We start from the raw sequence: 118455 nt of genomic DNA, 5'->3' as shown, positions 1-118455 counted from the left end.
CCACTGGGTTATACTAGGTCCCTTTCCTGAGCACCCACCTGCAGCTGCCGTGGGGCTGGGAAAGGAGATGCCCATTTTGGTCACCAATACCCCACTCGGCATCCCCTTGACCCCCACAGTAGCTCTGTAGGGCATCCACCAAGCCCCACAGCCCCAGGCCACCTTCGCACCTTGCATCTTGTGTTCATTTTTGGGCCCCTTGTGACAAGAAAGCCCTTGAGGTGCTGGAGCAAGTTGAGAGAAGGGAACGGAGCTGGTGAGGGGCTGGAGCACAAGTGTGATGGGAGCGGCTGAGGGACCTGGGGCGTTCAGCTGGAGAACAGGAGCTGAGGGGAGACCTTCTGATCTCTGAACTGCCTGAAAGGAGCTTGGAGCCAGGGGGGGTCGGGCTCTGCTCCTAAATAACAAGCAATAGGATGAGAGGAAGTGGCCTCAAGTTGCGCCAGGGAAGGTTCAGGTTGGATATTAGGAACAATTTCTTCCCAGAAAGGGCTGTCGGGCACTGGTACAGACTGCTCAGGGCAGTGGTGGAGTCACCATCCCTGGGCATGCTTAAAAGATGTGGAAATTAAGTTCCTAGGACATGGTTTAGTGGTAGACTTGGCCGTGTTAGTTTAACAGTTGGACTCAGTGATCTTAAAGGTCTTTTCCAACCTAAGTAATTCTATAGCTCTATGAAAATCTCTTATTTCTTTCATTGAGAGACTCAGTGTTCACAAAAGCACTGCCCAAAAGAGGCCAGACACCTGCCAGCAGCTCCGTATTGGTGCTGCTCTCAATGTTCATGGTGTGAACCATGTCCATCCCCCAAGTGCCTCACAGAGTCCTCTTTGGCCATGCCAGGAGACTGGCTACCACACGTGGATCAGTGGAGCTTGGATGGTAGCCAAGGCTGAGCTGGATGCTCAACAGGTGGTATAGACCTATCTGCTGGCTTCTCCTAGAAGAGACCCAGCTCCTGGCTGTTCCCTCATCCCCAATCCATAACTACACATCCATCCATGCTAATGAATTTCAAACTTTTCTATATGGCTGTTTTTGAGCTGTCTCAGCCCTCAAATGAGTCACTGAGGTGGGTTAGAATAACGCTGTGAAGGACACCGCCAACAGAGTTAATAATTAATCACTACAGAGAGAACAAGTGACAGGACGAGAGGAAAGAGACTCACGTTGCACCAGAGGAGGTTTAGATCAGATATTAGGAACAATTTCTTCCCAGAAAGGCTTGTCAGGCATTAGAACAGGCTGCCCAGGGCATCAGTGGCATCACCATCGCTGGAGAGGTTTAAAAGACATGTAAATGAGGTTCCTAGGGACACGGTTTAGTGTCAGAGATGGGTAACAGCCAGACTCAATGCCCTTGGGGGCTCTTTCCAACCAAAACGAGCCCCCACCCTGCCACTTTAACCCCACAGGCCCCGCCGCCCCCGCCCGCGCGGCTCCTTTAAGAGCGCGGCCCCGCCCCGCGCCGTCGCTGTTGGGGCCGCTGACAACAAGATGGCGGCGGCGGGGCCGGCGGGCCCCGAGAGCCGGGTCCTGGGCTACACCCTGCACCGCTGGAGCAGCTTCTCCTCCACATACCTCCCTGAGTGAGTCCCGGCCTCCACCCCTATCTCGCCCTTAGGCCGCTCCGCGCCGCGGCGGGCTGCCGGGCCTGCGCTGGGCCCTTTGCCGCGGCCTGTGTGGGGAGGCCGCGGTGGCGGCGGCTCTGGGGGAACGCGGGCCCGGGAACCCCTTTGAGAAGGGACCGGGGGGGCTCGGGCTGGTTTGAGTCCTCCGTCTGTGGGGTTTGGTGAGGGCAGGCCCGGAAGTGGGGGGCTGTGTGTGGGGGAGGGGCTGGTCAGCAGGGTTTAGGGGCGTTGTGTGGGGAGGTCAGCGGTATTTGGGGCTCTGTGCGGGAGCGGGTGTGTACAGCAGGGTTTGGCGGGATGTTTGTGAGGGAGGGGCTGTGCAGTAGGTTTTGGAGGGGCTGTTTGTAAGTTCTCCTCAGTTTAAGAAGGACAAGGAATTACTGGAGGAGGCCAGCGGTGGGATACAAAGATGCTGAGGGGTCTGGAGCACCTTTCTGATGAAGAGTGACTGAGAGAGCTGGGGCTGTTGAGCTGGAGAAGAGAAGCTGAGAGGGGATCTCATCAATGGTTATAAATATCTCAGGGTGGATGTCAGATGATGGACCAGACTCTGTTCAGTGGTGCCCAGCGACAGGATGAGGGGCAACGGGCACAGACTGAAACATAGGAGGTTCTGTCTGAATATGAGGGGAAACTTCTTTAGTTTGAGGTGGCAGAGCCTGGCCCAGGCTGCCCAGAGGGGTTGTGGAGTCTCCTTCTCTGGAGACATTCAAACCTGCCTGGACACCTTCCTGTGTGATCTGCTCTGGTGACCCTGCGTTAGCAGGTGGGTTGGACTGGATGATCTCCAGAGGTCCCTTCCAACCACAACCATCCTGTGGTTCTGTGAGGTGCTTATCAGGATTTGGAGGGGCTGTGTGTGTGGGGAGGAAGCAGTCAGCAGTTTTGGGGGGCTGTGTGTGATTGAGGGTCTGTACAGCAGGGTTTTGGGGGGCTCTGTGTGTGGGAAGGGCTGGTCAGCAGAATTTAGGGATCTGTGTGGTCAGCAGGTCTGAGAAGGTGTTTGGGGAGGAGGTTTAGCACCAGCATTTGGGGGTGTGTGTTTGGGAGAGTGGTTGGTTAACAGATTTGCGACGCGGTCTGTGTGTGGGGTGCAGGGTCTGGGCTGCAGGTTTGGGGGTGGTAGGTGAGGGCAGCCTGGTTGGCAGGCTGAGCATTGGCAAGGTTTAGCACCAGGTCTGAGGGAGCAGGACAGTGTATGCAGGGGGGTGTGATGCCAAGGTGGGGATAGACAAAAGGAGAAGTTGGCCTGAGAGTTGGGGGGAAAAATGGGCACTGTGGGGGGGGCAAGGCTGGTCACCAGGTTAAATGGGAAGAAAGGTAAGTAAACCTTTCCCCCAGCCCCCCCCAGCAGTTTTTGGATATGTCAGGTGCCTGTGGACAGTGTGTTTTTTGGCAGCCAGGCTTCCTTTCCTGCCCTTGACCTCTGATGTGCTGGAGGATTGCTGGGCTACCCTCACCTGGCCTGTGTGGTTTTGGGGGAATGGGGTCATTTGCTGTCCTCCTGTCCTACTTTTTAACTAAGAAAACCTAACTTTTTAACTAAAAAAGCTTTTGGTGTGGTTAAAGGAGACTGGAGTTGTATTTTACAGTCATCAGTTTGTGCTGCTGTACTAATGTGAACCCATTCTGAATGGGAGACTTGGCCATGTGTCAGTCCAGCTATGGCCTCTGAAATGCCTTTAGTTACTGAAAGTAAGATTTGAGTTGATTATAAGATGGCCTAAAGGTGCTGTTTTTGATACACCTTTTTGATAAGATCATGTTGGTGTTGGAGGTTGGGAGGAGCAGTGGGATTTACACTGCTTGGACACCTTAGTCCTTGCAGGCTGTAGAGTCTTGTCTGATCATTTATTGGGCTGAGTGTAATAACTTTTGATTTAAATACCTTTAAGTCACCCACTATCAACAAGTGACAGGGTTGCCTCATTTGTTAATAATTAAGGTAACGAATTATTTCACTTTCCAAAATGAAGCAAACCTTTACAAAGAAAGTTTTTCTGACTAAACTCCTAGTTGTTGTATCTTTCTGTATATTTGCTTTGTTAGATATTAAAAAGAACTGGGTTCTTGTCTAATTTGAAAATCTTTGGTAATAATTAAGAAATCTCTTTACCTTTATTGTTAAAAAGACTTTAAGTTGTTTCCTTCAGGATCATACTTGTAGTTATTTATTCCAGCTTTTTCTGCCTTTTGATGTTGTATTGAAGTGTTGGTCCCTGAACTGAAGGATGATGGTCCATTATTGATCTCACTGATGCAATACAAAGAGATAATACCATCTTTCTCCTTGATATTGCTTTCCAAGGCTCCTATTAGTCTTTTTTGCTACAGACTTGTGTGAGGAATTAATATTCACATGGTATCTGCAGTGCTGCCCGAAGTCCTTAATGTCATTTTCTTCTGTGATACAATTCCCTGTCCTGTAGTAGGGCTGGTGTTTTACAAATCCATGACCTTGCATTTGACTGTTCTTTATATATGCCTATCATCAGTAAAAACAATTTTAAAGGCTCCTAAGCAGTGTTGGATAATCTCAGTGATGGGTTTATTCTCTGGCATGCTGACCTTAGTCCAAGAGATGCTGGTCCTAATGCTTGTGTGTTGTCTTCTGTGGAAGTTTTGGTTTTTACTTGCTGTCTGCTAACTTTTGATTCCTGTGTTCTGGGAGAGAGCTTAAATATGATCTGAAATGGAAAGCGGTGGCTTTGACCTGCAATTTGAGATTAGATTCTTGAAAGGAGAAAATGTATAAAGAAACATATGGGAGAGTAGGTTTTTGGGGAGGGAGTAAAGATGGAGAAGTTTAAAATGGCTGGGACAGGAACATACTGTGGGATGAACACACAGAGCTACAAGTCTTAGTATTTAATATGTGGAACAGAATGATGCCTTTTTGGAAGTATATTGGAAATTCCGGTTATACTGTAGTTCAGTAAGTCTTTTAGTATATGTAGGAAGAAACCACTTTAACCTTGAAGCAGAAGAGGGACTCTGGCATAATGTAAGTTGGAGTACACTACTTGATTTGATAATGTTTCTAGTTATTGGGAGCTGTGGTATTGCAATCAAAGTGCTTGTGGAAGAGGAACAGAGTTTATCATCCACGTTCTTTGTCAGCTTCTTGTGATTTAAACACACTTCTTAAGTAGTTGTATGGTTTTAAATGTAAAACAAAACTATGAAATAAAATTGTTACTGCTGTCTAGGGAAGAAATTAGATGTCTAGTAACTTATATCCCATCTGTTTATGTGATGCTGAACTGACAGTGAAACTTTTCAGAGCACTGAAATCACCTGATAACTGCTCGTTTTAATTAAAAAAAAACACAAAAAACAAACAAAAAACACAAAAAAAAGACACAACAAAAAACAACTTGAAAAACATCAGTTTTCTTTCAGTGACAGAAGTTTCTTGTGTTTGGTGGTGCTGCTAGGGGATTAGTCAGTGCTGAATCTAATTTCTAGCTGTTTTGCCAGTGCTACAGCTACCTGCACGTTTGCAAAGCCTTTTCCAAATGTTAAATGAAAACTGTCCTTCTTGGGTCTGCTAAAGATTAGTTCTACTGTTTTCCAAGCTGCTGGAGTTGTCCTGTTGGATTGTAGCTACCAGCAGGAAGACTGACTTGGATATTTACTTTAAAAACTCTGTGGGCAGAAGTGAAAGAGCTGGTTTAGTAATAGTGTCTAGTTCAGGCTGTGTTGTAGGGGAGGTTGCGCCTTTGGGAAGAAAATTGATCCAAGAGGAAATTTGTTCTTGAAACATCTGGTGTTTCCAGAGACACTCTGTGTGTGCGGAGGCAAGAGTGTGTTGAGAGGCTTCAGCTTGTCCAACTTGGATAATGTTCAGCCCAGCATGTCGCCTGAGCCTCCTCCATCCGATCCCTTCGTGCCTGTCCGCGGTTCTTCCCCGAAGGAATGGAGCCATGTGGGAGGCTGCTCCCTGATGTCTCCTAAGGGACCAGCTGAGGGGTTTCCCCACCACCACCAGTCACTTCACATGAGCTGCACAAACAGATGCTGGTGTCCTTTTGACATACGCAAAGAGAGAGAGACCTGGACTTTATTCCCCTCTCTCCTCTGGCCTTCTGCAGAAAGGGATGAGCTCAATCACTTCTTTTTTTGGACGAGGAGGGAATAAACAATTTATAGAAGGTAATGTAACCCTAGTTCAAACTTTTTATCAGGAAGATATCTGAAAGCTGCTGCTCTGCATTCTGAGAGAAGCATTTCATATCCTGATTTTTTTTTTAATAGCCATTTTTGTACCTGCCCCAGTTTAAACTGCCTGCTCAGGTGAATAAGAGGTGTAGTATTGTGCATCTTTTTCTATTGCCAGATACTAAATTACTGTGTCCTTAGGACCATGGTTTCTGTTGTTTGCATCGGACTTGCAACTGATGATCTCTTGTAGCTGGCCAGTGCCCTCAGGTCCTTCTGCCACTGTTTTTTACAGCTGAAATTCCACTTTAGAGATTTCCAGGAGTGTTTGATTCTATTATGTTAGTCATGTACCTTTGCTAGGAAGTTTCATCCCATTTCTAGTGCTCAGATCTTCAGAGTCATTCAGGTTTTTGTGTAGGATATCTCTGTCGAGGAAGATCAGTGGATTTCCTAGATTTGACTTTAGGATTTTTATTGATATTTTTCTCACTTATTTCTTATGCTAAGATCATTAAGAATATAAAATAAGTTTTGTTACTAAGCTGATAATTAAATGCCATTGGCAACCTCCTCCTAATTGGTAGTCCCTTTTTTCATTGAAACCCATTTTAATCTATTTCACTGTGGATTTCAGTTACTCTGGTAATTCCAGTCTTTTCCAGTTTTACACCTTTTGTGGTACTGCATGGAATGCTGAAGGCTGGATGACTCTGTCTCTCTCGTAAAAGCATAGTGGAATACAGAAGGATCCAGCTGATTTGTTACAATACACTTAAAATAATTGTGTGTTTTTATTGGTTTTCTGTATTTCCATCAAACCAGGAGTAGTAAACTAAGTGAAAGATTCTTTAATAGTAAAGTGTGAGTGTCTTGTAGACTTGTAAAGTGAGAATGTACACTTTTTTGCTTTTTAGTTAAGAGGATGAGACAGTAAGTTCCTGCCCAGTCTAACCAAACATCTCCTGCTGTGTTTACTCTGAAACAGAGATATTCTGTCCTGTGTTTTTGAATCTAAGGTATTGCAAAGCATTAGTAAGAAGGTAATGAGAATGTGTGTACCAAACTTCTTGGAGTAAAGCCCATAGGGATTTAAAAAAAAAAAAAGAAAAAAGTCCAGAAAATAACCTGAATTCCAGCTACCCTGTTTTCTGTAACAGGAAAAAACATGTATTTGTGGCTAGTGAAATGTGATTCTGTTTCTCCTCCTGCGATGCAAAACTGATGATTCAGATCTGTATCTTATAGTTCGTAAACCCTGTTGCAGATGCATCCATGTCTTGTAGAATCTCATGCTCAATCTGAGATAGTCATGACTAATGAAAAGGTGTGTTTTTTCTGGTCTGTTTTCGGATACTGAGCTCTGTTTCCTGCAGTGGTTGAGGGCCATCTAAACCAGAATAAACCAGTGGACTAGCAGATTGTGATTCAGAGTTTCTCTGTCAGGATGAGCTGTGCTCATTGTCTATATGCTGGAATTCTTTAAGATACTGCTTATGTCTCATGGTTTCTTAAATAGCTTCAGTTACATAGCAGTGATCATTTCCATTCTAGTTGTAGAACTGCAGCTTTGGGGTTTTTTTGTGCATATAAGCATTATTTTTTTTTTTCAACTTAATGTCATCATTTATAGCTTTACATGAGTATTTTAATGTAGTCAATTCACTTACCTTGTTCTAATCCATTTACCTTTAGATATAGGAAGATGAACGAGCACACCTGCTGACTGTAATTACTTGCTCCTGATGTCTTTGCAATGCTGATCAATACTTTTAACGTTTACTAAAATGAGCTGGGAATGCAAACAGTGGCTAACGAAGCAAGCTGAGCGACTCCATTTCCCCTCAGATGAACCCTCTATACAGAAATGTTCTCAGTTCTGCCTCTTGTCTTTTTCAGTGTCCAGTGGAAAGTCTTTTTTTCGCCACTTGTTTATGTGAATTCTCTGGATGTTTCTAGACAATCTAATGTTCTGACAGGCATTTTCCCTCTTGCTTACATCGTTTCTGTAGCCTAGGATTTTTCTGTGAAAGCTTAAATTCAGTACTTAAAAAGCCAAATATTTCTGTAGAAAAGGAAGTCACTGGCAGATTGAATACGTAAGGTGCTTCTGTAGTGTCTGATAAGGTGAAGTGGTGAGAAAGAAAAAGGTCAGTGAGGTGGATTTAGTGAAAGAAAAATCACAAAGTTATGAAGTTGTTCCTTCCTTATATTGGCATCAGAAACTCTTGCTTCCTGGGTAAAATTACTAATATGGTAGCATAAGCAGAAATTTCTGTAAGCTGCTGTTAAAATATAACCCTTATTTAGGAGATTAGATGAGAGTTTTATTCACTGGCAGAAGGATGAAGGTGAAATGCTAATTGCTCTGGTTCCCTGGTGTGACTCACCTGGCAGAACCTGGATTACTCTGATATTCAGCCTTTTCTGGGATGGCATTTTTGGAGAACATTAAGAATGTAAAATTTTAATAGGAGGTGGTAACATCATCAGATTATGGATCATTTGTTCTGTATGTGGCTTTATATCCTGCAAACTTAATAAAGGTTTTCTAGCTCCTGATTGCTAATTACTTGCTTAAAGACTAAAACACTATTTCAGAGCACATTTGGAATAACTATTGTTAGTGCTCAGACAGCATGTACAGCCTGTTTGATTTTTTTTTTATATTTTCTTGGCAAAAATATAGTGTTTTATTCTGCACATTCATCATCTTTCTAGCAGATCACTGTTAGAATGCACTGTTAGGTTTATTGCCACTATTGATTTGATGATGTGATCATGATTTTTCAATTGAGGTTAGGTGGTGTGTGCAGCATTGATTCGGTCGTTTTTCTAGAGGTCAACCTGTTTGAAACTTCCAAAGCAAGACGGTGCTTGATTTACTTTAATTGCATGTTAATATAAACTTCTAAACCCAAATGTAGTTTTGCTTTTTGCACTACAGCCTGTTGAATTTTGTAGGAACAGTGGACTGTATGTTCAGTGGGGTGCAAATTCAATAATATACTTGTTACTGAAAGGGGAGGAGGGAATGCTGAACATGTAGAGTAGTTTATTGCTTTAGGTAGTTGCTATTTTTGTCATTACTTGAAGCTCAGTATGCATAATACCTGAGAAATTATTTCCTTGATCAATTTAAATCAAGGAGCACAACCATATATTTACGTTGAGGATGGAAGCCTGCATGTCTGAATTTCAACTGCAAAAGCAATTGGGTTAATAGTGCGTGTTCCTCCTCTGCTGGCGTGTTCTGCAGTTCCTGGAAAACAACATGATCTCGATAATGGAGAAAAATTGCACACAGATCATTCTAATTTTTGATGGTGTTTTCCTCAGTCCTCTCTGCCTTTTCTCCCCAGGCTGACTGCTGTGTTCGTGTCATTCTCAAGCTTTGGGAAAGCGCCTGAAAAACACCGAAACTCTGCTTAGGACATTACCTATGTTTTTCTTGAATGTTTTTCTGTAGGCGCATACTTTAAGCAGCATTTGGCTCTTATAGTAACTATTTAAATATTAATTTGCCAGCCTATTCTACACTTGAAAGTCATATTAATGAGGAGATACTCTTAACACAGAATATTAAAATGAAAGAAAATGGATTAGGTAAATTGACCTGTGAGTAAGGAATTGCTGAATGAGTTCCCACCCGGCTCTTTCACGATGGCATATTATTGCTAATTTGTGTATCTTTGTCTCCTAAAAAACCTGCTTTCTGGTACAGAGTTTGGAAACTGTCAAATGTCAAAGTAATGTTGACTTGGGAACTCATGTACCCTTCTGCAGGAATTATTTATATTGCCCCATCATAAGGAATTATTCCTTAATGTAGCTCTGGAGGCAAATATCTCTGACTCGTAGCATGATTTCTGAGATAATTAGTAGTTAATGACAGGCTGATACTTCTTGATTTTTTTTCCAGGTTAGTATTTTGTTTTCTGTATTTCCTGAGGTGCATTGTTAGCAAGAAAACTTTGATTTTGAAGGAAAGCTGAGTGAAGGTGGTACTGCATGGAACCAGGAGGCGTTTTCCATAGAGTTTTGGTGAAAAAGCTCCATATGTGACATTAGTTTTGGCATGAGGGGGCTTCAGCCTGTTTTGTTAAACATAGTCTGCTTTAAATTCTTTTACAGCTGTCAGTTTTTGGGTAGATGTTTTACTAAGTGTGAAGTTACAGTGCTGATGAATATTAAAGATGTGTTTATGGCTTACATTATGAATTTATATCTCTACATGTAGTCACTTTGTTTTTGTGGATTCCTCTGAGTGGAAATATTACTAATATTGTGGCGTGTAAGAGCATTGTTGCAATGCTGTGAAATCATAGGAGACCTAAATCTACTTCTTGGCCTTCGTAAAATGTTTCCATATGTGCATTAGTCAAACAAAAATACTCCACCAAGTTTGCGATGCTTCCAAAATATCACATAGGGGATTTACATAGATGTGTGCTAGACATCAATTATCTCTGTCTTCTTGTGAAGGGTCTGGACCTTTCCAAGAAAATGCTTTTGGAAATGACAAGTGGGAGCAATGCAATATTGAAGTGCATTGAAGAATTGGAAGATTTGGGAAGTCCAGGTTCAGTGGCTTTTCTGGTGATTGCTGGCAGTAGAAATCCCTGTGTTCACACATGGGCTGAACTATTTTCCCAGCAGTAGGGGAGGGTTTTTTAAAAATGAAAATTGAACTTTGTTATAATGTGGTTGTGGCTGGTGTTGTCTTAAACTCTGGCAAATTTTATTACAATATTTTATTTATTGGCAACAAATCCCATGAGCTGAAGAACCTGATACCTTCATCTTTTTTTCCTTGGGTGTTGAAGGGTAGAATTCATGGTGTTCTTACTCTTTTTATCAAACCAGGGATTTATTTCTGCTCAGGAATATCACCTAGGCCAGGTTTCACGCACACCACATTGCTTAAGTCAGTACTTTGCGGATCACTTAAAAGGCTGGATTTCACATATCCTCATGGCTTAGACATGTAGAAATGAACACTGAGTGTGAAAAGAAATGGGCAAAAGATTCCAGATAATCATATATTCACTAGTATCAGTTCCCTAAGATGATCGTGTGAAGCAGTCTTTGTAATTGCTGATTTAATTTTCTTTTCCTAAAGTAGGTAGATTTTAAGATCTGTTGTTTGGGTGATGTAATAATTCTTATATTTAAAACCAAAGCCAGTGCAGGGAGAGAATGAATCTTGATATTAAGCTTAAAGGTTCGGCATCACTTACCAGCTAAATTGCATCTGAGTTATAAATCCTTTAACCTTGGGGCAATTACGCTGGTGAACAACTGTGTGTGAAGTTACTGTGGTTACCAACATATGCAAATAGACATGACTTTATCTTATATTATTTTTTCTACATATTACCAATGTGGAGCTGGGAGCTTTTGCTGCTGAGGATTTGTGTCGCTCAGAGCTGTGATACAGTCAAAAGTTTAATCTGTGATTTAGTGTTGTTGAGTGTCACTGAAATAGAAGTTATTTACCAGGCTCTGCTAACTTCCTGGGAATTCACTATATTGCTGCAGTTTTAGTCACTATTGGTAACATTGAATTCCTGGTGTGCTGTGAGGAAACACCAATGAGTCAAAAATATCTTGTTTAAAGAAATCTTAACTAGATGGGGATAGTGAAAAGTAGTTCTTTCTGGCTTGTGTTACTGGAAATGTCTGCAGCAGTGTCAATTCATGTTTGTGTTTTAGTTGGGCTGGCAGTGATGACAGGCAGCTTAAAAAAAGTCATCTATGCACTGAAAGCAATAATTGAGAAGCTGGTTTTAATGGAACTATTTCTAGACCAGAGCTGTGTGACACCTGTTTTGTTGGCCACTATAGTCAGCTGTGATCTGATAAGTACATTTCTGTAAGGTGATTTCTAATTAATCAGTTTATTTTTGCATGCTGTACTCCCTTAGCATTTTTACTTTTGATAGAAATAAATTTATAGGAAACTGGATGTTTGTGTGAAACTCTGCAGCTGAGGAGGTGGAAGCAAATTTGAGCAGTAAATTGGCAAATCCCATGACAGTATAAGAATTAAAATTGCACATTTGTGTATGTGTTTAACTTAAACTTAGTTTTACTATGGAAGAGGTCCTCCTGTACTACTTAGTAGTGAGGGTAAGGACTGTGTTTTAAAAAATACAAAGCTGAAAAACAACACCTAAGCCCCCAAAAATTTGTTTCCTGAATGTACCTGCGTACTGTGTAATAATCGTGCATGTTTTGTTGTGTTTCAACCAAAAAATTTCCATGTCTTCACATCCTTATGCCATTTTAAGCAGAGAACTTCTCCAATAGGAAGAAGAAATACTTTATAGCAAAATTTAAAAAGTTATTTGTGTTTTGAGGTTTTTTTTTAACTGCTTTAGGGGAAAGCCATAAGTACATGTGGCTTTTTAAACATCACAACCAAGTGGTTTGAAATCAGCATTACTTGCAGTGAATTTCTGAGAGATGGAGGAGAAAAACTTCTCTAGTTCACAGAATCCCAGAATGTCAGGGGTTGGAAGGGACCTGGAAAGCTCAGCCAGTGCAATCCCCCCATGGAGCAGGAACATCCAGATGAGGTTACACAGGAAGGTGTCCAGGCAGGTTTGAATGTCTGCAGAGAAGGAGACTCCATAACCCCCCTGGGCAGCCTGGGCCAGTGTCTGTTACCCTTACAGTGAAGAAGTTTCTTGTCAAATTGTGTTCCAGTTTGAACCCATTACCCCTTGTCCTATCATAGTTCTTTCTAGATCCGTGGAAGAGGGTTTTTTGGTGGTGTGGTGTTTGTGTTGTACCTTTTTGTCCCTTGGTTAAGACTGTGTGTCTGTTCTGGTGTCTAGGCCAGCCAAGAGTATCTTGGTTGATGCTTTGTACTGGCTGGTGTGATTATTTCACATGTTGGAAATAGTTGTCCCACCATGTCTTCTGTAAAGTGGGCTTAGTGGAAATTCTAGTCCGTGTATTCTTGATCTGTTTTGGGATGGTTGTAGGAAAAAAAAAGAAAAATATTGTCACATGGACAATGGCGAAGGGCGAGCTTTGTCCTTTTTCAGTCAGGCTGTTTTTGTAGCACTTAAATGCTTTTTACAGTTTACTGATGTGGTACCTCAGTGGTTTTCTCAGAGAGCTGTGTCTGAGTTCCAAGTGCTCTTGGAGACGCGTGTGCCCTTTTCTGCACAGCTGCTCTCTGAAGAGCAGTTTGAATGTGCCAAGCAAAGCTTGTGTTTTGCATTTGTTTATTCTTAAGGACTTGTTCCTGAAGTCATGTATTTCTTTAATAGCAGCTTCAGGAAAATATTTAGGTTAGATGCAAATCATAGCAGCCTTAAACCTAATTTGCAGTATATTCTGCAAAGCCATCCTATTTCTCCCTCCTGAAGCAAAGAAACTTTTTAGTGATTGTCATGCCTGAAACCGCAGAGCTTTTTGCACAGAGAAGTCTTCTGCTAACACCGAGTGTGGGGACATCTCTGTAATTCCAGCAGAGATCAGCCAGCACTTGGTACAAGGGATATGACAGTTCCTGGGTTGGTAAAAGGAAAAATTATCTACTTCCAGCAGTTGCACAACCAGTGTCTGCATGGCTAATAAAAAGAAACGTCCACTGTGTTCTGCTAAGAGGGTTTTCTATGCAAAACAGCCAGAAGGATCCACTTTTATTTAGCAATGGGAAAGCTTACAATAAAGGCTTAGACACTAACAGCCGTGAAGGAAGCCAGGTTATGAATTTAAGGCACACCAGTACCACCTCAGGACATGTTTGCGGTGCAAATAAAGTAGCTTTTAGTGTGGGGTAGGATTGCCCACAAAGTAGCAGAGGTACCACAACGTCTAATTTTTTTTCATAGTTACTTACCAGTGGGAGAGTGGTATTGGAAGCTCATTCCAGTATGAAACGTTTGCCTAGATCCAGCTGCTCATGTGTTGGGTTTTTTTCTCCTTTTGTGCTGGCACTAGTACTAAGCTGAATTGGAGAACTGATCTGACTAAAGAAGTTATTTATGCTAATCTTTATTATAGCTGCTGGTGTAGGGAGGGGGAGGATCAGGCGCAAGTGGGTGGAATGGTCCCTCTTGGCAGTGTTGTAGATTTATGCTAGACTAGATCTTGCATCCACAGTTTATGATTATGAGTTACCTCAAACTGCATTTAATGGGTTGCTTTTTTTCACAGGAAAAGCTTGCGTAAAACTATTTGGTGCTTGTGGTAGCTTAAGGGCTTACAAATACCTTTTGTAATGGCTTGTGAAAAGTACATGGAAAGTCATCGAGTTAGAGGAATTTGCACTTCTAAAATTTATCAGAGGTTTTAATCTAGGTGTCCTATCTGAAAGGCTTGCCTCCAGGTACTGTGCAACTGTTGTGATGTACAGAAAAAGGACTTCACATGGAAAGAGATGTGCTATTAGGGTATGCATTTGTTGTTTCTTGCTGTCTCATGACTGTTGGAATGCTTCAGTTCCTCCAAGTTTTTGAGCCCATAAATTTTCCTAAACCATTATGGTAAATTGACTTTGTACATACGGATTTCTGTCTTTGTTTAATCTTAATGAATTGACAACCCATGTATTTTTAAACATAGTTACAACTATATGGACACTGTCTTTTCTAAATTTCTTTTTAGCCTTAATTATGTGTGAGCTGCCCATCCCTTTTCTCTGTCTCTGCAGAAGGATTTTTATCTTGTCTAGCTGTACTGATTGAGGTTCTCTTTGGTGGTGGCAAACTGATCTTTGACCTGGAGAAGCAAACAAATCCACTTCTAAAAATATGGTCTTTGGGATCTGTCCCAGTTACAAAATGCCTATTTCAAGCAGGGCATTATCTGACCATGTAGCAGTGCTGATTCCTCCAAATGTTGCTCAACGTATGAAGAGCTTATCGTCTAATGTTTAAACAAATGTAATAGTATCGTAAATATAATTATAGGCTAAATTGTCATCTTGTGTGCTGGAATAAAGTTCCATAAAGGAGAGAAACCATACATTTTTACTGTTTTTTAGCTGCCTTACTGTTCCTTAAGTATGTAGTGTAAGATACACATGTCCTTCAAGTTTAGCAGGTTTTTTTCTCTCTTCAGATAGTGAAAGTTATTAAGAAATTCTTCAATATCCTTTAGCCTGTAGCGTGGTATAGGAGATTGCAGGTAGGATTGTAGTTTCTAGTGGTGACTTAGCTTTGAGACTGGCAACTTCTATTAGAAATCTGTGTTTTATCAGTTCCCAAATTCCCTCCTTTGGTTTGGTTGGTTCATTTGTCCCTGTTGTAATTAAAGATGGGGGTTAGATTTTTCTCTTGGAGTTGAGCCTCTTCACTCTGGGAACTGATTGAACTCAGATGGATGTTTAATTATGCAGATCGATGACCTGATGTGTCCTATTTTGAACGGCTTAAAGCAAGAGGGTAGTGCATGTCCATGTGTTGTCCAAACACGTTTTACCCATGGGGATATGTGAATAAAGCAGCTGCAGATCAGGACCGGCACTGGCATTGCTGTGTTAATAGATGCCTTGCTGTGATGGAAACCAGCTAAAGGGAGAGGGAACCTGCATGAAAATCCTTAGATGTCCCTTTTGAAGCCCGCAGATGGACAGCCGCTAGGCCATTTCTCTGAAATGTACGTATTTAAAGGAGCCACCCTGTTCTAGCTCCTCACTGTCTCCCCTGTCACGGTGTAGGGCTGCTTGGATACCCCTGCTAGCGCGGTGATTTTGATCTGTGCAGTGCGGGAAGAGCGAGCTAATTTCTCTGTTAGCGCTCAACCTCTGACTTAACCTCTTTCCCTTCTGAGCTTTTATATGAGCACTTTTTCCTCCAGCCCTTTGTAGTAATCCAGATGCTTGTGTTCTTTCCCTCCTACACAGCAGATGGAGATGGCATAAGCCTTTTGATGACTGCTTCCTTCTTTTTACATAAGTTTTACAAGCTGGCGAGTTTAAGTTGCATGTGGTAGAGCTCGTAAGCCCTGTCCAGCAGGTGGTGCATCGTTATCTCACTGATAATTATATATTTTAGGGACTTTAGTTTTTAATCTGGGAGGTGAGCTTTACCATGTTGTTACAGGAAAGGGAAAGGCAGATCCCTCATATGACTATCGTGATGAATCTGTTTCATTTTAGCCAAAAAACCTATTCTGAGTTTGTGTTCATTACGTAAATGCTATGCTGTTCCAAACAGTAAGAAAGCAACTCGGAGGTGATTTTGCTGGTTGAAGAGTTGAACTTCTGCTTTCTTGTCTGTTATTCTACTCTTGTAGCTCATGAAAAATACTTGTTAAAATTTGGCATGAGTTAGATGGTCATCTCCAACACTCCAGGAAAGCTTAAGTAGATTAGCAGCTCGCTCTTTCCTTTCCAGTATTGCCTGTCTAATAAGGGATAGTTTTTGGCTTACCGACTGTTTTACTGCTCATCATTTTAAGCTTATTGAAAAATTCTTACCCCATTGAAGTGAATGAGACCGTTTTTTCCACTTCATAATGGACTTGGGCCTTACGTAAATTCATCTGTTTTAAATTTATTTCACAACTTGGATTTTTTTTTTTTATTTATTTCGCAACTTGGCGCTCCATTTCACAACCATGAGGCTTGGAGGCGTATTTTGATGGGTCCCACAAAATAGTGGTGAAGAAAAAGGGGGTGAACCTTAGTCTCTGCCTAGCAATTTAGGTAGCTGCATGACAATGTTACTGATCTGTGTGTGTGACCTATCTTATTGGAGATGTGAAATACAACATGGCTGTTACTTAAATTACTTCTGGTTTCTCATTTTTTAGGAATATCTTGGTGGATAAACCAAATGATCAGTCCTCCAGATGGTCTTCAGAAAGCAATTATCCTCCCCAGGTAAGCATCTGAATCTCTGCAACTGTATATCTGTGTTGTACAACTTAATATATGCCGGAGTTTTTATTTTAAATGTAGGCTGCTACTATTTATATTAACAGCCTTTATAGGCTACTTTCCCTCAGTAAAATGCAGGTTGTTGGTACATTATGTATTTACATTTCTGGCAATTTTTGATCTTTCAATAAATAGTTTTTCATGGGTGAAGTTTTGCATTTCATCCTTGACAATTGTGGTTGTACTGGAAATAATCGAACCTTATGGTTAGATTAAGCTGCTAATGAGGCGTGCAGGTCCCCCTTTGTCAGCACTACTGGAAACTCTTGTAATTTGTTGGCCTCGAGTCCTAGATCTAAGGAGCTTGTATTTGTTTCTCCTAATAGTGCATTTAGCAATGTAGACTCTGTTTAAAGAGACACAAGTGTCACCTCTTCTGTTGGTTAAGCACCTTATTAAAATAAGATTTGTATTGATTTTAACATCTAATTTGCGCTTTCAGTGTTAATTAGATTGTTAGATTATCCAGAAAAAAATATGCTTATCCTTTTACTTAATCTCTTTTTCTCCAATAAATGTGTTATCTTCCTCTTTGTGCTAGATCTATGCCTTTATACTCTGGTACTGCTTGATGAGCTTCTATATCTCTTACGCTGATTACTTTATTTTGTTTAAAACACTGATGTACAGCAGTGTTGTGCAGTATCTCTCTCATGAGTTCTTCTGCTTATCTACTTATTTAATCCAAGTATTCCTCATGAGTTAAGTTTCACAGAATTGTTGTCTAAGTAAATCTTGCTGCTTGGCTTTGAAGGTGCGTTAAAAATCTATAGTCTAGACTGGTGGCTCCCTATAGTAGCAGGTCATCTCATCCAACTGAAAAGCTTTCATGTATTTTTTTTCATGGTAGTGTTCTATACTGTTGTCTGTAAAAGTGGGATGTTTTTGGGAGGAGAAGGAGAACTATCCTGTTTATTCCATCAGTATGTTTCATAAACCTGCCTGAAGTCTAATATTTTTGATCCTTTTGATGCCTCTGTGCATCTACTGCTCTTTTAACTTCTTTTTACATATATAGTTAGATAAACAGCATAGGAATTTAATCTGTAGTCTGAAGCCATGTTATTCTATCTAGGAACTATTGATGCAGGGTAATGGGTATTTAGCATGTATTTTATCCCAGCCTGTACCATCCTTTATTTCCTTTAATGCAGGAAGCACATGTTTTTTGTAGGGCTCTCTTGTTCAGATGGCCAGGTTGGCTTGTGGGGTAGCTTTGGACTGGATTTTTCACCTGAGGTGCTCTTAGTTCTTGCTAAAAGTTTTTCCTTCATTTTCTGAGCCATCCTGAATATTTTATGCTTTCCAAAACCTGATTCTGGAATGGGAATACATCTCTAATAACTATCTACTTTAGAATATTCCCAGCCTATACTTAGAGCTGACAAACTGTGATGCAAATTATATTCAGGCATGTAGATTAAGCAGGGAATAATTAAGAGTGGTAGACTTATGTATAAACTACATGAGCTTGTTAGATGTCTTACAACAATTTTATGTGTATTGATCATGGCCTGAATGAAGATGCTGATGCAGAACTACTGAATTCAACCCTGGAGAACAGGGCACTGTTCTGCATGCTAAGCAAGTAGTTTAAACCAAACTTTTGATAGAAGAGAGGTGAATTAGTATTGTACACATATATATATATGTGAGGTATCCAGATCTAAGATCCTTTTATATGACTTGCAAAAAGTTTCTTTGTAGTGGTAACTGAGATTGGCAAGACAGTATTCAAGTTTTATTCTGTGTTATTTAAAGACAAAACCAACAGAAACCTGGCTACTGAAGTGGAAAAGGGCGTCCTACTGGATTCCTCTTACTCAAATCTCTGCATCCAACAGTGAGAATATAAAATGCTGCCCAGTGGCTCATGTATTCAGCAAGCCCAAGGGGAGAAATAATGTCTTTGCAGTGTCTCTAATATGTACTTTATCTAATTCTCATGCTTCTAACCTGAGTGTTTAATTATACATGTAAAGCATTTTTTACAGTGTAACTTCTTTGTTGAAAAATTAACTGGAAAGAGAGAATGGGGAGTTAAAATTTGCAGAAGAGGCTTGCGTGCAAAGAATGTGGTTTTTGTTATTCATTATTTCGGTGTCTACAGAGAGAAACAGTTCCAAATTGTGTTGTCTCATAATTGACAAAAGAACATCAGATTTGGTTGCATTTTGCTCAAAAGAAAAACAGCAACTAGTTCTTGCACCTTGCCCAGTGAAACACTGCCAAATTTTAATGCAGGTAAAACTTTTATGCAGGTCTTCTGCTTCCTCCTTCTTGCAGGCTGAAGCGCTTAAGGAGGATTCTTAGCTTGGAAAACTTCAGTTGAAATAGTGGTTGGCCGAATCATAAGGGTGCTGAGGAGTTGTGGGAAAATCAGTTGCTTTATGTTAGAAGATGGGTATTTTGAATTCTGAAAAATGATGATATATATATACAACGTTTAATCCCCCAAATAAACATCAGGTATCCTGTAGAAAATGAAGTTGCAAAGCATTTTATGGCTTCTGTGCTGGCATAATTTCATTTAAAAATTGGTTGCTTTTGTGGTGACACACTCGTTAAATTGTGTGGGCGGCCATAATAGTTCGGGACAGGAAATGAACTGAAACTTGGTAAAATAAAGCTTTCCTTGTTTCAGACTTTGTTAGCTGAAACTACAAGAAGATACAACACAAGGATTAATGTTAGTCATGCTCACTGGAACGTGCTGTGAGATATTTTAATAAGCTGCAGCCCTAATTGTTAGCGTTTGTCTCATCAGAGTGTTTCACCTTAATGTAAGCGTTTAGTAATTCCCTGCCAGGGTGGTAGTGCTGTGCTGGCTTAGAGGTCAAAATATGAGTGAATCTGTAAATTTTGATTTATTCTCTTCCCTTGTTGAGTGAAACAAACCCCCTCTAGGCACCACTTTTCAGAGCGTTCCTCTTGCTGGGATGAGGATGAATCAGAAGAAAAGGGGTGAGAAATCAGACCATGTGTTCAGTAACTCAACGAAGATCTGTGCTTTGCAGTGAATGTGCCAGAGTCCATATTAAACTTTTTTGAAAAGGGAAGGTAAATGAAAGTGGAAATTTAGACACTTGAAATGCTGCCACATGACTATATTTAGTCATGGGTTTTCCTAGTTTTCTGGGTATGGTAGAGTTAAATAATTCTCATGGCCATGAAGCCACTGGTTGGTTATGAATGAGTGCCAGTGAAAGGAGATACATGAGACAACTGCTTTTCTGTTTATTAAACTAGATATCTTCTGTGAGTCTTGAAATAGAATGACCCAGAAATTATATATTCAATAACAAACCTGTTATATAGTAACCTATTCAGGCAGAAGAGGGCTGATCATTCCATTTTTAAACTGGTTCTAGGCTTACATAGGAAGTGTGAAGCAATAAGGCTGGTAATGCTGAAGACCCACAGGCCTGTGATAAATGCACGTGGCTCCAGTGATGATCTGACTTGGAAGACTGCGTGCAGAAGAACATTTAATTCCCCTGAGTGCCTTGATTAATAATGTGTAGAACAAAAGGATAGATCATGGTTTAGTCGCAAGCCTAATTGCAAAAGCAATGGGTAGGTTTACGTAGTGGACAAGGGCAGCCCCTCTCGAGTGTCTTGGTTGTATTGCATGTGAAAATAATACACAAAATGAGTTTCGTTACCCCCTAATACAAAAAATGCTTAAGCAGAAATGCTCGAAGAGAAAGAAATTAATAAAATACAATAATATGACTCTAATTGCACAGCTTACGTAGTGCAGTTGGGAATCTCCTCCAACATGCTTCATGTGGTAATGTAAATGCTGAACAGTTAAAGAGCATATGTATAAAGTTAGTGACACCGTCCAAACAATTGATTTCAGTTCTGCATCTGAGAATACCAGTTTTCCTCTCTTGATTTCTGTCCTGCTGTGTAGATCGTATCAGGAACTAATTTAAAGTACATTAATAAAATTTACACTCAGCTGTGTGATGCAGCAGCGTGCATATGGTTGTCATCAAATGGTAGCACAGACCAGAGCTTCAAAAACGTTTGGAATTTTGCGGCAGCTTCCAGTGTGATAGGACTGGATTTGCTTTTTTGAATGTACAGTAACAAACTGTTGAGGTGCTGAAATGCCATATGTGACTTACTCTGCTCTTTGGGCATCTTCACTTACAAATGCTTTTAATCATAAACCAGAAGTTTCTCTTCTGATATTTCATAGCATCATTTTTGTAAGTGTTGTAATTTGAGGCTTAAAAATTAGGCTTTAGGTTTTTACACAGTTACTCCAATTAGTGTCTGTGTGCTGTGTCTCTAATGAACAAACACTTCCGTTTATATTTGGATTTTTGGAATACTTCATGAATACTTGGACGTTAAACATACTGACGTTGCTTATAGCAATAGGACAGAAAAATGTCAAATATTGTGATCTATGTATTTGCCTGAAATCTCATAGACTTGTTCTCTCAGCATTTAGTAAATCACTTGATCTTCTGTATACTTTTATCACATCTTTGAAGGCTACAGAGAATAGTCTGTCACCTCTAAAATCCTGGTAGCAGTCCAAAAATATCTGTGCAGCCAGCTGTTTGCGGCTCTTGAGGCAATATATTTTTATCAACATCAGTGAGATTTGTAGCCTGTACCCACAGTGGCAGCAGCATTATACATAAAAGCAAAAATAATCTACGTATATAGATGTATTTAAAAAAAAAAAAATCTATAAAGTTGCATACATAGGTCCAGGTATTAGGGCACAAGCTTTGAATCAAATGTCTTTTGTTTCAGATGGCAGATAAATTGACAAAAAGATTGTCTTTAGCTTTTGTGGTTATTTTCTGTAGCGTCTGCCTGACTCATCAAGCGATGGGGTGTGTGGAAGCAGCAAGGAGAGCTGCAGAGTTCCTTCCCTGTCCGTAGGTTTAAGAAATCACTGCTGGCCATATGGAGTAATTGCCATTCCTTGCTTCCTTCTAGGCACGTATGCCAAGATAAACAGTTTAACTGTGGTCCTGCTTTTCTCTCCCTTAATTTAAGGCAAAAAAAAAAATTGAATAATGCAGGATGATGTTTGTGCCAAGCTTTTGCAAACCTTGCGTGCGTGATACTGGAGAAAAGTATGTCTTCGTGACCCAAACATCAGGTTTATGATTCCAGCAAGATTAAGAATTGCAGTTGCTGATGCTGGTAGCGTTAGCTTCGCTTTTTCAGCTTCGGTAGAAATCTGCAGGGAAGATACGATGGTGTAGGAGGAGTTCTCAGACGTTGTTGTGTACTGTCTGTTCTGCATGGGAATTTTGGCAGCGGGCTGTGCCATGTATCAAGTACTGCCTTACTCATTACAGGACCAGCTTTTTGCTCATCCCTTCCGTTTCTCTGCTTTAGAAAATCTGTTTTCTGGATAGAACTTTGCTTTTTTCTCTGAAGTTTGGGAAGTACTTTGGAACAAAAGCATGGCTTAATGCTAGTTAAACTAGTGGGATCTGACATTAAGGTTGATAGTGTTATCTGCAAAGCTAGAAGTTTTTCCTTAAAAGAACCCTAAAATCTGGAAAAGCACCAAAGCATTCTTCTGTTGGACCGTGATAGTGCTGATACTGGTTTATTGTCTTCATTCTGAAAAATCTTTGAATTCCTGGAAACATCTTTGGCAGTAAATCTTCCATATCCAGTCTCCATTATCATCTGTAACCACTACATATACTAGTTTTAAACTAAGCTTTTTGGAAACATAGTGAGAACCAGCTATTGGGATCACACGTTTATCCTGATGCTACTAGAATGATGTCAGTGCTGCTCCGAGATTTGGAATTAGTTGCTTTATAGGCCCATGGCAGAAAGACTGAGAAATGAATGGATGGGGAAAACTTGTTCTGCTTTTCACCCCAAAGAAACGCTTCTAGGGTACAATTGTCATCCTGAGGGAGCTGTTTAGCACAAGCAGGGTGATGCTCATGACACTTTAAGGGGAAATACTAGTCTTTATTCAGGAACCATTGAAAGCAGCCACATGAATGTAAATAATATATGATGATGGAACAGGCTGCCCAGGGCAGTGGTGGAGTCACCATCCCTGGAGGGGTTTAAAAGACATGTAGATGAGGTTCTTAGGGACATGGTTCAGAGGTGGACTTGACAGTGATAGGTTAACTGTTGGACTTGATGATCTTATAGGTCTTTTCCAACCAAAATGATTCTATGTTGACGAAAGAGTCAAAATACTACGTCATGTCTGGTTTTGGCTGTGCTGCTGCTTGGTGAAAGGGGCCACCAGCAGTGCCTGTGGTAGGAGGTGTTCCCCAGCCCTTGCTGACATGCTTGTGCTGTAGCCTGGACCACAGGGTTTTGTAACAAAATCCAGTATGATGAGTAATTTTGATTCTGCAATTAGTCCCATTTCTCTGTGTACTGCTTATTTCTGAGAAGTCAGGGAAGGGAATTAAACACATTGTTTTCAGGTATAAAACAACGTATTCTGCAAAACAGGATGTCTCTAGACTCCCTCTAAAACCTGTTTGGTAGCAGAAGGTTAAATAAGCTTGGTGCTTGATGGTCCCTGATGAATGGTGCAAGTGCTTCTCTGCATATGCTGTTCACAAAATCTCAGGGATTGGAAAGGACCTTGAAAGCTCATCCAGTGCAATCCCCCCATGGAGCAGGAACACCCAGATGAGGTTACACAGGAAGGTGTCCAGGCAGGTTTTGAATGTCTGCAGAGAAGGAGACTCCACAACCTCCCTGGGCAGCCTGGGCCAGTGTCTGTTACCCTCACCGAGAAGAAGCTTCTTCTTATATTTAAGTGGAACTTCTTGTGTTCCAGTTTGTACACACTGCCCCTTGTCTTACCATTGGCTGTCATCAAGAAGAGCCTGGCTCCATCCTCCTGACACTCACCCTTTAGATATCTGTAAACATGAATGAGATGACCCCTCAGTCTCCTCTTGTCCAGCTCCAGAGCCCCAGCTCCCTCAGCCTTTCCTCACACGGGAGATGCTCCACTCCCTTCAGCATCTTTATTGCCCTGCGCTGGACTCTCTCCAGCAGTTCCCTGTCCTACTGGAACTGAGGGGCCCAGAACTGGAACAGATCTTTTCATCCAGCAGTGCTGGTGAAGCTGGTAGCTGGGACCTGAATGTAAATAATCTGACCATACACTGTGGGGGGGGACATCTATGTAAGGGGAGAGCACAAGGGAGAATGTTTTGTCATTTTATGTGTAAAGCTTCTTTATTGTCTGTTAGTGGCTTGTTTTTATTTGGCGTGGTTAATAAGCAGTTGGTTCCTGTGTTAGCCACACATCAAACTTAGTCTGTGTTCAGTGGTTAAATAGTGTGAGCCCAGAGAGGAAAAGTAATTTGGTGTTCTCTTAGCATGTGGAACATACTGTATTTATCTAATTGTGCATTCAGTTTAGGTTTCATTTCAGGCTGTAGTGGGTGTTTGAATCATCACTCTCAGTAGTTTGATCCTATTTGCCAGATTTCAGGAAGTCTTGCATCCAACTTGAAGAAATGTATCTAAGCCCTGAATAGAAATGCCTAGGAATAGGTAGTTCAAGCAACTTTTTTTCCTGGATATGCTGCTTTTTAAAGTCCTGTTCCTAAAAAACCTTTGCTTCGTTCCAGGAACAAAGGGGATAATATAATAATGGGGAGGACTCATCTTTCATTCTCTGGCTTTGTAAACTGAATTTTTTGAAGGCTGTAATGCTTTTCCCTTAGTGTGTTTTGCAGCCTTGGCTTTAATATTAAAATTCACTGTCCTTTCTTCCACAGTATTTGATTCTGAAACTTGAAAGACCTGCCATAGTCCAGAGTATCACATTTGGCAAATATGAGAAAACGCATGTCTGCAATCTAAAGAAGTTTAAAGTCTTTGGTGGGATGAATGAGGAAAACATGACAGATCTTTTATCCAGGTAAGATAATCGTAAAGCTATGATAATTGTAAAGACTGGACCAAAATGCTCTTCCCCCTCCCCAAGCAGACACATGGCTGACAGTGTAATAGAGCCATGGTTGTGATCCTGCAATTAGCTGCCCTTGTGGTTGTGGTCAAGTCAGAGCAGCAATCCCAACGCTCGCCCCGGGAAGCCTTCCTTATTCTGCTCTAACCACAAAGCATTTGTGGAGAGCGGACTCTTGGAGATTTGGAAGAGCTGAGAGTGGGGTGCAGCGTTGCTGGATTGCAGTTCTTTTCTTCTGTGTTCTTGAGGCACAAGAGAAATGATTCCCCAGGTGCAGGTAATTTAAAGTAGCTTTTAAAAGCCCAGGTAACCTGCGTGGGTTAAGAACTTTGCAGCTATAAAGGTCTAAACTAGTCAGCTGCTCTGCCTTTCTGCAAATGGGTAAATAAATCAAATAAGCAGATGGAAAACCTGTGTTTTCCTTTGTTTACTTTAATTTGGTAGTTTTACTGGTGGGAACTAATGAAAGAGCCTTTTGGCTATCCAGGCTATCCAGAGCTTCAGGGTAGTTGCTAATGTAAATTCGTAAGGGCCTTGTAAGGACTCTTCTCTTTCAGAAAGGGAAATTATGTATAAATATCTAGGAGCACAAGAGAACTAAGTAGCAAGAACTAGTCTATTTTTGGAGGCGTACAGAAGGAAAAGTCCATTTCTGGGGAATATATGGGTGTACATTGTCTCTACTCAAGCAGAATAGCCATGGAGAAACATGGGAAGTTCTTTTGTTGCAGGTATCCTTCAAGACCATATAGAAACTACCCGCAACCCATCCCACCCTTTTGCCCTCTTCAGATAGACCAGTCTTGTAATGTTGACTTTATTGCTGCTAGAATTAAGGGGAAAGAAGTCTTATTAGCATAGTAATTATTAATATCTAATGTCATTTGACTTGTACTGAAGTTTAATAGAAATCCATATTTTGGGGCCTGTACTTGCATCTTCAGTAAAAATAGACTTAAGATTTTTGATAAATTATACCAAATATTTGCTCCTTTTATAAAGTAATGCCCATAAATGGATCACACGGTGCTTTGGCGGTGTGATAATTCTGAGAGCTGGTCCATCTCCCTCTTAAGAACAGATCAGTGAGGTTCGGGCAGATTGCTTGCTGAAGTCGCAGGGTTACAGGCGCAGACGAGCGGCGTTGATCTGATGTTCTCTCCAAAAGCCATCAGCCAGGGAGATGAGATGGTGGCCAGCAGTCCAGGCATTGATCCAGCATGCATACCTGTGATTCACAGTAATATGAAACAAGCTTCGCATTTCAGACATGACCTAGATCGCGTTTATTAGCTAGTCCTAAAATACAAGGTAAGATTTAGTAACCTTATTTATTTTTTCCCACAGTGGCTTAAAGAATGATTATAACAAAGAAACATTCACCTTGAAGCATAAAATTGATGAACAGATGTTCCCCTGTCGATTCATTAAGATAGGTAAATGCATTTTTTCGGCATTCTGAGTAGAAAATAATCTCTTCTTATACTTGTGCCAGTCTTGGCACTTGTGACTTCATTGTACGCAGGCAAAGTATCCACAATAGCTGTTCCATTTCATGATCTCTTAGGCTGGTTAGATTGGAACACAGTGAAGTCCTGTTACTGAGGAATAATAGCTTCATAACGTAAATCCTGGGGAATGAAAGTGAAATACAGTAATTTTCAGAAATACAGTGTTGAGTCAACTAATTGCTGAAGAAGCTGCTTACTGTCCTACTATAAATTGCTATATAGAGCTTTAAAATAAAACCATTAAAATCTAAATACTGGTAACAAGTTATAGCACTGACAACTTTAGAGCTTGAAAAGGGTTGAAGTCTTTTGTTCTCCAACAGGCTTGTGACATGTAGAACAACAGCAGAACCCTTCCTTGTTCTCTTCCTGCTACTCTAAACACTGTCTCGTCTCTGGCTAAAAGTGACATCCAGGGGCAAAGAAGAATTATAGCCTGTGATATCTAGTCTTGTTTCTCTGAAGGTTTTTAAAAAGGGTGCTAACAAAGGTGACTTGTGATGGGAACAGGTGAGGATCTCTCTTCCTTGCTTCATGCAGGGCAGAGAGAACAAGTGTCTTACAGAGGCCGTCAGTGATACCGGTTGGATTTAATTCAAGAATTTAGGGCTTTTTGGCTTTTTGTAGTTCACTACATTTATCTTCCCCTTTCTACCTATTGAGAGTGAAAGAATGACTGGTTTTTAAACTGGCTGCTGAAGGTTAAAAATAGATCAAGGAGGCAGTTGCTTGAAAAATAAGATCCTGTTGACTAATTCAGATGAATTTAGGGAGTGTTTCGTAGCGTTGGGCAGTTCCTTTGCCAAGACTTGGATGATAGTGACTGTAGGGGCTCCCCTTGGAGCCCATTGCTCTAGTGTTTCCTACACAAGTTTCTGAATCTCACGTTTGCCTGAGCAACTGGAAGCTTCAGGCTGGGAATCAAGTTCTCATTTGTGTGCCACGGATGGTGGTGTTTCCCATTCCTAGAGAAGTGAAGAAATTTGGTTTGTTCATTTGGTTTGGTTTTGGCTGCTAGTTCTTGAAGCATCTGTAGCTCTTGGCTTGAGAAAACCTCAAGAGGAGCAGAGGAATACTTAAAGCTTGACTAACATCAAGAAAGCTAAATTGATTTTCTTTTTTCTTAATGTATTCTGAAGCTTCCCGCATTTGGTTTTTAGGAAAAATATTATTTTTCTGTGTCTAAAAAACAGCAAGTAGTTACTGAAGGGCTAAAGGGGTGAATGGAAAGATTGTCAGCCACTTCTCTGGATGTGAAAGTTATATTCCAGCAAAATGTGTTCCGATGTTATGGAGTGTAGCAGTTAAAACTTGCTAGGGAAGTAAAATACTGATTAATTTCTACTACCAGGTTTCTTTGTCTGATGTGACATGAGTAATAGTAAGAGTTACATGGCTTGTTTTGTTGAGATGGGTTCCTCATGCAGCAATAACAATTGTGTTTAATACAAATCTAACATTAATGTAACTGTCACTTGCTCACTAGTTGTGCTTTGAGATGAGCTATAACTCTTCATTTCTTGAAGCTATCTTCTATGAATAAATTCCTGTCCTAGGACAGAAATTAAAATGGCCTTTTCACCAAAACCTATTAAAACCTGGAGTTGATGGCTAGCGTCATTTTGTTATGAAATTGCGATGGTGTTTTCTGCTGTGAAACAACTGCAAAACGATGTTACGAAATTCTGTTATTTTTCAGATTCACAGCTTGAATATGTTTTCAGTTTGTTAAAATTTCCAAGCTGCTAGCCAAAGTAACTCAAAATTCGAAATGCCGTGCTGTGTTCCTTGAAACCCTGCCAGTAAACATGAGACCAAAATCTGCCCTTTTGGACTTTTAGAGACCGACCCCACAGAAGTTACTGGTACCAGTGAGGTTTGCGTATTTGGGGAAGGCATTAGTTAGTTCGGCAATGACTTGCCTTGAGTATTTGCTGTATAATTCTGCGGATAAAGCATTCTGATCTATATACTACTGTTAACAGGTTTATACGGGAGGGCAGGGCAGGAGGAACATGACATGAGTAGATCTATGAGAGGGCAAAATACTTCTATTGCTCATGTATTAGAGGAAGTTTTAGACTCATAGAAAGCAAAAAACCCAACTTTTTCTCTCTTTTTGTCAAGAAAAGAGTCACACTCTTTTAGTTTAATTAGTTCAATGTCAGTTCCTCAGTGCTGAAATGCCCAGTTGTGCAGGCTCTTGACCTACTTGACATGTAATTCTTACATGTCATGTAACACCTTGTTAAGAAACTTGGGAGGGGGAAGATGATGTTTATCCAGACAAAATATTGAAGAATAATCTTTTTAATATGTGTGAGTTTTTGTTTCTGACTTTTTGTGATTATTCCAAGCACAGATTTTTTTGTTGTACTGTGTCCTTGAAAGCAGAAGGTGGTGTTGCAACTGATTGCCATCAAAGAGCTTGAAGAAATGCCATTTGTAATTCTCGTGCCAGCTTGTTACTAGCATGGGAGTTATTAATGAGACTTTGATTAAGTTTTGGTGTAATAAAAATGAGCAATACTTTCTTTATAGAATAGTTTCCTGTGTTAGATGTATTGACTATGTTTTTACCTGGGTTTTTCCAAATAGATCCTGTGTCTACTGCCTGTAGGGACACATAAATCAGCTTGAGAGGTATTTGAAATTATTGTACTGTGCTTGGTGCCTCTGCTACTGTCCTCTCTAGTTTATAGGATTGGAGTCCTTGTCTAGGCAGAGCTTCTGATTATTGAGGAATATCCCGTAAAATCATCCTTGTGTGGGTAAAGAAATGTTTGTGACCTAAATACCTTCTGCTTCTGTTGAAGGGATATTGTTTTTATTTTATTTTTTGATTGTATTTTATTTTTCTTCTTCTGCTGGGCACCTGGCTCTGACCGTTCGGCTGCTCCGAACTTATATATGTGTTTCAGGGTGGATTGCTGTAGTATATGCAGCAAAAAAAAACTCATGTTGAGGTGACATTATGGTAAAAGCTGCAGAAATAACTGCAGCTTTAGGCTTCAGATTCAACACCTCTAATCGTAATGTGTTTCCACCTCAAGCGTGGGGAAGAAACTGATATAGCAAATAGGGGATCGTGTAAGATGTGGCCTCTGTAGCTGTATTGCCGGGTAGGGTATTTACTGATATTTGGAGGATGTTTCTCAGCTGTTGCAGAAGTTTTAGTAGGTTTGTGTCCACCCAGGCTGTGGTGTGAGGTCTAAAGTGAGTGAAGGGGATGACAAATGAAAACCAGCCACTGGGAGAAGTGAGAAAAGAAATGGACTTGGACTCTGGAGGGCTTATATGTGCGGACAGCATCCCACACTGCTGTTACCTCCAAACTTTGTGCAAAAATAAGAGTAAGATTTGTGTGGCACGCTGACGAGTAATGCTTATCGCTGGTTGTGTGGCTGTTGCTACTTCCATACTACACTTAGTGTCTCCTTGTTCCAGGTCTGGGTTAAATTGTACCTGGTCTAAAAGGAGATGTGTCTAAAGATCTAAGCACACCTGTGAAGGCTTCAAAAGGGAGAGGGCAGAGAAAAGGATGGGAGGTGTTTCCTTCGTGAAGTCTGGGAACCAGGGAAGAGGTTCAAAAATGAGGAGATAATCTGGCAGAACACTTGGCCTTTGCGAAGGGACTAGAAATCATGTTACCACTTCAACTCTTAAGCTTTGTTTCTTTTCCTGCACCTGTGGAGTAGTTTAAATAGGTGAAATTCAGCGTTCTCTGCCTGTGCAGACCTGCGTTCCCTGTGTAACATCTTAAAGTAGATGGTGGTACTGTGAAAATCTTTGTTTAAATCACCTTTTTCTGGTATTTTTTTCCTTCTTTTAAACAAGATTTTGAAATCTGAGTTAACTGAGGGGTGAAAGTGTCAGCAAGTTGATGGCTTCGCATTTTTTTTGTGGTGATAGCTACCCAGGATTTTTTCGCATGTCCTCATAGATCTTTCAAGCTGTACTTGGCTACCAAGACAAGAGGATGGTTAATTTTTTGCAGGAGAAGTCTGTATAAGTTGTAAGAACTGCTGAAAAGAAAGAGGTGGACATCTCTGCTTTTTTGTGGAGTGAGGTGGGAAGGTTTGTTTTTTACTCAGTGAACTCAGAGCTGTGAAATTAACCTCAGGTTCACTATCAGGAGATTTATGGTCTTGGTCCATCTGAGGTGGTCTGTGGTTTGGTTTGGTGTTTCAGTGCAAGGAGCTGATGTGTAAGTTTTGATTCTTTATAGCTGAACAAATAGCAGATGTAACCTCAGTTTGATTTTGGCCTCTATTTGAGTCTGAGGAACAATCAAAAGTGGTATTTTACTTTTTACTCTTACATGTGGTATTTTGGCAGTCTGTTGCCTTTATAGGTGAGATAACCAGGATGAAATTTATCTGTGTACTTGGATTTAAAAGTAGCAATGTTTTAGGGTATTAAGGTATCATATTGGCAGCATTCATCTTGTGCAAAGGGCAAAACTAAGCGAGAAAGAAGTCTCTTGGGCAGGGTATACAATGTAGAGGGAAGAGAGGTGGCTCTTGGTACTCCTGACCAGTTCACTTCTTGTGTCTCCACAAACATGTACCTCCTAGGAACTGCTCTGAAAACATCTCGCTTTGTTTGCTGAGCAATCACGTAGAACAAACCTATTTGAACAGGATGATTTGAGAGCTATAATGTATAAAATACCTACTTATAGATATTAAAATCAGTTACAAACTCCATATTCAAAGTCTCTTTGGATCTTTTCTAAAAATCTCTTCTGATGACTGCTCCCAGAAGTTGTCAGTATTTACTAATAGGTTCATAGAAATACCCTTTAGAATGTAGAAAATGTTTGAACATAAGCTTTGTGCCTGAATGCATTGCAGAAAATGATAGATCTAGGTTGTTTGAAGTGTAAATGCTTAAGAACCTTTAACAGCTCAGGAACAACTTTAAGACAAATGTTGGGGTTTTGTTTCCTGAAGGAGTAGGTCAGAAAACCCTTTAGTTCAACAAGTTAATCTCAGTGGTGTGTTATAGTGGTTTGAAAGACAATTTTGCTGTGGCACAGACAGTTTATGTAGAAAGGGAGGGAGTAGCGGACTCCATGCTGTTGCTGGTAGCTACTCATTCATCTCTAACACTATCTTTTCCTGTTTTTCTGTTATGTTCAAATAAAAAATGAAACAAAAGTATTTGAAATGAAACCATGTGATTTCGCTGCAGCTTTAAGGAGTCAGAGTCCACACAGGTTTTCTGGGGATTGGAGTTGCTGTGAAAAGCAAAACCAAGTCTTAACCTGCAGATTAATCAATAGATCAGTGCAAGACCATAGGTGTTAAGCCTTACATGAGAGGCCTGCAGTGTGTTTCACAGGACATTTAATATTTTAAGTATATTTGTTCCAATACGCAGATAAAACAGCATTGGCCAAAAAGCTGCGCAGATTTAAGCTTTAAAAAAATATGGTTTTTAAATTGGAAACTGACAGTTTTCCTTCCCTCCCTCCTGCACCGCTTGCAGACGTTACTAATTTTGTAAAATTTAAAATACCCAAGTTTCTAGTCTTCACCATTAGGGAAAATAATTGTTGCTGACAAATGCGGAAATAAATGTACTGTTAGGAGCAAAGGCTGGCGCTGGTATGCTTGTGATTCCCATCCATGTCAAAGCTTGTTGCCTCTCTGAGCTGCTTGAAATGGTAGTATTTTTGCTCTTTTGCTTGCAGTGAGCTTCTGCTTTGTAATGATCTGCTGTGTTAATGTCGCTTGGCACAGGTTGCTTTAAATGACAACTTTAACATGATGTATTTGGTAATTTTCCTAAGCTTACTGAAATGAACTAGAACTTATGTCAAATCAGAAATACTGAATAGCAGCATTCTGTTGAAATAGTACTATGTATATAGCCTGATAAGACTAACACAGTGGTTATCTGATGTTTATGCATCCTTTTTCTCCTTTTCCTTTCTTCTCCAGTTCCACTCTTATCCTGGGGACCTAGCTTCAATTTTAGTATCTGGTATGTTGAACTTAATGGCATTGATGATCCAGATGTGGTCCAGCCGTGCCTCAACTGGTACAGCAAGGTAGGCCTGCATTTTAGATGCCTGTTTGTTGGAAGATTTGTAGTCTCAGAATTTTGTGAAACTTCTCTTACTGGAATTATGTGACCTTTTCATTCCTTGAATATCAGCTATTAAAACAAACACGCGTAGTTAAAACTCAAACCATGTGGCTGACTTGTACTCTGAGTGAATCTCTTGGAATTGTATTTGCTGATTATCTTTAAAAATACAACAACAAAACACTCCCCCAAAACCACCACCACAAAAACCCCACAGACCAAAAACCAACCACCCCCTCAAAAAAAAAAACCTATAACAAACAAGAAACCAAACCAAACCAACCCCACAAAAACCAACCAACCAAACCCAAACCTCTTAGGTAGACATCACAAGAGAACCTTGAAAGAAAGGAACTCTGGGTCAAAATGGACAAATTTAGTGAAATAGTGTTTGTATTGGAAGTTAAATGAATCTTAAGAAAACCAGATTCCATTTCTCCCTCTTCTCGCCTTTTGATTAGTTGTTTTTTTTACCCCACGAGTCCTTCTGTACAACTGCATGTGAGCTTAGAGCCTTCTGGGTTACATATGCAGCTTTTCCTACAGGGTATAAAAATGAGCTTGTTTTAAAGAGAATCCATGTTGGTATCTTTGTTGTTGCAGCTCCTTGCACTTCTGATGTTTCCCTCTTAGCGTCTTTTTGCTGAATATTGTGGAACACAGGGGAGCTGATGCCGTTGGACTGTGAGATGAGATGATTTATACCATTTGTTGCTTTGATAGACAGAAAGTTCAAAGGGTTCTAGACACTATTTGTATAAACGGTATTTAATTGCATACAACAGATGCCACTCCTGTGGGAGGGAAGCGCACGATGACAACCAGAATTCATTTTGTGGCTGCTTTTTATGCATAGATCTTCTGGAACAAGTCATGAAATTCATTTTGTGTTGCAGAGAAGACATCCTTCCCAGCTGAATAAGACTGGGTAGCGGAGCAGCATATCTCTACTTCCAGAAAGAAAAACTTAAAAGAGGATAAAGGTTTCTTTTCATTGTAGTATTGAGGCTCCCTCACCAGTTTATGGTGTTGCCAGTATGGTCAGGAAACCTTGTGGCTGTGCTGTCTGGCTCATACTTGGTTATATCAACATCACAAGCTGTTTCATGGAGCATTTTAAAACAGCACTGACAGCACAGTGGAAATTGCTTATATCTGCTTTATGATTAAAGTGGTATTGTGGTCATTAGTCATGATTACTGGTGTATGATTGTGAAAAGTCCAGTTGACAGAGGCTGCTTGATGTTTTTCTGTGCACATGGTGGTGTCTCTGGCATTTTTGACCAGTTGCTGCAATCAGGAAGCTCCTGACATCATCATCATCAGAACCATCTGATGATGATGTCAGCATCTGTTTTGTTCCCTCTTATCCCACAGAATTGACACTTTTCATGGTCAGCGTGTACGTAGTGACAGCTTCTTCAGGGGGTGCCAGCATTGTTCTTCTGGAGCTTAGAGCCCTAAAGCAGTGAGGCAGAGACTTAGTCATGATTGTTTGGGCTCTAATGGGAGCAGCTGCCAGGTTTTTGGTGATGAGTGTGTGTCTCACTGATGTTCTGCTCTCTCACAGTCCTGAGAGGCCACTGTTGCTGGACCCACATAGGAGGATATATATGCTGACCCATATTTTGGGAAATGCAGGAAGGTCGACCTGTTTCTTCCAGTTCTTTGAGATTGTGTGAATATTTTTGTGTATGTTCTTGGAAACCTGAAAGGCTTTGAAACCTAGTCATTCTTTACTGCCTCAGACATCAGATTAAAAGAAGGTTCTGCACGAAGTTGCCCATCCTATTTGTTGTGTGTGCTTCAACCAACAAAACCTCCCTTTCCTGGGGGAGTGAAGTTGGGGGTAACAGATAAGGACTCAAAGCAGCAGCCATGTTCCTCAGTTCCCTCCCTGCTGCTTTCTCCTTGCTGTCCTTGCTTTTCCTCAAGACTGGGCACACTTTAGTAACTACTTTATGCATTGGAATGGGCTGCCCATGGCAGTGGTGGAGTCACTATCCCTGGAGGGGTTTAAAAGACACATAGATGAGGTTCTTAGAGATGTGGTTTAGTTGTGGACTTGGCACTGTTGGGTTAACGGTTGGACTTGATGATCTTAAGGGTCTTTTCCAACCTGAATGATTCAATTATTCTGACAAGTGGTAGTTTATCAATGGCTATCACTTTTGGTTTTGATAATGAACACTTCAATATTTTTAATTCTACTGGTGTTTGACATTGTTAATGTCTTAGTCTCATACTCTTGTTACGTTTTTAACCATGGGAATTATTTACAGCTTCAGATCAAAGCTATTATTTGGGTTGTCATCTCTTTAAACCTTTGTGACAGCATTTAAAAAGGAGCCTTTTATATATGTTTTATACACCTTTTTGCATAGAGAAGTTTTACATTTAACTTCTGAAGTACAACTGTGGTGTCACTTAAATCCAGACTTTTTTATTATTGCATCAAGTGGCCAACCTGCACCCAACACTCATTGCATGTTTTATAAGCCACGTCTGTCAGTCAGTGGAAATACACCAAGTCCGAATTTTGTCTGATGTCTAAGCTAGAGGAGCTGGAAGTGCAGAAGCTGGTTATTCCTGGTGTGCAGTTTTCCTTTTCTTTGCTACCCCTTTGAGCAACAAAGAATCTAATGTGGTTTTGGCCTTGACTGATGTAAGTGAACATTTGCTTAAAGACAGTGTCTTAGGTATCTCTCTTAGGAAGAAAACAAGTGTTTTTCCCAGTTGTGCTGTGAAACTCTGTTTTAGCTTTAATATTACTCTGCCACAGTCTTACGTTTTTATCGGTACGTGTCCTTGGCCTTTTTCGTGTGGGCTGGGAACTGATTTTCTAAAAACACGTAGTTCTGGCTATTTGCAGCTGTGAAATACTGATGGATTAAGAACTAAAAATATAGCACATGGCCGTGTTTCTTTTTAGCTGCTTCAGTTTGAGAATCTTGCTATAGAGCCATTATTTTGAGACCACTAATTTTTGTTGAACGTTAGCGTCACTTACAGGTTTTCAGAAAGATTCTGTTCATTTAAATACCATAAACTTCACTTTTAGCTGTAGTATCCATTTAGGAGTAAAATCTTTTGCCTGTACTTTGATCAGTCTTACAGATGGTTAAGTTACATTTGTTTTTACGACAGTAGGTGTGTGTTAAAGATCGAAATTGAGATGACTTATTTTTTCTTTAATGCCTTAAAATTTAGATTTGTGTTTAAAATAAGTGATTCTGCTACTTACCAACTTAAATTTGTCTTATTTATGTGTATTGTTAGAAGCTTTGAAAACACAGCGGGTGATTTGATAGGTTAAGAGCACAAGCTGTGGCTTTTACACAGAGTTTACTATTCCCTCACATTTCTGTGCTTGGGTGTTTGATCTGAGGTGGGTTTCTCCAGCCTTTCTCACCCCTTCCCACAACTTGGTAGGAAATGAGCAGCTTTGGCTCATCTGCGGTATGAAAACAGGGGTTCTGCTGCCAGGTGCATGGGAGTATTTTGAAGGTAAACCTTTGGCATGCATATAAATCCTTATTGCCCTTGATCTGAACCCTTTGCAAACCTGCAAGATTTGGGGTCAGCCCTGCCTTTCCGTTGCAGGAACAGTGGTCATTGCAAGTATTCCTTTTCTCGTGGCGTTTTTTTTTTTCTTCTGCTTCTAGAAAAGCTGTGACCTACTTACTCTTCTAAATTATTTTGTTATGTAAGAGTCATATAATCAAATTATGTAAGGCTGATAGCGAAGGCTTTTTCCTGCTCTGTGCTTCGTGTAGGCCTCCGACAGCAGGGCCAAGCAGATGGGGGAGGAATAATGGTCACTCCAGAGATGTGGGACACTGTATGCTCTCTTCTTGTATGCTTGTTAAACTTGATGATATCAACTTGTACAACTTCTTTATTGTTAGAAAGCAAATGCCTACTCAGCTTGTAACCTACAGCGTTCCTCTATCAGCTCATGAGCAATTTATGTGCAGCATGTGCAAGAGATCCTGCTTCTATCTCCAAGCAGGTTCACAGGTAGCTCCCAGCAGTACAGGTAAAAGAAAAATCTACATGTCTCATAGGTTTTCTTGTGTTCCAGTAGTACCGTGAACAGGAAGCCATTCGCCTTTGCCTAAAGCATTTTCGTCAGCACAACTACACGGAGGCTTTTGAGTCGCTGCAGAAGAAAACCAAGATTGCTCTGGAGCACCCTATGTTGACAGACCTGCATGACAAACTGGTGTTGAAGGGAGACTTTGATGCTTGTGAAGAACTGATAGAAAAAGCTGTGAATGGTAAGAAAATCAGAGGGGTCTGGTATATTATTTAAAAAAAAAAAGCATTGAAATGTTACTGCTTTGAATATTAATATACTTAGTGGTAGAATTGGTTACTCCGTGTGCTGTTTTGTATCTAGTGTGGTGTACTGTCAGCTTTTGGACTTGTGAGTATGTATATGATGGAGGCTAAAAATTCAGCCATAAAAATCTCTTATCATTGCTACTTTTGGAGTCTCTTTCCCCCCAGCAGTGACAATGTGGTGCCCTTAAGAGTAGGTAAAGACGAGTTCTTCCTGTAAGTAGCTGGCAAGCTGAAGGTGGGCATAACTATCAGAAAAGTCACTGGAGCGATCAGCAGATAAATTGTGAGTTCTCAGTAATGATGTGTATCATGGTTTCTGCTTAGAGCTTACCTCACTGTGTTGGTGTTTCAGCAGAAGTTCTCAGCTGTATTTAAATAAGAATGCTGTCTTTGTCTATGGGGAAAATAGTCCTTGGAGAATGGTGTGGAAAAGTCACAGTGACTGGAGGCAGAGGGTGTCCTCCCTTGCAGGGTGTTGGCAGCTGCTTTCATTGTCATTATTATTCATTTTCTATTTGCAAACTTTTACCTTAGAAACATTGCATGGAAACAGCTCTCAGCTCCTAAAATGGGATATATATACTTTCTCTTGATAGAATAGGACACAAAGAATTGTGCTGTTGCACTGAAGTGTCTCCCAAGACCTGTGCGGTGGGTTTGGATCACAATCTGATAAGCAGAGGTGCTCTTAGTTATGAGTATAGTGCTTATTGGCTATGTGCTGTTGTTCTTCATGGGAAGCTTGTAGTGGCATGAGAAGAGAACCTTGTGTCTGCCAGTAGAGTTAGGTGCTTAATGGACCAATTTCATCAGTGTCTGGCACCAGAGATTTTCTAATTCTAGAGTAATCAGTCATTTTGTAATACATTTTTGGATAGATGCCAGCATACCTGCTTGACTCTGTCAGTGTAGTTTGTACTACTAAAGTTGCGTATGGTTCTCAGGAGATGTTAGAAATGATACCTTTAAAATCAAGGTTTATCTTCAATGAAAATCCACCACCTTTTTTGTGAACAAACTGTTCAGCTAGACACAATGTTAGGGAGCTTCTTGCAACAGGTTGTCAAAAATGCAGTAAATGGCTTCCTATGAGTTTTGGCTCAAGGTTTCTCAACTAAGCTGAGCTCTGCCCTGCGCTGAGCAGCTACAGCCGTGGAGACTGAGAATTGCCAGAGTTCATCCTCGCTCTCCTGAGACAACATAGCGTTGTTGGCTGGGATGGCAGTGGAACGTCTTCCTGCAATGCAGGGGCATTTTGCAACTGGCAGCTTCCTCTGGAATCTTAAAGGCAAGGGAGGGCTGCAGAATGAGAAAGCAGCAGGGAGCTGTGCCTGGCTGTTACTGCCTTTGCAGTGTTTCTCAAAGACATGGGTGCCTGGGGGGCAGCTGATGAGCCCACCAATTTGAAGCAGGATGTGCTGAGAGCCAGAGGCATCCTATATGTTGATGGTGATGATTTTGCCAATGCATCAGTCTGCTGTCTTGGCTGTGGCTTAATCTTGTCGGTGCCTAGAGGCCGTCCTCTTTCCACTTCATTGCAGGCTGTTGTAGAAACTGTTTCTTGAATGGAATTTCGCTAGAGGTCTAGAATGTGCTGAATGAGTTCTCTCAAAAATTGACTTTTTTTTTCTTGGGCAGTAATAAAACAAAGGCTTGTGACCTCATTTTTTGGGCTGTTTTATGTTGATTTCTTTTACTACTTAATATTTAACATACTACATTTATTCCATCCAGCTTGGACTTGAGCTGAGGTGGTGCCTCTGTTTCCCCTTGTATGTTGAGAGTGGGGTTACTGTCTCCAGTGCTCGGCTTTTCCAGGTGTGGAAGTATTGGCAAAGCACTTGCCTGGTAGAAGATGGTAGGTCTGGCATTGTGCTGTCTGACAGACAGACACTTGCTTCTTGTTAGATTTGATGTGAATAATCCTGGTTCTTGTAATCATATCCCTGTTTGGAGGCTGAGGAGCTCAGCATCACTTAAGCAAACTAGAGAAATGCTGCCGTAGCTTGTTCTGTCAGTCTCCTTTTTTGCTCCAGCAAGTGAAGAAACAAGTATTTCCAGTAACAGACTGTGGATAACTTAGGAGAGTCTTCAGGTAGCATCTTTAAGTTTTGTCACTACTTCTGAGGGACAGAATAATATGAGTGAGGATGTTTGTGTTGCTTTCTTTTAATCTGACACCTGACTAGCTGAAGTTAAATGTCAGTGGCTGCATCTCCCATTGCTCTGTTGCTTATCCTTAATGATTTTGCTTGTCTTTGAATACATTAACCTTCTTCCCCCATCCTTCTGCAATTCTTCATGCTGCCTTCAGCTTTTATACCTATGTAAAGCTCTCTTACCTCCCATCACCCTTCAGAGAGAAGTTCTCTCTATCCCGAGACACTGAGGCTGTATTAATATTTGCTTTAAGCTGACACAGCTACAGGTTTCTACAAAGTGGGTCAATCCTGCCATCACTCTGGACAGAGTGTCCCCTGGCCCCTCACTTGCTGGCACCGGTGTTCATGCTGCCATGTGGTAAAGCAGGTCAGGGAGCTGATGGGGCTACGATGAGAAGACAACAGGACAAACCCCTTCTGAGAGCCAAAAAACCCACTGAAACTGCAGCTGGAATAGCTTGTCTGGAGCTGTATTGAGATGACAGTCAAGGTACTGAATGTAGCTGGTGTTTAACAGCTGGATCCTTCTTCTTGGTAGGATGGGAATAGATGTTTTCAGCATTCAACTAATTCTCGTATAGTATTGCTACTATCTGGTCCTCCACAGTGTCCTCACTTGGAGCTGCATCTCTTCCAAGGTCCTCTGGTTAAAAGAGGCTCATTAGCATCTAGCATTTTACCATTTTATTTCTTAATGGCTTTGTTGCAAAGTCTCTGTCGCCTGTTGCCTGGTCTCAAAGATGCGGGTCTTATGACTGAACTCCGCTCTGATGTGTTGTTTTTCCTAATAAAAGCGGATTAACTTTAGTCCTGTTTATGGTCCGTGTAACATAGTTGAAGTGCGGAGTTAATTATGATACACAGATCCTTAAATTGTCCCTGAAATCATTAAAAGCACGAACTGTTCTGTCACAAGCTGGACATGAATATGTGAACTTCTGGCCTCTTGCTGATCTGAGTGTTTGTTGCCTTAAAAGAACAAACAAATGCAATGAGGGTGACAGAGATACTGTACGCTCATTTCAGCCTAAAATCTTTTCTGGAGAGGCTGACATTTGTAGCGGTAGGTATTTAAAAAGTGAGATGCAATGCATCTCTTGCAGCCTATTTCCATAGGCTTAGTCATGTAGAAAAAGAGTAGGTGGTCAAGAATTAGTGCTAGCAGAGCTAAATTCTTGTTCTTTTGCATTGCTAATGATGAACGCTGTCTTCCACCTCACATCACCAGATGATTTCTTTTGAGAGCTCGGTGGCAGGCAGCCACACTTTTCCCGCAGATTCTTTTGACTTGTGCATTACACTTAGAAAATGGGCAAATGGAAACTCTGGCAGCTGCCTGACTTCCTCTCAAAAATAAAAGGTTCCCTAAACCTCAGCTGGTTCACAGACTTAGTTCAAATACTTCACATTTGGATTCATTCCTATAGCTTTCAGACAGCCTATATTATTGAAGAATAAAATCTGCTTAATATTCCTACAGAGAGTATGCGGCGTGCAAATTACTCAGTTGAACCGTTTGCAGCTACTGTAGATGTAGAAAGCTGCTTAAGTGGGTTGAAGATCTGCTGGTTTCATATTGGTATTCTGGGGACTGAGGTGTTTCTTCTGGCAGTTCTCATGTCAATATGTGATATGTGTTTATCTGATGACAAGCTGTTCCTGTACGACAGACAAATTGCGATGTGCAGCCTGCAAACTTGAATGTCTCAAACTCAGGATGCACAGAGCAGTTGTGTTCTCCTGGAAGCTCAAGACAGACGTGTACACCTTAATTTAGCCATTAAATATGGATTTGGTTCTGAGAAAGGTTCTGCAGTTGTGGGAAATATGGAGGGGAGGGTCCTGCTAGTGATCCAGAGCTTATGTTAAATATCACAGAATGTCAGGGATTGGAAAGGACCTGGAAAGCTCATCCAGTGCAATCCCCCCATGGAGCAGGAACACCCAGATGAGGTTACACAGGAAGATGTCCAGGTGGGTTTGAATGTCTGCAGAGAAGGAGACTCCACAACCTCCCTGGGCAGCCTGGGCCAGGCTCTGCCACACTCACTGGGAAGAAGTTTCTTCTCAAATTTAAGTGGAACCTTTTGTGTTCCAGTTTGTACCCATTACCCCTTGTCCTATCATTGGTTGTCACTGAGAAGAGCCTGGCTCCATCCTCCTGACACTCACCTTTTATATATCTGTAAATGTTAATAAGGTCACTCCTCAGTCTCTTCTTCTCCAAACTCTGGAGTCCCAGCTTCCTCAGCTCCCTCAGCCTTTGCTCACATGGGAAATGCTCCATTCCCTTCAGCATCTTTGTTGCCCTGCGCTGGACTCTCTGCAGCAGTTCCCTGTCCTGCTGGAACTGAGGGGCCACAACTGGACACAAGATTCCAGGTGTGGTCTCCCCAGGGCAGAGCAGAGGGGCAGGAGAACCTCTCTGACCTACTGACCACCCCCTTCTAATCCACCCCAGGATGCCATTGGCCTTCCTGGCCACAAGGGCCCAGTGCTGGCTCATGGTCATCCTATTGTCCACCAGGACCACCAGGTCCCTTTCGCCTGCACTGCTCTCTAATAGGTCATTCCCCAACTTACACTGGAACCTGGAAGTAGATAGTAGAATTTATACCAAAGCAGCGTATATTGCAGTGATTTGAGAGCAAACCTAATACCTTGTTTCATTTTTCTGAAGAAGGATGTGTGAGGGGATATTATAGCTTTGAGACTAGAAAAATTCATGTGTTTCCTTGTTGTTTCCATACCTTGAGGAAATTGACACGTAACGGCTGGATTTTTATCTGGTGTAGTCTTGGTTTTCCGCTTCCAGCTTTTCTTTAGAAGGATTTTTGTGACTACAGAAACCTCAGTCTGTTTAGGTGTTTTGGGTGGTTTTTCTTCGTTTGTTCAAGAAAAATCTTAAAAAAACAAACCGAACACCCAGAAATTATGGGTTAAATGCCATTGGGTTTTTTTTGGCAATTGGCAGTGAAGTGAATAGGTTTTAGTAATCCTATATGTCCTATCTGCAGATGTGTGTTGCCTAAAAAGAACTTAATACCAATTTTACTTGTTCCTGATTGACTTCAGCAAGTTAACTATTTTTGTCTGCAATGTTAGTGCTCATCTTTTCTAGGTAACCTGTAGCTGACTGACAAAATAAAGACTTTCAGGGGACGTAGAATCTACTAAGACTTAACCAGGGTGAACTTCATGTTGGTGCATCCAAAATGAATCACAAGTTGCTGCGAAGGGCTTGCAAATAGTATAAAATCAAATGAGAGGTGAAGCGTTCCTTTAAAAAGTTGCACTTAAAGGGTTTTTGCCTACATGGGTGTTATTTTAAACTAGTGATTCATTGGACAGAGCTGGCAAATGCGAGCAGGCCTGGGGCTGAAGTTCAATGCCCTGGAGGAGCTTTGGAGACCCTTTGGTCAGCGGTGCTGTCCTGGCATGAAACATAAGGAGCACGCTAGAATAGGTCTGGCGTCACATACAGAATCCACCTAGAAATTGTCCTGTTTTTCCCTGGTAGTGTCAGACAGGTGGTGATTCAGCTTCCAAAACAAGCTGCTGCTGGTTTGCGGTACAAGTAGAATGAATGTGGAACTGCTCCCAGCAGAAAGAAACATTTCTGGGAAGCGAGCTGGAGTATTTCCAAACCAATGTCCCATGGAAGACAAGAAGCGTTATTAAGAGAGGCTGAAGGCACAGTGGGGGAGAAGTGTCATATCTTGACAAGTGCAGCCTGTGGGTGTTGAGCATGGGAGAGAGGTTAAATCACCCTTTCAGTTTGTATGTGGTGTAATTCATCCTTTTGAACTATTTATGTCCAATTATCTATTGGCAGCCATGGGGATAAATACAGTTTTGTGTTTTGTCTTGAAGACGGAGCGCTCTAATGACAACCAAAAGGCTGGATTTCTATCTAGGTTTGTGGCTTGAAAAATCTGATTCAGTATGGGGTTTCTTACAGCACATGCATTTGTTCTATTGGAAGTTGGCTTTTCTGAATCAGAATTCATGAAATCTCAAGCTTAAAGCCTCTCATATCTTGTCCCAGCTTCATAAATGAAGTAGTGGGAGTTAAGAAGCCCAGTCTTAAAACCAAAGTAAACCACTTTTCTACATAGGTTGAGCAAACTTTTGGCTTTCCTCGATTACCTAATGCTGGAAGCAAGCTGATGTTTTTGGCTCTAAGGCAGGTGAAAGTAAAATACACCCTGCCTTTGGAGAATATTAAATTTGAAAAACTTGCAGAGCTGAGTTTATGGAAGTTGAAAACAGTTTTGTGTTTGAAGACCAAATTCAGCACCTTTCCAAAGCTCTTGAGTGCCCTTATTTGCCTATTAGATGGTCTCTAAATAGAGTATTTGTCTTCTCCCAGGACAGACTTGCTGGCTTATGTTTTAATTAAAACCTGGATTTCAGTCATGACAAACTACAGGATGCCAGGAAGTGCTTTAAAATATTCTCTGAATGTTGCATTGTGCTTGGGGTGAATTTTGGGGCTGTTCTGTGCAGAGATATGAGTTAGGACTTTGTGATCCTTGTGGCGGATCCCTTCCAACTCAGGACATTCTATGATTCTGTGGTTCTAAAAAAAGTGTGGTTTACTTTTTCTGTAAATAAATAGGGATGCGTGCAGTAAGGATTATTTTCTTGTCCGTATGCCTACCAAAGGATTTTCTATAAATAGAGGCATTCATAATCTGTTCAATTCTTACCTCAAAGCTGCAATTACTGGGATCGGAAGAACTAAGGAGTATTAGGTGCAACTTAGTAATTTTGTTTTTCCTTTCTCTGCTGGGGCATGTAAAACTAATTCCTGAGCAAGTTTGCCAGGTGCCATTCTACCAAAGAGCGTAGCTGTTGGGTGTTACGTGATTAAGGACCCCTATGTGCATCCTACGTCTCAGTGGTACAAAACCATGTAAATCTGTCGTTTCAGTCCTCAATCTGCCTGTGGTAGTTACCTTGGTACTAGTGATGTAAACCAGGTGTCTGAACTCCTGTTTTTTTTCAGATAATGCATAAATGCCGAACAAACACTTGTCATGAAGAGCTTGTGTCTGGAGATGGTGGGTGGGTGGGATGTAGCAGTGGTCAAGAGGTTGGTGTTTGGCCAGCTAATAGTCTGTTGTGCCTGCAGAAGTTAAGGTAGGTTGTTTTTGAGAGGAAACATTTGAAGAACACCACCAACAAGCTCCCTGAGTCCTTCTCAGACTGAAGAGCAGTCCTGGGTGTTTTGAATCTCCTCTTCAAAAAAAATTAACCTGTGTGATAGACTACTGACACATACGCAGAACAAGGAATTGACCTCTTGATGCTGAGGAGATGGAATGTGGTAGGTGTAGAGAAGAGAGAGGAAGGCTCGAGGAGAGCGTGGACGGGGTGCTGGAGTTAAAGCTTCTTCCCGAAATGCCGCAGTTGGCATATCTGGCCAGTGACCTAATGCGTCTTCTGTTTCTCTTGCTTAACTCTCTGAAGAGAATGTAAACTATTAATTTGTTTTTCATCCAGTACTTGGTTGTCCCATATCGTAGCATTTAAACAATCTGCTTTTCTTCTCTTTTCCTCTTAGATGAAGCTCCAGAGATGCTGCCTGACCTAGTTTTAACTTAACATATACTAAAACGGTTGAGTTTTACATGCGCTGGCAACTTTCCTCTTGCTTAAATAAGGGGGAGGGATTCTGTTCTTAATTAAATACACCACACTGGAGATTTATAGACAATTGGCATGACCTGGCAGGCAAACTGAGTGATTCTTGATTGATCTAGTAATGAGTATTCTTTTTATTTTAGTACTTGCACGTTTAGTTCATTAGCAAGTTTAACAAACTAACTGACATATGTAGAGAATTTACTTAAAATGAAGGCTTTGGAGTAGCATCCTGGATTGAGTTAAGTTGAAGTTACCTATGTTGAAAGTTATTGTGCTATAATGGAAGTATAAATATTTTATATAGCAAAATGTTTATTTTGCAGATGGCTTATTCAATCAGTATATCAGTCAACAAGAATACAAACCTCGCTGGGGGCAGATCATCCCCAAAAGCACCAAAGGTAAGGACATTTCTTAAGATATAACTTGTGTACTGCCATATTTTATATTGGTTCCTTTGAGGATATTGAGTGAGAAAACCAACTCTCCTAGAGTTGTTCTAGGAAATGGTTTAATCTATGAAAAACTTGCATTTGTCTGCCAAGTCAGTAAAATGCAACCTAATTTAAGGCTGAGTAAGGAACACTACATGAACACCAGCTGTAACTTCAAGGATAGCTAATCAGTTCAGAAACAAGAATATAGGTTAAGCATGAGAGCAGTTACCTGTATGACAGGATTTAATGTATGGAGTCAATTTAAATGTACAGCAAAGAGTGGCATTATTTTAACAGGGAGTATTTTAAATTTGGGATGCATCTTTGAAATCTTGATCTGTTATACAGTAAATCTAAATTGCAGAATCTCTTTCTTCCATTGCTTTCTGCCTTGAGAGGAAACTCGTAGCGGCAGCCTTGACTACAGAGCACAAAAATCACTGTCATACAGCAAACGTAGGATTCAAGGTGACAATTGCCAAATGTGGAGCACTGTCCCCAAACCTCTCGGGAAGGGTTATCTATGAATACAAGCAGATTTCCAGCAGAATGTGGGTTACCTTTCTAATGTTGCTTCCCAGAGATGACACCTCTCCTGAATGCATAAGATACCTAAAGTGGTCGGAAAGCTGCTTTAATTGGACAGTTGGAATTCTGTTACATGTGGGAATCATTGGTGCGGAGCTACCTGTGCCATAACTATACCACTACCTCTTTGCTTCCATCCTATGAGTACATCATTTGTGTGGACCTGGATGCTTCAGGAGCTCTCAAGCTCCTTTCCAAGGCAGTTGCAGTGGAGTATTCACTTTAGCTATCTGTACTGTTGGTTGTGAGATAATGAAATATAAAACTCTCTACAGTTTTATAAGAATATTACCTGGCAGAAGTGATGTGCTAATGTTTAAAGAATGGTGAATTAGTGAGTGGCTCTGTTTCTGTATAATATTTAGGCCATACATGAGGTTTTATCATTCTGTGGTTTAAAAATCTTATAACAGAAGACTCTCTTCCTCATTTTTAAAGGTGATGGGGAAGACAGCCGACCAGGGATGAGAGGTGGCCATCAGATGGTTATAGATGTTCAGACAGGTGAGTAGCTGCTAAATTTCTTCAATAACTTCATCATTTACTCAGATATTTTTCAGATCAGTGTGCAAATGTGTTTTTTCTTCAGAGACTTATTTCAGCATTTGAGGAAAAAATTGTACTTTCAAAGAGCTGGATGAAATACTCTGCATTCTCTCCAGATCTATGTTCCAATTGCCTTTCCCACCCCCCTTCTTCCCTATTAGTTCTCTGTTATGCCTTAGTCATTGTCTTGTCTTAACTAAGAAACCAAGAACAATAGTTGTTAATTTTTGTATCCCTCCTACCCTCTTCGAACAGGAGCTTAAACAAGAGAAGAGAAATTAGGGTTGATAATTTCTCGTATCTGCTACACACTGTGCTCTTTGGAATGGTGCTCAAGCAATAGATCTGTGTCGAAACATTCCTTGTATTTTGGTTGGAGCGGTTTCTTATTTCCACAGTGTGCAAGAAACTCCGGTTAAATATAATTTGTTAGACATTTTTACAGAAATGTTTCCTGTAGCAGTTTCAAGAATGGTTCAGCCTCTATTTCAACAAGCCTGCAGAGAAAAGAAGGTGGGGGGGTATAAGTAACAGTTCTGGTGATTGTTGTTCTCCGTAATTTTCTGTATCTTTGTTTTGCTTTTATCTAATCAGATTTCGGTGGTACGTCATTCCTTGCTAAAATATGTCTGCTGAGTAAATGATTTGTATGAGTAAAAAGATTGTTCTTAGGAAAGGAGAAACAAGTTTAGGGGGCTGAGTAGCAGAGAGGAATATAGGGTGGCATGGAAAGAGTTGGCAAAAAATTATCACGGCCGTATCCGTTGTGCTCATAGGGACGGGGACCGAAGCATGTGACGGGCTGGTACCTTCAAGGGTAATTTGCTAAGTCATAGTGAACAAGCAAAAATGCAGCAGTAGTTGCAGTCTTTGGCTTTTACTCAGGGTGTAGTTACTGCTCTAGAGGAAGCACTTGAATGATTTTGTATATGAAAGCAAACTTTTTTTTTTGGGGGAGGTCTGAGGAGGTTGAGAAGTATTAGAATAAAATGCTGCTGGGGGATCGCTGGTGTTTGCCTGCAACAGCAGCTGGGAACGCTCTCTAGTGGCCTCGGTGAATAAATAGACAGTGGCTGCTTGACAAGCATGAGGAAGAAACATGAGGCTTGTCAACTTGGAAAGGATAGTCCGTTAGACCTCCTGAAAATAACGTATTCATTCTAGTGTGAGTCTGTTACCATTCCTATTGGTTTTCTTCAGTCCTAGTAAGCTTATTACTGCTGCCTTTGACTTAAGTTGGCTTTCACAAGGCAGTCAAAAGCATATATATCTATCTATCGATATATATATACACTGTGTTTTTCTTGCACAAAAGTGGCTGGAGAGCATCTACAGAGGCCGAGTTCCAGTTGGGGCGAACTGCGAGTCCTTTCTTGCTGCAGCTCTATCTTGTGCTAGTGGGATATTCTCAGAAAGTTCTTCTGTGGGATATTTGGAAGTTGCTTTTAGTTTTGCTTCCAGGCCCACCGAGGCTTGTAAAAGCCTAAATGTTTTTGAGATTATCAGTTTTGCTGTTTATTTCGGCTCATAAACGGGCCAGGGGAAATTCTTGCTGTTATTCTTAAAATCAGCTGTTGCTCATGGCTGGAGTTTTCCTTTTGAATACAGGTAGTGTTTAATGAGCCCGTGGGAATTCAGCCAGTTATGTCGGGATGTGTTTTACAGGCTGGAGCTATAAAGCTCCCTGGCTAACCGTGAGCAAATCTAGTATTATTGGAAAAAGGAGCGGTGGCGTACTCTTTTCTTCAAAGACATCCTCCCTTCCTCACCCACACGCTTGTTGAGCTGTTTTTCTTTACGGAAGCCTTTGGCAATTGAAGAAAAATACGCTCAATTTGTACTCCTTGTTTGAGGGGTGAGGTCCTTTTCAAAAATTAATATTTTCTCCGGCTTAAATCTTTTTAGAAATGAAGCGAAACATCAAAATCATAAGGAGGTTCTGAAGTTTCATAGTGCATACATGTTGGAAGCAAATCTTAATTGCTGATATCCAGACCTGCTGTAGCTGTAACTGGACTATAAATGGTTCTGCTTTATTAACCTCAAGGAAGTATTAACCAGTTATTAACCAGTTATTGCTGACTACAGAAATACCAGTTTATTTCTATTAGGTTTAGTAAAGTTTTTAATAATACCGAGGCTGCTGGATGCACACGTGTTGCTGTTAGAGGATATGGGCTGGTATCAGTTGATATCTAGTTACTGATAGTGTGTTGAGTCACTGAGACTGTTCATGCTCTAAGTTTCAGGTAGAATATAGTTCAACTTGGTCTAAACTCTCTTTTTCCATGTTTTATCTTCCAGTTAGAATAGGCTGAAAGCCACTGAAGGAGCAATTCTGGGTTCTCAGCTGGCAACCACTAACTTGTGCTACAGCTCATTTCCATCCCATGTTCACGCTCTTAATCCCTGCTGCAGCTTGCTTAGAATAAGGATTGTGTTCTTTGTGCTTGGAAAAACTCTGAAAGCAGTTTGAAATGAAAGCATAGGCATTTTGGGACACAGAGCTGAGAATGCAGCCTGATATCTCCCTCTATATATAAAAACAATTGGGGAGTTACTGATTCTCAGCGTCTTTCATGCTTTTAATTACCTTAACACTCAGACTGGAATGACTCTGGGTGGCAGAATTAGGAATTTGGTTTTGGTATGCATGTGCAGAAACATTCCCAGTTACAGCTGGAAAGGGCTGTTATGTGCTTTAAAGCTTTAGACTGTAAATCAAAACAGAAAGCTGATGTTATTTTGCTTTTTCCTACAAGTTATGTGTCTTATGGAGTTTTCCATATGGGAGGCTGGAGAGTTTTCTATATTTTCCTGCAAGGAAGGGGAAGTACTTGGGCGGTCACAACCTAAATCCCATAGATTAAAACAAAAGTTTCTAAAACGTCATATGTGAAAACAATCCCCAAGCTAATACACAAGAACACACAGTGTTAAGTGCGCTCAGTGTCAGTTGTGAACAGCTATACTGCTCTTTATGTAGGCCCTAGTGAAATATTGAAGTAGTAAATAGTGTGTAGAACTTTGTTCCCAGGTGCATTAAGCCCTAATGCAGTTTTGGATGAGGTTGTAGGTATTTAGCACTGGTACCCTGATTAACAGAACTTTGATTCTGCCCTCACAGGCCTTTTTATAATTCAGATACTGCACGCATTTCAAAATACCAATGCTTATTCTGGAAGAATGTGGGAATGGGAACGTGGAGTGCCAAGTTCAAGTTCTGAGGAATAACGCCTGTTCTTTAGAGGAATATGTGCACTGTGTGTGTTTATAATTCCATAGTTAAGGTGGAATTGATCTCTTTAGCTCTTAGAGGGGAGACACAATTTTATGTGAATGCAGTGTAGTCCGTGAAACCATATCATTTATTTTGGTAACAGAATTGTAGACTATATAGAAATCATTCTATTAAAAAGTAATATTTTGTGATTTTTTTTATCCTGTTTGTTCAAATGTTCATATTTTATTTCATCGAGATAAAGTCTTCAGAAGTTTTCTGATGAGACTTTTAGAAATAATAGCTAAGCAGCCAGGATCATTTTTTTTTGGTCTGCATTTCTCTTCTCTTTGGCAAGCGATACTTTTTTTGGAAATAAAATATTAGTGAAATGGTCTTTATTGTTGTTACCTCAGTTTGCTCACTGAAGTGAAACTACTCTGAGATTTTGGCTGTACATTATTTTGCTTTTCATAGGAAGGAATTCTGCGTCCTTCATTCTATTAGAGTGAGAACAGATCCGTAGGTGGGGAACAGATTCAGAGCAGAGGGCACAGTGGGCCCATAGCATATGTGGGCAACACAGTGGAAACAATGAGGCTGGTTCCAAAGCAGCATGGAAAGATGGAAAAGCTGAAGTGAGAGCAGCAGACATCATGAAGGATGCTGTTTTGCCTGGGGAAAACATCTCTATCTGTAAGATATTTAAAGACAGGACTTGTGTACAAGATGAAGAGATCTCTAAAAGAAAACACAGATGGCTTCTAAGATCTGAAACACAAACAGCTGCTGAATCCTGGAGGTTACTCAAATTCACAGTGCTTTTGCATTTGAGAGGGAGACTGTGCCTGCCCAGACCAGCCCTAGCCTGAAAAATCTCACATTCAGCCACCTTCTACACTCACCTGTGGTCCAGAAACTGAGTGCTGTGGTACTTCGAGAAAATGTAGGGTCTGGTTTTATGGTTGTACTCTAAGTGCTCCTTACAAAGTGGACAACACTGCTGGCAGATAGCTGAATCTACAGTTACTACACAGGGAAGTGACGTCCTTTTGTAGAAGGCTTTTGAGATATATATGTATATATTTTTACTTCTGTGATGAGTCTTTCTTAGTTGTAGACACACTGATTCTCAAACATGCCCTCAGCAAATTTGGGCTGGTGGCAACTTGAGAGAGCAGTGGTTGAAGAACTAGACTAGGGCTGTGAGTCGAAGGGACCCTGATGGGTGACATGGTTGAACCCCACAAGGTTCTCCAAGGCATGTGTGGGGTCTTAAACCTGGGATGTAACAGCTGTGTGCAGCAGTATAGGCTGGGGACTGAGTACATGGAAGGAAAATTTGCAGGGTGGTAGGCAGCTGAATGGTTGTCACCAGTGTGTCCTTGTGGCCAACCTCCTGCTAGATGTATTAGCAGAAGTGTGGCCAGCAAGATAAGGGGAGGGATGATGCTCCTCTGATTGGTACTTGGGGCCACATCTGGAGTGCTGTGCCCAGTTTGGGCACTCTGATACAAGGAGGATGGTGACAAGTGGAAAGTGAGCTTAGTGAAGGACCACCAAGGTGGTTGAGGGCTGGAGCACATGATGGGTGAGGAGATGCTTAGGGAGCTGGTTTTGTTCAGCTTGCAAAAGAAAAGGCTTGTGGGAGGATCTCGGAGCTGTCTTCAGCTAGTGGGTGGGAGAATCATAGAATGTGCTGAGTTGGAAGGGACCCACAAGGATCGAGTCCAACTCCTGTCCCTGCACAGGACAACCCCACAGGTCACACTGTGTGTCTGAGGACGTTGTCCAGTCTCTTCTTGAACACTGTCAGGCTTGGGGCCGTGACACCTCCCTGGGGAGCCTGTTCCAGTGTCCAGCACCCTGTGGGTGAAGAATCTTTTCTTCATGTCCAACCTGAACCTCTCCTGCTTCTTCCACATTTCATGGACAACTGTTCGTTCTAACAGAGACATGGAAATACCATATGACCAATATGTTATGTTAAATATATCACCAGGATTGAAATGTATTAATTGTGCCTATTCGTTAGAAGGTAGAAGCAGGGATGCTCATGCATCTTCGATCAGCCTGGCTTTAGTAATTTCACAGAATCCCAGAATGTCAGGGGTTGGAAGGGACCTGGAGAGCTCATCCAGTGCAATCCCCCCATGGAGCAGGAACACCCAGATGAGGTTACACAGGAAGGTGTCCAGGTGGGTTGGAATGTCTGCACAGAAGGAGACTCCACAACCTCCCTGGGCAGCCTGGGCCAATGTTCTGTCACCCTCACTGAGGAGTTTCTTCTCATGTTTAAGTGGAACCTTTTGTGTTCCAGTTTGAACCCATTACCCCTTGTTCTATCCATTGGTTGTCAATTTGCAATGTAACATCCTGATCAGATGAAGAGGACATGCTGTACCAGAATCCCCCCAAGGATTTCACAACACAGAGGTGTTACCAGAAGTTAAAGAGCTGACTTCAAGAATATATCTGTGCCTAGACTAAAACTATCCCAGGATTTTTGGTATTCAGCAGGGCTTGGAAAAGGCTGCTTTGCATGTTCTTCTGAAAAATAGAACTTAGTGGAGAGGTTGACAGGAAATACATTAATAATTTGTGGACTGCTCTGGTACCTTTTGGTCTTCAAGAGAGTAAGTGCAGAAAAGAATTCAAACATTATAGAAACATTCTTGACTGAGCAAGCAGTTCAGATACATTCACAGAACCTATTTAATTCTAAGTGTTGAATTTGTATTTAAAAGTAAATGTAAAGGAGATAAGGTTAGGATGCTAGAGGAGAAATTCGATTTTCTAAATGTAGCTTTTAAAAGCTTTGGGTAAATATAACCACTTCCGTGTTTTTCTTGTTGCCTTGCAGGTAGGTTTGATAGTTTTGTCCCTAAAGCAGAATAGAGACTTGCTTTAATAAAGCAGCAGCAATATTGCTGTGTTACATATTGCTTGGATACAAAGGAAGAATCCTTCCTTCTGCCAGAGCAAGATGCTCTGCTTGCATCTTGAGTTCCCTGGTGGTACTGAAGTAGGAATAGTTATATTGATGTGAGACTGTTGGGCTCCCCGTGAGCTTCCCGCTCCTGCTGCCTAGAAGTTTGTGGTCTCTTCTCTGTGTCTGGCCTCTCCTTTGAATGTTTGTTGATATGTTGTGCAGGTTTTGTGGCAACGCCTGGGAGTGCTGGGCTTGTGTCCTGGCTCTATCCTGCTTGGACCTCTGAAAAAATAACCCTCCCCACAAAATCTGAATTGGCAAGTAGAGCGGAATGTGTGATGCTGGTTGGGGAACAGAGTGAAGTTGGACTTTTTTATTAAACAAAACCCAAGAAAACCAACCAAACAAAAAAACCCCAAACCAAATGAAAACAAAAAGAAAAAACCCACAAAACAAAACCAAAAACCAAACGCAACCAACGAAGCAAAACCAACCCGAGCACAAAACAAAACCAGCAACAAAAAACCCCAACAACAACAAAATAAACAAAAACCAAACCAAAAATTAACCCCAAACAAGTGACCTTCACTAAGCTCACTTTCCGCTTCTCACCATCCTTATTGTATCAGAGAGCCCAGACTGGGCACAGCACTCCAGATGTGGCCCCAAGTACCAATCAGAGGAGCATCATCCCTTTCCTTATACCATAGGAGAGCAATTACAAACTTTGGAAGGACTATAAGATGTTTTCTTGACATTACCAGCAACAGGTACATTGATGCATTAAGAAATATTCCTTTTAAAAATATAGAAACTTCCTATAAAAAAATAGATATATAGTTCTGTAATAAATTGTAAGACTTCAGAGTCTAGATAGTGATGGAGCATTGAGTTCATCTGATTTTTCAGTTTGACATCAGGGGGGAAATTAAGTCTGGCACAGTGTTCTTGTGTTATCACTGATGCTCATGGGTTGCGCTCGCTGTCCGACCGTCCTCCTCTTTCCGCATTTACACGCCACTTAAACCTGTCAGCTCGCTTTAGGTAACTTTCAGAAATCTGAGTTTTCATCAGATTCGTTCAGGTTTGCTATTAAATTTCATCGGAGACAACAAAGCCTTTCCAGGCGGGCATGACGTTTTGGCGAGGCCCCAATAGGATACTTAGCTGGTGCCAAATCTTTCTATTTTTCTCGGCTATCAATGAAGCTGTTGTGGTAATGTGGGTTTTGTGAGCTGTGAGAATTTATGCGCACAAAGGGACCTGCTCTTTGCAGGGAACACTGAGAGCCCTGAGTCCAGGAGGAAGGGTAATTAAAGTTAATGAACCAGGGTAACCTTTCCATGGTGATGACCACTATCCTGATGGTAGGTAAGGGTCAGGGACTATTCCCATTTTATAATTGTGCTTCTAACTGGGGTTGGATTAAAAATTGGCCGTTACGTCCATAATAGAACTGGTTTGTGGATTTTAAAGGAGTTTTTCAAAGCTCTGCAAGACTTAGGTGGCTTGTTCTTCTTGGACTTGGCTTTGCGTTGGGTTTTAATGCAATCTAAAAATTAAGAGTTTTTAGCATTTGAGACCAGGTAGTGATTTCATTATAATGGGAGCAGCTTAGTTATCTCTCCAGATCAGAACAGAGGCTTCTTCCTTAAATGCTTCCCATGTTCAGAGGCTTCATGTAGTTTTTATCTGCAAGTTGGAGAAGCCCTTGAACTTGCTGTGCCTGAAGGAGTTGTGGGTTTAAGTTAACAAGGTCTAAAGATGGGCCTGAAACACTGACTTAAAACTGTAACTCTTCTACTTATGTGCTTTTGTGGCATCAGGTAAGTTACTTTTTGCCAGGTGTTTCCCTTGAAGAGGATTTCATCAGTGGAATTTCTTTTCAAAGAAAGTACTAAACAGAAAAGCTTTGTTGCTACTGTCTTGTAAGTCTTTCTTGTCTACAGATCTTGTACCCAATGGGGTATAACCTGGGATGTCCTTGATAAACTAAAACACACAGTATCCAAAATGCTAAGTATTGTTCATTTGTCTTTATTAAATTCTAAGCAGAAGGCTGTGGATTTGCCTCTTATGTATATGCAGAAATAGAAAACGACTCCTGAAGATTTGGCTGCCTATCACTCTGAAGAATTTCCATTACTAAACCACACCACATTTCTTCGTCCTGGTGACTGGTTCCATTTGAGGAGGAGCAGTGCTTTAAGAATTGGTTTCAATTTCCCTTCTGATAATCTGTTTGTTACAGGCGTCTTTTAAATATTAGCCTGTTTAAAGGCATTCCCTTCTTAACATAAAACTAACATGTTCTTCCTTTCTTTTTTTTATTAGAAACTGTTTATTTGTTTGGTGGCTGGGATGGAACTCAGGATCTGGCTGACTTCTGGGCGTACAGTGTGAAGGAAAACCAGTGGACCTGTATATCCAGGGATACAGAGAAAGAGGTAAGTCCTGCAAACATCAGTATTGTTATTAATACATGAGTTGTTGCACAGAAAAATGTAATTCTTCTGAAGTACTTACATTGATGTATAGCACACAGTAAGAGCCACAAAATTCAGACCTTCGAGTTCTGAAGACTTTTGAAATGCTTCCATTGGGAAGATGTGAGATGGATGTGAATTAGAACAGTTAAGATTACTGGAGGGGAAAGGTTTATTTCTCAAGAGCAGACTGATCGGCCAAAAATCAGTTCAGTGGGTGGAATGTGAGTTAAATGATTTGATAGGAGTGAACAACCAGACTGACTAATAAAGGTTTCAGACCTGATACTGGTGTTGGGCTTCAGAAACAAATTTTTTATTTTCTTTCTTAGCTTCTGTCAAAAATGTGAGTAGGAGTGGACAAGTAGCAGACAGAAATCTAGAGGACAGGGGTAACTGCCAGAGGCCACGCAATCCCGAGAGCTTTCATGGTATTCGAGCCATTTTCCTTGGCCTGTTTTGCTCAGTATTTGACGTATGAGACCTCTGAAATGAATGTAGCTTGGGTTATAAGAGGTAACCAGAAAAAAAAGTCCAAGACCTTTGGTTTATGTAATTCGTTTTACTGTATACTGTGAAATGTTAAAGTTCCATGTGGTAATTGTGTTTTGAATTCGTTACTTGTTTGTCAGAGGAAATTCTTGCAGTCTCTTCTTGAAGGTACAAGATGTTTGAGATTTCATCACTTTTTTATGAATTCAGGAGTTGATTTCCTCAACTGTTTGAAAAGAAAGTTTAACAACGTATTTCCCATTTATATTCTTGCAGTTTCTTGTCGTAGCTTACTTTGTGACCTTCCCTACCAGATGAAGAAACACTTAAATATTGCCATTTTTCCTGGCAAAGGTGTTTAGAGGTTGTAATCAAGTAGAACGAGTAGCCTGAGCTAAAAAAAAAGAAACAAAACACAGTAAGGCACTTCCCGTAGCTTCAAATCTCCGTGCACATCATGCGCTCGCTGGTTCTAACATCCTTTACAAAATGGACAGTAACAAAACCTGAACGTGATATTCTGGTTTCTATCATACGAGCTGTATAAATGTAAAATTGTCCTTACATTTTACATCTCTGAAAGTTGCTTTTTTCCTCTTAAGTTGATTTGGTTTTTTTTTAGTCCTAGTCCTTTTGTCACTGCCTGAGGCTACTTGGATGTTTAACTGATGGGATGTTGAAGCTGGATTTAGTCTTGTAGGGTCCAGTCCTGTAGGCTGGGCTTGTGTTGCTCTGTTAGCCTTGAACCATGGGTTTTACCATTTTTCTTGCTGTTTACCCACCACATAACCTCCTCATGATAAGGAGGGGTGTGTGACGTAACACCAAAGGGTAATTGGGACTCAACTCTCTTATTGACTATACGGTGAAGATAAACAGCTAGACCTTCCTTTCCTTGGTCTCGCTTTATAAGGAGGTTGGAAAAGCGAAGAACAGCCATAGAAAAGAAGGCACAACAATTTTAATTGTCTTTTCTTTGACTTCTTACTCTGTAGCCACTTAGCGTGTACTTCTGACTAGCTCAGGCTGCAGTGAAACAGAACCCTCCTGTCCAAAAGGGGTCACTGTGTTTTCTTCCTGCACAAACCAGTGTGGGTAGCTCTGTTTTTTACGGGATTAATTTCCTTTCCTTGCTGGGATCCTGCCTGATCCAGTTGAGCCTGTGCAGAGCCTGGGAGGCCTGGCTGGGACGCGAAGCATCGACAGTGCCAGAAGCAGCAAATGTTTTCTCCTCGAGTTCCTCATGCCTGCCACTAGCAGGGTAACGCTGGGATGGGAGCAAAGGAGACACAGTAGAAGAGTTGTGAGTTGATACAGTAAAGGCGCTGTAAAGGGATTTTGGAGGGGGGAAAAATAAAATTACAGAGTGCAATGGAAGGTCAAGAAATTCAAATGGAAGATGGGAAGGGTCTTGGGCTGAGAGGAAGCAAGATACGGGAATTAAAAAAAAAAACTACTGGAGACTGAGGTGAATGTGTGGAGAATTTTGAAGAAGAGATGAACTTAATAGACACACTGAATCACAGAATGTCAGGGATTGGAAGGGACCTCAAAAGCTCATCCAGTGCAATATCCCCGCTGGAGCAGGAACACCCAGATGAGGTTACACAGGAAGGTGTCCAGGTGGGTTGGAATGTCTGCAGAGGAGGAGAATCTACAACCTCCTGGGAACCCTGTTCCAGTGTCTGTTACCTGCACTGTGAAGAAGTTTCTTCTCATGTTTAAGTGGAACCTCTTGTGTTCCAGTTTGAACCCATTACCCTGTGTCTTATCACTGGTTGTCCCCAAGAAGAGCCTGGCTCCGTCCTCCTGACACTCACCCTTTATATATCTGTAAACATGAATGAGGTCACATCTCAGTGTCCTCTTCTCCATCTCCAGCGCCCCAGCTCCCTCAGCCTTTCCTCACACAGGAGATGCTCCACTCCCTTCAGCATCTTTGTTGCCCTGCGCTGGACTCTCTCCAGCAGTTCCCTGTCCTGCTGGAACTGAGGGGCCACAACTGGACACAAGATTCCAGGTGTGGTCTCCCCAGGGCAGAGCAGAGGGGCAGGAGAACCTCTCTGACCTACTGACCACTCTCCTTCTAACCCACCCCAGGTACCATTGGCCTTCCTGGCCACAAGGGCCCAGTGCTGGCTCATGGTCACCCTGCTGTCCCCAGGACCCCTAGGTCCCTTTCCCCTACTCTGCTCTCTAATAGATCATTCTCCATCTTATACTGGAACCTGGGGTTGTTCCTGCCCAGACGTAAGACTCTACACTTGCCCTTGTTCTATTTCATTAAATTTTTCCCCACCCAACAAGTGTGAAGAAATGCGTGTGCTTCAGAAATGACATTCTAGAAGGACTGTCTGTGTGAATGTGGTCTGCAGTGAAGTTCAGAAGAACAACTGCCAAGACATGGTCCAGGGTTTTGGTGACTTAGTGAGGTGCGGTTGACTGGTGGCTGCCGTACTTGCAAACCCAACAGTGGTGTGTTCTTTTTCTCTGAAGAGATCTGGATAAAACCTGATTGAGAAATGGAAAAGGTCAATCTCAAATGTTGAGAAGTAAATTCAAAAACAAAGACTCCAGATGTTTCTCTAATTGGGACATCAACTGTTCACAAACAATTTGCTAAAAGGAAATGTCTGTTGACAAGGAATTTTAAAAAACATTCAGTAGATTCCAGTAGAACTTTGTATTGTTTTTCTGTTGTATTGTGCTTGTTCTACTTCTGGCTCTTTTGTTCTAATTAATCAGTGACAGTGGTTAAATTAGCTGCTGAATAATTAAGCTTGGACAAGAGAATAATATGGTAAAAGTAACATTTTATCCAGCGTTGTTGTAGGGGTAACACACAGTAATGCTTTTGGGATAAAGGCGCTGGTAGGTTCTGTTGCAATGCCAGATCATCATAATCTTACTGTTATGTTACATTATGAAAAGTTTGCCTGACCTTTTTAGTAAACTCTGGTGCTGTTTATCTGCCAGTGAACTGGAAAAATGTCTCTTTGTCACCTGAACTTGCATTGGGGATTTTTAACAGTTTGACTACTAAAGCTAATTTTCTATCGCCCTTTTTACGTCAGCAAAAAAATGCTCACAACACTGACGGAGTAGTGAACCACTTAATTTTAAAAAGGGGGTGTAGGAGACCTGCTCGCAGTGTTGGGCTGAACCTCCAGCATATGGACAAGGGCCCTTTGCTATGGGAAGCCCTTGAGGTGCTGGAGCAAGTTGAGAGAAGGAAATGGAGCTGGTGAGGGGCTGGAGCACAAGTGTGATGGAGCGGCTGAGGGACCTGGGGGGTTCAGCTGGAGAACAGGAGCTGAGGGGAGACCTTCTGATCTCTGAACTGCATGAAAGGAGCTTGGAGCATGGAGGGTGTTGGTCTCTTTTCCTAAGTAACAAGTGAGAGGATGAGAGGAAACAGCCTCAAGTTGTACCAAGGGAGGTTTAGATTGGATCTTGGGAACAATTTCTTCCCAGGAAGGGTTGTCAGGCATTGAACGGGTTGCCCAGGGCAGTGGTGGAGTCACCATCCCTGGAGGGGTTTAAAAGACACATAGATGAGGTTCTTGGGAACATGATTTTGTGGTGGACTTGGCAGAATTGGGGTAATGGTGGGACTCGGAGATCTTAAATTTCTTTTCCAACCACAATGATTGTGTGATTCCATGAGTCTATGAATGAAAACTTCCCCACCATCCCTTCAGCCTGTGAATCTGGCAAAGCTCCTGCAGTCCTTGTCAAATCATCCTTCTCCAATTCTGTATCCTTTTGAGGAGAAGCACCATGGAGCACTCATGGCCCGCAAGTGGTAGAATATGCAACAGCTCTATGATTTGGTTGACATGAGGCACAGCCAGAACATGTGAAGTCCAAGAACCTTTAAAGGTTTTTACCCTGAACCCAATGAAATGTTCTGACAAATGCTGTTGTCTCCAGGATTTGTTAGTGGTTGTAGATCAGTAGACCTTTTTCAGGATTTGGGAATAAATAGTTTTGAGAAAACAAACCTTGTCATTCCTTGGGCATTTCGATCCTACGCCAGTGTCAATTCATAGAGAAATTTCATGGGATGTTTTGGTGTCTAATATTTTTGGTTTCCAAGCAGCAGCTTTATCTTTTGAAGGCTAATTTAGTGAAATTCAGTACAGTAGGACAGTTTCAGTGAACTATAGGAAAGACTTCACTTGGTGGAAATTGGTAGTTATGTGGATTTTTAAATAGGATCAAAAGGTGGAAGGATGTCCATGTCTCCGGAGATTTGATAAATGAGAGTACAGAAACATGATAGTTGGCATATTTTATATGTAACTAGTATTCATGTACCTTTGTTCAGTATTTCCTAGATACATGAGAAGAGATAAGGGTTATCCCTTCAGACACTGTATTAGTGCATGAATTGGTAGCTTCTGTAAATATTTGTAGCATTTGTAAATATGGTGTGTTGACTCATCCTCATTCTGGCTTTTTTAGAGGAAAATTGTGCTCACAGATAGCTCGGTGAAGGACGTGGAAATTGTGTAAATGGGTTAGGTGGAGATGACACTGTTTTTCTCTGAGATTTTAAGAGCCTTTGGCAAGAAACAGGTAGAAGTGAAGTTCTTGTCATGGGTTGACTAGTTGAGAGGATAAGTCATTTCTCAGAACGAAGGAAAACTTAGGTCAACAAGTGCCTACAATTCAGTAGGTTCAACATGTAAATCGGTGTGTTGTGAAGTGACAGTTTGCTGCTGACACCAAGTGCTTTTCCAGGTTACTGAAGGTAAAAGCTGACAAATGGAGAAAGATCTCAATAGTGAGAGCCAGGGTAAATTTCAGCTGCTATTGTATTTCCAGTTAAATGTTTTATGGTGTCTGCGTGTGTTTCTTAACACTGGTTGACATGGATGAATTTACGCAAAGCTTCCAATGTCATAACCACGCAAGCGTTTGATGCATTTGTGTTTGTGACACCTATGACTGATTTTTTTTTTGGGTGTGATGCAGAAATAAAACAGCATAGGCTAAAAACTTTACATAGATAAGCTTATATAAGTGTAGAAACTGAACTAGTCTCAAATATGGACTCCTTCCCACAGATGGTGATGTGGTTTTGAGTAGTTTGATGTGTATGGACTTGGCAGATTCAGTATATTAGATCTCATGTCCTACTTGTGAGTAGTTCCAGTTGTACAGATGCTCAGTTGTATGAGCTGCCTGGTGCCACAAAAGCACATGGGGAGAAAGCAGCTGTCCCCAAAAGCCTGCGATAGAAACTTGGATGCTGCAGATAAACCTCTGAGCCAACTTCCTAAGTAGTGTAAACACCTACAAAAGTGGGGACAAAGAAGGCAGATGCTGAAGTGAACCAAGTGAAAAGTATTCCAGACTGATCCTAAATATCGCATGCTAATGGTTTATTTTCCTTCCTGCTTAGTAACATAATAGTTTTAAAAATGTTCTAGCCAGTGTTCTTTCTCCAAAATGTTAGAGACTTTCAGATATGCCCAATTAATTTCTCCAGTGATTTTGACATAGGCAGCCTAAAACAAATAGACCCTATTGAGGGAGGAGTACCTTGATTATTAATTTTTTAAATAAACTTCTTTTGAAAAGGTTTTGAGCTTTTAAAAGTAACTTATTTACCTTATACTACCTTGTGTACCTAAGGAGCTCTGTCCTCTTAACCCTTGTTAGCTGTCTTTCTAAGAAAAGATCATTCATATTTTAAAACAGCTCTGTGTTTTATGTTATCCAGTTCCATCACTAGGTACCTGTAATTCTTGCTTCCAGCATTAAAAAAAAGCACAGAAAACCAGCCAAACTTCAGTCATTCTTAATAGCAGATGTTTCAATGTGTTGAGGTCACTTTTCTCCAAGCATTGATATTTAAGTCAGTTTCGCAGAGAAGGGAGTACTTAAAATAAATGCATTATGCACGGTGTTCTGAAGGCTGCGGAACTTTGGAACTTGTGTGCACCGGGCTCGGGTTATATGTGAATTTCTAAACCATCATAAAGCTTTCAGTTGCAAAGGGTGCAGCTTGTAAACCGCTCATGCACCTTGAAGTAATGCATCATGTGTAGTCGATTTGTGATGTTTATGTTCCGATGAAAATCACCGTTGCAGCTTTAGCTCGTGATGAGTGTAATGCTCTGTTCTCTGGTCTGGAATGCAGCTTTATTTTACTTCTGTGACTTTATTATGAAGTTATTGCATCATCCAGTTCCCTGTAAATTGCAATTGAGGCTGTACACAGAGACAGGCTTGAGTGGCTATGAATGCATCTCAGGGAGGATAACGCATTATTCAACTGCTTAAAGTATTAAAGAACTTTCAGGTAAGGTTTTAGTGAAGTTTTGGAGATTTCTATAAGGGAAGCTGGTTTATATCCTTTTGGATTTTAAAGACGCAGAAATACGCACCTGTCGGACAAGAGCCAGCTGGAGTTCCTGCATTTCATACCAAATGCATGGGGAAAAAGGATTTTAAAGAACAGGGTATGTGATGGTGGAAGGTGGGAGGAAAACTTATTCTCTTGCCAGCAAGGTGAAAGTAGCTCCATACACCAGTCAGCTTCGTCTTGGGAGTGGAGCAGTCTCTGAGTCCAGGTAGGCTGTGGAAGATTTCAGTTATGTAGATGCTTCCCAAGCTGTACAAATACGGAAATCTCTAAAGAGATATCAGTTATGCCAATATGGTAACACAGGGGAAGCATTCTCAAGTGGTATCATAGACAAATCTTTTGCTAAATTGTCTGGATAATTACACGCTTGAAAATGTAAGTTTTTGTGGACCTTGTTGCTAATAATGAATGCATTTCTGCCACTGGGTTCTAGAGGTAATTAGGACTTAAATATTCTGGACAGTCTCAGGAGTGGACACAGGCAGAATGGATAATGTATTGGTTGGTATGATTTCTCAGACCTGTAAGAGTTTAGTATCACAGAATCGACTGGGTTGGAAAAGACCTCAGCGATCATCAAGTCCAACCCTTGGTCCAACTCCAGTCCATTGACTAGATCATGGCACTAAGTGCCATGTCCAGTCTTAGTTTAAAAACCTCCAGGGCCGGTGAGTCCAGCACCTCCCTGGGCAGCGATTCCAATGCCTGACCACTCTCTCTGCACAGAATTGCTTTCTAATCTCCAGCCTCAATTTCCCCTGGCAGAGTTGAAGCCCATGGCCCCTTGTCCTATTGCTGACTGCCTGGGAGAAGAGCCCAATCCCCACCTGGCTAGAACTGCCCTTCAGGTAGTTCTAGAGAGTGCTGAGCTCACCTCTAAGCCTCCTCTTCTCCAGACTAAACAAGCTCAGCTCCCTCAGCCTCTCCCCATAGTACCCCGTTGCCCTGAAAATAAGACAGGATCTTACATTAATTTTTGCGCCAAAAAGATGCGTTAGGGCTTATATTAAGGGAATGTCTTATTCTTCCATGAAAAACAATCTACATTTTTTCTTGAACAAAAAAAAATCAACATTTATTCAAATATAGTCATGTCATCACATTCTGGAACACCATCATAAGTCTCTAAAACCTGAATTCCATCATGAATTTGTGACTCTATTTCCTTTCTTCATGGACAACAATCTACATCTACTGATATTCATGAACAAAAATCAACATTTATTTAAATACAGTCATGTCATCATCTTCTGGAACATCATCATAACTTTCCAAACCCTGCTGCATTCTATTACCAATTAATTTTACTTTTTTACATGTATAGCTGTCTGGACACTATTTAAATTGACCTTTTTTAATGAACTGTAACTAGGGCTTATTTTTGGAGTAGGGCTTATATTTTGAGCATCCTCAAAAATCCTGAAAAATCACACCAGGTCTTATTTTTGAGAAACACGGTGTGCTTAATAGGACTTAATCCATTTATTTTCCAGGGTGTTTATGTGATAGAGAGTTTAGTGGTACTGGGATTGAGGAACTTGTTGGGTTCTAGTCCTTGCGTTGCCGCAAGCGTGCTTTGTTTTCAGTGCTCTGGAAACATGCGTTTGCTGCCAAACTTTATACTTATTACATAGAAGGGAAGGGTTTAGGGTGATGTTTAGACCTTCAGTGAAAATACTTACTCTTTCCTGCCTGATTTTCCTCCACTTAGGTTATTACAAAGTTAAATATGCCTTGTTTCCGAAACTATGACACAGCAGAGACTGTGCTGCAATTCCAGTGGTAATTGGTACATTGCCTGCAGCTGGATAACTACATAATGTTCTGAGAATAGCTGAAAGGTGATATAAACAACCATTTCAGAAGCTACATCTTCCCACATCTATAACTTCATTCAAAAGAAGGCATGACAGTCTCTACAGTTCTGTTCTTTTCAATGCTGAAAAGATTCTGTTCTTATATATATATATATATATATATTTCTCTTGCCATGTTGCTGTAATAGCTAACAGATGAAGCCTACATTAAACTGTACTTAGTATCTGTATCCCTGAGAGGGGAATTTCGTAGCCATTTCCTAAGGGCAAAAAACTCTACAGCCACTTCAAACACCTCTGGGTATCAACTATTTATTATCTGTTTCAGACTGTCTTCACTTTCTCAGAAACATTTGAGAGCCTGTGGCTGTCGAAGTATTTGGACTCAATGTCATGTTTTGCTATCACCAGTTTTTCAAGGACAATTAATTAAGGAAAAAAGTACTTCAGAAGTTCTAACATTGCTGCATCTTCATCATTGTGGCTAAACAGCCCATAAATGACTAGTTCGGTTTTGTTTTCAGCCTGGTAGCTACAAGTGTGACTGCAGCCGAGCCGAATAGTTTGCATCTACGGAAAAATCTCTCTTGGCTGGACCTTCGCTAGCCATTGTTATTGGTAATGAGAGGACAGCGTGAACTTGCGATCCACGAGAAAATGACCTCATTCCACATCCTGCAATTGTTAATGGGGTTAGTTAAATTCGGCGCACGAGGGATGTTGTCCTGAGGGCCCATCTCTCAGAGCTGGTGAAAGCTCTGATTCTGTGGTGGGTCATCTGTTCTATTTCATCAGTGTTAGTGAAAGCAAAACTGAGCAGTTGATGTGTAATAAAGCAAGTTTCCTTGTTAAAATTTAAGCAGCTACATTTTGATTCATGTTTCATCAGCACGAGTAACACTTGGTTTGCAGGTAAATTGTGTCTTCTGTTAGAAATAGCCCAATATTGATGCACTTTCGCTCCAGGGTTGACTTGTGTTAGAGCATTACTTCAGTGCTTCTCTTATTTGCATTTGTAAGCTGAATCACGTAGGCTGGATGACTTAATTTTTGACTGTATACTAAAGCCTAGATAAGACCTTTATATGTGTTCCTACAACCCGCTTCACGTAAATGAAGGAATTGTTTCACGTTGTTCACATGCTTGAAGCTCTGTGAGGTTTATTTCCCCTTTCTGCTATTCCACTTGCTTGCGTAGGAATTCTCTTGGACTTGATTTGTGCAACATGAGATCCACAGTGTTATGTATTGCTGGAAGGCCTTGATGATACCTTGATGTGAGAACATGTAGTTCAGAAATGACCCAGGAATGCGGCTCCCTGCACTGGCAGCATCACAGTCATCAGTTGCCAAAGTTGTTTCTGTGCTGTAGATAAACTTGTGCAACACAGCTGTCAAAAAGAGAATATTGATACTTTGGAAAGTTCACAACTCAATTCACCGGGTGCTCTTTATTTCTTAGAGAAGTGTGTTAATCAGGATTCGTCAGAAGCCGATAGATCACATGCTGGCTCATCCCATTCTGCAAGCAGGCCTCCTGGGAGAATAATTTTTAAGATGTAATCTCATGGCAATAGAACACTAAGCATCTCTTTGTTTTCATAGCAATGTTTGTTTGCTGCACTGAGTCTGTGCTCACCTGTGCTGTGATGAATCACAGGATGGCTGGGGTTGGAAGGGACTTGTGGAGATCATCCAGTCCAACCCACCTGCTAAAGCAGGGTCACCAGAGCAGATCACACAGGAAGGTGTCCAGGCAGGTTTGAATGTCTCAGAGAAGGAGATTCCACAACCTCTCTGGACAGCCTGGGCCAGGCTCTGGCACCTCAAACTAAAGAGGTTTCTCCTCATATTCAGGTGGAACCTCCTGTTGTTCAGTCTGTGCTCATTGCCCCTCATCCTGTCGTTGGGCACCACTGAACAGTCTGGTCCATCCTCTGACATCCACCCTGAGATATTTATAACCATTGATGAGATCCCCTCTCAGCTTCTCTTCTCCAGCTGAACAGCCCCAGCTCTCTGTGTCTCCTCATCACAAAGATGCTCCAGACCTCTCAGCATCTTTGTAGCCACCACTGGACTCCTCCAGTAATTTCTTGTCTTTCTTAAACTGAGGAGCCCAGAACTGGACACCAAACTCCAGATGTGGCCTCCCCAGGGCAGAGCAGAGAGGGAGGAACAACCTCCCTTGACCTGCTGGTCACACTTTTCCTAACACATCCCAGGGACCATTGGCCTTCTTGGCCACAAGGGCATTTTATTGACTCACAGTCAGTCTGTTGTCAACCACAACTCCCGAGTCCGTCTTTGCAGAGCTGCTTTCCAGCAGGTCATCCCCAACCTGTACTGGTACCTGCGGTTGTTGTTCCCCAGGTGCAGGACCCTACACTTGCCCTTGTTGAACCTCATCAGGTTCTTCCCTGCCCAGCCCTCCAGCCTGGCCAGGTCTTGCTGAATGGACCCGCACTGATCCCTGAAGGGTGGAGCAAACTGAGTGAAGTCTTATATAGGACGGAAAGGGATGGTCCCCTCATGGGTTGTCAAATCCAGTCCACTGCTATTGTAAGGAGCACATCGTATGATCTTTGAGCTTAATCATTTGACTCACAAGCTCATCAAACTCTTTCAAAAATAGAACGCTGGGCCATTTTTTTACTTGTAGTCTAAGCGGGGAAAGTCTCTCTGTGGAAGGCTCAGCTTGAGGCTGTCAAGATCAACAGTGAGAAATTAGGACTGTTGCAAATGTGTGTGTGCTTTTAGGAAGAAAAAAAAAGCTTCATCCTGTTGGATTTTCTTGTTTTCCCACCTTAAGAGATGACTCAAAACTACGTGCTAAAAGCTTCCACTGACTTTAATCTGCTCCATCATGTCTGAGTCAGATGCCCAGAAAGGACTTTGCGAGTAAATCTATTTAGTTGCATTGATGTAGGAAGGTACTTGCAAGTGGATTAGCCATAGTCAACTGCCTGACCAAAGGATATCTTCCTTATCTTAGCTGTGGCTACACTTAGTAGTAGTTAAATATTTGCAAATACTTATCAGAAATCTTTTGATATCCAAACTTAAAATTTTTTATTAGACATTTAACTGGTTTTTTGTGAAAAATTGGGTAGACTCATGGCTTCCCAGTACTTGGCCTGGGGACTTTCAAGTGTTGTAATTCTTAGCCAAGTTCTGATCTATTTAATAGGCTTCCTGAAATATTGACAGAACACATTTAACTTGCATACTCTCAAAGAATATCCTTCATAGCTGGAACAGTAGCTGTAAAAATAAGTTGTAATATCTGTTATCTCACATAAATTGTGGCAAGAATATATTAGAGTGGAAATTTGTGGCTGCTGGTCTAGTTTCATACGCTGCTTTAAGCTTTTACATAAGAGTAATTTAGTGAATGAGGTGTACAATCTGCATCCAGAATACGTTTTTTGGAGCTAGACTCCCATCCTAGTTTAATCCTTCACTATATCTACCCTGTGTGACATGCAAGGATTTTTAAGGCTAGTGCTAGAACTGTTAAGTCTTGGATGTGAAATGACACATGTAGCAGTGATTTTTTTTTTGCCATCATAAAGATAAGGAAAAAGTAGCCGGGATACGCTGTTTACAGGAGGATCTTGCATGCTGAAGAAACCTTTATAGATGGATGCTGGACACCCTGAGCCTGTGCTGGGTGCTTTGGCTACTACTGCTGTTGTGATGCTCTTGTGTTCTGAGTGTGCAAGACCCTTGTACTGGGCACTGGTGAGATCTTGAATCCTGGGGTCAGTTTGGGGCTCCTCATGCCAAGAAAGGCCTTGAGGTGCTGGAGCGAGTTGAGAGAAGGGAACGGAGCTGGTGAGGGGCTGGAGCACAAGTGTGATGGGAGCGGCTGAGGGACCTGGGGGGTTCAGCTGGAGAACAGGAGCTGAGGGGAGACCTTCTGATCTCTGAACTGCCTGAAAGGAGCTTGGAGCCAGGGGGGGTCGGGCTCTGCTCCCCAGGAACAAGCGCCAGGAGCAGGGGAAATGGCCTCAAGTTGCGCCAGGGGAGGTTTAGATTGGATCTTGGGAACAGTTTCTTCACAGGAAGGTTTGTCAGGCATTGGAACAGGCTGCCCAGGGCAGTGGTGGAGTCACCATCCCTGGAGAGGTTAAAGACACGTAGATGAGCTGCTTAGAACTTGGTTTAGTGGTGAACTTGGCAGTGCTGAGTTAATGGCTGGACTTGATGTTCTTAAAGGTCTTTTCCAACCAGAATGTTTCTACGTTTCTGTTGGGGTCCTGTGCTCCTAGCACGTGGTCAATGATCGCGTGGGCGTTAGAATCAATAAATACATCATCCTCAGCTCACTTTGCTTTGTGTTTTGTGCTGATACGCCATACAATTACTCTATGCTACCATAAAAAACAATAGATTCGATTCTTTTGTTAGGTTTCTGGCACTCTAAGTTATGAGAAAATTAAAATGCCTTCTATGAGCAACTCGAGTAAAGTGTTTTATTCTGGGCAAGGCTGCAATTGTTTCTGTTGCTGAATTTAGTTCTCATCTAGATTAAAGCAAATCATTTTGAGCTACAACTTAGATTAAACATTTTGGGAGTACGCATTAGCCTAAGACTGGCATTAATAAAGCACTATCAAGCTCTAATCCTAAAGCGTATAGACTTGACTGAATGCCAAGAATAATATACATTTCCTTTCATTTTCAAGATTGTGGCGAACTTTCCCCATTTTTGGCGGGGGGTGGAGCAGGAAATGAATTATATTCTGAAAGTGGGAAATGAGAGCAATTAATCTCCGCAGTTGTGTGTAGGCAGGGGGGGACTATTTGTTGCATGACAGCCTGCTCTCAGAACTGGAAACAAAGTAGGTTGTTTGTGCCTTTTTATGTCCTCGTCCTAGTTTGCTTTAGGACAAGAGCATTTACCTCATGACGCTTATTTTTGAACTTTATACTGGAGGCAGTGTTCACATTCCATTCAGTCTTTTACAGCACCGAGAAGGGAGAATTAGTCAGCTGTTCTTTGTTTTGATTTCCCTGACTCTTGAACAGGGTCCAGGCTCGCTCCTGAGGTTTTTCATCTGGATCAGCCTGAATAAAACACATTTCCTTGCAACTGAAAACCCTTTCTTTGCAAAAGGTTATGACAACCGAAAGAAGCCAAGCTCCCCCAGTTTTTATTTGGGGGTGGGATGGGGAGTGAAACTGGCTTCCCGCTGTCCTGTTCACATTAAAGAGGGTTCGTAGGACACTTATTTAAAAAGAAAACAAGAAATGAAAGCTATCATGTTTGTGCCGTAGCGGAGCATGCCAGGATGCTGTTGCTAAGATGATGCATGGTGATTCTGGCATAAATAGTTATTTGAGCAGGCTCTACCCTAAGGAGTTGAGTCCCAATCCTTTCTCTCCTGTATAGGAACAAATCCATTATTCTGAGGCAGTGTTGTCTCTCGCTGCTGTTGTGTTGCTTTTTGAAAACGTTTTGTAAGTTAGTCCTTAAGTGGGATAATTGCTTTCAGCATTTGCAAGTTAAATGAAGAAAGCTCTAATTAGATTTTATAAAGTGGCTTAGCGTGTTGAGAAGGCTTTTCATAAAGTATACTGTGTATTCACTTGGCGTTGCACAATTGAATTTCGTGTAGCGCTGACAAAACCAAAAAATCCTATTTGGCGTTACTCGCTACTGGGTGCTTAAAGAATTGAAAGCCTGTTTTAGGTACTCCGAGCTCTACATAACTCTTTTCCTTTCCTTACCATCCCACCCTCATCAGGGCATTTATCTGGATTTTAGAGACCAGAAGAGTTGTATCAAGACCAGCCTGTTTGAGGAAGGGTATTAGCATTGGGTTTAGAAGCTTGGTATTTTGTAGCGCTTTAAAACAGGGCCGTGGCATGTATTGTTTAATCTGTTTTAGCCGTTATTATGCTGTGCTAATTGCACGGTGGTGCTGGGTGGCAGAGAGCCATTTTGTTCAGGTCCATGTGGTCGCTTATTGAGTCCCACAGAAACTGAACGGTGCCCGTACTTGATAATCTTTGGTATTGTTTGGTGTCCTGCGGGTTAGAAATGTGATATGCTAATGCTTTACTATTGCCGTTGCAGCCTTGACGTGAGCAGAGGGACTGGCCAAAGCAGCGTTAACACATTGCTCGCCCTCTGAATGAGAACTTAGCCCGGTCACAAGCTGCTTTCATGTGTGGTTTCTGCAGCGTGCGTGCCAGGAGCTTCCTGATGAGAATTGGAAGGAGGCCCCAAAGCTGGTGTTTGTTCCAATCATTTGGGTGCTGTTGTTGGATGTGACTTACTCAAGTCTGTTTTAACTAAGATGAGCTCTTTTTAGGAACTAAAATCTCTACTGAATCAGTCACTCGGTTCTTGAACCTTCATCTGCAAAAGCTTAGCTCCCATGCAAAGAACTTTGAAGACAGTTCAATGAAACTAGATCTAAAGAGCGAGTACTTAATGAGAAGGCTTGCATTGATTTGTTATAACTTCGGATGACCACAGGAGCAGGTGATTGCAAGCTGCTCAAATCTGTTATTTGCCTTCTGCTTCTGCTGTGGGCTTGTTTAATCTTCTCTTGTGGTTATCAGTGCGTAGGTGAAACTGTCTCTGTTAGCTGCAGGTAGGTTTGGGAATGACAGTTAGTGTGCTTAGAGGTGTAGCAAGTACAATAGATACTTTTTGTGTGTCTGCAGTTTATTTTTCTTGATAAGGCCAAAATTTGAAGAAGGGTATAGAGATCTCTAGTAAGATTAAGTCACCTTGGGATATTAATGCTTGAATTATCAACCAGCCTACATTTTGGCAGGAGGGGACAAAAGGTTGTTCTGCTGTCTAACCATCCTCGATCTCTTTAACCACGGCTTAAAAGAGTCATGTCTATTATGGTCAATTTTTTCACTTGTTGCTTATAAGGGGTCAAGTTCCAGTTTTTCTGGAACGAACAAGCTCTTTCCCATTTGAATTTGGTGGGTCACTTTCTCCAAGACAAGTTGTGGCAACGTGTTCTTTGTCTGCACAACAGGCTCGCCATTGTAACCACATCAAGTACACGTCTTTAAATGAACATTCACAGGCTGCCCACGGGCTCTTGATTCACTTAACCACATGTGCCTTGAAGTGTTTTATTCATTTTAAGTGTCTGCCCGTTTCTGTCTTTGTAAATGGACTTCGTGTCTCCCTTTGAGGTGTCTATTAAACATAAGACAAGGACTTCCACGGCCGAATTGAGTAGCTCTCAAGTGAACACAGTTTTAGGCCTTTCTCTGGTCTCAAATGTCAAACCAAAGTCTACCGCTGTTTGTTTACTTGTATTAGTAAACCTTGGGCAGGTTCCATGTGATCTTGTAAGTGTTATGCAGACATAACTCCACTTTGAGAAAATACCATTAATTGGATGAAGTTTTCTATATTACAAGACAGAGTTCATGCTGTGGTAGATTCTCCAGGTTGAAGTTCTTAAGTGAACTTGAAGTGATGAAATTTCTGTGCCTGTATAGATGAAATGATCAAACTTAAAACCTTTAGTAGCCCTTTAAAAAGGCAGATATTACTTTGTGAGATATGACCAGTACATAATTCAAGAAATAATATATTTTTTCCTGAACTCTTCTCGTATTTTAACATAGTTTTAGGGGCTGAAATCTATATGTTGTATGCTTAGCCAGTGTAGTGCCTGTGCTGTTGATGGCCGTGGTTTGAAACTGGTGTGTTATGTACTCAAATTTCAGTTGATGATGTGGCTCTTCAAGGCAAGGCAGGTGTGGAAATCATGGAGATTTATTTGTGCAAGTGCCCAAGGTGTTATTTGAGCAAATTCGGTAGAGTTTACTTCAGCCCATGAAGCATATAGAGGTTACAGAGTGCAGGGAAATACTTAAATCAGCGGGTTCAATTAAAAAACTGCGGTGACCTGACACAGGTCTTAATGTTCCATCTGCAAGGCCGCTGTGCCAAGACAATATGTGGCCTTTAGCAGGGGAACAATGACACATCCTCAAGTGTCCCAGCTGCACAACCACCGATGGATTTTGTTTGCTGGGGTTAGTTTTTGTGAATCAGGGACAACAGAATCACAGAATGTCAGTGGTTGGAAGGGACCTGGCCAATCCCCCTGTCGGAGCAGGAACACCCAGATGAGGTTACACAGGAAGGTGTCCAGGCGGGTTGGAATGTCTGCAGAGAAGGAGACTCCACAACCTCCCTGGGCAGCCTGGGCCAGGCTTTGCCACCCTCACTGGGAGTAAGTTTCTTCTCAAATTTAAGTGGACCCTCGTGTGTTCTAGTTTGAACCCATTACCCCTTGCCCTGCTGTTGGTTGTCACCGAGAAGAGCCTGGCTCCATCCATGTGACACTCACCCTTTATATATTTATAAACATGAATGAGTCACCCCTCAGTGTCCTCTTGTCCAGCTCCAGAGCCCCAGCTCCCTCAGCCTTTCCTCACACGGGAGATGCTCCACTCCCTTCAGCATCTTTGTTGCCCTGTGCTGGACTCTCTGCAGCAGTTCCCTGTCCTGCTGGAACTGAGGGGCCACAACTGGACACAAGATTCCAGGTGTGGTCTCCCCAGGGCAGAGCAGAGGGGCAGGAGAACCTCTCTGACCTACTGACCACCCCCTTCTAACCCACCCCAGGTACCATTGGCTTCCTGGCCACAAGGGCCCAGTGCTGGCTCATGCTCATCCTGCTGTCCCCAGGACCCCCAGGTCCCTTTCCCCTACACTGCTCTCTAATAGGTCATTCCCCAACTTATACTGGAACCTGGGGTTGTTCCTGCCCAGATACAAGACTCTACACTTTCCCTTGCTATATTTCATTAAGTTTTTCCCCACCCAACCTTTGGGAATACACAGATTGGTACTTTTTATGCAAAGAAACCACCCTTTATGTGTGGAACAGGGTCCTTTGGAAAGTTCCTGTTTTTATTTTCTAGGAACAAAGTGAAGTGTGTTGCTGCCTTCTCTATCAGCTTTTTCCATGTGACCAAAGGCAATGAGTGAACTTTTGCTGCATTTCATGATTTTATACTTATATTTCAAAAGTTATCAAATTATTTCAAAAATTATCTTAATTACCATGATGTAACTAATCCTCAAAGATGTAATCATGGCCAACATAATGCTTCATATTTACAAAATACGAACAATTCAGCTTGTTGTTTGAGTTACTGTGAGCAGCTTCCTATAACTGTTCTTTAGTCAAGAAGTTGCATTCTACAACATGCTTAGTGAAGTTTTGACTACAAACATGTAATGTTTCCTTTCGTATTTCATTAGTGAAATATATTCCATCAGTGTATTTAAAATTTCAGTAATCAGTTCAGTATCATTTTTTACATGAAATGGTACAATAATGAAGATTTTTCTGTAGAGACAGTAGGACATGGAGCAAATGCTGTGCTGATTATTTGATGTGGCATGATTACTCTTCTTTAACTTTAAGTCTTCTAATAAATGGTGATTTCTTATATCATTTCCTAATGGTATAATCTTTATTTTTCAATAGATTTTAATACATTTTTTTCTTTCATACTTCTGTACATGTTTTTTTGTCACTTGAAGTCATATCAGTTTTAATGTTTTTTTTTCTGACTGTCAAAATTAGCTAGCCAGCCTTATTCTGCCATCCGCATTTATAAAGTGCCCAAATTATGCAAACCGAGGCCAAATAAACTGCAGAATTTCTCTGTAATCATGATGCCAAGTTGGTTTTTTGCCTCTTCTTTTGCTGACAAGACTTTGCACATCTCGATTTTTAGTGTTTTGGAGTGCAGGAATATTGTTCTTATGCTTCAAGACAATTGTGCGAAGGGTCTCAAAATCAGATTTGAGAAGCAGAAAGGACGCTGCCCAGCACTGTGTAGCATCGTCATAATGTCATACAGTAAATCAGTCTGTGATTTAAGCCGAGTACTCCTGGATAGATGAGCACAGAATAATTTGACAGCGTCCCTCCGTGTTGCTCTTGTAGATCATAATTTAAGGCAGTTTTGCTTTCCGTGGGAAACTTGCTTGAAGTTGGAGGCTGGAAGGGCCGTATCTATTAGTGAAGGACAGGGAGCGCTTTTGTTACCTTCAAAGACCCGTTATGGGATACGATGGCTTGTGGGAGTCTCTGGTTATGATCTGTTAGAAAACAGCCTATTAATAAAACAGGGGCTCTTGTAATAGAGCGCTTCTTAATCTTCTTTCTGTGTGGTTATTTATAGGCTGTGACATCTTAATTTGCCTCTTCTGTGCATCAGCTTCTGTTATTTTTAAAAGATCAAGTGGCTTTCTCACGCCTCTTGTGGAGGAAACAGTCTGTTTTCTAAGGAATCTTACAAAAAAACATTCCGAGTCATAAGTTTGTTGTTAAAACATGTGTTATGGTTTTTACTGGTGTCTTTCTAAAAGACAAAAGTTGTGGAATGTCCTGTTATGTATATACTTTTATTTTAGTTATGTGTTTGATTACAAGCAGATTTTCTTGAATTCTCGAAGGCTTTCCAGTTGCTGATAGTTCTTATTTGCCCTCAGTGCCCTACCTGGAGCAACATTAAATCCATTATTCTCTTTATTGTTATGGTTGTTTTCTTCGTTAGAGCGGCCCTAGTGCCCGATCCTGTCACAAGATGTGCATTGACATCCAGCGAAGGCAGATCTACACGCTGGGACGCTATCTGGATTCCTCCGTGAGGAACAGCAAATCTCTGAAAAGCGACTTCTATCGCTACGACATCGACACCAACACGTGGATGTTACTGAGCGAGGACACCGCGGCGGATGGAGGCCCAAAGCTGGTGTTCGATCATCAGGTCGACTACGCTGATACTCAGAGCGCGAGTTGTCAATGTTTTGATTGTAGATTTAAAGTGCTGGACCAGGTCTCATCGCAGCGATCTCCACTTAGTGAAATTCTAATAGCGTTTATCTAAGGACACTGACTACTGGTATTCTGATCAAATAGAGTCAAGAGAATCATAACCATTACAAACTAATCAATTTTATTAAGACCTGTTTTATTAAAGCTCAAAGCGCAGTCCATCTGGTTTTATTCGGTTTCGTTGAGCTCGGTTTGCAGATCTGCCTCCTTGGAAGGGCGTTGGGGAACAACTTGCAAAGCTGTGTGTGGTATGTTTAGAAAAATACTATACGCAAACTGCCTAAATGGGGCCAAGAGATCAGGATTCTTTCAAAATGGAGTATCTTGTAAAATTTGGAGAACGTGTTTACTTTGTAGAGATTGAAAGACCTTCAAGGGGTGGTGACTAGTCTTTTAAAAAGCCACACCTGTTCATGTGTTCAAATGGAATACTTTTATTAATTTATATTGCATTTTTAATGACTTTTGTGTACTTGAAAAAGAGTTTTTTTTCTTAATTGACTTTTATAAAGTGTGGCCAAGAAACAGCACATCAATACTGATTTTTAAAGCAGCCCGAGAATGGCTTTTATTGGTACTTATTGTTTCGTAACTCAAGCTGTTGCTTGCCAGCACAATATGCATTTCTGCTGACACCAAAATTAGATATATGTGTTGTCTGCAGAACAAGAAACAATCAGTCTTTCTGTTCTATTAATAACAAATACCAGTCTCCCAGGTGTTGGGGAAGAGGCAAAAGTAAATGGTCAGCTGGCAAGGATACTCTGGGTACCTTGTTTGCCTGCTTCTGAAGTTGTTTCTTCTTTTCCCCTGCTGTCTCTTAGGAATGTCCTCCCTGAATTCTTTATCAATCTGCAGCTCTTCCTTTTCTGTCCCTCAGTGCTTACTGCAAGAGCCATTTTTGTTTAACCTTCGCAAAAATGTGCTGCACTCCAAGTGTTGTGTTGCTTTGCTGAGTAGCGTCTCTATCTTACGGTAACCTTGTCTGTGGTTTGGGTTTTGTTTTTCCCCCTGGTGTTTTGTAACTCTCTGCTTTGCACTGTGGCTGAAAACATCACCTGGAGTCAGGGAGTTTTGATTTATACTGCAGTGCATCTCCTTGTGTTGTAAACTGAATTCACACTCTGGGGATAAACATGTTTTTGCTGCAGGCTCATCAAAAATCCTTGGCCACGTTATGGCTCTACTTTATGTTGAAGCAATGGGGTAACAGTAAATATATACTTGGAATGGAATCTGAGTAATAAATTGCAGACCGATTGAGTGGCAGTCAGTAAATTTAGCCGTGATTTTGAATTTTTCCCTTGCACAGCCACTGTCAAAGGTGATATTCTGTTAACTTTCTGGCAGAATTGGCTACAGATCCTGGTGAAAGACTCTGAAATATTTTTCCCTATAATCAATAGTCTTTTCTTCTTTTGTTTATTAAATAGTAAGTTAAATTAGACTCACTTTTAACATAAAGGAACCATTTTCTGAGATTAATACCTGTCAACCGTGAAGACAGGGTGTGTTCTTTTCTGTTCATTAGAGGTTCAGGAGATGTGCAGATTATCATCGAGCTTACTCGGTATCACTTGCAGGGGAGGGATGTTTAATCTTCAAATGTTCGAGTCTTAATGTGATGACTTAAACCTGCTTCTCTTATTCTTACAGATGTGTATGGATTCCGAAAAACACATGATATACACCTTCGGAGGCCGAATTCTGACCTGCAACGGCAGCGTTGATGACAGCAGAGCCAGCGAACCGCAGTTCAGCGGGTTGTTTGCTTTCGACTGTCAGTGTCAGACATGGAAACTTCTGAGAGAAGATTCCTGTAATGCTGGACCTGAGGATATCCAGTCCCGAATAGGACACTGTATGTTGTTCCATTCTGTAAGTATCCCCACTGCACTCTTGATTCACGACGCCTGACATTGAGGAGAACGTCTGGTTTTGATTTCTCTTGCAAGTTTGAAGCTCTTTAATCTCCCAAGCGGTGTGCTGTCTCGCTTGATTTTTACCTTCGCTGACATTCTGATGCAGCTTTGGAAAGTGCAGGTGGTATTAATTCAAGTCTTGGACCTTTCACTACTTTCACTGAATAAAATTTGAAGTAAAAAGCAAGGCGAATTTTAAATAGCTGTTTTTAATTGAATAATGAGAAATAGATCCAAAGGCTGTGATTTAATTTGATCTAAAGCATTTTTTTTAAGTCGGTAGAGCAACTTAGAAACTTCTGGTCTAGTAAATCCCCATTGTGGTTACTTGTATGTTAAACTTGGCTAGTGCAGGGGCTTGCTGGGTGTGATTAGAGATGCACAGACCTCTTATTCCTCTGTGCTGAGCACCCAGCTGCTGCTTGTTGTCTTGAGCAGCTGTTAACAGCTGGCATAATGGGCACTTCATCCAGAGCCTGATGGAAAGGCAGAGGGATTGGGGGAGAAGGGGCTGTGTAGCGCTTTTAGTATTCAGTATTAAAAGAGAAAACAAATCTTCCATTGCCTTTCCAGTTGTGCTCATCAACCGCACGTTTAGTTAAGTGCGGAACGGAGGAACTGGGGGGTGTTTTGCTGACGTTAAACTGATTTGGTGGTGTGGAGAAGAGAATTAAAATGAACATTGTGGCATTCAAGTATGTGCTGATACCACCAACTGAAAACTGACCAGTTTGAACAACTTACTGAATTTATTTCTCTTTCCCTTTCCAATGAAAAATCAGAATTTTTATAGTGAATACTCTGCTTTCAGAGCTTTCAACTTCGTTTTTATTTTGAATGGCTTCCTAAAATCTGGCCAAAAAAGTGTTGCTACATAAAACTCTGCACAGGTACCAGAGGATTTTCCAAGTATATGTCTGTGGTCAATGTAAGAATACAAGCTTCTGTAAGCACAGTTTATGGAAGGTCAGGTCCTTTGCTGTTTTCTTAACCATTTGAAAGAAAAATAATCTGCCTCTTACGGACTTTCCACTTGGCAAACTTGAAAGAAGCAATAAACCTGTTATTCTTGGCTTGCTGCTTGCCATTTGCCTGCTCTGAGTTTAGTAAATGTGCTCATACCTGGATGATTTCTCTTACAGTTTGTCTTTTGTTCTTTTCTGAGTATTTTTTTAACAGCGAAGTTATGATCCAATGCGTTTTAGATGTGAATGCTGTTATTTTTTTCAATATTGAACTTGAAAAATGTATTGCTCTTCTAATGTTCTGAAGTTATAGCTTCATCTGACAAAGCTACAGTAGTTAACTACGTAAAATCTGCCTGGTCACTCGAGCTGAAACTCTGTGTCAGATCCATGTTTGTGGTTACATGTAGATTGTGAAAACGAAGTCTTTATAATTGCGTTTGTAAGAGGCTGTGGGGCCTTAATGGTTTAGTTCTTGAACTGAGAAAACATTAATTCAAGAATCAAGAAGACTGAGAATCCAATCGTGAATTCTCAAGTTCTTATTGAGTTTGACAATGATAAACTATTCTGCATAATTGTTCCCTGTGCATCTTTGCAGAGATGGAGGTAAAAGATGTTTAGCAGATAAAGATTGGTGGATCTGATAGTTAAAGCATGAATTTAAGCTTAGAAGAAACATATCTATTACTCTTTGATTCATTGATGTTTTTGTTAGTGATCACAGTTGACCAACATAATTTCTTGAGCGTCATAAAGACATTTGTTTTTCTCCATTCTAGAAAAATCGCTGCTTATATGTATTTGGTGGCCAGAGATCGAAGACTTACTTGAATGACTTCTTCAGTTATGATGTGGACAGCGATCACGTGGACATCATATCAGACGGCACTAAGAAAGATTCAGGGATGGGTAAGAGTATAACTATATATTCATTTCTTTAAATATATTGGTAAGTAGGTGAAAGGCCAATGTCAGTGTCCTGTGGTATCAGGTTTGCATCCTTAACTAGCCCTATGCACCCAAGTCAACTCCACAGTATATAGGTTAAACTTACGCCAGCTCTTTTGTCCATCCTGTCATTTGACACTCACCATCTTCAGCATAATACAAATAATTGATGCATGAAACCACATAGCCCCTTAAAAGGAAAAAAGAAATCAGCAAAATAAGTTCTTAAAACATCTCATTTGAAAATTCAGCGAAGAAAAAAAGGCCGACAAAATAGTTTTCTTTAAACCAATGAAAGAGAAAGCATCTTTATAGTTTTCATCAAGTGAAAGACGCCATAAAGTAGAAATAAGCTGCTTGGTTTGAGATGCAGAAAGGTGGGTAAGATGCTCAGAGATGTAGAATTGGAGTAGTGGGACTCTACTTTGCATGGCAGGAGCTGACTAGAAAGATGAGGCCTGTTGTCTTGTTAATTCATTATCATAATTCATTATCAGGGAGGGGCAAAAAAAAGTAGGAGCAAGACTTCAGTCCTGTTTGGTTCATACTATTGGAGTTATATATACAGGATACTGTTCGATATGGCAGAAACCTTTAAAAACACTGAAAAGGTGTTGTAACACAGCCATAAAGAGCTGATTTTATACCTCTTCTCCTCAAATGACATAAAGCATGTCCTTTTCTTTCAAAAAGGATTTCTGCATGTATAAGCACATCCTTTTCCTGTCTTGTAAATATCCTGATTTTTGGCATCCAGCTCAGAAGTGAAAAGTTTTGTTGCAGCATGTACCACTAGAGGAGAAAAGTTATGAATATTTCTCATATTATGTATATTTAGCCCCGATCTTGTTTTCACTTCTTCCAGTTACCAAAATCCCAGGAAGCTAATTTATCTTGAATTTAGGCTGCCCGCCTTATTTCGATCAAGCTTAATTTTTAGCAAATAATTTTGCTTAACTTTTGAAGTGAATTATTGATGGGTCTAAGTTATTGTTCGCTCGTTAATTTAGTTATGCCAGTGAAGGAGAATGAGTGCCTGAGCTCCTGTTCTCTGGAGTTGTTTATTTACTTAAGTGCTTCCAAGAAAGAACCGGCTTGTATTGTTGACAATCTCCTTTATTAAGGTGCCTGCATGTTGCCTGATGCTGCTCTACACACACCCACGCACCGTTAGTTGTCCTTAGAGCTTTTGAAGAATTGATTTTCTTTTCCCCTTATGAAATTGCTATTATCCTACCATTTTGCTGTTTCAAAACTACATTTCTTTATAGCTGGAAGCTTTAAAATACGCGGCTTTATAGCTGATACCTGTGTCTGTGTAAGATTTAACGATACGGAGCTTGCCTTATGTCTGGAGAAGACACTGAGCTCTTCTCAGCAACTGCAAGGGTTTGGTTAAGCAAATGAGACTCTAATATTTAGCCCTCCTCCCCATTCCCACAGGCCCCAAAGTGGTGAATAGTAGATCTTGTAAGTAAATGACTCATTGGAAATAATTCACAAGTAGCTTTTCAGTTTACTGTTCTCCTGTGTGGAGAGGGTAAACAGATTTCAATGTTTCCCTTGCTTTTGAAACAAAATGCGAGGATTATTTGCGTTTTAACAGGAGGAGAACAAAATGCCTGTTACATTCAGACAGCAGAGGCTGGCAGCACTATTTTCACCCCAAAAAGCAAGTCTTTATTGTGCTCTTGTTAGGTGGTAATATACCATTTTGATCCGTATGAACAAAGCGATTCCCTGACTGGTCGCTGTGAGGTTTTAAGCTGCTCGGTGTGATGAGTCAGGTTGAGGATGCCTGACCTAAATGTTCCTGTAAAGTCCCATGATTACATTTTGTTCCTGGCTCGCATGTGGCATTCAGTTCTATTCTTAGATGAGCTATTTTGATTTTTACCCTTTCCGAAAGAACTTAATTGTGCATTTGTTTAAATTTTTTTGTTAGAGTAGCGAGAAGATCTTTTATTAAAGTAGTAAAATGGGTAGTTAAGGATTATCAGTAATATGGAGTTGTTGCAGTGCTAGAAAGCTATGGTGACAATATGTTGGTTTTGCTGCTCTCATTTTCTGGATATGAGATATTTATGCTGTTTAGTGTTTCTATGCTTTCAGTTGTGCTTTTGATGTTTATCCTGAAACCAATTCCTTGTATAGATTGTGTTTGAAAGAACATTAGATGAAAATATCACTTGTAGTTTCTTAATTTGGAGTAAAGGCCAATAACTGTATCAAGTCTAGATGTATTTTTGTTTCATTTTCGGGAAGAGTTCAAAGTTGACCGACGTATAATTTCTACAAGATTTGCACACAGATTTGCCTACTAAAAATGTCTCCTGACTCGATCTGCTTTGAACATGGGTAAACCGTGCAGCTCTTAATCTCTGGCCAATTTGCCAATGAACACGATTGCGTTCTCCAGCGCACTGCATCAAAAAACTTGGTGTTTTCTCTTTGCTGTAAAGGAGGGCACTACAGTGAAATGAGGCCTTTAGGGATGGTTATCTTTATGGCTACATGATAAGTGCTAGGAGCAAGAGATTTGTTAGTTCAGCTAGAGAATGGGCAGAATGGGACTGAGGAAAATAAATGCAGCTGTGATAGAGTTGGATGCGAAGAGAGGCAGTGGTGGTACAAGTTGGATCAAGTGTAGTCCAGTAGAGTAGCAGCAGTGGCTGGAGGAGAAGCAGAAATATGTATGTTGATGGAACAGTCATATACTTTTAATTACTTTAAAAAAACCACCCCAAAACAACACAGAGCCGACAACAACAAAAAACCCAACCCAACATGCATATGCAGGTGTATCTCTGAAGCATACACGTGGTCTAGAGGTGCAACCAGTATCAGATGTATTAAAAATGCCATCTACTCTGCCCTCGTGAGGCCACATCTGGAGTTCTCTGTCCAGGTCTGGGCTTCTCAGTTTAATAAGGTCAAGGAATTACTGGAGAGAGTCTGGTGGTAGCCACAAAGTTACTGGGGGGTCTGGAGCATCTTTGTGATGAGGAGAGACTGAGGACAAGGAATTACTGGAGAGAGTCCAGTGGTGGCCACAAAGTTGCTGGGGGGTCTGGAGCATCTTTGTGATAAGGAGAGACTGAGAGAGCTGGGGCCATTCAGCTGGAGAAGAGAAGCTGAGAGGGGATCTCATCAATGGTTATAAATATCTCCAGGGTGGGTGTCAGAGGATGGACCAGACTCTGTTCAGTGGTGCCCAACGACAGGATGAGGGACAACGGGCACAGACTGAAGCACAGGAGGTTCCATCTAACCATGAGGAGAAACTTCTTTCCTCTGAGGTGCCAGAGCTTGGCCCAGGCTGCCCAGAGAGGTTGTGGAGTCTCCTCTGGAAACATTCAAATCCACCTGGACACCTTCCTGTGTGATCTGCTCTGGTGACCCTGTGTTAGCAGGTGGGTTGGACTGGATCACCTCGAGAGATCCCTTCCAACCCCAACCATCCTGTGATTCTGTGACCAACAACTTGCCTGACTGGCTTAGCACACAATCCATGACTAATCACAGACAGTGATTTCAGGTCTGAGGGAGCTCATGAGAACACTCGTGGTCAAGGTTTCTGTGATAATCCTCTTTGGCCCTGACTCAGGTTGTGCGTCAGAGCTGTTGGGCAGAGTGAGAAGTTCCTTCTGCAAGAGCATCAACCTCATCTTACATCCTTTGGCATCGAGTAACTTCCGAAGTCAAATGAGAACCAGCCTTAAATGTTATTGTGGCTCATTTTTATGATGAGGTAGTTCTTGTGGGCAAACTGGTGATATTTTGCAGCCACCAGTTCAGTTCCCAGGTCTCTCACTGGTTCTGGTTCTGGATACAGAACTGTGCACTTGATGGACGGGAGAGTTGGTGGGTAAGGACCACGGACAGAGGCGGCACAGCCCAGGCTGGGAAACCCTGATTTAAAACAAGACGTTGTCAGCAAAAGAGCAATTAAAATAGAAAGCACAGCTAGCCCAGCATGGCCAGGATCCAACTCAGACAAGCAGTCCAAACATCCCATTTTGATTGTCTTTGAGACACCTGATGTGTTTTGCCTTTTGTTCAGTTTAAGGTCTATCTTGCCAGGGGCCAGTGTGTCCCTTCCCATGGAAGTGCTTTACTTTTGTGAGGGACCTTATGTGCTTTTCATCTTGTGAGGTGCTTCTCAGGCCAATCTCAAAAATCCTTTGATGTTGAGAAGGGCAGGCAGCCACCAAATCCTAAGGATACTTTACAGAGATGGCATAGCAGCAGAATTCCGTTCAGATTCACTAGCTGACCTGTTTTTTCCAAAATCTCATTTAGCTTTGGGAAAGAACTGTTGGATATCGGGTTGTTGCTTTTTCAACATGACAACCAAACTGTTCAAATGGTCTCCTTAGTTGCTCCTCGGCTGACTGCCAAACGCAGTCTCATCATGAAAAATCCAAGAGGATAATCATTATCTTGCTGTGTCAACAGCTGGCCTGCATGCAACCTCTATCACTCATCAAGCTTCGCTCCATTAAAGTTCAGGGGAGGTGCTGCTTTGGTTTTATAGGGTTTACAAGTAGCGCTATGGAGTAACTTGCTGAGTTACCACTTTTTTAAAATGAATTCATCAGGGTGGTGCCAGGTTCTGGCAAAGAACAATATCCATGTGATGTAGCTTTCTCCTATTCTTTTACTCACAAGGTATCACAAGAAGGGAGGATACTTGCAAGTCACTTTTGGTAGGATTAACATCAACATCTTCAGAGAGTTTTGTATCTTAGGTGGCACTAAAAGGTTGTCGATGAACTTGCTTAATTATCCTTCAGGAGTGGTCTGTAGACTGCAAGTTTTGTATTGTTGTTTTGCCAATGCTGTGTTTTGAAGCATGTTTAGAAACATACTGTAATATCCTCACAAATGAGTGATGCTATTTAATTTCTGGACTTCCATCTATTACTATGAGAACCACATCTGTGCGAACTCCAATTTACTGCTTTGCCTGTGAGTTGTAAAAACTGTTTTCTTGCTTAGATGCTGGCAGCAGCCAACATTGTGCTTGAAACAACTGTAGCTGTTCGCACATACAAGCCGAAAAAAACATTCAGCTTGCTGAAATGATCACTATGATCAAATAAATGCCCATAAGTAGGGCCTGTGTTATGCGTAAATAGAAATTATATTGTACAGGATTACACAGCGTCTGATTGAGGGTTTCACAGGAATTACTACTTGTTTGTAGGCTGCTAACTTAAAGCCTGTGTGGCTGAATATTGTTTTCAAATATTGAGGCTGTGAGCTTTTCATTTTTGTCATATAAAAATAAATGAAGATGTTAAGTCTTAGAGAGAGGATTCAGACCTCTTATTTTCAGTTAGTTGCTGCCCTTCTACCCTGGACTGGTTAATAAGATTATGGGGAGGAAGAAAATGCGGGGACACAAGAAAAGCATTCACCACGTACTAGAACTTTTGGGATTGGATTGTGTTTAGTAATGTCTCTCTACAGCTTTTCCTCTTCAATCAGTAAAGTATTGTCGTGGGAGCCAAGTTAATATCGCATAGCGACAGGCGGGTGCTGTGTTCAAAACAACCAGGGCTGAGTCCTCAGTTGCTGCTTTATGTGCTTTATGTCCTCCTTGCTGCCCTGAGCGATCGCCAGGCCCGACAGCGCTCTGAATGATGTGAAAGTGATGGAGATTTGTTCCAAAGCTGATTTACATCTACATTTATGCAAGTGAATTTCCGTGGAGCCATCCTCAAAACTCTATGCACCCCTTGGATCCACTACATTGCAAATAATTGTTCTTGCAGGGCACTGGCATCACCTCTTATTTATGATTTTCTGCTCTGAGTCTTAAAATTTAAAAAAGAATATATATATATATATCCTAAGCACTAAGTTACTGTCACAGGTTTGGTTTTGTCTCCCATGCAGAATTAAATTTCCCTTCCCAATGTACATTTTGTTCGGTAAATATCCCCAGTACTTTTTGTAAGTTTACAGCCCGTGTCCCTCTCTAATATGCTGACTGCAGTCGTTTGAATTCGATCCAGCGCTTGCTGCAAGTTCGCTGCGCTTGCAGATCATGAATCTCTCTTACCCTCTAGTGGAAGCGTTTGTCAGTCTTGAGGATTTTCTGTGGCCCTTTTGCTCTGTCAAGGATCAGACTTCCTTGGTAAATGTTTTTTTGACGTTTACATTGTCTTTAAAATATCACAGCATCTCCCTCTTCCTGTGTAGTAGCTTGACTTATTTTCTGTATTTTTTCAGGGACTTGTTTACCAAATTTGTGTCATCTTATGCTTATTTTTGTTTTGTTTTCTTTTTAATCATATTACATCTAACTTTCTAGTTCTATCTTCCTCTGCAAAAGACTAGATGTCAACTTTGTCTAGCCTAAGGCACTACTTAAATACGGTTTCTACACAGCTGCTTAGATAGGTCAAAGAGCTTTATGTAAGTTACTCCTCATCTTAGGCCCTTACTAAATATTGGGATATATATATTAATTTTCTAGACTTTCTGTATTTCAAGCATTCTAAAATAGAGGTTGATTTACAGCTGTGGGAAGCCTGAAATTACTTGGCTTGAATTTGGTTTTGTGAATAAATCCTGTTCTTCTTATCAAGAGCGAAAAAACAGGGGCGCTGAACTTTGGTGGTTTTTCCCTCCTCCGTTATTTAAATAATAATTGAAGCTTCAGGAAATCGAGCATAAACTAGATACAAAATTCATTTACCAACATTTCAGGAGGAGGGATGGGACTTCCATAGACAATTTTCATATGCTTTCGCTCTCAATGGTAATATAGCAACCATATTCCTCATGGTTATAATAGTTTTCATTTCAATGAGCCTGAGGTATTAATGCTCTGAAGATTTCCATGCTTTTTTTCTAAAAACCCAGTGTAGTCCTGAATGTTCAAAGCAGCAGATAGGCTTGCAAAGACATTTTCCATGTACGTTAGCATTACTGATCCAATTGAGATTTAGACTCTCCTGCCAGAAACGTCTCAAATACGCCTTGAATATATTTCACGTTTTGGGTCAGTGATTTAGTCCCTGACTGTGGAAGCGAACACATTACATGTTGCTTTTCAGAAGTTAACAGCGTTTAGTTTGAGGAAATTGAGAACAAAAAGACAATTATACTGAGTGACTTCCACAGTCCTCATTAGTCTTATTTTAAAATTTCACAGAATCACAGAATGTCAGGGATTGGAAGGGACCTCAAAAGCTCATCCAGTGCAATCCCCCCTGCCGGAGCAGGAACACCCAGATGAGGTTACACAGGAAGATGTCCAGGCAGGTCTTAAATGCCTCCGGAGTAGGAGACTCCACAACCTCCCTGGGCAGCCTGTTCCAGGCATTGCCACCCTCACTGGGAAGAAGTTTCTTCTCAAATTTAAGTGGAACCTCCTGTGTTCCAGTTTGAACCCATTACCCTTGTCCTGTTATTGGTTGTCACTGAGAAGAGCCTGGCTCCATCCTCCTGACACTCACCCTTTATATATCTGTAAACATTAATGAGGTCACCCCTCAGTCTCCTCTTCCTTGTGGTTTGTAGGTAAAACAAGGTATGTGGTGATTGTGCCAGCATTGTTCCCTGATTCTTATTTTCTTTTCTTTTTCCTCTGCCACCCATTTGCTTATAAACTGGATTAATTTTCATTTGAAACTTGGAGGGCCTCAAAGGCTCTTCCTCCTGCTTTTTCATGAAACCATAAGGAAGAGTTTTGTCAACAGGACTCTGGGAATGAACCATCTTAATGTATTTCATTTTCTACTTTACATAAGAATTAAACGCTTTTTTTTTTAAGAAACATTTGGATTTTTTTTGGCTTTACGGAACATTTCAACAGGGGCTTAAAACCAAATGCTGCTCAGAATTCTTTAATTGATGTTTATTACTTTCCTGGCCTGCCAAATGAAAAGGTTGAAGTACGAGACCAAAACCTATTACAGAACGGGCTTGCAAAATACCATTTTATGTGTTCTTTAACAGCAATATAAAATGGTTTATTAGCGTAAGGCTTGTTTTCTGGGCCCTGCGTGCGATTCACAGTTAATTGCAGGGAAGGCTTTGCAAAATACACGAGTCCTGAGAATTTTTCATGCCAAAATCTTGATCGAAGGCCAGGAACCTTTACCAGCCTTTGTAAACTGACCCAGAAAGAGAAATGAGACAAACAGGATCTGTAAACAAAAATCACGTGCTCTTCACAGATACATTTTGGAAGGATGGTTGCCTAGGGAAGCAGGAAATGGGGAATTATACAACAAACAAAAAGGGCTGCCAAACAAATTTTTGTTGACCTTTTTTTTTCTGGGGAATTATGATGAAAACTGCTGGAATCCTCAGTATTTCACCATCTTTCTAAATCTGAAGGTGGAACACAAGACTAGTTTGGTGATTATACCACAACTCTTTAGAAAATACAAATATCTCCCTTGACATCTCGGTCCTATAGGAAGCAACGCGGGTTTTGAGCTGCGTAATCTTGAGTTCATCTTGAATATTTTTGAGTTTCCCAGCTTTTGCAATGAAACTTTCTGGAATCTGCTGCTTCTTATGGTTGAGATAGTAACAAAATCACTCATCAAGGATCATCCAGATCTATCTTGAGGCAGTTTAATCCTCATTTCTGAGCTGATTGTCTCCTAATAACTCTCTGCCCGTGTGTTTCCCTACGAAACGATGGCTCTCAGAATGGTTTTTGTACTTTCCAAGGGTTGCAAATAGGAAGAGAATTGGAGAATTTGCGTTGGACTTGCCCTTAGCAAGGAGTCAGCCCCTGGGTGATGTTTCTTCTTCTCTGTCTCACCCTGCTTTCAAGGGCATGTGCAAGAAGCAAATGGTTTTCATAGTGATTTCCACACGCCTCATGTTTTGAGATGTGCTGCTGCAGTTTTAAATTGTGCTAAATATCATCATTGTGGAGGGGAGATCATGGAAAATACCAGTTGGGAATCACTTGGTCCGTTGGGTTTGGTTTTATATGAGAGATGAAGTGATGAAAGCAATTAAAAAGAAGAAAAGTGGGAAACTATGTAGTGAGGTTAAACTTAAGATGCTCTTTATCCCAGAATAATGAAGAGGTAGTTATATGAAATGTCGTGCTTGCACCAGAATTGTGGACGGAGGGAAATCCATTGGTCTGATGCTTGAATCAGTTCCTCTATCCTCTATTTTATTGTTTCAGTGTGTAACTTTTCTTTTTTGTCAGTTCCAATGACAGGTTTCACTCAAAGGGCTACAATTGATCCCGAACTGAACGAAATCCACGTCTTATCGGGGCTCAGTAAAGATAAGGAGAAGCGGGAAGAGAACGTAAGGAATTCCTTCTGGATTTATGACATTGTGAGGAACAGCTGGTAAGTTGATGAGAGGGCTGCTGTTTCTGACACCCACACTGGCTTTCTTTAGAAAGCAATCCTACATGATCCTGTCTCCCAGGTAACTCTGTAACCTCCTATAACCATGGAACGGTAATGCTCAAGACAACCCAGATCCCTTGAGGCACCTTTTTCCCATAGTCTTTAGAGACACTGTGGCAATAAGCCAAATGAGGGGAAGAAATCATATGAATTCCTTTATTGCAGGCAGATGGGGAGATATGGGTAAGTAAACCATTATAAGAAGCTTTTCCTGTTGATTATCAAGTACCTTTCCAGAATCACAGATTCACAGAATCCCAGAATGTGGAGACTCCACAACCTCCCTGGGCAGCCTGGGCCAGGCTCTGCCACCCTCACTGGGAAGAAATTTCTTCTCAAATTTAAGTGGAACCTCTTGTGTTCCAGTTTGAATCCATTACCCCTTGTCCTATCATTGTTTGTTACCGAGAAGAGCCTGGCTCCATCCTCCTGACACTCACCCTTTATATATCTGTAAACATTAATGAGGTCACCCCTCAGTGTCCTCTTGTCCAGCTCCAGAGCCCCAGCTCCCTCAGCCTTTCCTCACACGGGAGATGCTCCACTCCCTTCAGCATCTTTGTTGCCCTGCGCTGGACTCTCTCCAGCAGTTCCCCGTCCTACTGGAACTGAGGGGCCACAGCTGGACACAAGATTCCAGGTGTGGTCTCCCCAGGGCAGAGTAGAGGGGCAGGAGAACCTCTCTGACCTACTGACCACCCCCTTCTAACCCACCCCAGGTCCCATTGGCTTCCGGGCCACAAGGGCCCAGTGCTGGCTCATGGTCACCCTGCTATGCCCCGGACCCCCAGGTCCCTTTCCCCTACGCTGCTCTCTAACAGGTCATTCCCCAATTTATACTGGAACCTGGGGTGAGCAGAGCTGGCAGCATTGTTGTATTGAAGGTCTCTTCTAATGTGGGGCCGATCACTTTGAAAGATGTGAATGTTTTTCCGTAAAAATGTTGTTTTCATTTACAAATAAGTTCTGTTTAGAAATCAGCGATTGAAATACTGGCTTTGCTATAGTCTGTGGTCTGTAGCTGTACTTTGTCCAAGGTGGTATTGTCCATAATGAAAAATACTTCTTGCTGACAATTCTGCTAGCAAATAATGAAGCACCCAAAGATATTTCCAAAGTTCGTGACATAAAATTTTCTAGGTGTTTTTTCCTGTTGAAGTTGTGATTGGGGACTGTGGTCAGCCAAGATGACATCTGGTTATTGGATGGTTACTATGTAGAGCTAAGAATGGGGATGGGATAATAGAGGACAGTATACAGACAAGAAAATTTTTGGTGTTGTATGCCAGGCAGTTCAAATTGATGTTTTTTACCTGAGAGCTTTTCGGTAACTTTTTCTGCTTCCTGTAGGGATTACTAATCATTACTCGCTGCCTTGTATTTCAGGTCATGTGTCTATAAGAATGACCAAGCAGCAAAAGAGAATCCAGGTAAAAGCCTTCAGGAAGAGGAGCCCTGCCCAAGGTTTGCCCATCAACTGGTGTACGATGAGTTGCACAAGGTATGAAGGTCCAGACACACATACAGTGATTTTTTTGTTTTTATTTTATTGCTCCTCCAGTGTATTTGCTGTTTCAAAGATGGTACAAAGAGTATAGCTTCTCATATAGTGTCAATGTGTGGATTACTGCCATTTAAGTTACAATCTTTTGAAATAAGGTGATAGGTCAATGTGAAGTAGACATGATAGCTCCTAGATGAGGGGTGCCAAACTCATTTTCATATTTATTTATTTTCCTACTTTTATACAGTCCTAAAATTACATTTGGTCCTCTGAAGGCAACCACAAGGCTGATGTGGCCCCTGGTGAAAACGAATTGGACACCTCTGTCCTAGATGAAATCAAAATCCAGACAGTGGGATATACTAAACCTGTACACAGTTGTGGAAGCAGCTCCTAGCTGTTCTCCTGCTTAAAAACACTTGAAGCTTTGTTCACTTTGTCTTCGGGGACTTAATCTCACAACCTGTTAGTGACTAAATGGTCAGTTACCAACACTTCTAGGAGAAAGTGTCTTTGACTGCACTAATTGCTGGTAAGGATCTGCTCCAAGAGAGATGCCTTACTTTGCACTGCACATCAGAAGCAACTGTTACTCTTTAGCACTGACGTTAATGGCCACATTCATGCTTAAATACACTTAAAATTGTTTGTAGCATACATGACTACTCAATAAACTTAGGGCTCTGTGGCTATTAATCAATAAAGCACAAACCCACGGATTAGGTTACTGTAACTTCATTAACCAATGAATTTAAACTACTCTGACATGCTTACTTGACTTCACAGATATTTTGCAATTAAAATAAAGTTTTTCTAAATGTTTTTTTTTCAGTCTGATCTGAAAGAGACAAATTTCAGTCTCATCATTCTATGGGATGTTAATCAAATATGGGAACCCCAACTAGCCCAAAAGTTTGGGGATAAGGGGGATTTTGAGGAGAAATAGGTATAACTTCTGTATTGTTTGTCTTCATCACAGACGTGTTGGACAGTAAATACTGTTCTGCTTCTAATGGTTTACTTCTAAGTGTAAAGTACTATGAAATCCACAGCAGTATTTCATAAGTTACTGTGAAGGTTGTTGAATCATGGCAGTTGCCCAAGCTTTATCTGAAGAGCTGTTTGATGTACTTGTTTTGAAGAGTCTTATTTTTAGAAACCTCTGTTCAAGTGACCTTTCTAAACTCCTCTGATATAAATAAGGAGAGCCTACATCAGTGGGATGCAGAATACATTGTTTTGAGTGATTATTTTTAAAGCAGTGGAAGAGAAAGGTGACCTGTTGGACTTCTTGAACCGCAGTATTTGAAGACCCTTGGTGACTTGTTTAATATCAACAAGTTTGGAGTCTGTGATGCCAAATGATAGGAAGAAAAAGAAAAGGTGAAGATATAAACAGTCCCTTTTTTAACACTTCCACTTTTGAGACTTCCTCTCTCTGTAAGTCTAGCCTTGCACTTCAAAGGTGTTCTATCCTGAATTTATCAGAACGGCTGTTGAAGACTTCATTTGAGCTACTTTGACCAACACAAATGAATTTTTCATGCAGGTATATTTAGTATTTCCATGACCAGCATCTCAGGATTGCTTGAACTTTTTTTGAAGAGAATCCCAGTCATGGTTGTGACTTGTGATATTCAATAAGATTGTCTTCTTCATGTGTTCTTTTTAGGATTGCAGTTTGGGCTTTTTTGTTTTGCTCTCACTCGGTTAATTCTCTCCTTAGTGCCCAGGTAGCGTATTGAGTGTCTTGTAGCTAGGCTGCTGTATTCAAGTGAGACAAATCTGCCCTTCCAGGGGCCATGGAAATCATAGAATCATTTTGGTTGAAAAAGACCCTCAGAATCATCGAATCCAACCATTAACCCAACACTGTCACTAAACTATGTCCCTAAGAACCTCATCTATATGTCTTTTAAACCCCTCCAGGGATGATGGCCAGTTCCTTGGGCAGCCTTTTCCAATTCCTGACACGTATTTTTCTCAACAAGTCAAATTAAGGCTCTGCAGAGTTTATGGAACATGTGCGGACACAGGCCTGTTGGTCATTTCCCAGGATTATGCTGGGCTGGTCTTGTTACTTGGATCATCTGTAGGACTTCCCACTCACTTTGCCAGTGGCCCTTGGTTTTGGAGAAGATAATGGTCTTTGAGTCAAGGAAAGGTCTGACCTGTGGTGCTTTAGTTGTGCAGCTTCAGCAACCGGAGCATTAGTCTACAAAGTTCATTTATTTTCTGAGCCCTTCTTACAAGCTTAAGTGTTTCTTCTTCAGAGAAAATGAATAATTGCTGGAGTCATCTCACAATTATATGGGTATAATCTGCTCATCCCCAAATTAGAGAAGGGCTTGATAGAGGTGCCTTAATTTAGCCTCTCATGACAACAAGAATTTAGAATCTTTGAGGACAACGTTTGAGAAGAGGTTGGCAATCCATCACTTTGAGTATTATTTGCATCAAGTATTTTGAACAAGACCTCAAGAATTGGCTCATATCCTTCATTTCTGCTCATAGCTTACATGCTTAAGGATTTATCACGCTCATAGGTTTGTGCTAAAGAAAGAGATTGCGTGGTTTGTGGACTTTTGTTGATAAATATCTCAGGAATCTGCTAGAGGGATGTTCTCACAGTGCAGCTTTTTTATTACCTTAAAATGTAAGCAGCGTAAGAGAACTTTCTTCATCTCCTAGGGGACAAAATAAGGCTAATAATAAGATGGAGCAGCTTGTGTAAAAGACAGAGTTTTCTCCCTCCGGAGTAAACCTCTCCAAAGATGCTGACATAGTAAATAGTCTTTGTTTAACAGATGTACACAAGCAATCAGCTTTTTGATCTGCTTTACTTAGGTTCACTATTTATTTGGAGGGAATCCTGGCAAGTCCTGCTCTCCAAAGATGAGATTAGACGATTTCTGGTCTCTGAAGCTCTGTCGACCTTCAAAGGAATATCTGCTAAGACACTGCAAATACCTCATCAGAAAGCACAGGTATGGAAACAAAAGATGCTCTGCAATTTTCTTTGCCAGTATGTCTTTTTGGGAAGTTTCTAAAACATGAATATATTGTAAACTGTTTTGTGAAATACTACTTTGGTTATAGGATGGTGTGCAGGTTTCTTGATTATTTTTAACTTAAATATTTTAATAATAAGCAATAGGGCAGGGCTAAACTACAGAACTTCGTTCTGGTTTTACTGTGTTATTCTAGAACTAGAAAAATCTGACTATTGTGCGGAGAAGTTTTAGATTCCCTTTTCACTCTGCGCCTCATCAACACGTGTTTTGATACCGTCACTTCCCAAAGAAACTGAGTGTGTTTCTAAACGCGGTGCTAGGAGATAGTAACAGCTCGCGAGGATGCCGGTCAAGTCTGGGGGGTGGATGCTTTTGCACATCTGAGACTCAACCACGCCAAGGTCCTCGGAGATTCTCATTCAGAATCACTTGAAACATCTCACGTGGAATTCAGCTACGGTGCTGCTTGTGCTCTGGATGTTTCAGAGCTGCCTTGTATTTGCTATTTAGGGCAACAGTTTTTTAAAATCAAGCTGATGGTGTTGCCTTAGGCAAGAAATTGCAGCAGCGAGTCAGCCTTTTGAGACCCAGCAAATTATTTGAAGCCAATAAATAGTTCTTTCTGCATTCTTGGTGAGAATACTTTGTTACCAGGTTCTGCCAAGAGTTGGAGGTCAATTTTTACTGATTGCATTCTACTTCTGAGGCAGCAAGCAAATTGCTGCGTTCAAATCGCAGTCCCTGTGGCTGGATCGGGCTTTTGGCAGATTAACCGTGCAATAGATGTGAATACCTACAAGAACAAATAAAGGTCTTGCCCAGTAATCTGGGAGGCTTATTAAACCCACGTGTGGTTGTACGCAAATGCAGCTGTACAGCCTCCAGAGACAGCTCTGGATTACTTGTTTTTGCTTGCTTAAATTGCATTCGAAGGAAGCATTGCTGCAATTTGTCTGTCAGATGGTTGGGGTTTATGTACCGTGCTCCCATTTATTGGGGTCCGTTTTCACAGAAGCGTAGAATCATGGAATAGTTTGGGTGGGAAGAGACCTTCAAAGCTCATCCAGTCCAACCCCTGCAATGAGCAGGGACATCTTCACCCAGATCAGGTTGCTCAGAGCCTTGTTTAGTACCAGTTAGCCACAGCAGAGCCAAACTGGTCAAGCACAGAAGAGCAAGGTGTGGATGGTGACACTTACTTAAGGTACTTCAGCTCCCTCGACCATGGTGATATATTCTAAGAAATTTGATGCAAATGTTTGGTGGAAATTACCTTTTATTACCAAAATGTTGTGCACATCAGGTAACAGACATGGTCTTTGTGCTTCATGCCCTGGCTCAACACCTTACATCTTCAAACAATTTCTAAATTTGGGTGACATATGTCCGTTGCTGTATAAATAGCCAAGCGGATAACCCAAATAAAAAACCAGTATGATTGAATCTATTCAATGTGACTTGTTTCAGTTTGACAAGCTATACCCTGTTAAAAGTAATGGAAATATATTAGGAATAAAATATCTTGTGTAAGGTAGTTGATACAAGGCAGTTAAGGAACAGAACGTGGGTTTTAGGGTCCTCATCTGTAGAACTGAGAATTGTCTGAGCTGTTTTCATGGGAAGGCTTAATGCTGTGTGTTGGTGATTCAGATAATGACAAATAGAGTACGATCCTGCACTCGACAGGTGATGGAGAAAAGTAGATAATTTTAAGCCTTGTTTGATAGATTTTGCTCTTTGTAGAAATAGCGTTACTTAGTCCCGTTTTCTGTCTCTTCTTTGCAGGTTTGAAGAAAAAGCTCAGACTGACCCTCTTAGTGCACTGAAATACCTGCAGAATGATTTGTATGTCACTGTGGATCACTCAGACCCCGAGGAGACAAAAGAGGTAGGGATGGGTGATCTTTTTCTTACTTACAAAGAAATGTAAGCCATGTGCTCACAGTTTAGCTTTAAGCCTCTTAAACCTTGTTTTCATTCAGTTTGGAAAGCTCTACAGGTGCATGACACTTTATTATATCATAAATTTCGCTGTGCTAAAGATCATAATGATTTAGAAAGTCATTTTATAACTGTAGGTCCAGATAAAATAGCTTTTGTACTCAGAATAGTGAAGACTAGGCTTTTGTTTTAATTCCAACGTACTGGTGTGTATTTTGGGAGCTTTAATTGAAATGTAAACTCTCTGAAATGCCACGAGTCCATAGTTGGTAGTGCGGCAGAAAGTGAATAGAAACTCTTATTCACACTGCCTTTTGGCTTGTCAATATTAAATAGCTCTAGGGGAGGGAAAGAGGTTTTTCTCTAGATAAGTATTTCTGGAAGTGGTTTGTATATATACATTGCTCACTAACCTTAAACTCTTATTTCCTCTGCCTCTTGAATATTATCCAGAAGGCATGTTCTTTTATTTGTTCCAGGAATTTGTTCCCATTTCCTGTTTTGAGTCCATTACCACAGTACATGTCACTTTACAAAAAGGATTAAAGAAATAGTGAGAAGTGTCAGATAAGGTGGTTGATTTGACTCTGCTATTAATTTCCACACGGAACGTGGGGCAGCCGGCTGCGTCTACAAACATTCCGTTCTTCCGGGTAGATGAGGAAGAGGAGACCATGGTTCTTACCACATCCTTGCATTAGGGACTTTGGAAGTGATTTGACAGCTCTTTTTATAAAACTGGAGAATGGGCACTCCTGTGCTGAGTCTCTGGATTAAATTGACTTCAGTAAGGCATTTGACACAGTCTCCCACAGCATCGTTACAGCTAAACTGAGGGAGCGCGATCTGGACGATCGAGTAGTGAGGTAGACTGCGGACTGGCTGAAGGAAAGAAGCCAGAGAGTCATGGTCAATGGGGCAGAGGCCAGCTGGAGGCCTGTATCCAGTGCAGTGCCTCAGGGGGCAGTACTGGGGCCTGTATTGTTCAATATATTCATCAACGATTTGGATGAGGGAATAGAGTGACTGTCAGCAAGTTTGCTGATGACACCAAGCTGGGAGGAGTGGTGACACTGGAAGCTGTGCTGCCATCAGAGACCTGGACAGGCTGGAGAGCTGGGCGGGGAAAATTTAAGGAAATATAACAAGGGCAAGTGTAGAGTCTTGAATCTGGGCAGGAACAACCCCAGGTTCCAGTATAAGTTGGGGAATGACCTATTAGAGAGCAGTGTAGGGGAAAGGGACCTACGCTGGATGAGCATGAGCCAGCACTGGGCCCTTGTGGCCAGGAAGCCAATGGTACCTGGGATGGGTTAGAAGGGGGTGGTCAGTAGGTCAGAGAGGTTCTCCTGCCCCTCTACTCTGCCCTGGGGAGACCACACCTGCAATCTTGTGTCCAGTTGTGGCCCCTCAGTTCCAGAAGGACAGGGAACTGCTGGAGAGAGTCCAGCGCAGGGCAACAAAGATGCTGAAGGGAGTGGAGCATCTCCCGTGTGAGGAAAGGCTGAGGGAGCTGGGGCTCTGGAGCTGGACAAGAGGACACTGAGCGGGGGGTGACCTCGTTCATGTTTACAGATATATAAAGGGTGAGTGTCAGGAGGATGGAGTCAGGCTCTTCTCGGTGACAACCAATGATAGGACAATGGGTAATGGGTTCAAACTGGAACACAAAAGGTTGCACTTCAATTTGAGAAGAAACTTCTTCTCAGTGAAGATAACAGAACATTGGCCCAGGCTGCCGAGGGAGGTTGTGGAGTCTCCTTCTGTGCAGACATTCCAACCCGCCTGGACACCTTCCTGTGTAACCTCATCTGGGTGTTCCTGCTCCACGGGGGGATTGCACTGGATGAGCTTTCCAGGTCCCTTCCAATCCCTGACATTCTGGGATTCTGTGATCACTTAAATCTGTTGGTTTTAACTTATTACTTCAGATAGAGAAAAGATCATTATACAGACTCTAAAAGCTTTTTTGGGGGAGAATGTGCTGCTTTCATAAGCACAATATTGAATTGTAGGGTTAGAACAATTAAGAAAAAAATACTTATATTAGGGTCTTGGAACTGATCATGTTTGTCATAAGTTCTGTTCAGCCGTTATAAACATCTGATCCAATAAAATGTTTAAGTACTGTGCCTTTAAGTTCTCTGTTATATAGTTTATCATATAAATAATCACATTTATAATGGCTTTACATCCCAGCCATTTCTAGCGTGGGAAAGGCAAATAACAGCTATTTTGGCTTTTCTTCAGGTAGAAAAGGCTTTTCTTCTTTTCCTTTATGCGGCATTTTAAGGGGGCTCAGCCCAGTTGTGCCCCATCTTCCCGGTTTGGTAACACTTTACTAGTCTTATTTGAACCTGTAGCACACAACCACCATTCTCTTCTCCTCTTCTTCTCCATCCCACCCACTGTAAGACCATGTCCTGAGTTCTCTGATCTCAGTTTTTCTCAGGTGCTGGTAGCCCCATCGTGCCTGTGCAGGTCGTGCCTCTTTTTGACCAGTTATTCCTGAAGAAATCTTACGTTTCATGACCATTTGGGCCTTTTTATTGCCTGAACAGAAAACATGTATGGTGTGACCAGCAAACTCCTTTTCATTCATGCTGCCTGCTGCCACCAGCAGACCAAAGGAACCTTGTGCACATCTAGCATAGGAAATCCTGTAATATTCTACATTTGATTTTCCCATTTCACTGTGTATGTAACTCGATCGCCTTGTGGGAGTGAAGAATTTACCAGACTGCATGGACTCCTCTGATATTTTGGAGAACAGCCGTTTTGTCATACAAGGTAGAAATAAAGTGTTAAAAAAACCCAAATCCCTTTTTATAAAGCATACTAGTGTTCTGCACATTAGTGATGAAGTGTTTGAGCTTAGGTGGCTCAATCCAACTGAGTATATTCTGAATCATAGAATCATTTTGATAGGAAGAAACCCTTAAGATCAAGTCCAGCCATAACCTAAATCTAGCACTAAGCTATATCCCTAAGAGCCTCATTTATACTCCTTTCTTTGCAGGCCTAACACCCGATCTGAACAAGTTGCAGTAACTTCTGTGTCGTGCTGATCCATTGGATCAATGCATATCATTCAGCATAAGTAAAGCTTTCCTTCCTGCAGTCTCCTACAATCATTTAACAATTTCTGGAAGGGTTTTTTTTCGGCTTTTTTTTATACTTTTTTTATTAATTGTGCTGGTCGAAAAGCTTCAACTCCCCAATCTTTTTATGCTGGAACAGATCTGCCAGGTATATGGCACAGAGCCAGTTATTGCGCTGGTTCTGACTGGGTGTATTTCCACTTGACGTCAATTTACCTTCCGGTTATCGCGTCGAGTTGGCTTTTCGCTCTGGCATTACATCTTCAAATAGCTCTTGTGCTTTCCAAAGGACTGACGCAGGCTTTTTGGATTCCGTTTCAAATTTCAAGCAGCAGTTTGATTGTGTCACTCAGCCCAGACACCTACATACTGTCTTTATTTGTAGGTGAGATCGTCTTAATTAATATCAAAGGCTATATATCTGATCGGCTGCTCTGTGCTGGCTACAGCCATTGAGTGTTGCAAAGCTTCTTAGTGTGAGAAATATTAATGGAATTGGGTTTTGCCTGTAATTTTCCTTCTCTCTAGGGCAACTGTTAAATTTAGGAAGGACTGAAATGAATAGATTTGTCCCCAGCTTTGTGCTACAGTTGTCTTGGAGACTGGTCTATATGGCTTCATGTGTTATAGTTTAGATATGGGCAGTGTTATATAGTATTGCAAGCAGAATTTCACTCTGAGGTAAGGCTTACTTGCTTTATAATAAAAGTAATTTCTTCTAATTTTGTTAGGCAAGTCTCTTCAGCTGTTTGGAGTTGGATGCCAAAGAAAATAAACAGACTGTTCCCGAAACTCTTTGTCGTTAGTAACTGGTTTTGTTTAAAGTAGCATTAATGATTGACAGTAGGAACACACTCCCAGATCTTCATTCCTTCATTGTGAATTTTAGGGATGCTAATAGGTAATAGGTTTATAGTTTTATTTCCTTTTTAATTATTCTAAAGCGCAGTAGATGCCTGCAAATAACAGCTATTGCATGGTGCTTTAGTAGCCACAGGCTCTACGCCAGTCCTGTCTCTGCATTTACCCATAAATGCAGATCCATTTCTGTGATTCTGCTTTAAATTGCTTTAAACCTCTTCAGTTAGTTCAGTGTTTTCAGATCAGTGAACCTCTGACACTGTATGCAAAGGAAGGTAGATCCCCCGAGCACGTGGAAGTTTGTCTGTGGATTCTAGTTCACTGAGAGATTAAAGTTGTATAACAGGCTGGTATTTGTTAGTGTAAAAATTTCTGGTGACGTGGGTGTTCTTCTAATGTCATATCCACACAGATGTGCATTTGCTGGTACTTTAGAAGTAGAGGCTTTTAAAGATAAAAGGCTGGTCCAAATAGAAAATGAAAATTAATTCCAAGTTTTCTACTTAAGTCAAGGAAAAAACAGGTGATATTAAAGCACAAAAGCATTAGTAGATCACATTCAAGGCTAAAGGTGGTGTTCTTTAAACACTGGAGTAATGACACCCAGAACTTTGCAGCTGCTTAATGGGCTATAGAACAAATTGAGACAGTACAAAAAATGACCAGTGCTGCCCAAGTAAAGGAGAATAACATGATTTTGTACATCGAGATTCAACTACTGGTGAAGCTCAGTATTGTGATTGCTGTGAAACAGATACAAGGCGCAAGTAAAATTTGCGGTATGTTTTACTTGGAGTGTGGCAGGAGAAAGAGCAAGGACCTGGAGGCCAATTTGAGACATGACCAGCTCATGGATTGACACTGGAGGCCCCTGTTTGAGGCTGCTTCATACTTTCCATTCTTGAGACCTTGTCTTTAATACATTTGCCAGATAAAGCCAGCGGGGCCCAAAAGTATTGTTTGAGTCTTCATCAGACCGATATTTCTAGGAAAATTTGAAGCCCAAATGGGAAAAATAGTTCTAAGAAAGAGTGGAGGAAAGCGTGCTTCTCTTCTCCATGTCCTGCTGTGATTCTTGGTAAAGCCTCAGAGTCTGAGTGCTGCAGCAGCTTTGGAGCCAAGGAGCCTTTACAAAAACAGCGTTCAGCCTTCCCAATTTCAGCTGGTGACGGTCCGTCCTCAATCATTTGAGTCTCTCGCTGCTGCTTTGAGCCTACGCTGTGAGGCACCGTCCCAACAGACCTGGTCAAAGCTGAGAAACTGCTGAACGCTGTGATCTGAGCACTCGTTGTACAGACATTAAGGAAGAGGAATTAGGTCTGATTCATACAACCTGCAGGGTATCCCAAACAGGAGTTACTCGTTGCCCCTTCATGGTAATCGTTTCGTTTGCACAAAGGGCAGAGCCACGCAGCTATCGGTAGAAAATGAACTAAAGTACACACAGAATTACAGGATGGTTGGGGTTGGAAGGGACCTCTAGAGATCATCCAGTCCAACCCACCTGCTAAAGCAGGTTCACCAGAGCAGATCACACAGGAATGTGTCCAGGAAGGTTTGAATGTCTCCAGAGGAGGAGACACCCTCAAATGCTGGCGCTAAATCCAGTTGCCAAACACCTTCTCAGACCTGCTGACCGCACAGATCCCTAAATCCTGCTGACCAGCCCTTCCCACACACACAGCCCCCCAAAACCCTGCTGTACAGACCCTCTATCACACACAGCCCCCCCCAAAACTCTCCTGACTGCTTCCTCCCCACACACACAGCCCCCCAAAACCCTGATAAGCACCTCACAGAACCACAGGATGGTTTGGGTTGGAAGGGACCTCTGGAGATCATCCAGTCCAACCCACCTGCTAACACAGGGTCACCAGAGCAGATCACACAGGAAGGTGTCCAGGTGGGTTTGAATGTCTCCAGAGGACACTCCACAGCCTCTCTGGGCAGCCTGGGCCAGGCTCTGGCACCTCAAAGGAAACAAGTTTCTACTCGTGTTCAGATGGACCCTCCTGTGCTTCAGTCTGTGCCCGTTGCCCCTCATCCTGTCGTTGGGCACCACTGAACAGAGTCTGGTCCATCCTCTTGACACCCGCAACAGATAAAAGAACAGTAATGTTGGAAACATGGAGATCATAAATTGGAATACGCCAGCATTAATATTACCCAGGTAGTCTTAATTTAGCTTCCCTCTGAATGTAGTTGATTATATTAGTAAACCTTATATTAGTGAGCCATGTGTATAATAAGCCAGATACATAACTAAAATAGCCCTATTTAGTTAAGCAGACATATTTATCTCTAAGGAACCCCTGGTCCAGTGCAGAAGGTGGGTTGCATCTCCAAGAGGGAAGTTAATTGTATAACGAAGGGAACTGTTGTCTTTTGAATGGAGGCTTAATTTGAAATGGATGAAGCCAGTGAGCTGGAGGGATTGTCAGAAGAAAATGGGTGGTATTGTGATTAAAGCAGTTTGATGCTTCTGCTAGATAATTGAATTCTGGTCCTGCCTCTGTAACAGAGTTGCTATGTGACGTTAAGGAAATCATTTTTCCTAGATGGTCATTAATTGAGTCTTTCATTCTGGTGCCTGATGGGAGAGATCTGAGGTATGATTTGCTCGAGGGCTTCGCTCTTCTGGCTGCAAGTGAATTCAGAAGATGCTGCGTAATACTAAGTGTTTTGAAAAATCACCTTCTGGTTGTTTCAAATAGGGGACCCAAAATTAATTAGGATTTGAAGTGCTATGTGTTGGGATAACAATACGGTAGAAAAACTGATTAAGAAGTTCCTTCTTTAGAGCAGAGTTTGAACTTCATGAAGAAAAGAATGTGCTGTGAATAGTGTGTAGGAGACCTGGTCTTGAGTAAGCAGTAGCTATCCTATGTGTTTGGGGATAACATTAGGGGACCTTTGGGAGAACATCGTGCTGTTTGGTGGCATTGTAATGCAAATGTAAAGTGAACTAGCTCAGGCTCCCGTAACTGATGTTCTTAACTTAGGTGCTTGGCTTTTTCTATCAGAAAGTGCTTTTTAAATGTGAGATGATACATAAAATATCATTTCAAAACAAACGAACAAACAACAAAATTCAAGGTTAACTGAAGTGCAGTGTTATCAGCGAAGGAGGAAAGATGCTCCTTCCCCACAAAGCTGGAAAGAAACTTGTAGCTGTGAAAATCCATCATGCTCAGTGCAGCTGAGGCTGGAAAACTGGGCAGAGGGTCTTTTCGAGGGTTTTTTTGGTCCCAGTTCAGTGATTTACAAGCTGGATCCTGCTTTGTATGGTCCCTTAGTTGGGCATCCTGAGACCCAGCGTCCAGCACAGCTTGATTTCTGTTCACAGTGTTGCTGGGGGAGGAAGGGGAGCCCCTCAAAGCGTGTGTCACCCACTTGGTCCCAACAAAAGCTTCATGTGCCACCAGGGGCTTGGCAGGAGGCCTGTCAAGCAATTGTGTGGGAGGGAGCAATGGCCAGGATGTGACCTTTGCTATCAGAAGCGGCACAGATTTACCCACCGGCTTTATTGGAACTTTTGGAGCTATTCATGCTGGCCATGTGTTTAAGTACGTTGCTGATTTGGAGCCAAGAAACTCTTCCATGTTACATTAGCAGTCAGATACATGTGTAGTATTGCAATCCCTGTTGATTTCATATAACCAGACCTCGCACTCAAGAGGGTGCTTAATCAACCTCTTCCCTCTCCTCTGCAGTTTGCCAATCCTGGATCTTTCTAACCTGTTCTTAAATACATCCAGTGCTACCTTCTGCGATAACCTCCCCAAAAGATGCAAACTTATTCCAGTGTGTTACAGTCCTTATTTGACTTTTTTCCTATTCAAACTGATCTTGAAGTGTTTTTGTGACTTCTTGCACTTGGTTATAGATTTACCTTTTTGTAGCGGCCTTTTACATTTGTAGCTTTTTGCGGTTTTGTCCTTGGACATTGTTCTGTGGAGGCTCCACAACTCTGACTCCTTTGAACCTTCTTTCTAGAGCTTGATTTTCAGACCACTTGAATTTTCTAGTGCTTCCCTCACATGTTGCTAATTGATACAGGGGATCCACAAGCCTTATTGTAGATGAGACTTGTGAGCCTTGATAGCAGCAGGAGCATTTGATTTATTTGAAGATCTTATTTATTTTCATGTGTTTTTGCAATAGGATTCTGCTGCTCTATTGTAACTCCTAAATGTGTTTTTACAGAGCCTGTGTGCCCTGGCCTGTTTTGCATAGCCAGTTTTTATGTTGATTTGAGCTTGGCCCTAGCGGTTTGCTCCTTGATCCATCATTGTAATCGCAATTGTAATCTCTACTAGAGAGCAGCGTAGAAGAAAGGGACCTGGGGCTCCTGGGGACAGCAGGATGAGCATGAGCCAGCATTGGGCCCTCGTGGCCAGGAAGGCCAATGGTACCTGGAGTGGGTTAGAAGGGGGTGGTCAGTAGGTCAGAGAGGTTCTCCTGCCCCTCTGCTCTGCCCTGGGGAGGCCACACCTGGAATATTGTGTCCAGTTGTGGCCCTTCAGTTCCAGCAGGACAGGGAACTGCTGGAGAGAGTCCAGTGTAGGGTAATGAAGATGCTGAAGGGAGTGGAGCATCTCCCGTGTGAGGAAAGGCTGAGGGAGCTGGGGCTCTGGAGCTGGACAAGAGGACACTGAGGGGTGACCTCATGAATGTTTACAGATATATAAAGGGTGAGTGTCAGGAGGATGGAGCCAGGCTTTTTTCAGTGACAACCAGTGATAGGACAATGGGTAATGGGTTCGAACTAGAACACAAGAGGTTCCACTTAAATTTGAGAAGAAACTTGTTCCTGGTGAGGGTGGCAGAGCCTGGCCCAGGCTGCCCAGGGGGGTTGTGGAGTCTCCTTCTGTGCAGACATTCCAACCCACCTGGACACCTTCCTGTGTAACCTCATCTGGGTGTTCCTGCTCCATGGGGGGATTGCACTGGATGAGCTTTCGAGGTCCCTTCCAGTCCCTGACATTCTGGGATTCTGTGTAAGCTGGATAAATGGAAAAACAGTCTGCAGCCTGTCTGCTCCCTCGCTGGCAGCCTCTCTGAGCGTGCTGTGTGGTCTGTGGACTCGGCAAACGTGTCCTGCTCTGTCAAGCAGGTTATCGCTGGAAACCCACAATGATGCTGACCCCGGGGCACAGATGAATCACTTCTGATTCATGGCTCCGTTTTGATGTCAAACCGTTGGCGGCTACCCACAGGAAAGTTATTTCACCTATTTGCCATTCCCTGTTAGCTTAACCTAGGTGATACCGTGATAATTTGCCTTAAATATCATATAAATGCATCAGAAGTCCTATGCAAGTCAAAATGGACAATGACTGTTGCCAAGTAGGCATCCGTAGGGCCTGCTGTTTTGTAGAAAAAAAATCAGTTTGTGATACAACTTGCTGTTGCCAAATCCACATTGGCTGCTACTTTTACCTTCTCCACTCCTAGATGCCTCCAACTAGTCTGCCTTCCCATTCTTTCTTGACACTGAAATTAAACTGATGGATATGTAATTCCTGGCTGTTCTTCCTCCTCCTTCCCTGAACATATTTTGCTTCTCTTCTTTTATTTTTGTCCCCCTTCCTTCTTTCTTTTGAGCTGCGTGCTGTAAAGACACATAGATAAGAGAAATAAGATTATAAGCCTTTAAGGGATCAAGTAATTCTTGAAGGAAACATGACAAAGCACTGAGCTTTGCTGCAACCTGGGTAACTAGAAGCAGCCGAGGAAGATGCTGTGTTCACCATCTACCAGTAAGACATGAAGGGAGGATAAAACTGGGAATGTGCTACTGAAAATGTTTTTACCGTTAATTCTGATGTTCCCAAGGAAAGAACTATTGTTGTTTTTTGCTTTAACCTTGAGATATGAACTTCTCTGGCATTTCAGAAAGGTTGTTGACATTTAAAGCTTTCTGTGTTCAAAAAGTTCATGCTGCGCCGTAGCTGTTACCCCGTTTTCGTGCCATCTCACCCTACCTTGCTGAGACTGTGCCACGTTCACCCCAGGAATGTTGTTGTGTGGAAGAGACTCTACCTTACTCCTGCACTGTGATATCTGCCAGAGAGGCAAAAAAGTATATATAAAAAACCCCCTGGGTTTCAGGGCTGCTAGTCAAGTACCTTTCATTGCATTAACACTGCTCTAATTCTAGGAAAAAACCCATCCAACTTGTTCTGCCAAAGTGACAAATTTTCTCACTCATATGAAAGTGCTGCTGTTATAAATGTGTAATTATAAGGATTGTGCAAAGAAGACCCAACAGCTCTAAAGCCACTTGGACTTCTATGAATCTTTTGTGGTTTTTTATTTTTCCTATGCACTTAATAACACTTTTTTTTTTTGTCTCTTCTCTTTCTCTGGCCCTCCACCTTCTCTTCTGCAGTTTCAGCTTCTTGCCTCCGCGTTATTTAAGTCTGGCTCGGATTTCACCACTCTTGGTGAGTATTGTGTACCAGAAGAATTACACTCAGTATTTTCCCTCTGATAATTCCTGTTAGTTTCTCCTGTTTTTTGCATCAAATGTTATAGCACATATAAATGGTGTAGGCCCTTTTTGGTTTGAATATGCAAATGGCCACCACATAGACGTTTGAGAGATTATTTATAATGACCCATGTCCAACGCCTTGAGCTCATATTTAAAACCTCTGTCGCTGGTGGTTTAAAATCCAGTGATCTCAGGATCATTTTGTGTGTCTTATTACATCTGATGCTTCACTGTTACCTAAATAAACAGGAGCTTTGTTCAGAATAAAGCACCTCCTGTCACGTCTCTTTGGAATCTGACAGCGTGGCTACAGCTCTGTTTGCTGTGATAACTGTGATTCCTGGAGTAGTTTGGTTCGCTCTGTTCTTTGCAGGACTAGTTCTTCGGGCAAAATATCAAGAGTGAAGAAAACAGTGGCGCATAGGGCTGGAAACAGGAGTTCTGAGCCAAAGCCATAATTTGTTTCACTCTTCTGTCCAGTTAGCTCTTCTAAACGGTGGAGAGATTAATCCTGGGTGAGCTATAGGAAGGCTGTAGGCATAACTTACATTATTGTAATGATGTCTTGTCCTCAAGTTACTGAGCTCTTGCTAATAGTGTGGATGACTTCAGTTTTTGATGGATGTGTAATTCCCAATCTGAGGAAGGAAAAAGCCCCTGCAGTGTCAGCTCTGCTGGATGAGGAAGCTCTTCTGAGCTGATGTGGCTTGGAAGATGTTATCTAGTTAATGCTATAAGGTTAATATTTTCAAGGAGGAAAACCCAAGTTTCAGAAAGCTTCTTTCCCCTAGTGTTAAGTGTTCTAGAAGATAAATTAGTTCTTGACACAATATATAATACTTTATTCTGAGGTTGGCTTTACAGATAAGAAGCATCAAGTGGTGCTTCTAAAAAGAAAACAAAAACCCCAAGTCCTCCTTGATTTGATTAACTTGGTTGACTTTGATTAACTGAAGAGTGAGTTCACTGAATTAAAACGCATTCCTTTGAGATACCAGTGATGGAAGTAATACAAAGCGGAGGAAATCGTTGTACGCCCGCTCTATTGTTCTTACTGTTGGTGGTTTAAGTGTGGGGTTTTGGATTAAACAATGCTGCTGCTGCAGACTAAACCCTCCCCTGTCGGGAGGCAGCACTTCACAAAAACTAGTTCTCAAAGAACCCTTGTGCCAAGATGCTGCTGGGTCCTCCCCGCAAGTCCAGGGATTAAACAGTGACTCTGATTTGGGACTCCTGCCATCAGCAGCGCTTATCTCAAGAAAAACTGCAAGTAATACAAGTACCAGTTCTGCTTGAGACAGTGGTGAAGATAACGAGGAAAAGCCTGAGGACGGAAGAAATGAGGCACCAAATAAAAATAGCTCTGCAGATTTTGTTTTCTGGGACATCAGAGCAGGCCCCTGAGGACTCTGTCTTTCCCCATTTCTTCAGGGCTGTCAGTGAGCTTGACAAAAATCATTTGCTTATTACTTTTTATGGCATTTTGATTGTAATGTTGGTGTGGGGTGACACGATTGCTATGTGTATATGTAAATAGTAGTGGGACGGAGAGCCGGCAGCCCTGTTAGTTGAGGCAGAAGTAGCAAATACTTCTGTCCCAAATGGACAGCTGGTATATTCCATAGCTAAACTGAGCATCTAAAGCACCGAGCACTGACTTGCTTTCCCCTTTTCTTCCTCCCCCAGGATTTTCCGATGTTGACCACACGTACGCGCAGAGAACTCAGTTGTTTGACACACTGGTCAACTTCTTTCCGGACAACATGACCCCTCCTAAAGGCAACCTGGTAGACCTCATCACGCTGTAACGGAGCAATCACTGGACACATGGAAGAGGGGAAAAGCATCCATTTTTCAGTATTTTCATTTTTTTTTTTTACTACATTGATTGACTGCTGGGAGGAAGTAATATAGTAACCCCTCGGTGTTTGAAAGGGGTTTTATACTTGTATGGTGAATCCCTGAAGCTTTTCCCTTGGAGTAGGTTAATAAAATGCAACTGACGTACTTCTGACTAAATACATATATTTTTTCTGACTTTGGATTTTGAGTTAGCAAAAGGGGAGAGGGAAAGGAAAAGAAATAAAACCCAATCATACAGTGATCATTTTTGCCTGGAGGGGATGACTGAGGTTTGTGGATTGTCTGTAAATAAAGATGATGGGTTTTATTTTGCGTTTTGGGAGAAAGGCGACGGGGAGGTTGTTCTTTGCTCATTTGTAGCTAGTCATGGTATATTGTTTAATCCTACAACTCCATTCTCAGCAACTGAGTAACTCGGTGGCAGGACACTGGTAATAGTGATGTACGTGTCTCGATTGTTGTAATCACAGTGTGTCATGCGAAGGGGAGCACACGTTCCAAATTTATCCCTCTCCTCGTCCCAGAATCGGGCTGACAGTTGTGTCTTATTGTATCTGATATCTGGTCTAAACGTTAAATACCTAAATGACTCTCTTTCGTTCTCTGGAGCCTTCCACTCAGACGCAACAGGCGAGTGGGAACCTTGGAGAAACTGCTGGAAAACGGGACCCTCTTTGGGGACGGTTCTGTTTTCGCTGCCATGCTCATCCCATGAGAACCCGGGTAGGTCCTCGCAGAGCCCGGCAGAACTGGGTCTTCCACCGCATGTACACCTGACCTCTGCAACCTGACTCTGCCTTGGGTGTAGGATTTCTGAAGCAGATTGTCTTTGTTTACATGCACCTCCGCTTCTCGTGTGCGTTTGTCGATGTGTAAATGTAAAGAGGATTGCTCCGAACAGCTTGCCTCCTTCCTGTATAGTGCAGCTCATTCACTTTTAAATGCATTTGAGACCCACATCTGAATGTGAGGGAGGCCTTTTTAGCATAAATCTCTTTGAAAGCAAGCTGATGCATATATATAGAAAATATATTCCTCGCTGAAAGCCTTCTTTATAAATAAGGTAAGGGCTTGGTGCTGCACTATGAAGTGAAATGAAGGATACACGTACCCAGCATTAGAAACTTTTCGTGTTTGGTGCTGTTGAACGTTCAGTACATACTGGCAGATGTAAATATTTATATGAGACTGCAAAGCTTTATGTCCAGAAATGTTCATGCCCATAGGGCATCATTGCTGCACCTGCTGTGGCTACGCGGCTCCTGTTGAACTCGATGGAAGTCTTCTTGTGTGTGCAAAGATGATTTGGACTCTTGAAATAAAGAGTTGGTGAAGTGTCTTTTTCAGAGCTCGAGTGTCTGCTTGCTTTGATTGCATTGTATTGCCTCTTTATCATGTTCTTTATGTGACTTTTGTGGTCCTGCTACGTTAGAAATAAGTTTAAAAACTCATATGAGCGTCCAATCGCTTAGGAAGGAATGAGATGTTAGGCTGGGCTTTGCTTTGTCTTCAGGGAGGACTACAAATACAGTGGTTTTTAAGTAACCTGTAACTTGAGAGTGTTTAGACATTGTATACTTCAGTGGATGGCAAATCAGATGTCCGTGGAAGAATCCACTCCTTACGTAGAGCAGTAAATGTAATCTGATTAAATTGTTTCTTCGAAGCATCGCGCTTTTTCTTGGCATGGAAAGTTTTACGTCACTGCTGGGCTTGACGACCTGTTACCTTTGCTGATGCTTCGTTAACTAGTGAAAGCAGAGCTTCTATGGTACGAATGTAGATAGTGACAGTGCTATTCTGGAGGAATATTCCAGTTGAGGTGTTGTTTCCATTGAGATGGAACTGGGCAGTTTTAATGCAACCAGCCCCTCCAGTACTTAACATTTTAGTGCTGTTGTGCTCCCTTATCACTTGATCTGTGTTTTTCTCCAGCTTCAGTCAGATGATTTAATTGTTTTTTATGACTGTTTTCTAATCAACCAAGCTCTTTGTAGACTTTTACACGTCCATCTTTGACGACTACATGTGGGACTGAGCCCAAAAACCACAACCAGCCCGAGGAGCCCCGGCAAGCAGACAGCAGAAGTTTTAGGAGCACCCAAAGCTTTGCAAAGGTGCGGTGATTGATTTGTCTTGCAGAAATTAGATCCCAACTCATTGTCTTCCACATCAGGGGTGCGTGAAAACCCCGACAGCCTGGCTCTGTTTTTATTGTAGTGTGGCGTAAGTGACTTGAGTTGTCTGAGCGAGGCGAACGTTGCTTCTGCAGGCCTGACAACCCCAGCTAACGAGAGCACTTCAGGATGATCAGATATTGACCTGCCTTTATCCCCAGTACATCGATTTCAGCTCGGGACGAGTACAGTTTGTGGATTACAGCTGGTGAGGAAAGCAGCAGAAGCGATTCTGCTCGGCATGGGGAGTATTTGTTGAGCAGCAGAGGCACCCTGTGGCCAGAGAGGTTAATCCAAAGCGAAGGTTTCTTGTGGCTTTGCCAAGAGTCTTTCCTGGTTCTGCATCCTTAAAACTAGGTGTCAAAATTACATGGTTTTTTTGCACCGGTGTATTGCTGCACTACCCAATTTAAAATCTAATTACAAATTCAGAGCAGTGAAGTAGAAATTTCCTTGCAAAATAAGCCAGTTAGACAGGGAGAGTTTGAATTTAATTACTTGCAGATCTTTAAACAGACTGTTGATATTCCAGAAAAGCTGTAGATGTGAGCATTACAGAAATACTGAAGTACAAACAGAAAAGAGACCACTTGGTCTGCAAACAGGCACCTGAAGATGTTTCATAGCACTATGCTTGCAACATTATAAATATACAAGCTGTATGTGAGAATTCTTGGAGCTTTACCCTTATTGCTTGCGGGCTGTAGCAGCGACAACTTTTCAGTTTACACAAGACAAACATATTTACCTTTCCCTTATATCATAAGGCGACTTTTTGTATGGATTTAGTGCTGCCTAATCTTTGCACTACAATAGGTTATCTCTAAATTATGTGTTAACATGTAAATAAGGTATTGCAGAAGAAAACAACATTACCTGTCAGAGGGACACACGGTGACTGGGGTCTTTAAAGCTGCACTTACAAGGTGCTAGTATGTTTTTTAAAAGTGTAGGAAGAAAGCATGGGATAAACTTGATACAGACATCAAGAGTTCACTATTGATTTAGGTCTTTTAAAAAAGAATCCTTTTCAGATCCATGAGCTTGGTTCTTCGCTGGTACTGGCCTTCAGCATAGTTGCCCTTAGAGTAATATACAGTAGATCAGATTTGGAAGTCATGAAGTCGTTCTTTACGCAAAGCTTTTTCAATCAAGTGACACATTTTCCTGGAGAAATAAAGCCCTTCAGATTTGATTGTTGGTCACTTGGATTAGGAAGAGTTGAGTTTCTTAATATTTGTCTTCTACAACCCCTCACAGCAGTCACAAGGCAGAAGTCCTTTATCCCAAAATCCCTTCTCCAAGCAGGAACTGCTGTCACAATGTGACCTGATGCATTTTCTTGTGACATGTGGCAGAAGGACCTACTTTAAATGACGTTGTTAAAAATAAGGAGACCACAGCCACCTTCTTGCACTTGTTTTTGAGGATCCCATTACTTAATATTGATCCTGGGGACGATGCAGACTGTGATGCAAAGCAGTTATTAAAATTAGTTGTAGTTTTCCCTCTTCTGGCTCTTCCACAGATAACATTTGCGACATATTTATTCCTAAGCATCTCTTTTGCTGAGTTTAACGAGGAAGGAGAACATGGTCTCGGAAAAGTTCGGTTTGTCCTTTCTCTGAACAGCATCGTGTAGGTGTAATTTAGGTTGTGAGTACCCAGTTGTGTAAATAAATGTTCCAGGATTTGGTACATCAAGCTGGAGGTTTCTACCGCAAAGATCAATTAGCAAAATCACACTCTCATTTTGGAAAATCAATCTGCGAAGACCCAATTAGAAAGATTTTTTTTCAAAGGCATTTTACCTTGTGCAGTAGCAACTGGAGTGAAATTAGGAAACTTTCCCAAAGAGCGTACAATGAAGATTGTACTGAAATAAGGACGCAATGACAGGCTTAAATTAAATAGCTCAAAGTTTTTCATCACTGATTATATTAACCTGGCTTGAAAATGCAACGATTGAGGAGTCAAGAAGCAAATTAATCAAGGCTCCCTATTTGCAGGAGGGCAGGGACTTTGGTGGCAAGAGATGGAAATAACTTCATCTATTTGTTCAATTAGCAGCCCCACGTGTCAGGGGCTCCATTAGCTGTTTCTTCTTCCAAAGCAGAGTAATGACTCTGGAGGAGTGTTTTCCATAGGGCTTTACAAACAGCTTATTTCCAAATCGCTTTCCTGATGCGTGGAAATCTGTAGAAGGGACTTGGTGTCACAAAGTTGAGTGTTGACCTTGCCCTCCTGTGCAAACCTGTGTTGGTGAGGGATAAATTCAGAGCAGTGTCCTGAGAAACACTTAAAACCTGTTTGTTGTAACAGAAATTAGCATTAATGCCACTCGTTTCAAATGCAGGAGGGTGGCAGGTAGCTGTAACTCTAATTCTATTAATTCTCTTGCCTCCTGTATTGACAAGGAAATACTTTTGTAGAGCCTGTTGAATGAAACTTAGAGCTCTGTCAACCTTAAACTTGAATGCTCCTCCATCTCCGCACATGCAGTAATTCTATGGATATAATGCTGTGCTGCTTCTGGGGAAAACAGCAAAACTTGTTAGATACTTTTCCATTCGGTACCTTTGTTTTCAGAAGTGGAAAAATGTCTTGTGAAACCTCGAGTCCCAGTGTATGCTTTGAATTTTAGCTTATTAGTTGCGGTTGGCTCAGAGTTAAGGAATGTTTGGCTGTTGTCAAGTGGAGTCCTGACAGTTAAAGCAATTTATGTATGTCTCTGGAAGTACTTGTGTTGTTTTATAGCTGTAGCTATTGCAGAAACAGAGGTGGGCCCAGTTTAATATATATATATGTGTGTGTGTGTATATGTATATATATATATGTATTGCTCTTCTGGTTAGGGGAAGAACTGTAGAAACTCTGAGCTTCACCAATTTTAATAAGTACACATGAGAATTTGGAGACTTATTTTGTGAGAGTCTAAGAATAACTATATGACTTGATATAGATGGATAGTAGTACATAAGCTGTATATATTGATGAAATGTAAATGTTCTGTCAGAAGCTTGTTAGTGTATCTAAACACCCTGGGTACGGTAGAGCTGATCATATCCTGTCGTGGAAAAGGTTGTGCTGGAAATTATTCAAGTTGTGGTCATGGCTTATAGGCAAAACCCTTGTTTTACTGAAAGCTTCTATTATAATGAAAAGTTGGCGTGGAAAAAAATAGGTTTGCTGTACTGGAACTGTGATAATGGTACATGGCTCAGCACTTGGATAAATTGACTCCAGATGTTTGGGTTTTTTAATCTGTAGGCAGTGGATCCAAATGCAGTTTCAGAGTGGAAACCAGTTAATGAGCCTTTTATTGCCATTTGGGAGTCGCACAAGAAAATGTCCCAGTTGGTGCCAGCAGGTAGAATGCTGGTGTTCCTGGCAGAGGTCAAAAACTGGATGGATTTTTGGCTTATCCACGTGTGCTTTGCTTCTATATGTAAAGCTCTGAATAACATAGTGGGGGCTGTATATAAATATGGCTGAGGTATAGAGGTCTGCGAGGCAGCATCTTCCCCAAGCACAGATCCTAAAGGTAACACGACTCCCATCTCCTTTACTTTTATATATTTGAACTCAATTTGTTGGTGATGATCTCCAGGTGCTCGCTATGACTCAAATTTGCTGCTTTGCTCCCAAGTATCTACAGCCACAAACTTGCTTAAAGCTGCTGTCAGTGCATCGCTTCAGTACCACGACATCTTAAATTATACTGGGTGCAGACAAAGGTACGTGTCGTCTCGCCTTCCAGCCATTTGCTGTAAGTCAGTGCAGCTTTTACTGCCGACCTGGAGACTGTAGGTATTTGAGTGCTGTCAGAAATCAGTTGACTCTGTTCAGCTCTAGCGTGGCATCGCTGTTTATTCCTGGGAAATGCAGCATGAGTGAAGATCTCAAAACTGGCTCTACCAGGTTAGATTTTTGGTTTTATGACTAATTTGAAGGGAAATACTATTACTAGCATGTATGCTGTCCAGCATGATAGTCAGGGCATGGTCCCTTGGGTATTCCCTCATTTATTCTGTTTTTTCCTCTGTTCACTGCTATTAAAATGCTGCGCCTTCACACTTCCCTTGGTTTACCAGAGGGAAGAATTACAGGTTAGAGCTGTGCGCTGCTTATGAGGCATCAGTTTCTCCATGTCGTGTTATCATAGTCCAGTTGCTTCCTTGGCAAAACTGCCTCTGAAACAAGCAGGGAGGATCCTCATGATTTATGTTTTCTCTCCAAGGGCTGTTCTTCCTCCGGGGTGAGGATGGGGAAGCGTGGAAGCATCGGTGTAATGCTGCAGCATAAACCTATTTATTACTTGTGCCCCTCCATGACCACGCTCAGGGCTGTGCTGAATCTTCCCTCCTGTCCCAGTGGGATTTATTTTGTAGGGCACCCCAGCTGTGGTTGACAGAAGATGATTGTACCAACTCTCAAGTTCACTTAGATCCCAGAATCCCAGAATGTCAGGGATTGGAAGGGACCTGGAAAGCTCATCCAGTGCAATCCCCCCATGGAGCAGGAACACCCAGATGAGGTTACACAGGAAGGTGTCCAGACGGGTTGGAATGTCTGCAGAGAAGGAGACTCCACAACCCCCCTGGGCAGCCTGGGCCAATGTTCTGTTATCTTCACTGAGAAGAAGTTTCTTCTCAAATTTAAGTGGAACCTTTTGTGTTCCAGTTTGTACCCATTACCCCTTGTCCTATCATTGGTTGTCACTGAGAAGAGCCTGGCTCCATCCTCCTGACACTCACCCTTTAGATATCTGCAAACATGAATGAGGTCACCCCTCAGTGTCCTCTTGTCCAGCTCCAGAGCCCCAGCTCCCTCAGCCTTTCCTCACACGGGAGATGCTCCACTCCCTTCAGCATCTTTGTTGCCCTGCGCTGGACTCTCTCCAGCAGTTCCCTGTCCTTCTGGAACTGAGGGGCCCAGAACTGGACACAATATTCCAGATGTGGTCTCCCCAGGGCAGAGTAGAGGGGCAGGAGAACCTCTAATTATAATAGTCCAAGGTTTCTGCCACCTGCTTTCATAATCCAGTGCAGGCAAACAGCTGGTAATTGTGGTGTTTGGTTTGTTTCTGCAGTGTTGCAAGGCAGAAGGAATGGGAAGAGAAACAGACTTGGGGATAACATGGTGTCTTTAAGGAGCGATCTGTCTTCATGGAAGGACTTTGAAGACTTAACAACTAGGTCTGCTATTTAAAGCTGATTTTTTTTTCATGCAAGCTGAATTCTCTGGCTCTTTTTTAAATAGAAGTGATGTAAGACCAGGATCTTCCGGTCCGTAGAGCTTCACCTTGAGCATTGAACCTCTCCGCCCCCAAAAGACACCAGAGAGAGTAATACAGTTCTTTTTCTTCTTCCCAGTCCCTCTGCAGCCATTGCTGGGCTTCAAAGTTACTCAAGCGCACTGGAGTTTGTGCAGCACAATCAGCTATCAGAGCGGGTCTGGCAGCCTTAAGAGGCTGTTAAAACCTGAAAGTGTTCTGAGATTTTGATGAAAGCTGCTGGTGAGATTAAGGGAGATTAGCTGCTTTTTAATTAATAGGATGGTGGGAAGGCTAGAGCACAACAGTGGTTCCAGTGGTTGCGGTCTTCTCCCCATCCCAAATACCAATGGGCACGGTTTTCTCCCCTATAATGAGAAAATACACTTTAAATATCCTGACTTTGTAACTAGCTGCCTAAGGGATTCAATCAATTACTTTGTGTTTCACTATACAGAACAATGCTGCAGTATGTGAAAAGTGATTTTATTTTTAAAGTCTTGACAAAATCCTCAGCTCTTAAAAGAGGAAAATGATGGTTTTTATCAGCCTGAACCTCCTCAGTTGCAAGTCAACGACTTCACTGTGAATAGTCCGGCCTGAGCATCGGCTGATCCTTCTCCCTCTGCTTGCCCTGCAGTGATTTGTGTTATTCAGAAGGTGACAGCCTGATTTCCTTCTCCAAGCAGTGCAGAGAAATATGGCCCTGGAGAAGACCTTTATCTGAGCATGGAGGAGAAACCTCTTGTGCTGCTGACTCCTTTTCCCTTCTCATCTGCTGTGGAAACTGGGAAAACCAAGCAGCAGAGGCTGAATATTCCTTCATCTCTTCCTCATCATCCCTATCCTTCCTCCCCCTTCTCCCTCCCGTAGATGTTTTGATGTGCAAAACACTTTTCACTTCAGAAGCTGCTGTGCTGGGTAGTGGAAAAGAAAACAATGTCCTGGTTATTAGTAGCTGTTACTATTTATTAAAGCTGTATTTTCTGCTGTGTCTTCCAGCAGACCCTCCTCCACAGCAGGAAATGAGGGGATGACCAAAAGCAAGAGAAAAGAGCTTAATTTTACAAACAAATGTGTTTACGGGACTCTTGAAGGCCCTGAACCTTGCAGACCACTTCGCTTAGGACAGAAAATTAAAGCTCGTAGGCTCATTCTCGGTTGATGTGAGACAACGTTCCTGCCTGTGTGGGCTGGTGGTCTTGTGCATCTTGTACATTTAGATGCTGAGATGCCACCCGTCTCATTTTAGAAGGATCAAGTCTTGGTGAACATCTTCTCTTTGACTGTTGTACTTTGCTGAAACAAGCTCACTCCTCTTGATGCATTGATAATATGGGGTTAAACAGCACCAGGCTGGCTGGACACCATCACCTGGTTAGGGATGCTTTCTCAAGCTGTTTCTTCGAGCTGTTGCCTCTACTCTTAGCGTAGCACTACACAGTGTGGTGGTTTCTTTTTCTGGACCTTCTGTGTTCATTATCTTGTCCTCTACACCCTCATGTGGTCCCCAAACACCTTTGTATGCCTGGAGTTGTGACTGTCTCTCCCTGTCCAGGATTTGACCCTTTTTTTTGATTCTGTTTGGGCATCCAGCTTGAAGCATTTGCATCTCTACAGCAACCCCGCAGACTCTGGTGTCCCTCTGAATTCCCCTTGGTGTCTGTCCTGCAGTTGTTGTCTCGGATGCTTGACCACAGGAGAGCTGAACCCAGAGGTGCAGACAGTCCTGAGCTGGAATGAGTGTCTGGGGGTGATGAACACTGGGAACATCACACGTGTTTTAATAACCAAGTTGAATATTGACTAGTCCTATATTGAACCCATGGTGGTCACAGGCATCGCTCCTGGACACAGGTTATTTCCACATCCTGCCCTTTCCTTTACAGATAAATGGATGATGTTTGTTCATCCTGGAGTGTTAATTTTCTTCCTTGGCATAAATAATCTTTGATAATTTCTAGGTTGATATGTAAGCCCCGTGCTGTATATATATGAGTGAAATGAGGAATATCTACAAATGTAGTTATGTTGTATGTAATGTACATAAGGAGAGAATGTATTTTGTTCATTTTTTTTCTTAATAAAAATGTATATGCTAGCAAGAGTGCCTATTTAAGGTCTGTTCATTCCAACATTATTTGCTTCTGAGGATGGGAAAGTTGTCTGTGCAGGTCTCATAGCAGTGCTGCAGTAACTGTGGATATGTTGGTGTGTTGTGTCTGCTCTGCAGAACAGCTGAGAAAATATCCTGCTCCCCAAAATCAGTGACAGGCTGGGCCCGTAAATCCAGCGTGTGCTGAGCAGCAGCAAAAACTTCTTCTGGGGAGGAACACAAATTAATGCAAAACGCCAACTTTAAGAAGTTTAAGAAGGACAAGAAATTACTGAAGGGAGTCCACTGGTGCCTACTAAGATGCTGAGGGGTCTGGAGCATTTTTGTGATGAGGAAAGACTGAGAGAGCTGGGGCTGTTCAGCTGGAGAAGAGAAGCTGAGAGGGATCTCATCAATGGTTATAAATATCTCCAGGGTGGGTGTCAGAGGATGGACCAGACTCTGTTCAGTGGTGCCCAATGACAGGATGAGGGGCAACGGGCACAGACGGAAGCACAGGAGAGTCCATCTGAATAAGAGGAGAAACTTGTTTCCTTTGAGGTTCCAGAGCCTGGCCCAGGCTGCCCAGAGAGGCTGTGGAGTCTCCTTCTCTGGAGACATTCAAACCCACCTGGACACCTTCCTGTGTGATCTGCTCTGGTGACCCTGCGTTAGCAGGTGGGTTGGACAGGATGATCTCCAGAGGTCCCTTCAACCCCAACCATCCTGTGATTCTTTAACTTCTAATATTTAAATCAAACCAAATGGTTTTTGGTGGGTGTTTGTGTGTGTGTGTGTGTGTGTGTGTGTTTATTTTTGTTTTTTTCCTTCCATAAGTGGAAATTTAACCTGGAACAAAATAGTTTATTTTGGGCACTTGAGAGCAAATGGAGCCGCCGAACTGCCCACGCTGCTGCTGCCCCCTCTCCTCAGGGTGGTTTGACTTTGGCGTGTGAGGTTTAATGAGAGTGGTGCGACCCTGGCCCGGGTTGCCCAGAGAGGTGGTGGATGCCCCATCCCTGGAGACATCCCAGGCCAGGCTGGACGGAGCTCTGAGCAACCTGAGCTGGTGAAGATGTCCCTGCTCATGGCAGGGGTGGCACTGGATGAGCCTCAGAGGTCCCTTCCAACCCAAAGCATTCTGTGATAACCAGATTAACCTCTACATAAGGGACGGTTGTTTCCCTTGAGCACAAGCTCTGCTTCCCCCCACCCCTTTTTCACTCAGCCAAGAAACAAGCGTTTTACATAAGAATGTTTATTGACAGAAATACATGATGCTTTCAAAATATATTTGTAGGAAAATGCAAGAATAATCTCTACAATCCAATTCCTCAGTAAATTCCAGTGTAAATCAGACTCCTGTCCCCGTGAGAGATGCTGCTATACAGTACATAAGAGCTCTACTATATGTGCAAGGTTCAACCGGTTGGAAATAGGAAATTAAGTTCTCCTTCAGTCCCCTATGGATTATGTACGTTTTCTGTAGACAACAGTAGCAGTATCAACCTCATCAGCTGGGTCACGGCACTGTGAGCGGGAGATAAACGGTCCTGAAGTATTTATTTACACATTCCTCGCGAATCTGAAAATAGAAAAGTCTCTTGCGAGGACGTTTTAGCTGCTTGTGAAACTCTCCCCAAAAGGTAAGAGCAATAATCTCTTTGTACAATGTGTGTTAAAGCTGTTTTGGGGGAGAAAAAGGGGAGCACGGGGAAGGGAAGAGGAGCAGGGAGGGAGGAAATGCCTGGGTAGAATTTCATTTATTATTATTATTTTTAGTCTAATTATAGTTACAGTCTACAAAGGGGAGGGTTAAGGCCAAAGATGCTCATCACTGCATTTCCTACCTGATTTTTGTTTTTTGCAACAAGAATGTTCTCAACATAAAAAAAGGTACTTTTTTTTTCTTTTTCTTTTTTTTCCATGGAAATAGTTCTTTAAATAGGGGAAGGAAAATCTACTATAAAATATTAGTGGTTTAAAAATATGGTGTCTGGAAAAATAAATAAATGTACAATTCCTATTCAAATATAAATCGCTATAAGCACTTGCCGAGCAGTTGATATCTTCACTGGTCTCTGCTCGTGAAGGTTTGAGGTCGCTTGATCTCAAGCCTTCGCAGGGTTCTCTTGGAAAGTCTTTGGACCTGGTTTGTTAAAGCACTTTGGCATCTCTTTGCTGGAAAGGGGGATCTGAGGCACGTGCTGCCTGGAGATGCTCTACCAGGGGCATCCTCACGGCAACCAAAACTACCCCGTGTCTTCGCCACGTTTATTTTCCGCCAAGGAGAGAAACACGAGGCCACCGACCCGCTGTTTGTCTCTTGGGATCGCTGGGAAGCAAACATGCTCATGCAACAAATTGCAAACGCCGAGACGGGTTCTTCGAGCCTTGCTGCCGTGTCAAAGAGCTGAACTCGGTGCTGCCGGAGCGGGGAGAAATCTGTGGCGCGGGGTTATCTTGGTGTTGAGTTTCGATCCCCTACCAGACTGGCCTTTAGCTTTTTCTTTCTTTTATCTTTATTTTTTTTCCCCTCTATTTTTAATTCCACCCCCCGCCCCCTCCAAAATGACTTCCCCGTAGTGCAGTGCACAGGTAAGTGAAGTGTGCTGAATACATCGCTAATGAATAGCAGGAATATTTACATATACAAAAATATATAGGTCTGAACGCTCCGAACTCTGCCCTTCGGTGGCAGAGAGAAGGGA

General features: G+C 41.7%; 1 protein-coding gene across 7 annotated transcripts; it reads left to right on the top strand.

Moving 5' to 3' along the window:
* The first annotated feature begins 1484 nt into the window (after positions 1-1484).
* MKLN1 (muskelin 1) lies at positions 1485-108314 on the top strand. Of its 7 annotated transcripts, none has more exons than XR_013922540.1 (19): positions 1485-1589; positions 16569-16638; positions 24462-24604; positions 26000-26088; positions 32112-32221; positions 36347-36539; positions 44744-44821; positions 45884-45949; positions 54478-54590; positions 73890-74102; positions 75827-76048; positions 77840-77969; positions 87205-87352; positions 88802-88916; positions 91767-91906; positions 93719-93821; positions 104231-104285; positions 106021-106920; positions 108195-108314. XR_013922540.1 is itself a non-coding variant. In XM_080350145.1 (19 exons), exons 1-18 carry the CDS (start codon positions 1498-1500, stop codon positions 106140-106142), a joined length of 2202 nt encoding a protein of 733 aa, XP_080206271.1. In that variant the 5' UTR covers positions 1485-1497; the 3' UTR covers positions 106143-106191; positions 106807-107663. The 7 variants fall into 7 exon arrangements, 6 of the variants coding, with proteins under 6 accessions (XP_080206271.1, XP_080206272.1, XP_080206270.1 ...); XM_080350145.1 differs by lacking the exon at positions 108195-108314 and having other exon boundaries at positions 106021-106191; positions 106807-107663; XM_080350146.1 differs by lacking the exon at positions 108195-108314 and having other exon boundaries at positions 87217-87352; positions 106021-107663.
* The last annotated feature ends 10141 nt before the right edge of the window (positions 108315-118455 follow it).

This window comes from Nesoenas mayeri (assembly GCF_963082525.1).
Source record: "Nesoenas mayeri genome assembly, chromosome: 1".
Taxonomy (NCBI): Eukaryota; Metazoa; Chordata; class Aves; order Columbiformes; family Columbidae; genus Nesoenas; species Nesoenas mayeri.
This window is presented reverse-complemented; position numbering and strand designations above follow the sequence as displayed.

Bases quoted from the DNA above. Each gene is read 5' to 3' on its own strand.
- MKLN1 (XM_080350145.1), top strand. From the start codon at position 1,498: ATGGCGGCGGCGGGGCCGGCGGGCCCCGAGAGCCGGGTCCTGGGCTAC. The intron at 26,089-32,111 runs GTAAATGCATTT...TTTCTTCTCCAG, and splicing joins CTGTCGATTCATTAAGATAG to TTCCACTCTTATCCTGGGGA. The intron at 54,591-73,889 runs GTAAGTCCTGCA...TTTCTTCGTTAG, and splicing joins CCAGGGATACAGAGAAAGAG to AGCGGCCCTAGTGCCCGATC.